Genomic DNA, 144,179 nt, shown 5'->3' with positions numbered 1-144,179 from the left:
ACCATCAAACAATGATATGTTTATTTCATTATCTAATATCCCCTTTCTTGGCCAGCCTTATTTCCCAAGGGCTGCCATTCCCTTAGGAATCCTCTTATCTTCTTTAGTTAGATTCCCGTAGACAACTCTGTATGGCATGTATCTCTATATGCATGGTGTGTATCTCTAGACGGAGATAGAAGGTCAAGAGTGGGAATTTTTTTTTTTTAAGATGGAACAGATTTAAATGACCAAAGGAAAAAAAGCACTTGGTGAGAAATAAATTGAAGATAGATGAGGGGAAGGGGTGACTTGGGACACTGGAGATTGGAATGGAATTTTAGTAGAGATGGCAGGATTAACTTTGGACAGGAAAAGAGAAGAAAGTGAAGATGGATGGGGATGTGAAAGAAATGGTTACAGGTTGTAAAATCTCCTCTCTGATGGCTTTACTTGTAAAGTCATCTGTTTTAAGTCAGGGGTGATGGAAGGCATGAGGGAGTTGGGGTTTGGATGGAGGACTGAAGGAGAACTATACAGGTTTGTTGTAATCACATTGTTTTTACTTCATCCCACCGTGATCTATTTATTATACATGTATAACTTAGGGAATAAACCACTCCCTGCTCTTACCTCTATGAAAACTGAGAACAAGAGCTCTTGGCTAAGAATTTAGTCAAATCCCTTCCAGAAATTTCAGGATGAAAAAGAACATCCATTAAGATGTACACAGCTCCTTTCTTATTTCTAGGAGATATACTGTCTCTGAAAATTCATGTGTGTCTTTAAGAGGAGACTGGGAAGTGTGTGTACATATCTGTACCAGCAGATCCAAAAGTCACCCACTGAAATTGTCAAGAGAATGACTTTTCATACTGTAGCTATACTGATGGGAAAACCTAAAAGTTAACTCAGCTTAGAGAGACCATTCCCACACCAATACTCATACCCTGTACCTTGGGCCCCAGAATGAGATATAGGGAACAGATCACATGCCCCAGGTAGCCACTGGTCCTGGAGGCGAGAGACCCATAAAACACAATTGAATCCCAACTGGAGCTTGGAGTCCAGAGCCAAGGGCCAGCCTACCTCACACAAGCCAGCCTGTAGACCTAGAAGCGTGAGAATAAGAGATCATTGTTTTAAGTAATTGAGCTTCAGGATAATTTGTTAGACAGCCTCACTGTGGCAGTAGCTAACTGATATACCACTTTATGTCAGAGGAATCCAACTTGAAAAAAGGGGGAGAAGGGTAGAGGCTGATACTTTTGAGTTACATAAGCAGTGAGTATCTCTATTTTATCTGGTATTGAACTGAATATTGTATTGATTCACTTCTTCATTCAAAAGGTATCTAATGAGCACCTGCTATGTTTTAGACACTGGGGACCAAACCGTGAATAAAGCATGTGGAACTCCTTGCGCCATGGAGTTTATATTCCGGTATGTGAGATGCATTTGCTACCGGCTTCTGTGGATAGAGGAAATGGTTTTAGAATATCTTAACAGCTCACATTTGTTTAGCTACTACAATGCAGGCTTTTAGTTATTCATGTAACCCAATTAGTTCCCTTCTCTACTTCCCTTTTGAAAGGAGTAACTTGCCCTGAGTTCCTGCTATTTGATAAGCACTAAAACTACATTATTTTCAGTCATCACAAAATCTTTAGAGTGGTTAACAGTATTGCCATTCTACACATGAAGAAACTGAGGTGAGAAAGGTGAAGTAATTTGTCCATAGTCACGCAGCTGGGAAAGACCTGGGATTTGAGCCAGCTGGGTTCAGATACAAAGCCCCGTCTTCATGAACCATGTTGGCTCTCATAAGCTTAGCATTGCCCTGCAAGGTTCTAGATTAAAAGAAAATATTCTTTAATGTCAGCTAACTTTGTGGTGCAATGAAAATGTTGATTTCTGGGTATACCTCAATGACTTCATTTTTTGCTGTTAAATAAATTTTTTTTTTTCTGATTCATATTTCATGAGCATATGTGGTTTAAGCCAACTAGAAATTCTTCAATTGGCTATAGATCTCAGAACACATGATCTTGGTTAGTTCTTTAAATTTCTTAATTTTTTTTTTCAACGCTTATTTATTTTTGGGACAGAGAGAGACAGAGCATGAACGGGGGAGGGGCAGAGAGAGAGGGAGACACAGAATCGGAAACAGGCTCCAGGCTCCGAGCCATCAGCCCAGAGCCTGACGCGGGGCTCGAACTCCCAGACCGCGAGATCGTGACCTGGCTGAAGTCGGATGCTTAACCGACTGCGCCACCCAGGCGCCCCTAAATTTCTTATCCAAAATCTAATCCCAAACCCCATTCCAAAAACAAAGCAAAACAACAGCAGAAAACAACTGTCTGCAGAGCAACAAGCTTAGAAGTCAATATAAGTAATCAAAAGTTAAAGGTTTTGGCTCCACTGGCCAAATTTGGAACAATATGAACATTAAAAATAATGATAATAAAGGGTTTTAACTGTGATATTATGATTTATAAAAAAAAAAACAAATGCAAAAATGCAACACTTGATCCTTGATTCAATTGAGGAGGTGCTTTGAAATATATTTTTGGGGGCACCTGGGTGACTCAGTCAGTTAAGCATTTGACTCTTGATTTTGGCTCAAGTCATGATCTCACAGTCAGTGAGATCGAGCTCCACCTTGGGTTCCACACTAAGAGTGTGGAGTCTGCTTGGTATTCTCTACCTCCTTCTCTCTCTGTCCCTCTCTTGCTCATGCTCTCTCTCTCTCTCTCTCTCTCTCTCTCTCAAAATAAATAAAATTTAAAAATAAAATAAAAAAAATTTTTTTGAACAACTGGAAAAATTTGGACCATATTTTAGATTAACGCTATGTACTAATGTTAAATGTAGTAGAAAATATAGATATATCTTATATATCTATATATAATAGAAAGACATAATAGAAAATCTTGAAAGTGCAAGAGAGAGAAAAAGAGAAAGAGAAAGCAAATGCTAGCAATTGTTAATCTAGGTAAAGAATCCATAGATTTAATTACCTTCCCTTTCAACTTGATTGTACATTTAAAAAAAAAAATCAGAGGGCGCCTGGGTGGCTCAGTCGGTTGAGCGGCTGACTTCGGCTCAGGTCATGATCTCACGGTCAGTGAGTTCAAGCCCCGTGTTGGGCTCTGTGCTGACAGCTCAGAGCCTGGAGCCTGTTTCAGATTCTGTGTCTCCCTCTTGCTGACCCTCCCCCATTCATGCTCTGTCTCTCTTTGTCTCAAAAATAAATAAACGTTAAAAAAAATTTTTAAAAAATCAGAAAAAAATGGGGGAAGAAAAGTAAAGATGTTGGAATAGATGGTGTGTCCATTCCTTGACCGGCAGGCATTTGGAAAATGCCAAGATCTGAAATAGATCATCCTTGGAAGATGAAGTCCTATCTGAAGCCTGGGCTGGGTCAACAGGTCTCACTGCAAACACGCATTGAGTGTCCAGCCTTTATGTTTGGCACACTCAGGAGCTGACCAGATGGGGTGCTGGCTTCCCTGCTCCTGCCCCCAGTGTTGGACATGATGATGATCTTGTAGAGCTGGTTTTGATAGACAACAGGATATTTGTGCATTGCTGAAAAAGACTGTGAAGGGTGAGTCAGGAAAAGACTGGGAAGGAGATGAGGGGGCAGAGAGATGGGATGTTTGCAGCTGGGAAACAACTCAGGGAATGTGTGGGAAATGTGGAGGATGGGAGTCTGGGGGAGGGTGAAGGAGCAGGGGCTTATCTAAAAACACTTTAAAACAAAAACAACAGGGGAAGGCTTATTTGGGCTTGTTTATTTACCTACCACAGGTTCCCACTGTGAAATAGGCAGGCAGCATTTCCCTGCATTTCCTCATCCTACGAATGGGCACAAGATCCCTTCATCCTCTTTCATCCAAGCCCCCCTTTCCTTGCAAACAGCTGGTCATCTTTAAGTTAATGTGCCCGAAGGAAGGAGCCAAATATGCGTGAAGTCATATAGGAGAAAAGCAAGGGTAGAAACGGGAAGACCAGTTTGGAAGATCTCGTCATGGCCCCAGTGACCATGATGGTGGCCGAGACCAGGGGGTTACAGAAGAGGTAGTGAGGTGGCATTCAGATTCTGAATGCATTTGAAAGCAGAAGTCAAGAGTGTTAATATTGGTGTCTGGCCTCTAGACCTCACTGGCCCCTCAGATTTCCCTCAGCATTCCCTGTCTCTGTGGTTTGTATTCTTTAACTGAAAGGCTTGGTTTCTTAGAGCCACAAAGTAAGTTGGACTATTGACAAATGAAGACAAATCCATCCCTGAGTCAAAGGGCATGCCCTCCTAATAAAGACTGGTCAGCAATATTAAAGGAAGTTGGGTCCAGCTCAACATCCCACCTTTTCTAGGAAGTCTTACTTCACACAGTGTGATGTCTGCCTCCTCTGAACTCAAGGGCAGTCCTTATCTATAGTAGTAATATCCTCCTGACATGAGTCTAGTACTCTACAGTTGTTTTATAGCATTTGGGGAGGTCTTTTGTGAACCCTAGACTAGATTATGCCCCCTGATCTACTTTCCCACTGTATCTTGTTCTTATTCTATTATAATTCTCACTACATTTTATTGCATCTATAATAAAATTATCTTATCTTTAATTATCTTTCTTGTTAGATGGAAAAGCGTTATGAGGAAAAGACAATGTTATACCCCTGCCTCCTAACACAGTGCCTGCTTCATAAAAGGCATTCACTATATCCCTACAACTGAATGAATTCAATGAGCAGTAACTCTTTTAATTTTCAAAACAATTCTTGTCCAAGTGAGTGTTATTGTCACTATTTCATTCATGAGGGAAAGGAGCTGTTGAGATTGTGGTCACAAAGCTAAATAGTGGAGGAACTAACTGGGAATGAGATCTCTGCTCTTTCCACTCTGTTCTACCTGGAACTTGGAAGAAACATCCATTCATTGAATCGGTCAACAAACATTTACTGATTATTTCCCATATGTCAGGCTTTATAATGAGGACATATATTCGGGGTTGGGGGAACATTCCAAAAACAGTAAGATTTGTGTTCAGATGCTGGTAACCAAAAGCAGGGAAATGGACATACGAAGACATAATTTCATTGTAGTGTGGTAAGTATCAGGGGAACTCCTAGGAGGAATGTCTGCCTGGGTGAGGGAAGGCTCAAATGGGTCTTTTTGATAGGGGTTTGAAAAAAGAGAAAAAGTATTTCTCTAGGAACAGAGCAAGGGAGGTTATTAAAGGAGGAGACTGATGGCTGGCACCTGCAAAGCTGGGTAACTTTGTTTCCTGTTCTGGTGCTGACACTCCCATCCCACCCAAGCCCCAGCAGCTGGCTTCAGAAAATAAAGGAATCAGTCTCAGGAACCCAGGCTTGCTTAATTCAAAAGCGGTCAATGCAATAGGAGACCCACAGTGTGGAGCCAGGTTGTGTTATAACATCCCTATAGCTTCTCTACCTGGGCTACCATATACAGGCTGAAATATCTGTATGAATGATATTTGTTGGATTCAGGCGACAAGGCTCAACTCTCTCTATCCCACACAATGGCCCCAAAACCTCATTTCAATCAACATAAGATTATTTTTGCTACAAATGAAAGAGCATTGGAAGTCACCTGACATGGAATAATGTGAGAGCATTGGAGCAAGGGAAGACCGCTGGTTTATTGGAATATGGGAGAAGTTGCCTTCAAAGACTATAACAAACTAGCCAGGACAGTCAGCTATCTCCTCACAGAGACATGGCCAGAAGGGCAGTCAGGAGAAGTAGGTTATTGTCATACCATATTAGGAATTTGGGGAAGAAAAGAAATTACCATAAGCAGTTCAAGTGACCGGAAAATTTTAAGTAGGGAAGTATGGTGATCATATTTACATTTTAGAAAGATAATGGACAATGGTTTGTATTTGGGGAACAGAAGACAGAGGCAGAAAGATTGTTTAGAAGGCTAATGAAAAATACCAGTGAGAGATGATGAGGCATCTATCTGGGTAATGAGAATGAAGAGGAGGAAATGGATTCAGAAACTATTTAGGAGATGGAGTCATCAAGACCTGGATGACTAATTGCATGTAGGGGGTGAGAAATAGGAAAAGGAGAGAATGACTCTTGAGTTTCTGACTTGGGAAAGTGGTTGGATGGTGGTTGAAAGAAGAGAAGGAGAATGTGTGTGTGTGTCCGCGTGTGTGTGTGTCTGTCTGAAAAGAAGAATTCAGCTCTGTTAACTATTGAAGTGACTGACCATAGGTACAGGTTTCCACTGGGTAACTGGATACATGGTCTGCAATCTGCAATTCAGAAAATTCCAGGCTAGAGATAGTAATTTGAGAGTCATCAGAGTTTAATGGTAAGTAGTAGATGAGGTAATCCAAGGAGACCATATCGAGGAGGAGAGGGCTGAGACCCAAACGTAGGGAACATTAACATTTAAAGGCAGTTGGAAACAGTTGCCCATGAAGAGGACTGAGGAGTCAAGACACACAGACTCCAAACTCTAAACACCACCGGGAGCCTTAGATATTCTAGCTGAATTGGAATTGCATTTGGCTGCATATAACAGTGGGTTAATCAACTAACTTATCCAGAAGGCAATCCAGGCAGGGCTTAATGAAGTCAGCAAGACTCATGCTCCTTGCAGCTCTTTTTGTCCTCATGGCCATAAGATGGCTGCTCCACCTCAGCCAGTAAGCCCTCATTCCAAGCAGGAAGAAGGGGAAGGGCAAGGAGCCAAAGGCATATGGCAAGCCTCCCCCTTTTTATCAGGAAAGCAATAGTTTTCTGAGAGGCCCCATCTACTAAACTAAAAACTGCAACTCATCAGCCAGGATTGGGGGTATGAATATCTCATTGTGTGGGTACCTGGAGGAGATGAGGTGTTTTCTTTTTTCTTTTCTTTTTTTTTTTTCAACTTTTTCTTTGGAAATAATCTCAAACTGACAAAAAATTTACAAAAAATAGTACAAAGAATTCTTGTATACTTTTCACCCCAAATTCCCACATATTAACACTTACTTTATTGTTTTTTCTCTCTCTCTCTCGTGAACATTTACTCCTACATACTTCAGCGTGTGCTGCCTACAAATAAAGATCTTCCCTTACATAACCATACTTCAGTGATCAGAATCAGAATATTAACATTGATAAAATGCTTTTGTTTAATCTGCAGCTTTTTCTAATTGTCTCACCGATGTCCTTTGTTGCAAATAAATTCTTTTTTTTTTTCCTAGTCCAGGAACCAATCCAAGATCACACATTGCATTTTGTTCTCATGTTGTTTTTAATCTACTTTAATCTAGAAAGTTCTTCAAACTGTCTTTATCCCTCATGTCATTGACATTGTTGAAGACTGCAGGCCAATTACTCTGTAGAACATCCTTTATTTGGATTTATCTGATGTTTTCTCATGATTCACGTTATGTATTTTTGGCCTGAATACTACAGATGTGATATGGTGTCCTTCTCAGGGCATATTAGGAGGTATGTAATTTGGTCTGTCCTATTACTAATGGTAGCAATTTTGATCACTTGGTTAAGATGGTATAGTAGCATTGGCCATATTTTCCTAGTACAAAGTCACTATTTAACCCTTTGAAAAAGTAATGAGAATCTGTAGGAGGTCTTCACAGATTGTACAAATATGTTTCTCATCAAACTTTCATCTACCAGTTTTAGCATCCATTGATGATCTTGCCTGAAATAATATTATGGTCACTGCAAAATGGTGACATTCTAATTCTGTCATTCATCCTCTAATTTATTAGTTTGCTCTTTACCAAATAGAAGAACTCTTTTTCCTCCTCCATTTGTTTGTTTCAGTATGGACTCATGGATTCCTATTCTATTCAATGGGTTATACCCACTGCCATCATTGTTTTGATGCTCACGTTGTTGCAGATTGGCCGTGGGGAGCCCCCTTAATCTGACTTCTGTGTCCTTTTGACTTGCCCCCACCAGGTTTTGAGCACTTTTCTTATTTGAGATGGTTATTTTTAATAGTGCGCATTACCTCCTTGATAAAATCAGGCTTCTGTTAGTAGAAAACAAAAGGAGGAATGAAGATTGTGTGGGCAACCAGTTGTGTCTACCACACCTTGCTCCTCACCAGCCAAGAGCCGTGGCTTGAATCCAGCTGACAGCCTTGCTTTGTTCTAACAAAACAACGTTGTGCCCACATTCCAAAAAGAGCCTCGAGGCCATGTAATTCATCCATGTCTTTCCTCATTGTAATCCTTTATCACCATCCAAACTGAGTGCTCCTAAGGCCAGGTCTCCTGTGTTGCACAACTCCTGGGGGTGCCATTCATATAGTAGACTATGGGTGATACACAAGAGCAAAGGCTGGCAAGCTTTTTCTTTTCTTTTTTTAAAGTATATTTATTTTTGAGAGAGAGAGAGAGAGAGAGAGGGAGAGAGAGAGAGAATCCCAAGCAGGCTCCACGCCATCAGCACAGAGCCCGATGTGGGGCCCAAACCCATGAATTGTGAGATCACAGATCATGACCTGAGCCAAAATCGAGTTGGACACTTAACCAAGCCACCCAAGCGCCCTTGACAAACTTTTTCTATAAAGAGCCAGATGGTCCATATTGTCAGCTGTGTGGGCCATTTGGTCTTTGTCGCCAGTACTCAACTCTGACATTGTAGTGTGAAAGCAGCCATAGAAAATATGTAAATGAGTCAGCATGGCCATGATACAAGAAAACTTTATTTATAGACACTGAGATTGAATTACACATTATTTTCATGTATTGTGAAATGTTATTCTTTCAATTTAAAAAATTATTTAAAAATGTAAAAACCAGGGGTACCTGGAGGGCACAGTTAGTTAAACATCTGACTCTTGATTTTGGCTCAGGTCATGATCTCACGGTTCATTAGACTGAGCCCTGAGTCAGGCTCTGCACTGAGCGTGGACCTTGCTTAAGATTCTCTCTCTCTCTCTCTCTCTCTCCCCACCCCCCTCTGCTCCACCCCCACTTGCACATGCACGTGCACTTGCACTTTCTCTCAACAAGAAAATGTGAAAAAAATTCTTAGCTCGTGGGCTTTTCAAAAATAGGCAGCTGGCTAGATATGACCGTAGTTCCCCACTCCCTTCCCTGTTCAACCTAAGTTGTCACATATGGTGGCCCTGCCTCCAGCTAGGTCTCTTCTCCCTCACCTTAATCTAAATCTGCCACCTTGCTCTGGGCTTTGTGTCTACCTTTTGCCTTCCTCTTTCTCAGGTCTTTCCTCTGTGCCTCAGAACCTCCTTCAATTGTAAACTTCTTTTCACAACCTCCTAGCTCCTTCTTTGCCTTCCTGCAAAGTAAACATATTCCCTGAGGGATGTTCCTTGTTGAATCCTAGAAAGGCTGCTACTTATTTTCTCATGCCCACAACCCATGGGCATGGGAAGTTCTGTTGACATTCTCCACATTCCTTAATTTTATTTCTACACCTTCACTCTTGCAAAACCCCCTTCTCCTTTGAAGCTCTTATCATCAGGATTCTTTGAGCAATTAGCTAACACACATTGAATGATATCCTCACAACCATTAGGAGATAACTACCATTATTATCCCCATTTTGGAGAGAGGCACAGAGAGGTTAAAGTCACACAGCTAGTAAATAGCAGAGCCAGGATTCTAATCCCAGCAGTCTATGCTGCTTGCCAAGATGTTATATGGCCTTTCTTTATGATCATGTACCATGTGGATAATTACTCTCCATCCTAGTTTCACTATTATCAGTCAGGTACATGGGCAGAAACAGATGCACACTCAACTTGAGTCCTTTGAAGAGGATTGAATAGAGGAACTATTTACGAAGGTGTAAGGCAGTCTTTCTCACCCTTTTTTCATTATCATCTACCCTAAGGAGAAAATTTAAATTAATTTACTAATTAATTTTACTAATTAAATTAACTTAAATTAATTAACAAGACATCCAGCTCACCCTGACCCAATCCGTTCTTCCTGCTATAAGTGAAGGTCTTTCTAACCGCAAACAGTGGTGCCTCTGGGACAAGGAGCTAGATGGCGGGAGGAGGGCAGGAGAATGACCTTCCCAGCTTTTGAATGTCCTACAAGATGCATGTATCATCTAATTTTAAAACAAAATGTAACTTTAAAAATCGACCTAAAATGCAAATATGGTCATTCCTTCCCATGCTCAAAACACTTCAGTAGCCCATATGCTGCCAAGTTAAAATCCAAATTTATTCACGTGTCACACAAGGCCCCTGGCATACTTGTTTAGCCTCATCTCCACCACTTCTCATCTCATGGCCTGTGTCCAGCCATGTGAACTACTGACAAGTGAATGCATTCTCCAAGCAGCAATCTTCCTTTGCTGCCCGTTTGCCCATAACGCCACTTTGTATCAGTCTCCCCTTTTTCATACACCTGCAGTTTCTCCGTAGTAGAATGTGAAGCCTCTCCTTCCCGTCTTCTCCCTGGCGAATTCTTCATCCTTCAAGATTCAGTTAAAAAAACTTCTCCAGATTCTCATGAGATTAGCTGCGCGACTTTCTCCTCTGTGCCACCGCTGTCCAGGGTAGTGATGAAGAGTACGGGCTCCGATATAAGACCGTGTGGGCTTAAATCCTGGATTTGTTACGTATCAGTTGGTGACTTTTGGCAAGTTATTTAACCTTTATGCTTCCATCTCCTTATTTGGAAAATGGAGATTAGAATAGTTCCTATCTTAGAGGAAGAGTATTCATTTACCAAATATTTACTATCTATTGTGTATCAAAACAGACAAAAATTCTTGCGCCTGGGGGTGCAGAATTTATATTAGATTTTAGAGCAGGGGTTGGCAAGCTACAGCCCCTGCAGCAAGTTTAGCCACCTGTTTTGTAAATAAAGTTTTATTGGAGCACAGCCATGTGCATTTGCTTATAGATCATCTATGGCTACTTCCATGCTAAAATGGTTTGAGTTGAGGGGCTGCAACATATATCACTGTGCCTGCAGAGCCAAAGATATTTACTTTAAGAAGACACTTACCTTTAAGGAAAAGTTGGCTTACTCCTGCGCTGGTAAGATTGAGTTCATACATGTAAAGTGTTTAAAATTTAAAAACATTGCCTGATACTTAGTAAGCACTCAATAGATGCCCACTTTATTATCATGCATACCCTTACAGTAGAATTTTTGCTGAATAAATGAATAAACAGAAGTAAAGAGGAACCAGAAATTGGGGTCATGGAAGCGACTGGAGGAAGAGTTTTAAAAAGGTGGAAGTCGGCAGCTATGTTAGGTGACAAATCAATACTGAAGAAAGACTGTCAGATTTGGCAATCAAATGAAGTGACCTGACCAAGGAGCAACTTGTATGAAACAGTGAGGACAAAAGCTAGACTGTGGTGGGTTCAGGAGAGAATGAAAATGAGGAAGAAAGTAGAGATTATACATTTATAATGTGACAACTATATGACAGCAAGTATTGAGATAAAAGTGAACACACTTGGTCTGCCACTTGGAAGTTTTAAAAATATACTAGCCCAAAATATCAAGTTTTTTGAAATATTGGGGTATATGATGGATCTTCTGCTTATCTTTCAGCTGTTTATTGTTAGGTAAAATGTCAATGGTTAAAATTCAAGCCCATAACTAACAGAACTTCAGGCAGAAATTTCAAGTCTAGAACCATTAAAAGATTTATGATGATATTGATAGTAAAGCAATGTTTGTTTCTTTTGTGATCTTCATCATTGCATGAACTTAATTGGTTTGAAATGAGATTTCAATGCAACCAATAGTATAAATTTTCCTATAGCACATTTATTATAATCCAAAAAAACCTATAGGAGCATTTTTTTTATTCATTCCATAAACCTTTGCATGTATTACACATTCTGGTAGATTTAGATATGTGTATATAGAAAGAATTTAGTTTATTTGGTCATCGCTTTCCCCATCCCATCCAGGAATTTAAGAGTTAGTTGGTGAAGAAGCTAGTTGAGCAAATAGGTTCAATATTTGTTATAGATACTAGGGTAGAAGTTCAGACGGGTACAGCAGAGGCACAGAAGAATAAAATATTTTATATGAAACTATTTGGCCATCTGTCACCTATTTTTGCCAATGATTTTTACACCTATGCATTGTGTACATGAAGACGAAACAGAATGTTATCAACTCACAGCTGCTTCCTGGAAAACACGAGACATTTAGGACTCTGAATACATGCATATTATTACCGAGGGTTTTTTTTTTTTAGGGGGTTACAAAAGAGTTAGGTTTAATATGATCTTGTTTTTATTAAAGTATACACTGAATATTACATTAAAATATATATTATATATAGAAAAAGTCTGTAAAGATGTACATTTAAAATATTAACGGGGCGCCTGGGTGGCTCAGTCCATTGAGCATCCAACTCTTGATACCAGCTTGGATTGTGATCTCGCAGTCATGGGATTGAGTCCGGCGTCCGGCTCTGTGCTGAATGTGGAGCCTGCTTGAGATTCTCTCTCCCTTTCTCAGAATAAATAAATAAAATATTAGTGGGTTATATCTGGACGGTGGGATTATTAGGATATTATTTTCTTCACTATCCTTTTTCATGCTTCAAATGTTTGTACAATGAACAGGGCTTACATTTATAGTCACAAATAACAATGGAACAAAACCATGGAGTTTTAACCACCACTTCTTACAAGCATTCGGCATGCGTACGTTCAAGCACATGGAGACTAGAGGTTTTTATGTTTTTATAGATTGTCCAATATTTAGTTGTTACGTGTATAGCAACAAAAATTTCTCAGCCTACAAATGTCAGCAGATAACATCTCAAACAGACGTGTGTAGAAGTCAACTCCATCGGTTAGTTCTCTTCTGCGAGGTGGCAAACCATCCAGGCACCAGCCACTGAAACACTGGGATTTACTTAAAACAGGGAGTGTACACAACGAATGCATACTGTGTGAACTACTCAGTTTGGCCTCAAGCAACAAGACATTGGTAAAAAGTGGCTTAAGCAATAAAGATTTACTGTCTCACAGAACATGAAATCCAGAAGGAGGTGAGTTCCAGATCTGGTTAACTCAGTAGCTCAGCAATTTCAGGATTCTGGGTCAGCTCTCCTTTGACTTTCCTGGCTTTCTCCTTCTGGTTAGCACCGAACATCACTGCCTCACATGAGAACTGAAGGCAGGAAAAGCAAGGCATTCTCCCCTCACTCACTCCATCTCTCTTTTTTCCAGTGATTCAAATCTTTCCCAGAACTGAATTTCCCTACCAGACATCTTCCTACATTTTATTGGCTTCAGTGTGACAGTTCAGTGTAAGGAAAAATTGGTTTGGGGGGGGGGGACTATAATCGAAAGAAAAGAGCAGAGTCACCCCTAAACTGAGAATGGAGAGAAGGATTACCATTATTGCCCTAGACCAACAGTGTCCAGTAGAATTTAATGTGAGCCACAATGCCAAATCCTGAGTAGACTTTGGCTAAAAAGAAGCCTTCATTTTCTCCTTCACGAATGAGCTACAACATTAATAAGCAACATTGCCTCCCATGAGCTAGAATTAGAAGCACCAAGGGTACATCTGGAAGTATTCCAACAAAGACACCTTAGTCATGGAACCTGGACTTTGAATTCCTGTGTTATGGTTCTAGATATGACCCTGCCTATCTGTGTGGTCTTAATTGAGTCATGTGGCTTATCTGGGCTTATCTGCCCCAGCTTCCTCATCTTAAAACAGGTGGTTCTTTAAAATGTCCTTTGCATTCTAGTACTACAAGATTTTGTACTACTGTTCAACTGGGACTTTCCCAGCCCTTTATCTGACATCAGCAAGTTGGGCCAGTGACACGTGGAAAGTTATTCAGAAGGGTACACTTTCGGATGCCATGGGGCAAAATGCACTTTTAGAGGGAAAGAGAGAAGGCAAGCCACAGTGGCTTGTCATTCATTCATAGTAAATATTACAGGACACCCACTATGTGCCCTAGTGATTCTAGATGGAGTAAGAGAGAGTAAGTAGTCTCTGCTGCCAGAGAGCTTACTATCTAGTGGTAAGGTAATAGAGATAAGTAGATACACAATTACATAATGCACAAAGAAGCCCAGGATAGAGGAAGATGAGGCTGTATCCTGGAGCACCTAGCCCCACGGAGGGGAGGGGACAGAACCTCACTGGAGGAAGTGATACCCAAGGGATGCCAAGAAGAAAAGTACTTGGTTGGCCCTCATGGCACTGTGGGAAATTGCCTGGCCTCCAGGGCATCTCACCCTGTAATTTATTTGCTTTTCTTTTCTCTGACGTACTGTTTTTCTATTCCTTTCTTCAATGCGTGTGTCCAGATGTCTGTATGTCTGGGATCAGGTGAGAGAACCACAGAGAAACTCTTGCAGCAAACTGACAGTTTCTATTTCAGATCTTTCCACCACCTCCACTACCATCACTTACACCACTACCACTTCTGCCTTCATTATCACCTCTCAACACCTCCATCATCACCACCACCACTACCACCATCAACATCACTACCACCTCAACATCTTCATTATCACCTCCACCACCAAGAGCACCACCTCTGCCACCATCAAAAAAGTATACAAGTAGGGGCGCCTGGGTGGCTCAGTCGGTTAAGCGGCCGACTTCGGCTCAGGTCACGATCTCGTGGTTCACGAGTTCAAGCCCCATGTCGGGCTCTGTGCTGACAGCTCAGAGCCTGGAGCCTGCTTCAGATTCTGTGTTTCTGTCTCTCTCTGCCCCTCTCCTGTTCACCCTCTGTCTCTATCAAAAAAAAAAAAAAAGAAAAGAAAAAAAGTATACAAGTAAGCCTTGTTTTAACTAATCTCAAAAGTGTGTATAAAGTCTGAGCTAATATAATGAACAAATTAGGGGATTTGCTTTTCCAAATTATTCAATCTACAGCAACCTTAAGTAGTTGCTTCCCTAGTATTTTTTTATATGTGCATTGGTTTACAAACTTTTTTTTTTTTTTTTTAATTTTAGAGAGAGAACGCATGAGATGGGGAGAGGAGCAGAGGGAGAAAGAGAAAGAATCTTAAGTAGACTTCATGCTCAGCACAGAGCCCGATGCAGGGCTCAATCCCATGACCCTGGGATCATGACATGAGCCAAAATCAAGAGTCAGATGCTCAACCGACTGAGCCACCCAGGCACCCCAGTTTACAAACATTTTAACTGTCCAGATCTCTTTAGGAATATACTTATTTTAAGAAGCAAGGCACATCACAGACAGGATTTTCATGCTGAGAAAGAGGACAAGCATAATGAGCCGAAAAGGCCTTTTTCCTTATTCATTAAATTATTGAGAAGAGTTTTGGAGTGCCTGGGTGGCTCAGTCAGTTTGGTGTCCAACTTCGGCTCAGGTCACGATCTTGAGGTCCGTGGGTTGAAGCCCCGTGTAGGGCTCTGTGCTGACAGCTCAGAGCCTGGAGCCTTCTTTGGATTCTGTGCTTCCCTCTCTCTCTGCCCCTCTCCTGCTTGCGCTGTCTCTCTCTCTCTCTCTCTCTCTCAAATACACATTAAAAAAAAAATTATTGAGAAGAGTTTTTCGGCACACACAAATCTACTCAACATTAAGCAGTTTTAGTTACTTGGTCATAAATCAGTGACTATAAAGGTGGAAGTTAATTCTATCAATGGTAGTCCTATATATAAATAGTAACTTATATATAAAAATGATTCATATATTTATATACTTACACTTATATATTTTATGTGAATCATGTATTTGTATACACAAATATACAATACTTATAAATGTGATCAATGTATACTGCTATTATAAATATCCTTCCCTAATTATGAAACTTGGGTTAGAGACCGAAGTAGACTGTAAAAACGATTACAAATTCCTCGCATCCTTGCATGTACATCCCTTGCTTGCTACATACTGTGCTACTCTTCTTATCAAGGAGAGTCTATTTCCCCACTCCTTGACTCTTGACTCTGGGTAGGTAGTGTGACTTCCTTTGTTGTTGGGATATTAACAAATGTGCCACAAACAGAGGCTTGAAAAATGCACGCACTTTGGGGTTTGCCCTCTCTTACTGATTTGGGAACTCTGCCACACCACCGTATGATCTAATCTGGGTTGGCCTCCTGGAGAATAACAGATCATGTGGAGCAGAGATGAGCTAGTCTAGCTCAGGCCCCTGTGAGATAGATCAGCTCACCAAATCACCAGATATATTAAAGACCATCCTAGACCATCCAGCCCCAGCTGAGCTGGGCAAGGCCAAAAGAGCCACTAAGTCAACAGACCAGAGCCTCATGAGATATAATAAAGTGTTTATTGTTTTAAGCCATGAAATTTTGTGGTGGTTATACAGCAAAAGCGAACTGATACAAGAACCATACATTACTGAGTTTATTGGAGCCACAGTTGCCCCAAATATGATTTTTCATTTTCTTCCAATTCTAAGAGCTCTGATTCTCTTTCAGTATTAAGCTTCTTTTCTCAGTATGGTCTTTACAGAAGAAAGAGGGTGGGGAATAAAGGTAGAAAAAATGAGGCATGATGTTAAGAGTGAGGAGGAACAGATATGAATTATAGAGGTGATGGTGACACCAAAAAGAGAGGTTGCTACAACTCATACAGTGGTGGCTAACTTCCTGGGAGAAGGTCACTCTACAAAATCGGAATCTCTATGAAACTCCCTGGCACTGACCCCATATGTCCCTATGTTCAATTGCAAACACACATTCTAAAATTCCCCTTCTGTTCCATTCCTTAGTTCCTCTCAAATCTTTTTCACGATCCCAAATATGGCTTTCTATTTTGGTAGTTAGAATTTTTTTGGCTATAAGTGACAGAAACCAAATTTGATCTTCAAAGTCCAGATCATCCTTAAGCTTTAGGCGAGATTGAATTCAGTTGCTCAAATGATGTCCTCAGGGAACTGTCTCTCTGTCTCTGTCTCTAGGTTCTGCTTTCCTCTGTGCTAGCCTCATTGTATCCCTTAATCCCAGACCTATTTTGTAGGTCCTAGAGTTGAGTGGTGACAACTGTCAGTTATGTCTCCTCATCTTTGGGAGACCGAACCTTCCTCCCCTTCCCCACCAGTTACCCTAATCACATGAAAGGCACCAAGAGTCATCCAATTTTCCAAGTCAAAAACTTGGAAGTTATCCCAGACTTCTCTGTTGGTCCCCACCTCTAATAGATCCGAAAGCCAAGTCATTTCTACCCCACCTGTGTCTTTGGAATTGGTTTTCCCTCTCCACGGCCACTGCTACTGTGTGTTGTCATGCACTGTTACCCTGTCATGGAAGAAGAAAGTTTCTTCCTAACCAGTCTTTGTTTTGCTTCCTACAAACCATCCTCCATGCCTGGAGGAATCTATAAAAAATGTAAATTTGAGTGTAGCATTCCCTGCTGAAAAAGTTTGGTTATGGGGGTACCTGGCTGGCTCAGTAGAGCATGTGACTTTTGATCTCAGGGTTGTGAGTTGGAGCCCCATGTTTGGTGTAGAGATTACCTAAAAAATAAAATCTTAAGAAAAAAAAAAAAGTTTGGTTATGTAACTTGTGTAAACTGCTTTATAAAACTGGGGTACAAACATGATCCCACTGGGTGATTTTTCCAATCACTTGAACCCCTTGCTGCTTGGTTGGTAGAGAGCCTAGTTAATTTGGATGGAGTTCCCTAGAAACAGAGCCTGAGCTAGGGGTAAGTATTGTTATTTTAGGGGCCTCTGCTCCCTGCCACTTGGGCTGTGGCTATGCTCACTGTAACTCAGTCTGCCTGCCAGTCTCTACTACAGTCTTGGGCAGGAGATTGGGAATTGGTGTCTTTCCTCCTAAGAGGCCCAGAGCCCCCCACTCAAACTGCTGTACCCAGTGACAAATTCTGCCTACGTGGGGTCTCAAAGAGGGGCCTTAATCCAGTCATAAAAGATTCATGCAGAGGTCAAAGACACAAATGCCTGTAGGAGCCTGAAGCTTGACAGATAAGGCAGAGGCCACCCAAAACAATCAGTTGTTACCATGCAGGAATTTGGCACTCACAGTTGCTACACCTTTGGATCTTTTCAGGAGCCACAAATCTTAATTTTTAAGTGAAACATTCTGATTTTAAACTGTTAGCTTAATTTTAATTTTAATTTTAATTTTTAAGCAGGAGAATCAAAACACGTCTAGGGCCTTATCTGGCCCTGGAGCTATCAGTTTGTGAATGCGGTTTTATGCCCTAAATCCTAGAACAATGAATGCCCACTTGTCTCACATTTGCATAACTATGGGGCCACTGCAAAGAATTGGGGCTGACAAAGATCTACAGTGAACCAGCTACAAAAGGTTCCCTGACTTCAAGATGGTCTAAAGTCCTTTAGTGTGGCCTACGTGGCCTCCCTGACCTGGCTCCTAGCCTTCTCTGGGACTTGTTACTCCCGCATTCCCCCACATGTCTCACACCTCAGGGCTTCTGTGTTCACTGGGCTATTCCTGAGGCCCTTACTTCGAGTTATCTAATCAACACTCACAACCTCCTTCAAGATCGGATTCAAGCACCCCCTTTCTCTGGACAGCCTTCCTTCCCCCAAATTCTGCTTTCTCCCCTGCTTACTCCAGGTTTTAGAGGGGTACCCCACTGCCCTAACGTTTTCTTTACAGGCCAGTTGTCCCACCCGACCTAACCCCTAGCGGGTGGGACCCTGGGTTTCTTTCCTCACCTCTGTATCCTCATTGCCTCATAGAGTACCCACACTTTTAAGTGCAGATTGGAGGAATGGGCCTCGAATTTGAAAAATAATGAGCCTAACCATTTCCTTTCACAGGCCAGAAACCCATTGGCAAAGAACTGGTAACTTTTGAGAAAAATTGAAACTTCTTTAAGAGAAGACTGGAGGGAACCCTCTGCATACTTTCATTTTTAAAATGACCACACATTTGTGAAATATTTGTTGCAAAGAAATAAGTGTTTATACTTCCTCAGCTTTGGACATAACTGAGTTCTATGAATTCTAGAACCGGAGAACAGCTGAACTGACTCCTTGCGTTAGTTCCCTCCCCCCCCCCCCCCCCCCCCCCCCCCCCCCCCCCCCCCCCCCCCCCCCCCCCCCCCCCCCCCGGTCTCAACCCCATCGAACCTCAAAGGTCCCAGGGCTCTTACTGTCAGGACTGTTGGCTGCCTCGGAGGAGAGACGGAACCAGCTGCTCTAGAATGAAACAGTACTTCTACAGAGACAGCGGCCTACGTTAGGAGAGCGAGCAGCCACAGTCGAAAGACCCTTTGAATTCGCTCTGAAATCGACTGAGGCTGGTAGAGGTGTAAACTGAAACTCCAGAGGCTAACCCTAAGCGGTTACATTTTCTCGACCAAAAGGTTTCCCAGCCCTGTCACTCATTCCCTGCTTTCTCTCCCTCCCCAACGCGCACACACAATTTTGGTGGACCGCTGCACTTGACATTGAGCCTGTCTCCCACCTGCAGTAGGGCACCTCGGGGAGCCGCGAGGTTGGCGTTTCATTCATAATATATGACCTCAAGGGAGGAGGGAGACAGGGACAAGAGCCTTTCCTCTCTGTTACTTAAAATCCCAGCAGCGCGACCGAAAAGGAAAATGAGCTGGGAGTGAGCGGCATCGGGGCAAGTATGGCACGATAACGGTACGAGCGAGCGCGTCAGAGGCCCGCCCGCCGGCTATTTATACTGCGGAGATTATGCAATCTGGCTCCAGCCATTCATGCCCGGACTGGGACGCCCCGCGCGCGGGGGGCGGGAGGGGCATCATTCCCGGGCTCCGGGTCAGTTTCTAAGTTTGCATCATCCCCTTCATTACGAGAGCTTGGGTTTCCATTCCTGCCGGCCGGTCTTGGGGGAGACAGCTGGGCTACAAACTCACTTGGCACACGCGACCGCTTACTTAAACATAGTAAAGGCACCGGGACGCCGAGGCGCGGCCGAGTGGCGCTCGGGGCTGGGCTCAGGGCAGACCGGAAGGAACTGATAAACCCAGCGCTAATGATACCTGCTCCCTCCCCCGTCGGAAGTGTCCTCCTAGCGCCGGTCATTGAGAAATACCGAAGGGGCAGAACGGGGGTGAGGTGAGGACAGGCCTGGGCGCAGCTGCGCGCGCCTCGCGGGGCGGGGAGCGAGCCCGCCGCGGCAGTGGGGCCTTCTGCCGGGCGGGTCGGGCGGTACAAACCTTAGGGCACAGCAGAGTCCTCTCCAAGTCACCACCGCCCCGCGCGCGCCCCCGGCGGGGCTGGAGGGAGTGATTTACCAGATCCCACCAGCAACCCCACCCGGGGAAGATCTACACTCGCGGCCCTACCGGACCCCGGTAGGAGAGAAGGGGCGAAGGACGGGAACGAGAGAGCGGATCGCCCAGAAAGATAAAATGTCCGCTTCTCCCAGCGCCAGTGCAGGGCAGTAGGGAGCGGGGGCTGCGGCCGGCTTCCGAGTGAAACCAGACCTTCGGGTCTACTGAGCATGCCCATCCAGTGGCCTCCGAGGGTCGCTCCGGTTCCGCGCTCCGGGCTTTCTCCGCGGCCGGCGGAAGGACCCGAGTGAGGGGGGTGTGTGGGGGAAATGGTGCTTCCCTGCCCCGGACTCGGGCTTGAGGGGTGGGTAGGTGGGGGTCCTCCTGGGGGCTCCTCTGGGTGTGCGTCAAGCTGTGAGAAGACCGACTCTACTTTTGAAACTGTACGATCTCACTCTGACTCGACACCCATGAATTGATCGTGTTCAGAGCTATCTGCCCCGTTTTGCTGGTTATGGGGGAGAGACACGGGTGTGGGTATTTAGCTTTCAGTAACGTTATTAAGTTAAAGTCCTAAATCCCTAGTATTCTAGTAACAATTCTACAGACTTGGGTAACACCCTGCTATTCAGATCAATAAACACATCTGAGTTATTCGCCCAATACTGCCATTTATTTTACGGAGCTGCAGGAGTCAGTAATTGATGGGGAGGACCTGCTAGGTACATTTCCATCAAAAAGTCCTTTTGAGTGACGAACAAGGAAGAAGAGAACTGGAAGAATTTCTTTACAGGAACATGACGGACCGTGAGTGAAGGGGGGTGGCATTTGGTAATACAATTGGCTAGAGAGAAGAAAGGGTTGCCACTGATCTATTTGCAGTGTGCTGCTTATGAACACACTACCTTCACTGTGTAGCCATTTATTCTTCCCAGCAATCCTACCTTGTGGTATTATCCTGACACTACAGATGCCGAACCCAAAGCTCAGAGAACTGGAATCTGGCATCAGGGTATCCAAGTGGGGACCTGGTGACTCCTGGACTTTAGAATGTTTTCCTTTGCTCCTCTGGCTGCCTGGTCTGCCATCTGGGCCATTCACTGCTATTAGCAGGGAACTGGATTAATGAGTGGTGATGACACCAATTCACTTGCCTACCTGCAGAAATTAATTCATCTCACCTGCCACCTTGCCATTTGGGTACTCTGAAAGTGGAGGGTGGAGCCATAGACATGCCCATTGGATGGATACTTCTGACATGGACAAATGTCTGTTCCTGGAAGTTCAGGAATGACTGAGTGGGATCTCTTTCAGCACCTCCAGGAGAAAAGCAATGCCCAAAGGTGAGAACTGGATAGATGCCTTAGCCTTATGGGGATTTAGAGAACAAGGAGATCCTCCTTTGTTCAGTGCTTTCTCATAGACTGTCAATGGCCCCCAAACCTGAGAAAGACAAGATTGGCCTTGTTAGCCCTGTTTATGAAGAAACTGAAGAATTGCTAAGTCTTACTCAAGGTTTCAGGGCTGCTAGGAAATAAACAGAACCCAAGCATTCCTCCCGTCTAGTTCTCTTTTCAGCACTACATACCAGCACTCAGCATCAAAGGTGGGTGAACACCAATCCATGTCCACAAAGATCATGGCTGTGATAAGCATGAACCTAGGGTAAACCACTAGTTTCTCCTTGACTCAAGGTGATACTCTTACTATCTTTGGAACACTTATAGCTCTCCAAATGCATGTATATACCCCTTACGTATACTAACTATATTTGAGACATATATTTAATCTCTTAATTTGTTCCATGGTTGCTATTAAAACCTCTGCATGTTTTCTTGGTACATTCAGGAGGATGGAAAAGTCTACTGTGCTTGAAGAGTAGGAAGGAGCGGGGGCTGTATCTCTTGCTCTCTAGCAAGACCCTCAGAAGGAAATACTGAACAGCTATGTAATTTGTGGGACCCACTGCAAAGTAAAAATATTGAGCCCCTGTTCCAACACTATAAATAATTTCAAAATTGCAATAGGAGAGGGGTGGCTCAGTTGGTTAAGCATCTGACTTCGGCTTAGGTCAGGATCTCTGGGTTTGTGGGTTTGAGCCCCACATCAGGCTCTGTGTTGACAGCTTGGGAGCCTGGAGCCTGCTTGGGATCCTGTGTCTCCTTCTCTCTCTGCCCTTCCCCGCTCACACTCTGTCTCTCTCTCTCTCTCAAAAGTAAATAAACATTAAGAGAAAAAAAACCAAAAAACAGCAACAGCGGACACTCAAACCAAGTAAAGATCCCTGTGTAACTGGACAGGTTACATGCCAAGGAAGCCAGGCCTGTCCGTTGCCCAGAAAGTGCTGCTTTGGAGAGCATGGGCCCACCCAGCCCCATGGTCCCAGGACAAGGCAAGAAAAATCATTTAAAGACAAAGGTGTGTGTGTTGGGGGGGGGGGGGTTGGATCCAGAAGGCTCTCCATCGCCCCATCTGTGCCAAAGCCCACGGGGCTGGTAACCTCTGGCCCAGTAACTACGGCCTTCAAGGGCCTGGGACAAGGGGCATCCTCAACCGACATTAGAGAGGTTTACTAAATAATTTTTAAAATGTATTTGGGCTTACCTTTTAACCCGAGGAAGTCCATCATTTCTACTGAAATGCAAACGTTTCTGGGCTGTGCTGTGTTGGATTTACTTTATTTTTTTAATGTACAAATAACGATTCCTCAAAAACGCCCGTTCCGCTAGCAAGACAAAGATCACAAGATTCACGTGAAATTGAGAAAAAGGCCTCTGCCATTCAGAACCCCGCAAAAAGCACCTGTGCCGCCCCCACCCTCCTGCTCCACGGTTAGGGGCACTTGGTCCTCTGAGCCCGAGCACCCCTCGGCGCCTCCCCTGATCTCCGCGTCTTCGCCCCCGCCCCCCACTATTTTTAATCCAGGGGTTTAGATCGAGGGAGGGAACCAAACTGGAGCCAGATGTGTGCGAGTCCCCGGCTCCCGCCTCCTCCCTATTCTCGGGCATCTTAAAACCCGGAACGTGAGAGAAAAAGGATCCGGAGCTAGACAGACGCCGCACAAACAACTCCGCTCCGCTGCTCCTCCGGGAGTGGAAGCCAGTAGGGAGGGGGAAAGGAAGCCGGGCATGCTCAGTAGGCGGGACAAAGTTGTTTTTTTTTTTTCCTCTCCTTTTTTTTTTTTTTTTTCTTTCGGTCGCAAGTAGGAAGCTTTTTGCACTCCACCACCTCTGGCCGCTGGGAAGACGTCATCGCTTCCGCCCTACTTCCTCCTCCTGTTGGCGGCGGTGAGAATCCAATATGGAGTAAATCGGTAGAGTCGAGAGATGGGGCTCGGACGGGGCGCCCTGCACCGCCTCCCAGGCGCACCTCCCCCGGCTGCCGACCGCTCCCCGGAACCGTGATTGGCCCGGCCCCCGGGGGCGACCCCGGACCGAGCCCCCACCCCCGGCCGGCCCTCCTCTCCTCCTCCTCTCAGCAGTCCCCGCCGCTCCACGGCGCGCTTGTTTTTCTCCTCCTCTCCCCCACCGCCGTCCCCTGCCCAAATCTCTCCCCTTCTGCCCGCAGCCTAGCCCCCAGAGCCCCTCCTGCCTCGCCGGCGGCGCTGCGGCGCTCACTCCTCCGGCAGCCTGCCTTTGCACCCCTTCCCCAAACCTCACCTCGCGCTCCTGTCGCCCAGCTTCCCCTTCTGCCTTCTGCGGCGCCCCCTTCATCTCTTGCGGCTCCCCCTCCCCAACCAAATCAGGCGATCTCCGGAGATGTGAAGAAGGGGGGTGAACGGACAGGAAGATGAAGGGAGCAAAGCTGCCCGCCGCGGGACAGGCGTCTAGGTGAACAGGAAAATGACCGAAGAAACACACCCGGACGAGTAAGTTTGGCCGCGGGGTGGGAAGAGGGTGCCCCGCGGGGGCAGCGTGGGGGCCGGGGCTGAGGACGCAGGCGGGGACGCTGGTTGGGTGAACTTGGCGTGGGGTGCAGCGACTCGCTGGCCTGTGGGCTTCGGGATGCGAGATTTCTACCCTTGTTGAAGTGAGGAGGGGGCAAAGACTGCTGCGGGCCGGCGGGGGTGCGCCTTGGGTCGGCCGGCTGGTGGCCGCGGCGGGGGCCAAGGGCGAGCGGGTGACCTCGGGGCGGTCCCCGCTCCTTCTCCGGGGACTCACAAACACCCCCTCCCCCCCGAAATCTTTGGCGGCCGGAGCCCAAGACCTGACACCCCCGCTCCGGCTTCCTGGGGTCGGTGGGTTTTCACTTGGTGACTTTGTGACTCCTGCTCCGCCGCTCGCCCCCTTCCTCCCGGGTCCCTTAGGGAGCCCACTGGGGCCCAGGCTCCGCCATTTCGTTTTCTTGAATCGCTCTCATTTGCATACCACATTTTCATTCATAAAAACACGGCGGAGCGAGGAGAGGACTGGGCGCGGACTGCGCGGGGGTCTGCGTGAGCCCGGAGCCCCAGCCCCCGGCGGGTCATCGCGCCGGAGCCGCCCGAGGGGTCCCGCGGCGCGTGTGAGCGTGTGTGCACACGCTTGTGGGCTCGGGACAGGCGCCCCGCGGGGTCCGGGCAGCTCGGGGGCGGATCCGAGTCGTGTGCGGCGGGGGCGGGCGGGAGCGTGCGGGACAACGTGCTGCGGGCCTGTGTGTGTGTGTGTGTTCGTGTGTGTTCGTGTGTGTGTTCGTGTGTGTGTGTGTGTGTGTTCGTGTGTGGGTTTGTGTGTGTGTGTGCGCGCGTGCACAGGCATTCGTGCCCGGCCCGCGAGCCCGAGGGGAACAATGCTCCGGACACTCCGCTGGAGGGGCTCCGGGTCTGACCCACCGCCCTCCGCGGGATGGGTGCCTTTTTTTCCCAGCCGCAGGCCAAGGTGAGGCTCCCTGCAGCCTTGCGGTCGCGAAATCGCGTTTGTCTTTCTCCCACCCCCGTCCGAGGCGTTTCCAATCGCCGGAGAAGCGGAGGCCGGGCTCCTGGGCCCGGCGCCTGAGGTCGTCGGTTTCGGGTCCGAGTGGTCACCGCACGGTGGCTGTTGCCGCTGCTCAGTGGCTGTGCCCGCCACCAGCCACTTTTTTTTTTTTTTTTTTTTTGTGAATAAGACGTTCTCCTTTATTGTCACATGATATCCTTCCCCTCCTCCCCTGCACATTCATAAATCCGGAGACTGCCTCGGCTCCTTTCATTCAGAGCTGCCATTAGCCAAGGTAGCAGTGGAGCTGGCTTGGGCGTAAAGAGACGGTTGGCAGCCGTGAGGACGCGCCCTGGGGGGAGGCCCAGAGCTTGTCTTCGGGGAAATAGGGGCTTCGGGTAGCTGCTCTCCGGGGTCTTTTGCCCCTGCAAGCATTGAGAGTGCAGGGAGGGGAAGTGACTCAGGGTTGGATGATGGGGAGGGCTTTTCTTGCAGCAGGTGACAGAACGTTGTGCTCTACTCTTAAGAATCTACTTCACTTTTTTTTTTTTTTTTAATGTCCCTTTATCCTTTGGTGTCTGCTGTTGCCAGGCTGGACGGCTGGGCGGGAGGGGGTGTTGAGAGGGTTGGTATTTGGGAAAGGGAATTTCCTTCCTGTGGTCCCCAGAGATATTTGCAGTAACCCCTGGTTTGCCAGACACCCGCAGCTAGAGAGCATCCCGCCTTGTGTGCCTGTCGCTGCCCTCCCACCACCTATGCCGGTGTTTCTATTTTAGGTATTTTGCTTTGTCTTCATAGACTGTTCTTGAAACGGTAAAATGAAAAAAGTCGCGCTTGTAGGGCTGAAATATGGAGGGGAAGAAATATGCTGCTGGGCCTTCCTCCCTTTGGGACTTGACTAATGAACAAGTATTTTTCTGGGTCTTCGTTTGTCCTTGCACACAAATAGCAGTAGTAGCAGGGAAGGACCATTGCCTTGCAACCTCTGGACTTGGGGATTATTGTTGGAGATTGGTTCTACTTGCCCTGCATTGGGTTCCTTGGCTCCATCTCTTGGGAATACTGGCCCGGATTCTCCCTTTTCACCGGGGCATATCAGCTTTGCATCCTACCCCATCTTATATCCAAAGCAAAAGGATTTTGGGTGGAATCACCAGCAAGAAATGACTATCTCTATTTTCTGCTTTCAGAGCAGCTTAGCATGGAACTGGCTGCCCCCACTGCTGTCAGAAGCCCAGTTAAGACAATGGGTATTTGAGGACAGGTTCTGGTTTCAGTTAGAGAAGCAGAAAGCTGTGGTACCTTAGCCCACTGCAGAAGTGGCCTTCCCGGGATTACTTTTAATGCAGTGACCTTGGCCTGAGACATGAAATGTAAGCCTGTAAGAAAACAGGCTTCATGGGCTATAAACTGCCATTTGTGGACACTGTCCATTATATTCTTCAAGTTCTTATGTAATGACCCATCTGAAAAATTCCTTTTAAATGTTAATGCCTGGAAGAAGGTATCTCTCTGGGTTACAGAGCTTTGCTGTGATTGCTTTTTTGTTGTTGTGGGGTTCTGTCTGGAAGCTCCAAGCTAAAATCATTGCTTGATTACAGTAGTCATAGTAGCCTAGGTTTTTGCTAGATTTATTTACCCCTCCCCTGTATGAATTTTGATCTTTTATTTTCTCTTCAAATGGCTTTATGTTTGAGTTCCCGCAGATACCTCTTAGAAGTAGACGAGGAGTGTTACATGTAAAGAGAATTGGTGACCTCAAACTGGAGACTTATGGGAGATATATTTATGCTTTAGGTAAAATAGATTTTCTCGATAGTCCATATATATTTGAGGTTTTTCTTAAGTGATACAGATATATAAATGTCACATTTAGCATCACAGTACAACAAGTCAGAATCTTGCAAGTGGCAAAATTGTGCCTAATTTTAAAAAATAATAAATGTTTTGTCTTCTAATGCTCCTTTCCATGTGATTTAAAACTCCGCTAGTAAATATATGGTAGTCCAGGAAAGCTTGTCTGCTCTTTTTGCCGATTGCCCTAAAAAATAAGCTTCCATATAGAAAATACTCTGACGACTCTCTGATCCCACTCCATCTAGAAATGCATGTTAAGGTTTATAATTCCACAGATTTTTTTTTTTATAATTCAAAAGTAAAAAGCATCGAAAAACTATTGAAAGTGATCTTTTGTACATAAGAGTGGAAACATTTTTTAAATCCTGTGCAGTTTGTCTATCTTTAAAGCATTTGATTATGGCCATGAATGGTTTGGAAATTCATAGACAAAATGAAGAAACCCTTCTCAAGCAAGCTTAACTCAGGAGACATGGGTGCTCTTTAGCTATTTTGTTCCTCTCATAAACACTTCTCTGAAACACATATCTCACTGAGAATGGACTTGTAGCTTTGTCCTTAGTCCTGTTTTTCCTAATATTGAAAGGTCTCCCCTTAAAAAAAACTTAAATATTTTGCTGAACCATTTCAAAGAAATTAGACATCAGAACACCTTATGTCTAGATACTTTAGCTTTCCAAAAGATGAGGATGCTCTTCCAAAGCCTCAATACTATCACACTTTACAAAATTATTCCCTGTTGTCTTTAACATTCAGCCTAATTGATTGAAAAATGTCTTTTACAACTGCCATTTCAGCCAGGTGCCAGTTAAAGATCCTGAGTTAAAGGCATTTAATTTATACTTAAGGCTCAAGGCTCAGCCATTTGCTCACTTTCTGATCAAAGGCAAGTTACTTACATATCACCTTGGTTTTATCTGAGTGAATAAAATGAGAGTAAATATTACCAGTCTCATGGAGTTGTGAAAATTAAATGAGATAGCCCATGTAAAGCTTATGGTTCAGCACCAGGCATAAAACAGGTGTTTGGTATTGGCTCTTTGCAGGGCCCTGAGATAGATTTCTTACAGGCTCAGCTTGTTAATTTTCACACAACCCTATGAAGGAGCTACTGCATTTAACTGATGAGAAAGCTTAAATAAAGTTGCTTGCCTAAGCTAGCAAACATTTTTTTATAGTACTTTACTCACTTATTCTTCCCAGCAATCCCCCCCAGTAGATGTGGCATTACTACCCCCATTTATAGATGGGGAAACTGAGGCCGGGAGAAGTTGAGTAACTTGTCCAAGGTCATTATCATTAGTAAGTGAAGGAGCTGGATTGTGACTCTAGCAGCCTGGCTCAGAATGGACTGTTTTTAACCACCATGAGGTACTGTCTGAAAAGAAGACAGGGTGGCCAGCCTTAGTCATTCTGACTTCCGAGCTCACACTGTTTCTGTCAGTCTGTCCCTAATTCTTCGGTATTGGTGACAGTCTGTCATGCCGTAATTTTTTCCACTTCCCTTATCTTCCCTGAAAATGATACGAGGCACATGCGGAATTAAAGTGAATTTAGGCTCACATACTGAGCCTGGGTGGCTCACTTGGTTGAGTGTCTGACTCTTGATTTTGGCTCAGGTCATGATCCCAGAATTCTGGGATCGAGCCCTACCTCAAGCTCTGCACTGAATGTGGAACCTGCTTAAGATTCGGTCTCTCCCTCTCTCAGCTCCTTTCCTCTGCTCACAAACACACACACACTCTCTCTCTCTGTCTCTCAAAAGTAAATTTAAATAAACATGGGCTTGAAAATTCTTTGATACACCTTCAGATAATCGTATGAATTCAGAGTTGGTTATTGCTGGACATTAGCTGTACATTTATTGAAATAACAGTTGTGTAAATTAGACCTGGTATGACAAATATTGATCTAGTTTCTTTGCATCAGCCTTAAAAAAGGGATGTTTCAGGGTGCCTGCTTCTCTCAGTCCATTAAGCGTCTGACTTGATCTTGGCTCAGGTCATGATCTCAAGGTTTGTGATATCAAGCCTGGAGTTGGACTCTATGCTGACAGTGCTGAGCTTGCTTGGGATTCTCTCTCTCTCTCTCTCTCTCTCTCTAAATAAATAAATAAATAAATAAATAAATAAATAAACTTTTTTTTTTTTTTTTTAGAGGGATGTTTTACTCCACATGAACAGAATCCTTAAATGTTAAAAACATGGAGTTGACTCTGTGGAATTGGAATCTTGGTCCATTCATCAGAAGATCTTGAAAGCAAGACAAAAAAACAAAACAAAACTTGGAAAGACCTTAACAAGCCTGTAAGCCAGGACATTATCATTGTATAAAATTAAGTGCCCACTTTGAGGCCATCCATCTTTCTCTAGGTGGTGGGCTTGGGCTTCTCTCCATCTGCTAGGCTTGTTTCCACAGGGATTTAGCAAGTGCTTCCTCTTTTCTAGCTATGTTTGATCCCCTTTGCTTTCCACTTCCTTTAGCCAAATGAAACATATACAAAGTGAATCTATTCTGCCTCAACAGTCTGCTTGCTCGTGCTCTTTATTCTGAAATTTTCTTTCTTCCTTCCCTTCAACAAGTGAAATTCTGTTCATTCCCCCCCCCAACCAGTTCTGTGGCCATTCCTTTTATGAAGTCCTCCTAGACTTTCCTCACCCTCCACTCTTCGAGTCAAAACTGAGGACTTTTTAGAGCATTTTTTTCCCACACCGTATGGCAGTTATCACCATTTAGCGTTGGGTTCTTAGTAGCTAGATCCTAGGTTCTTAGTAGAATATGAGCTTTTTGGATTCAGGATTACCTCTCAGCTGCTTAGTTTTCTAGTTGTTGGCTCAATACTATTGGGCACATTGCTTTGTAAATGTCCGTTGAATTTAAAAAAATGGATTTAATTATTTTAAAATTCTTTGTCCCTACCAACAAACGCAGAATGCAACGATTACAATCATTGTATTTGGTTAACTTGCAGTGTGTATAAGCCCCCTCTGAGAAAGTCCATGTTCACAGGTATCCTTTGGCTCATTTTGTGGAAATTGGGTGCAGAACTATCTGGCGGTAGTGGTCTGTGATTGATAACTCAAAACCATTTTGATTCCAGTCACTGTTGTAGGAGTTGGGATGTGGAAGATTTTGAGTGCAATAAACCGGGGCCTGTGTTTCTGCTTCTGCAGGAAAGTCTCTGCAGAAAATCACAATATTAACAATTTGCAGTAGCTGCAGGGTTCTGATGGAGTCTTAACACTTGAAGTTGGAGACGGCCGTGCTGATGAACACCAACATTGGCACACTCCCTATTTTACTGGACTGAACACAACTACACAATCTAACAGCAAAATCCTCAGAAACTGAACAAGATGATAATAGAGGCAGAGCAGGACGTTTTGGCGTGTGTGGTTATTTTGGCTTGTTTTTAAATAAATTGGGCTCTTGTGTTGTTGTTGGTTTTTCTGAGACGCAGTCATATTGATAAACTCTTGTAAATGTTTCTTTTTAATCAATATTTAAGGCCAGAACACTGATGATTTTTTTTTTTTTAAGGCATTTCCTGGGGCTTTCAGTCACTGGAATAGAAGGACTATTTATACTAGTGCACACAGTGCCCTATGGAGCAAAATGCATTTTCTGTGTGCTTGCCCTAAGATGCTTGAAGAATTGTTGCCATGGCTTGACATGTGTCCCATGTCATGGGAAGGAAGTCAGGCCAGGATTTTAGTAAAATACTTGATAGTAACTGGCATAGGAGTTCACTAAATTAAGTAGCAGCTGTTGTATAACTAATTTCTCAGGTTGTCTTTGTCAGCAGTGTGTTCATCTGTGGCGTATCACATACAGGGTAGCAAATTGTGCTTATGTTATTTATGCTACTCTCAAAGGGTAGTTTAATATTTACGTAAAAACAAGATTTCTGCCTTTGCATTCACGTAGAGTGCAGAGGTGAAGAAATGGATCTTGACTTCATCCTAGCATTTTAGAGCTGGAGATTAGAACAAGGGCAGCTTCTAAAATGTATGGCTTTGGCTCCTGTGTGTACTGAAATGATGATTTTTCAAATCTGGTTGTTTTCATTCTTAGATATATTCCCTTTGGTCCATTCCTAAGTGCTTAAATTTAATTATCAGTTTACGTTTTTTAATTGTCTTTCCTAGTTCATCTGGTAATGACATCTTTGTCTTTTCGTTTTCATTACTTATTTCTCTTATTTCTTTTTCTCCTTGGCGTTGCTTTGGCTCTGGCTTCCAGTATTGATTTTTCAGATAAGCACTACTTACTTTGTATTTGCCTCCCCCCCTGAGAATGCACAAAGAAGGTTGGCTCATCTGCCCTTCTAGGTGTGGGAATAAGAGCTTATTCACCCTTAGGCCCATAACCTTGCAGAGTGCAGAGCCTTTAGTAGGTTTTCTGCAAACGTTTATTAATTGGTTAAGGCAGATACTCATTAATTAAAACATAATTTTACCTTATATCAAAATATAAAGTAGTATTCTTACTGTACCTACATCTAAAAAGACTTTGAGGTTGCCTTTTCAAAACTTCCAGGAGGGGTGGAAGAAATACAGCTTTGGGGGTCACGCCCTGCCTCTGCCTTCTACTGACTGAAGGCTCCTGGCCAGTGCTTTAAGCCAGGAGCCCTGGGTTAATGTAAATGAAGCTCACTCTACTGTCTTATTCATAGGCTGTTAAAAAGTGGAAATGAAATTGTGAAGGTAAAGCATTTTAGCACAGTCCTAATGAATTGGGAATTCAGTGGGACTTCCTCACCTCTAGTGTCTCACATCATATAGCAAGGTATCCTTTATTTTCAGAATTTACAAGGTAGAGGATATCCATTAACAATATTTTACCTTCACGTTTTTGCGGCAAGAGACAAGATTCTCACTTTATGCCTGTGAGAGCTGAAGTGACCTGCTCAAGGGAGTTTCTAGAAGAATTAGACTCTAGAAGTCATGTTCTGCTTTTTATTTGGCTTTCCAGTGCTGTGCTGGTAGGTCCTTTTAGAGGTAGCACTTTGGTTTTGGTGCTGTAATATCAGTGAGGCCCAGCTGACTACTGGCCTTTTTTACTCAGTGATCCTAGCTGGCTATTTCCTGTTTTGTAGTAGCTTGCTTCCTCTCTTACTGTCAGCACACTTACCTGTAGGAGCATCCTTGGCTTTTTTGCCATCCCTGTCTGTGGTCTAGAAATCCATCACCAATGTCATTCAGATTGTTTCTAAGAGTCAGTAGTCTTCGGATGGGATGGGGGCGGGGGCCGAAGGTTCTTTTAGGAGTAAGTTGGCTTATGACTTGTTTTGTCTACTTGCATGCCGTGTTGGTGTTTATGTTTTATATTTTCAGCAAAGAAATGAAGTGAATGCTAGAGCAGAGGTTTCATTTAATCATCAGCATCCCAATAATTTTACTCCTTTTTACAGATCTTTTAAAGCTGTGTAAGTGTGAATATAGTCTTAATGTAGTAATTAAATCTTTCTCCTTCACTTAATAGGTTAAATCAAATCTGTGCTTTTTCTTAGGCTCAAAATTCCAAAGCAGGTCTGCTCTGCCAGAGTAGTATTCACTGGCTCAGTGTTACTTTTGGCCCTGAAGGCCTAATGGTTGCCTTCTTATTAATCTGTGTTTAAACGGGTTTCAGATCCGGAGTCTGCTGTTTTTAAACCAGCTTTAAGGCCCTTACCATCCATTTATGCCAAGGGGATTCAGGGACACCAGATTACAGGTATCCGTTTTGAGTGTGGTAGACTTTGAACCTAAAGAACTTGACTATGGAAGATCCTTGGACTCTAATTGCAAAGCCGTGTACAAATTATCTCATTGGGTAAAATAACCAGGGTGGTGAGGCTTGAGGAAAGGGAGTGACCCGGCTGTTGAGCGCCATTCACTTACTGCACCTAATGCACAGACACCCAGTCTTCCAGACGGTACCAGAGCTGTGACTCAGGGAGAGTCTCTGTCCTTAGGGAACTTACGTTCCAGAGTGCTGGGCACTTTCATATGCCTTAGGGGTGTGAGAACAGCATCATCTTGATGATTGACTGCCAGAGTTGTTTTCTCTTTCCTTCCCCTGCTTCTGCAGGGTTCCTCCTAGAGCTGCAGGCATTGGGATCCCAAATTTGGGGTGGGAGGACCTTGTTATCCAGATCATTAAAGGAGCCACATGCCTTTCCCAGAACCCCCCGACAGATCCTTCAAGTTATTTTTAGGGTGTGTGTGCGCTTTGTGTACACAACACGTGCACTCACACGTGGACGGAATATGTCTGACGGGCAAGGGAAAGATTCAGAGAGGTTAAGTAACTTGTCTGAGGACACAGCAGAATTTTTTATTTTTAGTCCAGATCCTTTGACTTCAGGTCCCACTTTTGTAGAGTATCCCCTGATAGAGCTTTAGTTTTCTTGTATAAAAAAAACTGTGTGTACAGCTTGCTTTATATTACTGTCGAGCAGTTGAAATTAGAACTCACGTTGGATCCCGAAAACACACCTCAAAACTGAGGTGACATTTCTTTCTTGCATTCCTTTTCAGCTCTGAAGACGGAAGCAGGGCCCACAGAGGTGGCCTTTTCTGTACTGATATAAAGGGTGGAGGCACCTGGGTGGCTCAGTCAGTTAAGCACCTGACTCTTCATTTCGGCTCAGGTCATGGTTTCGTGGTTCGTGAGTTCAAGCCCCACGCTGTCAGCGCAGAGCCTGCTTGGGATTCTCTGTCTCCCTCTCTCTCTCTCTGCCCCTTCCCTGCTCATTTGTCTCTCTCTCACTCTCACTCTCAAAATAAATAAATAAGCAAATAAACAAAAAGGGAAACTATAGGTCCCTCTTTGGGAAAGACAACTAGCCACCTTATCCTTGGAAGTCCCTATGAGCAGAATGGGTTACCATGCACAGTGTTCTCCTGAACCTGTGGTTTAGCTTCGTTATTTTGAGAGGAGGTCCAAACATGAACTTGCATTGGGAATCTTGCAAGATGAGGCATCTGATTTAGTAAGGCCTCAGATTCTGCATTTTTAATGGACTTCCACATGCTGCTGGTGCCCTTGCTCCATGGACCCCACTTTATGAGTAGCAAGGGCCTCTCTGTGCTTGTGATGATAGTAAGCTCACAGCTGCCAGGTTTGTGTCTTCAAAGGCGACTTCACATACTTGGCATTTGTTGAAGAAGCTCATTGGACAAGATGGTGCTGCTTATTCACAGAGAGATTATCAAGCAGCCACTTCCCCATCCCTGGCAGGGTTTCCGGCTTTAAGATCCAGCTTGATTTCAGATGGGCTTGTACTGGAAGAATTTTTTTCTTACGGCTTAAAAAAAGTTCTTGGTGAATGCCAGGAGGCCAAACAGATCCATCACTTAAAAGAAATACGGAGCCCTTAACACGTTGTGTGTAATGTCTGGGGTCAGCTGGCATGCGGCACCTTCCAGACAAATCCGTCTTGTATGGAAAGCCTGCTGCTCCAGGGCGCGCTCAGCCCTAGAAGAAATCACAGGAAGTAATTAAACAGAGAAGGTCAGAGAAAGAGGAAGTGGTTGTGTTGTTTCTGATGCGAATAGCATTGTTGTTCCTAGGGATCCAGATGCTGGTATTTAAGTCTTCTGGAATGTGACTGCTTGGGGATTTGATTGTATTTAAATTGCAGCCCTTTTAGTTTATTCTTTTAGACAGCAATCTAGTTAGGAAATGAATTGCTTTTAGGTCTTATCAGGAATACCCACGTGCCTAGGCAGAAGTTTTAAGCAGGGAGTTGCTTAGAGCTTGGCAAATTGCACCTAAATGAAATGAATGTCAAGACTATTAGAGGTTAATTTTAGGTGTCTGGAGTTGTCCTTAATTCTCCTGATTAAACACTTTAACATAATAGTTTCCTTAATTGGAATAATGATGGAATATTAGCATGCATATTAAACCATTTACCCAAATTTGAATAGGGTTAAAATGCAAATTATCCATCACTTGTCAGTGCTTACTCTTTAGAGATGATTCCTGGTGAGAGATGGGGAAGAGACTGGAATGTGAATCCACTTGAGGCAGCATTGCTAGGAGAGCCAAGAATAGGCCAGAGGATGGAGGTGAGAGACCCTTTGTTCCCCCAAAACAGAAGTACTAGAAACCCCAGCACTGATGATGGTAATAACTGCAACATGGAGGCAGATGCAGTGGGAAATCTGAAAGGAGCGGACTGTAGACCTTCTCGTTGTATCTTCATTAGCCTGTCATATTTTTCGTAGACAGGAGGGACATAGGAGACTAAAGATCTTCCCCTTCCTCCAGCATTTAGACACCCCATCTGAAGTCCTGATCTGATGCCACCACCCAGCAGTTCCCAAACGAGTGGCTGAGAACCCATAAGCACTCTAGGTGTCTGTGATCCAAATATATAATGTCATCCATTTTTATCTATTCCTCTCTTTCAGTGTACATAGCTGCATTTATAGAATAATAAAACACAGCCTCATCAAAATACAACACAATTCACGGTGAATGTTTGTTGAATATTTTTCTCAACTCACAGATACTAACAAATACAACTGTAATCCCTGGGGAGGGGAGCTGGTCCTTGAATTTTCTCCCTTTGAGTCTTTATGCTTAGAAAATTGGGAATCCTTGTGGCCCTCATTCTGGATGTAAGAATGTAAGTGTGGTCATTCTGTAGAGGACTGATACGTGACAGGGTTTGTTCCCACTCCAGGGTAGATTGGTTGGAAGGTCTGAGGAAGATAGGGGCCAAGTTTAGTTGGATGAGGACAAGTTGGAAATGAGTCAGGACATCTCCCCTAGAGCCTTGGCATGATGTGGGGTCTTCTGATTCTCTTCCAGTTCTTGCCCCTTTTTGTTCCCACAGTCAGCGTTATCCAACCTGTGCTGTGCAGATCTCAGATGGATACCGAGCAGCAAAGAAGATGGGTACTGTGTTACCATATGCATAAAGCTCTGGGAGTCCAGAAACTTAGGTTCCCATTCCTTCTTTGCCATTAACCTCCTATGCGACCTGAGTTGTCGATCTTCTCTGGACTCTGCTTTCTCATCTCTAAAATAAAGGGTTTGTATAACATGACAATATTGAAGGACTCTTCTAGTTCCAGATACTGCAGGGAGAGTTAATGTTAAAAAAATGTATTCATATTTATTTGTAAGCATAATATTCTTTTTTGTTTTGTTGAAGCATAGCTGATGCACAATGTCATGTTAGTTTCAGGTATACAGCATAGGGATTCAACAACTCTATACCTTACGCTGTGCTCACCAAAGGGTAGCTACCATCTGTCACCATACAATGCCATTACACTACCATTGACTGTATTCCCTATGCTGTACCTTTCACCCTGTGATTTATTTACTCATTCCTTAACTGGAAGCCTGTACCTCTCCCTCCGCTTCACCCATTTGCCCATCCCCCTCCCCTCCCGTAACCACCGGTTTGTTCCCTGTATTTATGGGTCTATTTCTGCTTTGTTTATTTTGTTTTTTAGATTCTACATACGAGTGAAATCTTTGGTATTTGTCTTTCTCTGACTTATTTCACTTAGCATAATACCCTGAGGTCTAACCAGGGTGTTGCAAATGGCCACAGCTCCTTTTTATGGCTGAGGAATATCTCCTGCTGTGAGTGCATATGCATGTGCCACATCTTTATCCATTCATCTATTGATGGACACTTGAGTTGCTTCCCTAGCTTAGCAATTTTAATAATACTACAATGAATGTAGGGGTGTATATATCTTTTGGAATTAGAGTTTTGTTTTCTTTGGGTAAATACCCAGTAGTGGAATTACTAGATTGTATGGTATTTCAATTTCTAATTTTTGAGGAGCCCCTATACTGTTTGCCACAATGATTGCACCAGTTTACATTCCTACCAACAGAGCGCAAGTGTTCCTTTTTTCCCGCATCCTTGTCAACATTTGTTATTTCTTGTCTTTTTGAAACTAGCCCTTCTGACAGGTGTGAGGTCATATCTTATTATGATTTTGACTTGCCTGATGATGAGTGATGTTGAGCATCGTTTCATGTGTTTGTTGGCATAATATTCTTTTTTAAAACAGAAAAATACAAGGCAGAATGTAAGTACTTTTGGCTGCACCAGTCAGGGAAGAGTTCACTTTTAACAGGAAGGGACTTGAATTTTACAGGACTCAGGTAAGGATGGTGGTGGTATTTTGTGGGGAGGCACAGGTCAAGCCATATAGGGAGGAAGCATCTCTTGTCCAAAGGTTTCTTCCATAGGCAGGAAACTCCTCTTTTAGGTTTATGCTGGGGGAGCTCAGAGAAAGAGCTGGTTGACTTCGCTGAGGCTAACTTTGGGAGGCTACTGAGTGCCAAGCTAACGAAGTGGTTATTTGAACATTTGTTCTTTAGGTAGGACAAAGCTGTTTAAGGTTTTGAAGCAAAGAGATGATGAAGTGGTAGGTTGGTAAATTCAAATTAGTCAAACTAGTTAGAGGGTGCAGACTAGGCCGGAGTCAAAGAGGCTGCTAATAATTGTTGCTCTACCATACCTGGGCAGGACTTTTCTCTCTGGCCTTAATTAAATGCAGAGGCATTGCTGCAAAAAGCTTTGTTCCAGGGAGGGTGTCGTTATGTTTATTGGAGGAAGGTCAAGTGGGCTGTGAAATTGAGAACAAAATTAACCAACTTACTTTGTAGATCAAGTCTACAACTTGGGAATAACCCAAGCGAGTTTTTTTGTTTTTGTTTTTAGTATTGTTACTTCTGCAGAAACACAGCACTGATCTGTTAAAATTGCCCTGGTGAAAGTGGAGGATACATTGCCCTTTCTCAACAGAGTGAAATGGTTGCAATTAGACCATTAAATTACAGAACTGGAGAGGATCTTAAGAAAATACCATCTCAGCTATCTTCTTTTACACATAAATTGCAGTTTGGAGAGGTCGAATGAGTATCCTGGGGTCACACAGCTAGTTGGTGGTTTGGGATATGTCCGTGAGCAGATGTCATCTGGCCTTGGTTTCAGTCCTATTTGGGGCGCTATGTTAAATATTCATGACAATTGCTGCCCTCGAGTTGTGGAACATTGGAGAGACAGGAAAAAGATGGTGGAAACAATCAGTTCAGGTAAACATGGTCCGTGTAGATGGTGAACCATCAGGACAGAACAGATTGCTAGCCTTGGTCTGCTCCCGTGCAGTAGGTTGCAGTACTTGAGCTTGCCAAATGCTGTCCCTGTGTGGCTCGCCTGCAGATGGCAGGTAGGGGTCCTGAGTTCTGGCTTCCACGTGTTGTGTTTCAGGGACAAAAGGGCAGGGAGTAGAGACAGAAGAGGGCCTCTTTTAGCTCACCATTCTGCGAGAGAAGAGATGAGCCCTTAGATGAAAAGTTGAAATACATGTGATGGTCAAAGGTTTTTGCACCTGGGCACCGGCAAAAAAGTTGATGAAACATTACCCCTGCTTGTTTTTTCTTCCCAGCGCCAGTGCCTCTGTTCGCCCCATGTGTTTGCTTTTGATGTTAACTGCCAAGGCAGTGTGGTCATAGACAGCAGGAAGTAATATTTGATATGCAGGTCTCGTGGGGTGGGGGTAGGTAGATGCCAGGATGGGAAGGGTGGCGGTTTTGGCACATTCGTGTGAGAACGTGGCACGCTTCTCAGCCAGCAGGTGTTGTTGCAGCTAAGAAAGGAAGGGAAGAGTTGATCACCTGGTCATATAAGAGCATGTTTTATGGTAGCTTTTTACTCTAAGTTTTTCTAAGGTCTCTGCCGCATGGGTTGAACCCAGATAAAGTTGGGATTATCCTTTGTACCAAACACAGCTAGTGGTGTGGCCAAGGGCATTAGAAACCTAGGCTTGGGGAAGAACGAAATAAATCTCCAGAACAAGACACAGTCCCCAAGAACCAAAGGTCCAGCGGCCAGGCTGGGAGGACTTACCCTATTCTGCCAGGGTGAGACCTGATCCGCTCCCCATTCTGGCTTGTGTAGGATAGGGAACTTATATTTTTAAAAATTTCTTTCTCTTGGGCTTCTGTCCACCCCTCCCTTTTGTTTCTTCTTGTTCATCCCCTTCAGCCAGGCATTCTTCTCACTTATAAAGGGTCCCTTGTAAGCCTAAAGATTGCAGTGTGGAGTTTTCAGACTCCTACTTCCAGTGCTTCTGGATCATCCAAATGATGCGGATCTTTTGGTTGTAAATGATGGATTCCCCCTTCCACATTCCTCATGTTCCACAACGAACAGCACAACAGTGACCAGGAGAATTAGACAGGTGTGGTCCACCCACCGCCCCTGGCATGCACCCTAAAACAGAACCCCCCCCCCCCCACAGCAAATGTCCTGATTCTCAGTATCACAAGAGACTCCAAGGTGGAGCATGTCTGGGGGTGGTTTGGGATGCTGTTGAGGATGCAGTGCCCTTCCTACTTTCTAGTCCTATCTGTTTCATCCCCAGATGAATTGAATTAGAATTTCATCTCCACCCTGTGTGTCATTGTTGAAATAAACCTCGGAGAGTCCAATGTGTTTTACACTACAGGATTGGGAAGAGGGGAATGGCCAGCCAAACCTCTATAGGGTTGTAACCAACCAAGATGGTATCGACTAGGGAGAATCACCTCTTTTTAAAGATCCTGGGTGACAGATGTTAACTAGACTTATTGTGGTGATCGTTTCACAGTAGACATAAATATCGAATCCTGTGCACCTGAAGCTAACATAATGTTATGTGTCAATTATATTTAAAAAAAAAAAAGACTCTCCCACCCAGTCTGTCACTGCCGTTAATTTATCTGCCATTTGGAGTAGTCTGCCATTTTGGAAGGTATTCAGAAGGCAAGACACATCCATACCAGCGAACGGGAATATTCTGAGGAATGTTTCTCCTTCTTTTCTTGCCCTTTCCTCTTAGTTCCATCTCATTTAAGTTGGATAACAAATAGTTGCTAAGGGAAGACGATACCAAATTGATGTTATATGTGAGGTGAGATCATAAGAGACAAGAAATAAATTCTGATTGTTGATCCAAGAGCTCTTTTATTTAACAAAAAAAATTCTAAAGCATATGAAAAGATCACCTACAGCTGTCCAATATTATGACTGTTTTTTATTATTTTTAAAAAAGGTTTTGCCGAAACTTTGAAAGACCTATTAACTTGGTGATGTAACCCAGATGCCTTTAGGATGCAAACTGATCTATTTTAATAGTTGAAGTGGTAAATATAGGTTTTGTTTTGTTTTTTCTTTGGTGGAGTGGAACCAGTTATTTTTGCAGGGAACAAGTTCTCGCATTTGATTTTTGACAAACCTTTGTTAACGTGGGACTGGTATTTGCTCAAATTTAAAGGAAAACAGAATTATAGAATCATATGCTTTTACCTAGAAATGAAAATACATTGACTTAAAACAGATGTCTCGCACAAAAACCGATGCCATGTTTTAAAATTGTAGCTTGTCACCCAGAAGTAGGAGAAAATGTGAAGCGCAGACACTTAAAAATGGGACAGAGTCTTGCACAACATTGTAAATGTACTTGGTGCCACTGAACAATACACTTAAAAATGGTTAAAATGGTAAATTTTATGTGATGCATATTTTGCCACAGTTAAAAAAATTAAACCAAAAAAATGGGACCAAAGTCAACTTAATGACTTAAAAAGAGCTCAGAGACTTCTTTCCAGAAAAATAGCAGGTGAGCACAACTTTCTGGGTCTGATGTTTTCTGAATCTCCTATGTAGAATCCTCATTTGTAGGTTTCTAGTTTCCTGTTGATCCCTAAGTCCTCTACCATCCCCTCTTCTGTTCCTCCCCTCAAAAAAGTTCCCTTCACAGAAGTCTGAGGCAGATGAACTTGGGATTACTCCAGTGGCACTCCTAAAGGTTCCTGCAGTTGACTGAGTATGTGCATTTCTTTCTGTACTAATGTGTCTTGACAAGGGGTTGGAACCTCCGAGAAAGTGCTAAAGGTCCAAACAGCTTTGCTGTAGAGCTAACAGCACAGCTGGTCTTCATTGTGGGTGGTGTGGCGATGAACCCTTCCCAGCCAGGGAGACCAGGGTTGAGGGTCAGCTCATTCAATGGTGACCAACCAATTTGGCCTTGGGCAAGCACTTCACATCCCGTGAGCCTCAGTATTTCTCAAGTAGAGCAAGAATGCTAATTCGGAGGTTGGGACAGCCGTGTGGGATAATAATGCAAAAGAATGGGCTAACACACATATAAAGATCAAGCAAGTCGGCCCTTCCTCCTTTCCCCTATTTGGAGACCAGCAGATTGCTAAATTGGCAGGTGAAATTAAGAATCACTTAATTCAAACAAACGTGTGAGAACAAATTTGTGCTGTAGCGCATGAGAAAACAATCTGCTCCTTGAAAATGTTAGGCCCTTTTTTTGGGGTTTTTAAGACTAGATGTTTCTCTTTAAGTAGTTTTACTAGTAGCATGTTGGTGTGAATTGGATCGTTAGCCCTTCTGAGGCAGCATACCCCTACAGTGGGAATACTGGCAACTTTTTATATAACTTGTGTGGATTTTTCAATAAATTACACACTAACTCTTACCAACAAGTGCTCATTCTTGATTGTTGAAAATTTATGCTCATTCATAAACTGTTTATGGATTTGACACTTGCTGGCCTTGGGAATACTCAAGTCACCACATTACCACATTTGATACTTAATTTGGTAATCTCTGTGTCCGGTAGGAAAAAACAAATCTTGTAGTGAGCTGCCGTGATAAGCTTTTGAGGATAACGTTTTTCATGGTCGAGGGCACAGTTGCCCATAGGAAAGCACCCCGCACTCCTCCCCCTCCCAGGACTGAAGCACAGGATCTGAAGATCTTACCAATTCAGGGAGCTAAGAAGCATGCCCTGTTCTACTGCGCCGGATGGCCCTTCAGTCTTTGCTTGGACACTTCGGCGATAAGGAGCCCCCGTGCCCGGTGACTTGGGCACACAGCTCTGATTGTTGGCAAGCTCCTCTGTGAAACCGCTGTCCTCCTCAGCAGCAACAACTAGTTCTCTTGTTCTGACCAGCCTGCTGATACGTGAAGGCAGTGCTTGCTCTCTTCCGCTGGCCAAGCATCATCCCAGGCTCCTTATCAGGGTTCAGGTTTAACTGTGTCTCTCATAAAGTGGGGGCCCAGAATTGGAGGTGCTTTTCCAGATGCAGCAGACTCTTAAACATTGTGATAGTTGCCTCTCTTCATGCAGTCTAGGGTGGCTGGAGGTCGGTATAAAGGCATCAGACCGTTTGCATCAAAAATGCTTGCTGCTTCATGCTGAGCCTTCACCCTTGATTTTCCTTTTCACGGATCTGTTGGTCACCCTCAGCTGCTGTGGGCTTTAGAAGAGTAGACCTCCCTCCCTGTGACAGGGCCAAAAGGAGGCCCTCCTTGTGCCGGCCTGAGCGTGCAGGCATCCTGTTGGCTCTTGGTGTGCTGGGCACAGATGGGGAGGGCACTCGTTCCTTTTCCAAAGGAGCTCTCCACTTCTAGGTACAGTACTCTTGTCTTTTGTATTCCCTGGATGGGATTCTTTGGTAGGGGTGCAGAAGGCCAGGCAAGAAGGTGAGGGAGGTGCAAATAGCATTGAAATTGTGGTCCTGGACCACCTACTCAGAGTCAGTAGTCAGCAGGGCTAGTTAAAAATACACTTCTGCAGCCCACGCAGATATCCTGGACCAGCCTCTCTGGGGTGTGGCCCAGGGAATCTGCATTTTTGAAAAGCTCCCCCAGGTGATGCCTCTGACTGCAGGCCAGGAGATCCACTTCCTAAATTGTAATTCCATCTTTGATGTTCATTTTCATAAACGTCCGACTGCTGAGTACTCAGGAATCTTAAAGGCCACCTTTGAGCCTTAGTCCAGCCACCACTCAGTGCTTTTAATAGTTCCTGAGTATGTATTTACACAATCTGCATTTTATGAAGTCCATAAAGACACATTTACCCAACAAAGCACCAGCGCTCCAAAGGTCAGTTTTCCTCGACTTGTATGAAAGGCTCTTAACTCAAAGTCAATTAACACCAAGATAGACGCCAATTAAGGCAAGGAAGTGAGCTGTTCAGGCCAACATTCCGACCGCAACTTTGTCCCTTGTTGTTGCTTAGTTTTACAAGTCCCTTCACGCCAGTTACTTCACATAACCTGTACATGTGTGGCCCATTACTGCATACAGGTAAATGTGCCATTTGTCACGTCATCATGCGGGAGTGCTGTCTAAAAGCATGTAATTTAAGCAACTGTGGAATGATGCCATGTTAGCACTTTTGCCACCGACCGAATCGCCCTCCCCAATGCCAGCAGCGGGGATGTCAGGAATGCTGGGGAAGAAGGGCAGGGCCTCCTGGGCTCCTTCAGTGTTGCTTTCATAGCCTCCTGTTGAATGAGTCTTGCCTAAGTCCAGAGCCGGGATTTCCTCGTTTACAGAGAGCAGTTCCTCAAAAGAATTACAGGAAGATTAATTGAGATAACGTGGATCACATGCTCAGCACAGTGCCTGGTACGTGGAAAGCAGACCGTTTAAAAATGGGTATCTCCTACAGCTGCTGCTGCTGCTGTGGCTGCTGCTGATGACAGAAATTGAAAGCCCTGAGAGAACTAACCCTTTAAGTTAGCAGTTACACTAGGTCAAGAGCCTCAGTTGCTAGGTTTTCCACAGTGAAGGTGCAGTGAAGCCTCAGGTCCTCCCGCAGCGGTCTGGACCCTGCCCGGTCCCGATCCAGACGCCAGCTGGGCACCCTGCACTGAGAACCATTCCTCAAAGGAAAGGTATGGAAGTGCAACAGCCTCCTTCTGGTTTCTCTGTAGACTCTGTGCATGACGTCTCTCAACCTAACTTCGTACCTATAAAAGCCTCATCCTTAGGGGAAAAAAAGCTAGGTCCTCTTTTGATTTGGGAACCAGTTTGGGTTAGGTGAAGAACTGGGATGCTGAGTACAAGCAGTGACATGAAAAGAGACTCTGCCTGAGAAGGTATAATCAAGTGTCACCAGCATGCTAAAGACCCCCATGGGGCACCTGGGTGGCTCAGTCGGTTGAGCGACCGACCTCAGCTCAGGTCATGATCTCACGGTTTGTGAGTTCGAGCCCCGCGTCGGGCTCTGTGCTGACAGCTCAGAGCCTGGATCCTGTTTTGGATTCTGTGTCTCCGTCTCTCTCTGTCCCTCCCCTGCTCATGCTCTGTCTCTGTCTCAGAAATAAATAAACGTAAAAAAAAAAATTAAAAAAAGACCCCAACATGGGCAGGGAGGAGGGGCAGCCCAGTACAGTCTGCTTACAGATTCTCTGGCATCAGCACATGAGTTATGTCATTACTTTTTCACACTTTAAACTGTTACTAGTCTTCATCAGGAAACAAAATTCCCATTACTAGAAGTGAGGCTGTTAAGTGAGGGCGTTTATTCTTTTTTTAATGGTGTCCAAGGTGCAAATTGCTAAGAGCTGTGTTAGAGGATGGCAGGAGTGGCTTCTTGGTAGAAACCAAAGGATTTAGACCAGCGCTGTCCAGTAGAACTATAATGTGAGTCATGTAAGTAATTTTAGGTGTTCTAGTGGCAGTGTTTTTTTAAAGTAAATACAAACAGGTGAAATTAATTTTAATTTTATTTAATCCAATACATCTAAAAATTATTAGTGAGGGGGCACCTGGGTGGCTCAGTCAGTTGAGCATCTGACTCTTGATTTTGGTTCTGGTCATGATCCCAGGGTTGTAGTATTGAGCCCCATGTGGGGCTCTGCGCTGTGTGGAACCTGCGTGAGAGTCGTCCTTTCTTCCTTTCTTTTTTTGTAATTTTTAATTTTTTTTTAATATTTATTTTTGAGAGTGAGAGAGCACGAGCTGGGAAGGGGCAGAGAGAGAGAGGGGGAGACACAAGAATCTGAAGCAGGCTCCAGGCTCTGAGCTGTCAGCACAGAGTCCCATGCGGCGCTCAAACCCACGAATCGTGAGATCATGCCTTGAGCCTAAGTCGGATGCTTAGCCAGCTGAGCCACCCACACACCCCTGCTCGAGATTCTTTCTACCTCTTCCCCTCCCCTGCTCTCACCCTGGCACGCATGCAGTCTCTCTCACTCTTCTAAATAAATAAAAAAATTATTAATGAACTATTCTGCATTTTTTTTTTCCATCAGTTTTGAAACGCAGTGTTTTACACTTGTATCCCATCTCATTCGGACAGCTGTATTGCAGGTGTTCAGTGGGCATATGTGGCTCGTGCCTGTTGTATTAGATAGTGCATCTCTAGACTAAAGCAGACCTGGGTGTGAATTTCACTCTGCTGCTCCACTAGGGATAAATTACCTGTACCTTTCAAAGCCTCAGATGTAAAATAGGGACCCAATACCTACTTTCCTAGGCTGTTTGAAGTTTTAATTCACACGATGTATGTACATAAATTGATCGATCCATGAAGAAGTGCTCTGTAAATGTCCTCTATGAATTTTGAGATATCCACTGTTTATCGTGTAGGGTGTGATTATGGGTATGATTATGTAAGGTTATGATGAAAGCAAATATGAGGGTGATATTTACGGGCCGAAAAAGAATTTCAAAAAACCTGACCGATTCCTGGGCCTCTGGCCTTGGATCTTGTACACAAGCATTGGAAGGGGGCTGTAGTTCTCGTCAGAGCAATTTGCTTAGAGCTCTGTGACCAGTTCAGAGAAGAAGGCCTGTAGGGAATTGCCGTGGCATCATAAAAACTGTTTTCCACCTCAGAGGCAGGGGAGCCGGTTTCAAATTGTGACTGCCCCTTATATTGTATTTTTTAGCTTTCCAAACTTTGGCTTTTTTGTCTGTTAAATGGTACTAATAGTATGAGGCTTGTGAGGATTCCGTTAGACACAGCACATGGCAGTGACTGCTGTGGCATCTGGCACATCTTAGGTACCTAAGACATTCCCCGTGAATGTTACTGGCATCTAGAATGCAGTTTCATCTTGAAGCCTTGTCGAGGGGGCCTGAGGGCTAGACACAAGGGAGGGATCGTGCCCCTCTGATCAGCCTGAAAGATGGAACCAGCACGAGAGGGGCCCCTGAGACTGGTTTTGTGAGAAACTCTTCACCTGTCCCTGGAGCTCAAAGCAGACTGATAGATCCTGTCTACGCCGAGTGAATGGGCGTGGAGGGTCTAGAACCACTCATCCATTTGGTTCATTGAGTACTAAGATTCTCTTAGACTGTGCCAAGGATTTGTGACTATGCAGGGTTCCAGAGGGGACTCTGGCAAAAATGGAAAAGAGGAAGAAAGGGGGGCACAGCGTGGGTTGGTGGCACGTTGGGGAGTTACCCTCCACACATGGGCTGGGTCATAAACTTTTCGATGACATTTTTCTTTTCCTGCCCCTTTTAGTTCTCTGGCTTCCTTGCCGGCTTTCAATATTTTTTTCTCGTTCATCCTGGAAAAGAAAATGATGGCTAGAGCATTCATATTCTCGTGTTGTAGTATTTTAAGAAGCTCCCGAGAGCCAAAGGGAGAACTGTCCTCAGAATGGAGTTCTGGGGTTACCCGTGCTCCCAAGGCGAAGCCCGAGAGGATGCAGCCTTCAGAGGTACAAGGACAAGTGAGTAAGCCAGCCTGGGAGAAGAAACACAAGTTGATCATTTGAGCAAACCAGGCACCAGAATCGAGATTTGCAAAGCACACGGATGCCGGTGTGTGTGACAGCCACTGTACACAAAGACTCAGCATCAAGTCGCTTTAAATAAGCAGCACCCCTCCCCCCCACCTTGAGCTGAGGGAAATTTTGCACGCGCTCTGCATCTACCTCTTCGGTTTACCAGCAGTTCTGTTGCATCTGCAGCCACTTTGCAATAGACGAGCCCCTCACGCTGCAGTTTTACTCGAGGAGGATCTTTTAAATGGCCCTAAGATTATCATTTGATGGGTTTTCACTGCTTATGGTGTTTTCTTTGAATTCAGGAATAGTATTAATCATACTCTGACCCTCCCGCCCCCCCATACAGATGTGAAGCCCTCTCAAGTTTCTCTTAAGAAGTCGTGATTTGAGGGTGTTCTCATTGTTAGCTCACAGTAGCTATGAAGTCAGAGACTTTCTGTCCTGGGACTTTGAGCTGTCTGTAAAGGAGCTGAGTGCCCCATTTGAGAAAGAGACTAAACTTTCCACTGCCCCAAGTGGTGTCCAGTGACTTGGACCAGAAGCCTGTGTGAGGCAGGTGGCTTGGTGGAGAGCCCTGCTGCCTCATTTGTGAGTTTGAGCTCTCAGGAAAGGTGGATCTTATCTCTGAGGAAGTGGTGGCTCCCTTTATCAGGCCATTCTGGCGGAACAGGTTTGCTCCCAGCAAAGGAGAATTTGATGTTAACTATTTCTGGCCTGTCTCAACACCTGCAGTAAGGAGGGCTGATTTGCCTACCACAAGGAAGGTGAAATAACATATGCCAAACTTTGTGTTGCTACCTGCCCGCATCTTCCATTACCCACAAACCACCCCCACCCCCACCCAGTCCTCCCCAGAGATTAAGAAATCAGGACATTTCAGGTGTGGTACACAGAGAATATAATGACTGACTTCATTTCCACAACCATTTAGGCCCCTGTCACTGCCTCTAAAAAGCTTCTTGCAATCTGGGAGATAAACAGGTGCGCAGACAGAAGCAGGTAGAACATTGGGTCTCACTGAGCGAAACAAGGCTCTTTGATATCTGGGAAGGGAGGAGACACATGGCTGATGCTGCTGTTTTTAACATTTTGATCTATTATTCTTGACCACTATGAAGAGTGAATTATAAGAAGAGGGTTGGAGGATCAGAAAGTTTGTGGGTATAGGTTTGGGTGTTAAGGACTAGGAAATCCTGTTTTCTCACATTTTCTCTAGGGGCACGTTTTTTCTGCCTCTGGGATGGTGTTTGGGGCTCTGGTATTTTGCCCAGGGCTGAGGCGCTCTCTCTTCTGAGTTACGGGCACCATTAACAGCTCCAAGTAGTGTCCATCAACAACATCTTGGCCGGAAGTACCATGTTATAGATAAAGGTGCTGAGGCTTTGGAGTTAAACCTGCACAGTTGGGTAGTGAGAGTGTGGTTGACCTGGCTTGTTTTCTCTTCCCACAGGGACCATCCAAATAAATCCCTGGAAGAAAGGGTTGGGGGTGTACTGTCTATTGAAGGGGGTCATCTTGGGGTAGTTGTTTGGAATTTGGAAAACCTCCTGAAGGAAAGGGCAACAGTCACTCAACAAAGAGGCCCTGGGTCTCCTAGAACAGAAATGCTCCGGGTGGGGGTGGGGAGGGAGGAGGAGGAGGGTGGATGAGTCCGAGGATTTGTGGAGAAGCTCAGATGTAGCTGCTTAAATTAGTTCAAAGTGAGAAATGTAATTACTATACTTGCTCCAACCAAATGTCTGAACGTTGTTATAAAATGAGGTGTAATCACAGAAAAGAAGATTGCAGCGCGGCATTACTCCCACAAAATAGCCTTTGTGGTCTTGGGAGCCCTGTGGTGCTGATTAATCTTTTTGGGTGGGAGGGAGGGGGGGGGTGTTGAAGGTCCATTAAGTTCAGGTGTGTGTATTGGATGTAATTGAGGAGTTTTTGTCCTGCTCGTTTGGACAGTCATTCACAGTTTGCATTTGTAACAAGTTTGTGATGAAGGAAAAAAGAACCACCACTAAACATTTTAGTGGACTATCTGAAGTCAAAGTAAAATAAGATCTGAGCCAGAGGAAAAACTGAGGATGATTTTTGGCCACTGGCCCTTGTTAATTACTATTTGATAAAAAGGTGAAAAAGGTATTTCAGTAACTCAAAACGACTCCCTCTATCAGTATTTTGTCCACCAAGCTGAAAGTGCTGTAAGGAGGCAACTGGGGTCCTGATTCTGCCATTTGTTAGTCATGTGTCCTAGAGAAGCCAGTCGACTCCAAGCCTTAGTTTTCTCTTCTGGAAAATGGGCTGATGTATGCACAGTTACATGAGATAGCACCTAGAACAGAGGAAAACACAAAGGCTAAATGTTCGCAAGCTGCCATTATCATAATTATTCTAATCATGTTTATAACATTGTGTTTATAAGCAAAGAAAGTAGGGAAGACAAGGTCTGTTGGGGAGTGCATGCCTGGAACTAAGCGAGTTTGGTCCTCCAGAGGTTTCCTGGGCCAGTTGTTGGGGAGGAAGGGGGTTGTTTGGCAGAAGGAAAGGGTGATGTCCAGGCTGGGGAAGTGGTGCATGGGATGACTGAGCTGTGGCACATTTGCTAGAAATGGACGTGTGGTTTAGTAGTCTTCAAACCTTCATTCTTTGCCTGATGAGTGCTTCTCTGTGATCTTGTGTCCCCAACTTGGGTCTGTTGACTCGCCAGCTCCCAGAGACTTGAGGGTCTACTCTGTGCACAGCAGGGTCTAGTTCTGGGAGGTCAGGGCATTTGCCTATTTTGTGCATTGTGTGCAGCACCCGGCATGATAGGAATCTGGCAGTATCTGCCGAATGAATGAATAGGGATAGAGTATGAATGAATATCTACATTAAATTGTATGTGCTCCTTGAGAAAACTCCCTGAGAAAATTGGCATTGCTGAGACTGTCTAGCCATCCGATCAACAGAGGAGAAAATGCTTTTCAAACATTTGGTTTGGTCATAGACGAGTTGTATATACTTGTGTGTATACCTACTTACTGTGCAGTTTATTAATATATTTAATATATGTGATTACTTTGGCAGATATATTTGATTACAGATTTTAACTTCATTTGACAGTGTTGCCTGCCTGTACACAACCCTTAAAGTAATTAACAGAGACATTATTCGCATGAACATCCCTTTTTCAGAAACTGATGAGGCTGCTGCTTCTGAAAAGTCCAGTGTTGAAGTATTATATTCACCTGATTATTGCAGGGACAGACCAGTGCCAGGAGGTCCAGGCACCCCTAGACCGGGGCTTTGCTGTGCATGGGCATCACCCAGGGGTTTTATTAAGCTCCAGGTTCCCATTCAGCAGGTCGGGGTGGGGGGAGGGGAGGAGGGGTTCACAGTTTGCATTTCTAAGTTTTCTGATGCCGCTACTGCTGCTCTCTTGGGACCGTACTTTGAGGTACAAGACTTTGATCTGTCTTTAGTGTTTTGAGATTTTCCTTTGTGTTCCAAAGATGTCTAGCGTATCTTATTCTAAATGTTGACTTTTCTATACTTAATCTCTTCTGGAAATAGCCAGCCATTTCCCTAGGAGGGCCGTTGTTTGGTCTGCACATGGTTAATACAGCCCTTCCAGATACAGCCGCTCCGAGAAGCTTGGACATTTCAGGATTCGCCATAAACCTTTAGTGAAGTCTGATGCTTATATTTGGCTTTGGGGAATGTATTTGGGCTTTTGGATGTAAACCAAGTGTTACTTGTGGCAGTGTTGGCAAAAAGTATGGATTGTGCCAGTAAAGTTCTTGGGCAGAGGTGTGAAATGCCACCGAACCGGGTACATTCGTTTTTATTTCTCAGTTTGACCACATGTGCTCCTCATTGTCTAACGTTTTTTGGTGAACACTGAATCACACTTTCTGTTGTCTTGTAGAACAACCCTTATTACAGTTCTTTGCCTGTCTATGCCATGCCTATTGACTTTAATAATTTCGGAATTTTTAGAGAATTTCCTCAGTTGCAACCACTATGGAATTTCGTTACTCTAATTCAGGCAATAATCCAGGCGTGAGTTTAACCTAGTTTGTCTTAGGATGCACTGATGGCATAGTGAACTCTGACAGGAATTACTACTGTTCATTCACTAAGGCTTCACCTCCTAGGCGCTGGAACACCAGGGGGCTCAAAGCTGCCCTGTCTCTCTTGACAGGCCTGCGTGAGTGGTAACTAGTCCCATGGCCTTGCGGACCATCTGTGTGCAGATGACTCACAGATTGATTTCTTCGGGCTGGCCGTTCTCAGAACTCCTGGCTTGTATAAGTTATCGCCACATGGATGTCTAGCATGCATCTAAACGTAAATGTCCAGAACAACTTCTGATCCCTGAAAAGTGGGCAGCCCACTCCTGACCTTCCCTGTCTTCACAGATGACACCACCATTCATTCAATGGTCCAGATCCCAAATCTCATGGTATCTTTGATCCCACTTTCCTGTACCGCCTGTTCACATCTGATTCATCAATAAGATGGTTGTTCCTCCACAACAAAATAAAATTGTCCTCTTTTCTCTTTGCAGTTACCTCCCTTGGTCAGGCTATATGATCTCTCCCCTGAAGCATTGCTGGAGCTGTTTGGCACTCTACGTCAGTCTTGCCACTGTATAATACATTTCCTGCAGAGTACTCAAATGATCTTTACAGAAACCACATTGTTTCATGTCTCTGGTTCCCTGGGAACTTCTGACCTGCTTTACCAATCCCTGGATTCTTGTGTCAGCCTGAATCGATCATTCTCCTCATCGGGTACCATTCTCTTGCGAGCCGGGCCAGCTCTTTTCTTGTCTCGGGGTCTTTGCATTGGCCATTCCTTCTGACTAAAATGCTGTTCCTCCTGCCCTTCCCATCACTGACTCTTTCTTCATAATTGTATCTGAGTTTAAATGGCAGCTCCTCCGGGCAGCTTTCCCTGACCCTAGTCACCCTGTTACTCAATTTTAAATTTGTGCAGGACTTCATTTAACCAGTCTCTGTTGAGTTATATGTTCATGGTCTGTCTCCATATCCATGAGCAGGAGGAACCTCCTTTGTCTTTTCTCTAGTGCATAATAGTGCCTAGAAAGTATTTGAATATAGTAGAATCTTAAATATTTGTTGACTGAAATGAATGCCTCTGTATTGAATGCAAAGCACTTTACATTTTTAATGTTTATTTTTGACAGAGAGAGACAGAGTATGAGTGGGGGAGGGGCAGAGAGAGGGAGACACAGAATCTGAAGCAGGCTCCAGGCTCCGAGCTGTCAGCACAGAGCCTGACACGGGGCTCGAACTCACGAACTGTGAGATCATGACCTGAGCCAAAGTCAGGCGCTTAACCGACTGAGCCACCCAGGCACCCTGAATGCAAAGCACTTTAGAGTTCTACTAGCAGTGGTATTTATTTACTACTGTTGGGGCGAAAAGTAAAATAATAAAATAAACATGCATTTCTAAGGATTTTTTTGCTTTCCTCTGTTGCATTGTAAGGAAGAAATTTCCAGAGTATGTTAGAAGGTGAAGTCCTGCAGCTACAGTTCTGCATAAAGCAACTGATTCTCTAGTGATGTCTCAAAGTTCCCAGGAAACCAGTGTGCCTTTAGAATTACCTAAAATAGGGGTGCCTGGGTGGCACAGTCAGTTAAGCGTCCGACTTCAGTCAGGTCACGATCTCGCGGTCTGGGAGTTCCAGCCCCGCGTCAGGCTCTGGGCTGATGGCTCAGAGCCTGGAGCCTGTTTCCTATTCTGTGTCTCCCTCTCTCTCTGCCCCTCCCCCATTCATGCTCTGCCTCTCTCTGTCCCAAAAATAAATAAACGTTGAAAAAAAGAATTTAAAAAAAAATAGAATTACCTAAAATAATAATAATAACAACAGATGCTTGTGTGTTTTAATACTCTGAGTTGCAATTAATAATCTGTGGGTGGTCTAAATGTTAGCATTTCGTTCATTAAAATATTGACCCACCGTTTTTTGGCAAATACTTCCTGAGCTCTTGCTATTTGTAAATCTTTTATATTTGATGCCAGAAGGGGAAAAAATGGTAGGAGACCTGGTGACCGACCTTATAATTCTGCTTGTAAACATTTAGTTGTTGACTTGTGAGTAAACGTAATAAATTGAACAAGTGTATATATCTCTGCTTCCTCCCAAAGCTCTAATAAAATGACGGTAAAGAATAAACACAGTATAAACCCAGAAACCTCCCAGAGATATCTCAGCCAGATTTTGCAAGGTGGAATGCTACTGCATGAATGCTGATGTAGCAGAGCAGAGAAAGCTGAAACCGAACTGCGTGCCTGGGTGGGTGGGTGGGTGGGTGGTGCAAAGTTGGGGGTGGGATAGAGGGAAGTTTTTGCTACAGAATCCTAAAGGCAAGGATTCCAGATACAGTCCGAACCAAAAACAGGGTGTAGAACAGTCCATCAGAGCAAGGAAAAAAGAAAAAGAGAACACCGTGAAATCGAGGGATACGGTCCAACACAGAAACTAGAAATGAAGGGAAGAATCCCCAGCAGTGCAGCCACCCACTTGGGCTCTGAGAGCAGCCCATCTAGGTGGCAGGGATGCAGGACAGGTGGTCCCAGGAGGGATGGCACTAAGAGCAAAAATGCTTTTGATCCTATCAAGAGAATGCTTTTCAGCTCTTGGCCAGTTGGTAGATGAAATAGTAATTGACATAGAGGAGCACGTATAAGCGCATGGAAGCCATTTTTAATGTAGGAATAAAAAGTTACAAAAAAGATGTAACTATCAAATTGTAAAATTTGATACAATTTGACCTTGTAAAAGGTCAGCTCTAAATATAGAATTATACCAGGGTATCACCAAATCTTGGTTTAATTAAAATGTCCTATAACTATTCAAGAAGGCATGAGGAGGAGAGTTGTGGAGGAACCAGGGTAGGAGTGCACTAAACCTGAGAAAACCAGTAGATAAGCACTAACATGGACATCAGAAGGGTTGTGCATCTGTGGCTTCACTGGGAAAGCAGTCACACCTGTATCTTCTACAGTGCTGGGCCCAGCCCTGTCAGGTGCTGTTCTTTGGAGGAAGTGACCTGTCTAAAGAAGTCTAGCTAAGACTTGTCTTCAGTTGGCAATCAAGTTAGAAAAGCCAGAGTCTGTGATTAATTATAGTCTGTAATTAAATATAATTACAAATTACCTTGTATTGTGAGCAAAGGGCCAAAAAAGGTGGCAAGAAACACTGTAGGAATTTGATGGAGGGAAGGGAGAGATGATCCTGGTTTAGGCAGTTCCAAGAAGCTTCATAGAAGAGAAAGGAATTGAGGTTTGCCTTGATGGCAATCCCTCAGTAGGGTTTGGGTAAAAACAAAAAGAGCTGGATCTACGCCCACTCTGATTGCCAGTGAGAAAAGTTAACCCTGTCATTTGTTCAAGATGGTGGTCATGAGGGCTGGGCTTATTATTTGGCGCTACCGTTGACTGATATGTGGCAGGATTGGGTCGTTTTCAGGATTCTCATCAGTGTCGGGGTTCCGGCAAGGTCATGTAAGATCGTATAAGGCTGGTGAATGGGGGGGATACCAAGATGGAGTGCATCTTTTTATCCATCAGAATTTTTCTACTTTAGTATTTCATTCAAAACAAAGAGAAAAGTCAAGTCTTTTTCCTTTTTTCTTTTCTGATGGCCATGACTGAATTTTTCTTGCATGAACGGTTCTTGTGTTCTTATTTAAAGGAAGAATTTGGCATATGGCAGACCTCTTCAAGCTATCTTTAGTTGGTTGTGGGGTGTAAGTGATTAAGAATGCAGCTGTACTTGCTACCAACACATGCTTTTAAGGAGTGAACTGCTAAGCAGACGGGCCTGGTTAGAAGTTTAGAATAGCCTCTTGGGATCAAAGATGTAATTTTTCAAGTGCATGATATTCAAGAGTCCCTCCCCTCAAGACTGAAGCATTGAGGGCTGTTTGTGCCCAGAGGCAGCGTGACTTATTTGTTTAAAATGGCGGCCACTCTTGGCTCTGGAGAGGCAGCCATGCTTCACTTGGAGTAGACAGGAGGAGGCTGACTTCACTTTACTTTGTATAGTTTGGCTTCAGTGCTCCTTTGGAATAAAACATTCTTTACTTCTCTAGTGTGTCTCAGGACAAATCCATCTCTGTCCTTGTTGCTCGGTTACACTGTGGTGCTGGGTCCTTAGTCTTCAAAGCTTGGAACTCCCTCTTGCCTTTCCTCCAAAAATTTGTTCTTTCGCTTAGCAAATATTTACCAACTTTCTGCCATATGCAGGACTGTGCGGAGAGCACAAAGATGAATCAGACACGAGGCTTGTCCGTAAATGTCATCAGTCAAATAAAGGACGTCTTGCAGTGGGGCAGCCACACGGGAGCTTTTACCATGAAGTGCCCAAGAATAGCGCCATATGCTATAGGTGTTTGGAAAGGCAAGAAGATGAGTTAGATGGGTGGGTTTCAAGTCAACCCCTCTTGGAGAGGGTGACATTTGAGTTGAACCTTGAAGGACAGGCTTAGCTTTGCAGGGAGGAGGTGTTTTAGGCAAAGGTATAGAACACGTGAGCTACAAAAGCAAGAGGATGTTGGAGAATTGGAAGAAAGAGCCATCAGTGCTTATTCAGTTCTCACTGTACCTCAGGCGCTTGGCTGAGGTGTCACCTTGGTTATCCCATTTGATCCTAATAGCAACTTTTTTCTTGCTGAGAAACTAAGGCCTGGAACATTTAAATAACTTGTCCGACGAAGCTCATAAGTAGGAAACGAGTGGGGATTTGAACCCAAGACAGTCTGATTCCAGATCTAAACTGTTAGCTTCTTAGATGGAGCAGGCATTAGCTTGAGCAAAAGATAATTTGAAGGGAAAAGGAGTGGCTCGGGGCAGATGGAAGAAAGAACCTTGAATGCTGAGCTAATTACTCTGTAAGCAGCAGGGAGCCATTGAAGGTGTTTAATGGGGTGTGACGTGGCCCCAGCAAGGCTGCCAACTCTAAGGCAGAAAGATCCGAGTTCCTTACTATGTGCCAGACACTATGCCAGGTGCCTGATACCCCTGATGCCATTTAACGGTCCTAACAGCCCTATGACATAGGTGCTGTGGATGCCCCCTTCCTACCGTAAGGGAACAGTAAAAGTTGGGTGGTTAAGTGACTTGCTAGAAGTGAAATAGAGAATAATGTGCAAGATAGACTTGAGGTCAGAGGCAGAGAGACCAGTTAGGCCACCACAGGAGCCCATGCAAGACAGAGGTGATGCTGGGAGGGGAGGAGAGGGAGCAGTGGGGGTGACAGATGGGGGGTGCAGCTAAACAAGGTGAGAGATTTGGCATGGCAAGTTCCTAACTTCCATCTTGTGGGGCACAGGTGCTGGGGAGATCCCTAGGGCAGCGGGAGCAGAAGAGGGAACCGGTCACCTTCCTTTCCAAACCCACATGGTCAGGTTAGGACGCTGAGGACTGGACTTAGCGATGGGTAAAGTGCACAGGGATTAAAAGTGGTAAGGGAAGAGTGTGGAGGATGGGGAGCTGGGGCCGCAGACTTGCAGTGCTCAACACTTAGATCTGAGAACGGAGAAGAACCTGGGACAAAATGAAAGAAGTCAAGGAGGGGCACGTGGAGGGGCAGCCAAAGGTGGAGTATCTCAGGATGGCCCGGTGATGCAGAGAACTTGCCACATGTTGGCAGAGGCCTGGTCATAGACCTCTGTGTACCTTTTACACTTGCTGCTAGAGTCAACCCCAACCCGAGGCAGTCTCTCATTTTCCTTGTTCGGAGAAGAAATCCTATGATCGGTATAGATTTGCCGAAGGAAAAGACACGGAAGTAACACAATGTGAAAATAGAGTGCTTCAAAATTTTTTTCAGTTCATATAAAGGGTAGAAACCCTGGTGGCTAGTGCTTGAATATTGAGTCCTTTGCATTCCACCTTCTTTGAGTCTGACTGTGATCAGGGTGGGCTTGGTGTGCCGGAAAATTGAGATCACAAGCAAGGTACCTCAGGGCTCCTAGCAGTCCTAGTATCGGAAACAGACAAGTGCACGGAGATGTGGGACTGAGGTGCTCACATGTAGGAAGGAGACCTGTCCCCATGCGTGTTTAGTACATGCTAGGGGAGGGGCAGAAGGGTGTGTTCCTCTCTTAGAGTGGGTCAGGGGAATGTTTAATTGCATGTCTGTGAAAGAAATCAGTCTTGTAAATATAGTGTGTGTTCCTCAGATTTGGCCCAGAGGTAATTCTCGGTTTGGGGGTTTATTAAGGCTTCTTTGAAATAGAAGGTCTGTTAAGCCCTTGTTCAGGACCCATCATGACGGCCTCCAGGTTTCCGTCAGACGAGAGGCCGGTGCGGGACATCCACAGCCACCCCCTGTGTATGACTAGCCTGTAAAAGCAGCAGTCTTTGCCAGAAGCCTGTGAAATTTAAAAGCAGGGATTTGTCTGTGGTGTCCTCTTTCCAAACCTAATGATGTGTAATTGCTCAGTTGTTGAACTTGGTTGATCTATTTCTAGGAGATTAGCTACCTAGAGGAAATGAGAATTTAAATTGTTTGCTGGACTTCAAAATTTGGTACATGTGAGGAGATCTCTCATCCACTGGGACGTATGGCACAGGGAAAGCTTTGTTCCCGAGAAGCAGTCACTATATTGATGGACGTTGTACAGTTTGCTTCCCTGGGTACTTTTCACACATTCTAAGTAGTCCTCACAACAATTTTCTCCTTGTGTGGTTTTAAGCCCATTTTAGAGATGAAGATCCCAGGTCCGGAAGGTAAGTAGCTTGCTCAAGATTCTCCCGCTGGTAAGTGCCAGAGCTGGGATTGGAACCCAGATTGCTCTGACTGCACCGTGGCTTTCTGCTTTCATTATCAGGAGTGGTCTGAGAACTGGCAATGACAATTATTGAATGAATAAATGGATTCTCAAAAAAGAAAAAGAAAAATGTAGCTTATAGGTCCTGTAGTATGAGAGAATATTTGAGAGAATGTTTGGACAAGGGACCACAGACCAGGAGACACTAAAAAAATCATCCTTCAATTTGGTAAATCCCTTTATTGTTATGTTTATTATTGCCAAGGAAAAGTAAAAACAAAACAAGACTGATTATTCAGCAAATAGGGGTGCACTCTTGGGCTCTGGATTTGGGAAAGGAGGTAGGAGTTAGAGATGAAGCCGGAAGAGAAGGTTGGGGAGAGTTGCCACCTTTCCCACATATCACCACAATAGTACTACAGCTGTGTGCGTGTGTCTCAGGAGTGGGGGAAGGCTTCGTTCAGCATTATTTTGGATAACATGCTGCCTCATTTTTATCTCTGTAGCGGTAACTTTGTGTAAGAAAAATAGCTAGTTCCGTTCTTTTGCCTTTTGAAAAGGAGGTGGAGAGATCTGTTTTCAACTCTTGACAGGCCCTTCGCTGTTCTTTATTTCCTGTTACTTAGTGGCAGAGGTAGAATCTCTGTGGCCGGAAGTGCCTGAAGGACCCCAGCCTCCTTCTGGGCCGCCCTCTGCTTCTACCCGCCCCCCCCCCCCGCCCCCCCCCAACATCCTTTCTGTTCAGCTCCCAAGAATCCACCAAAATAATAGGTAGGAAGACTAGGTACGGCCTGGGGTAGAAAAAGGATTGAGCGTCCCTGGCATGTTCTGATTAATCCTATTCATTGTCAAGTACAGCTTTTTAATGAGCTGATTCATTACTGAGAGTAGGTCTCATGCAAATCCCCAGTTTATATCCTGCGGATTTAATTTCTTAACAATTTCCTCATTTCAACACAAGTCCATTGTACCATGGGTTTTATGATTTCCTTTGAATTTAGAGCCTCACCTCACATTTTATTTCAAAACTATGAGGTAAATAGAAAAGAAAAAGCTTTAAAAAATAACCTAGCTGAACACATTGGTGGATATTTAACTCCTCTCTAAAGGAAGGGTTGCCCACACATCAAAGTATTGGAAGGAATTGCAGGAGAATCCCTGATAAGTTTCCAAACTTCTACTTGTGTGATACCATGGACAAATTTAACAGACAGATATGAAAAAAAAATTTTTTTTTTGCCTCAATTGTGATTTATGGAGTTAATATAAAACTGTGAAAAGTTTAGGAAATGACCAAAGAAGACACTAAAATAGCCACTAGAAAAATAGAAAACTTAATACTTTAAAAATGCCAAGTGACTGGTTAAAAGAAAAATATAGTTGGCTAAAAATGAAATAAAATTGTTAGACCCACAAATTAAAGTAGTATAATGAAACAATAGCATTTTTCAGTTGCTCTTAATTATCAAATAGGAACAATATTTTTAAATACTGATATGGCTTTGGTGAGGTGACATTTTTCATACACTGGTATTGGGAGTAGATTTTGGTATACTTTTTCTGGAAAGCAATTTGATAATATATCTATTTTCAATTCATCTTTTTTATTCAAACATTCTTCTAGAAACTGGAAGATCTTTTTTTTTTTTTTTTTAATTTTTTTTTTCAACGTTTATTTATTTTTGGGACAGAGAGAGACAGAGCATGAACGGGGGAGGGGCAGAGAGAGAGGGAGACACAGAATCGGAAACAGGCTCCAGGCTCTGAGCCATCAACCCAGAGCCTGACGCGGGCCTCGAACTCACGGACCACGAGATCGTGACCTGGCTGAAGTCGGACGCTTAACCGACTGCGCCACCCAGGCGCCCCGAAACTGGAAGATCTTAATTAAAGACACATTTACGGGCAGTGGTGTTTAAAGTTATAGAAGTTGAAAATGTTGATAAGAGAGCATAGGGGAATGGTTCAGCCACACGGATCATCCATATAACCATATAGTAGGCGGCCTCAGTACGTCCAAGGAATTAGTAATCAGATGGAGAATGCAGCATTGGCTGAAAACCGGGTACAGAATTCTATCTATATCTCCCCATCCAAATTTTGCCTAAAACATATGTATAACAAAAGGACCAGAGGGAACTACATCACACTGTTAGCCCTGGCTATGGTCATTTCTGAGCTGTGACTTTATAGCCATGTCTCTTGTTTTCTTTATTCTTTTATGCATATATTGAGGTGACCCAACTGTTCAGTTTGCCCAGCTTTGCCCTGGTTTTAGCACTGAAAGTTCTGCTCCGGACAGTTGGTCGCTCTAGCGTACATGGATGCATATTGAGATGAGTTTATGCCATTTGGCAGGAAGGGCCAAAGATAAAGTGACAAGTGACAAGCTGATGGGGCCTGTGTAGGAGTCAAGCAATAGATTCTCTGGTGATAAAATTAATAGGGCTTATTTTAGAAAACCTCAGAAAAAGTAGATCTGCAAAAACTTAAATGGTGCTTAACATGTGGCTTGTATTGTTCCAAATGCTTTTGGTGGTTAACATTCTTTAATCGCTCCCACCCTAGGAAGTAAGTACTGTAATCACATCCCCATTTACAGAGGCATAGAGAAATTGAGTAATTCGCCCAGGGTCCCACAGCTCTGGACAGCTGTGCCTGGATCTGTGCTCAGGCATTCTGGGTTGTTCACCACTGTCTGCATCTCTACAGAGCCCCTACTCCAGTCACTTCTGTTGCTGCCCTTGATGTTGACGTCGTTCTTGCCCATACCATGCCACTTGAGTTGGCCATACTCGACTTCTTACTGTTCATTCCAGCCGTCCTGCCAGGACTGCCATTGACCTCAAACAGAGGAAACACCTTCCCCGTCCGGAGCCTGGGGTGGGGATTTCCATAGCAGAGTTGCTGGCCTCTGGTGATAGAGTTCTTTCAGTTTTGCCACATGGTCTTGTGGCATAGGGCTGGGTCCAGGTGCAGCTTTAGTTATTTCTGGAAACACTTCTCCTTTTCCTTTGCTTTGCTGAGTGTGGCTCATCAGCCGTTCTCTCCGAAGGTGATTTTGGCTCCTCTGCCCAGACCATCAGACACTTCTGTAGGTGCTGGAATCTTCCATGATGGTTCTGGACCCTATGCACATTTCCAGATGAGTCTGAACTTGGAGAGGGAGGGGGTGAACTGTATCAGAATATCCATCCTCTAAGTTTTGCTCAGCTAAGATGCCAGTCACTGCATGTGTCACTGCTTCATTAGCAGTGGTGATCGCTGGATGGTGAATCACAGGTGGTATTTATTCTTTTTGCTTACCTGTTTTATTTATTTTTGAGAGAGAGAGTGAGCATGAGTTGGGGAGAGGGACAGAGGGAGGGAAGGTGGGAGGGAGAGAGAGAATCTTAAGCAGGCTCTATGCCCAGCCTGGGACTGAATCGCACAACAACACTGGGGTCATGGCCTGAGCGGAAATCCACTCAGACACTCAACAGACTGAGCCACCCAGGCGCCCCTACTTACCTGTTTTAAATATTTCTTGAAAAATTTTGCTTTGCCCTCTAGATTTTTAAAATGTATTTCAGTTTTTTTCTTATAATGCAGTTTACTCCTACAGAATTTTCAGAGCCTTCAAAATCCATGCATGGCCAAGAACATCCTAACCCTCATTCAAGTTAGAGCAACTTCATTTCTTTACCAAAAAGAAATACCTTCAGCTATTGTCTGAACTTGTACCTTGCTGAGAACCCTGCCAGAGTTTCTGGTTAATTGTTTGTTTTGTCACATTAATGGAACAATGAGAGGGCACTGGCATTCTTCACCCATGATGTGGAAGCACAAAATGTACATTTCTTTTTAGGTGTGTGGGGGGCAGGGCAGGGAATGTTTTTTGGCCTTTAAATCTTAGAAATCTGTTATTTGACAGATAACAAAGTTTTAGGTACTTCATGGGGACTGCGGTGTTTAAGCTCAAATGAAATTTAAATTTGGACCTTGTGTGTTATATTTTCAATGAACCTGTGTGTTTCTTTATCTTCTTCTTTCTGAAAAGTTCAAAAGTATGAGTCATCCTCCCTCCCCTTAACACACTTTTTTGGGAGGGAAGAGGGAAGTAATGTAGCAAAATTATTCTTTCTAAATTATAAAAGGGTATCTTCAGAATTTTTAGTGTTCAAATGAAAGACCATGCTTCCCAAGGGAAGATATTCCTAAAAAAAAAAAAAAAAAAAAAAAAAAAGGACTACTACATCTTTGTACTGATGTCTCTGAAAGGGTGAGGAGGCATCTGCTAGGGTGAGAACAGGGGAGAATTGCCAGGTGGATTCCTGATGCTGGGGTAGAACTGTACAGCAAAGGGCCTTTCATCCTCAGAGGAAAAAGGGGTGGAGGCCTGAGAAGCTATATAGAAGGGGACAGATTGGGCCAGCCAGGATTTCCAGAGCCCAGTACCCAGCTCCCTCCGCAGGGCCAGCATCCCTGGGCAGTCGTTAGAAATGCAGAATCTTGGGGCGCCTGGGTGGCTCAGTCGGTTGAGTGGCTGCCTTCGGCTCAGGTCATGATCGATCTCGCGGTTTGTGAGTTCGAGCCCCGCGTCGGGCTCTGTGCTGGCAACTCAGAGCTTGGAGCCTGCTTCCGATTCTGTGTCTTCCTCACTCTCTGCCCCTCCCCTGCTTGCTCTCTGCCTCTGTCTCTGTCTCAAAAATAAACATTAAAAAAAAAAATTAAAAAAAAAAAAAAGAAATGCAGAATCTCCCCCATCCCCCAACCAGAATCAGCTGCCCCCGGTAATTCACCAGCACTGCCTGTGGGTACTGGCCGAATTGGTGGCTTGTGTGGCTACCCAATAGAGCAGTGTTACCTCTAAACCAAGGACAATGGGGGGAAGATGGGCTAGGAGCTAGGCTGAGAGAGATCATTTAAATTATAATGTATTCTAAATATATAATATTATAATGTAACATATACATGTATGATATTGGACCACATGCTCAGGGATTAGGTTTGTTTTGGGTACTAGGAAACGACCAAGAACACAATAGGGAGTGTGTGTGTGTGTGGCGGATGAACTGTCTCCCTTCTCCCCAACCCCCAGTAGTCTTGGCCCCTCATCTTGCTGGGAGAGTCTTTGGAAGGGCCTGACTAACTGCCTCGTTGGTAACAGACCCTAAGAGCACACAGTAAACACCCCGGTGAGAAGACATGTCACCATCATCAAGGCAAACAATAGAGCTTTTCATGAGGGTCCTCACTCTGTGGGCTCCAGAAGTCACTGAAAATGGAGTCACAAGCCTACGGGCCTTGGCTAATTTAGAGACCTTAGCTGGGAGGCAGGCATGGGCTGGGTGGGGCAGCCCGCCCACGTGGTAAAAGAGTATCTTGGGCTGGCATCACCTCACCCAGCCTTGTTTGTCAGGCACTGATAAGTCTCTGGTTCTGCCCCGGCTGGGGGATAATGTGATCCTTACCTCGAGGGCTCAGATTCAGAATTCCATAAGTTCTGGATGCACTCAGGTTCACTTCTCCCTCCTAAACACATATGGAAATGGCTCACGGGTGAGGCTCTGGCCTCATTCTTCTTTGGCTCTGTCATGCACCAAACCTCGCATTGTCCTTAAGACAGGAGCCTCATTGCTAACTAACGGTGGCTTTGAGGTGTTTGCTTTCCCTGGTTTTACAGAGTTTGTAAGTTCCCTTTTTACGTCAACACGTATTTTAGGTTAAAGTTCGCATTTTTAGTGAGTAGTCTAAACGGTTAGATCTAAATTGGAAACAAATATGCATTCTTTGTGTAGGGTTAATTATTTTAATATTTCTGATTTTAAAGTTTAACCAAATGCTGTAGTATCTTCTCTTTGGAGTTCACATGTACACAATTACCTAACCTTGCTACATAGGTCCTGTTTACTTCAAAAATAATTTTGAAGAATTTACCTGGTATGTTTTGAAATTTGTGTGTTTTTCATTCATTAGTATCAGAATTGAATATATTTAGCTGTTGCTCTCTGTCAGTAAACTGAGACTAAAAACTAACTGAGTAGGGTTACAGATTATTAGATAGGAAAATTAGAAGCCTCTGGAGGGAGTTCCTGCTTCCTTTTCCGTGGTCCGAAGTGGAGAACAGTGACTGTATTCCTGAAAGAGAAAGCACAGCCAAGAGCTGTGAGTCCAGACTAAGGGGGAGATTTGTTCTGGTAGCCATTTGGACTTTCACCTCCTGTCACCTCCTATGACAGCAAGTGAGGGGATCAGCATCGATTGAGTGCCTACCACATAAGCCATTCTACATGAGGTTTTTAGCACACTGGCCACAGAATCATCCTGTCACAGGGGAAGAGTCCCACCCCCTACCTTGGGGTTTTTAGATACTTAGGGCATTTGCTGAGTACCTTGCAATCCAAGTCTTTTTCTGTAACGTTAAAACCAGCTTCAACTTAGGGGGTGGGGGGAAAGTAGCTCTTAAGGAATATATGTGGGGAACGTTTGCTGAGTGAAATGTGGCAGAGAAAACGGGTCTCTACAATGAACATTGTAAAGGATGCTTTAATGCCCGGGACTTCTGAAACAAACTGTTCTGAATATACAGAATGGTAGCTGAAGGACCAAAACCTGAAATGTCCTCCCTTAGACACCCTGAGTGTGTTACTTGATTTCTCTTCTTTTATTGAATGGGAACCGCCCTGGAAGGATGGAGATGATCTGTTTTTTGACAAATCTGAGATCACATTGAGACTTTACTAGGTTGGCAGTACCGTTCTGGGTCTTGGGTTTTCAGAGGTGACCTTACATGCTTATGGGGGAGCTGCACACTGAGTGGGGAAGGCAGTAAACAAGGAGAGTGCAGATCGTCCCCAGCGCCAGCAGAGACATGATGGAGAATAACTGACTCAGCCCTTACTCACCGGCTCAGTAAAAGGTAGCTGCTGCTGTTGCTGTTGTTATTGTCATTGAATGGCCTGTTGGGGGAGAGATGTTCCTTGACTAAATTTGGGGAAGATCTTCTAATATTAGAGGGCACACAAAGTTTAATGCCTGTGCTTATTCTGATAACGATATCATCCCTCCTCTTGGCCTCACCATCTCCCATGAGCATGGTCGGTTGCCAATTGCTGGAAAAATCAACTTTGCCTGAATGTTTAGGAAGCTATTTGGGATTTCCAATGTTTTTCTTCCTCTTAAAGAATAATAAAGCAAGTTCGCATTTAAGGGGTAGTGGTGGTCACGGTTCATCTCTTCTCCCTACCTCATTCTGCTTCTTTGCTCAAAGAGAACTTATGGGTTCACAAGCGTTTTCCCTGAAGAGGTAATCATTTCAAGGGAAATGAGATCTCATTTAAAGTTTCTAGGTAAAAACAAAAACCCCAAGGCTTATGCCTTTGTTCTACTTCCCAATGGCAGTTGGTAGGGAATTAAACATTGCTCACCTTCTTCCTCTCCGGGCTGTGCCCACCCCTCTGTCACATGGGGTAAAACGAAAGAAGGCAGTGCTGGCTCTCCTGTTTACCATCCCTCTTCCATGCCCCCCATGGTGCTGGCAGCAGCCAAGGAGGTGGTGAGCTTTCTGCCACTGCGCCAGCTGGGCCACCTGTGAAGCCGCTGCCAAAGTCAACATGTGCAGCCTTTGTGTCTGGCCAGTAGGTTTCATAATGGTAGTTAATGGAAGTTCCTGTTCAGACGCCCTCAAGCTCGTTGTGTAATTCTGCCTCTGGAGGGCCCGGGCATCTTCTCTTATGTAAAAGCAAGGTCTTCAGGGGATTTTGAAAATTTCTCCTCTCGCTGGTCATTTGGCAAGGTCAGAGGAGGCCCCATAAGTGACCATTAGAAGGAGAGGGCAATATTCCTAGTGGTCATTCAGTAGAGATTTATTGTAGTCCTCACGTGTACCAACTCTTGCTCTGGAAAGGTGGGAAGGGAGGGCACACAAATGACTAAGCCGTGAACTCAGAGCCCTGGGACTGTTGGTCTGATTCAGGTGTGGAGGAGAGACAGGTAAATAAATAACCATACTGTAAATGAGGACCAGAGAGCTCAGTGCCAGGGGCACGTGAATGGGTCACTTAAGTGGGTGGCAGCTGAGGAGGAGATTAAGGAGGGCACTTGTGATGAGCACCGGCCGACGAATGGAAGTGTTGAATTGCCATATTGTACAGCTGAAACTAATATTACGCTGTAAGTTAACTAACTGGAATTTAAATAAAAACAAACAAACAAACAAAAAAGATTGGGAGCCAGTTTCCTTGTTTTGAAGTCTTCTTTGAGAGGAGGGACGAGTTTCAGTGAGGGTGAAGAGAGGTGAGAAGGGCTTTTATCGGTAATGGTAGTGCCTTTTGCCTTCTGGGGTGGGTTTGAGGGAGACATAGGAAGGGGGCTGAGGGCCTCGCACTTACAGGGGCCCCACCTTGCTTAGTTTAATGTTCGGCGGTTGCCATCCTGAAGTTCTTTCTGTTCATGTTTTTCCTTTTGTACGAGGCCCTGCAATTCATGTAGTCAGTCCTGCATTTGGAGATCAGGCTGTCACAGTGGTTGAGCCAGACTGTGAAGAGCTGTGTCTGTCAAACTGGAGAATATTTGACTATTCTAGAAGCAGTGGGAAGCATGCCGGGGGTGGTGATAGGGTTGTAGAGGAGAACCAGAGAGGCTGGTGAGACCCGGGGAGCTGGCCGTCCGTGGAGGGAGGCTGCCCCAGTCGTGCTGGAACAGAGGTGCCAAATGCGCACAGCTCCAAATGACACAGGTGGTGGAGATGGGCTGCCTCGAGGCAGGGGACAAAAGTGGAGCGGGTCGTTGAGGATGGCTGGGGTTTCTCGCGAGGCCGGAGAGTCCATTCACCAACAGGAATGCAGGGGAAAGGAATCCTTAAGCCAGTGGCAGCAAGGCAGATGTTTTGCAGGAGTGGGGTGAGGCCCTTTCCAGAAAGACCCGGAAATCTCTGGTGGGACAGCTTGTGGAAACATGCACTGCAGCTGCTCAGCTGTAGCAAATGACCTGCAGATCAAGGTTTTTGTCAGTATCAAGAGCTTCACTAGAACAAATATTCATCCAAAAATAAACTTCCCGTTCTTCCTGTTTTTATAACTTGCCTATTTCCTCTGAGTTTGAGGCTGGTCTCCAGTTCCGTGGGTTATTAATCTTCAGAGGATCAAGACCTCTATAGAAGTATTTCCTGTACATGTTTATCTACCCAGCCCTAAATTATTTTCTCCAAATGATAAGAGAACTTTTCCATACTGGTGTGTCAGACTTTTCCTTTGAGAGGTTTCAGTTAGGCACCCCAGCTAGTAAGGCTAAAACCAGAAAGGCTTACCCCAGAACACAGGAAACCCGGGTACAGTGGGGGCGGGAGAAGTGACCTGCAGTGGGTGTTCATAGGCATCCTCCGTTCATCTCTTCCAGGTTCAAGGGGCTCCTTTCTGGCCAGAGTCCTAGGAGAGAGATAAAGTGATGGCTGCAGAGGGCCCGATTTGAGGGAATTTGAAACACCCTACTGAATATCCACAGGGGAATAATAGCCCCAGAAATATTTCTGCCCCTTGGAAGAACTTAAAATACCCCCCCCCCACCCACATTGGGCCATAATTTGTGTTTAAAACATCTTCCATCTTTATGCTTTCAAATACAAGGGGAAGAGAGTGTCCTTGGTGCTCATGACTATGCACAAAGAAAAAGAGAAAAGCCATGTTGAAGCTGGGGCCAAGTTCAGACCCCATAGACAAATAGACGAGCTTGCATAAGGAAGGGAGGGCATTTTCACTCACCGGCCCAGTAAATCCCCCTGCCTGTGGGAGACATTCTTTGGTCTCCTACCTTTTTGTGCATACAGATACCAAGCTAGCATGCTGGTGAGTATTTTTTAAATGTAAGCCTCCTTGTGTGACTCTTGTAGAGAGACCGTGGGGACCGGGCTGCGTGGGTGGCGGCTTGTGCCGCAGCGGAACTTGGAAGGAAGCCAGCTGCCTTTTACTGAGGCCTTCCGAGGTGGGGCAGGGATGTCATATTTTGCACAGGGCACCACCCCTCCCCCCTGGTGATTCAGGTGACTGGATTGGGAATTTCTGGGCCAGAGCACCGCCCACTGCTCTAGGCCCACACTGTCCAACACCTGAGCCACTAGCCACTAGCCACTAGCCACCTGGGCTGTTGTGCACTTGAAACGAGGCTAGTGTGAACTGAGATACACTATAAGTGTAAAATAACACATTGGAGTCTGCAGACTTACCATGAAGAAAAAGAATGTAAAATAATTCCTCATTCGTAAATCTTTCATTTTGATTACTTGTAGAAACGAAAATGTTTTCGATATATTGGGTTATGTCAACTATATTATCCTGGTTAGTTTGGCCTGTTTATTACTTTCATAATGTGACTAATAGAAAAATTTTAATTGCATATGGGGCTTACGTTCCATTTCTGTAGGACAGTGCTGCCAGTCTGTGTGTTGAGGTCAGCTGCCAGTCGTGGCTTTGAAAGCAATACATTTCCAGAGGCTGGGAGGGCAGGGGAGGCCCCTCTCTCCCTGGTGGCCTGGCTGAGGGGAGACCCAGCCTTAACTTTCGGCTGCGTAGGGTGGTGGGTGGGACAGCCTACTTCTAGGCAAAGAGTTAATAACTCAATAAACAGCAGCAGGATTTTTTTTTTTAATGTTTGTTTATTTTTTGAGAGAGAGAGCGCTAGTGGGGGAGGAGCAGAGAGAGAAGGAGACACTGAGTCTGAAGCAGGTTCCAGACTCTGAGCTGTCAACACAGAGCCTGTTGGGGAGGTGGGGGGAGGGGGGCCAAACCAATGACCTGTGAGATCATGACCTGAGCCGAAGTCAGACACTTAACCAACTAAGCCACCCAGGCTCCCCAACAACAGCAGGAATTTTTTAAAATCCTTGCAAAAGCACACGTCCTGGCCTAATATTTTTTTCTTAGCCTGCTTTGCATACCAGCCTCTTTACTGGAAGCTTCCCCTCCCCACCTCCAAATTCAGAACTCCACCTATCGGCATGGAACCTGCAGGGATGTTGTCCATAGGATCTTCCTGTTTTGTTTTATGCTCTTGTTTAGATTATTCATCTGTCCCCAGGTCAGGCTCCAGTAGCTGCCAACCCAGAAACTACCCAGGTAGGCCTGAGAAGCCACCATTTCAGACCAGTCCACCCTACCCCGCCTTTGGAGTGGTTACTTGAGTGAAAACGTCCACACCTCTGTCCATCGAATACCGAACTTCTGCTGGAATAATCAACATGAGAAGCAGCACGTCTTAAGTGCTTGTTCTGTGTAATGTGCTTTATTACATGTACAGTTAATTGGTATCACAAACTCCAGTACACCCTAGAGTAGGAGCCATTGTTACCCCATTTTGCAGATGGAGAAACTGAGTTTAGAAAAATGTAGTAAGTTATCTGAGAACTCATGGCTAGAAATCAGTGGGGCAGGGAGTACGGTTTGGGCTGTGGGACTCCATAGTTGAGGGTTTACCATAAGGTATCATTCTGCACTGCCCAGACCAGCCCACAAATGCGTTGTTCAGTTCTGCACATGCATTTGTTTATCAACACGTCTGCTGGTGCAGGCTAGGACATGTCCCCAGGGAGGGTTCGATTCTGGGTTGTGGCAACAACTGAGCTAAGAGTTAAGGAGTACTGTGAGTGTCTTTGAGCCCTACTAGAAGGATACCCTCTCACATGGCTTTTAAAATGCTATATGCTACAGAACCTTCTCCCAACATGGCTTTTGCATCCAGTGGAGGGTCCAGGGCTGTCTAAAAGATGTTCCTTTGGCCTCTTCAGGGTGACTTGCGGCTTTGTATAGGTGCAAAAGGGCAACTCCATGGCTGGCTGGCTGACTTGGTGACATTTGGAAATAAGCAAAGGGGCTAAGAGCTATGTGCTCTGGAGTCAGGCTGTTTGTTCTACCTGTTGATAGCTTCATGGGTTGGGTTCTTCGTTCTCCGGGTGGCAGTGTCCCTAACTAGAAAACGGAGATACTCAGTACCTGTCTCGTATAACTGCTGTGCACATTCAAGAGGACGCACAAAGGTATAGTTTCTTGGCACATCAGTTAAATGTCAGCTAGCATTTCATTACCATGTTCATTAATGCCATTTAATGCTGTAGGATGGGTTAGAGGCCCATACAACATGTACCAGAAAATATGATCATGTGGCCTGAGTTTTTTGTTCTAAGGCAAACACATCAGAATATATATACCTTGGTACCTGAATATGTACCTTTGTACTTGAGTATTGTATCTTTCAAAGCTATGACCTCACCTCAGGAAGCAGTCTGCGTATCTTGATCTCCCAACCATTTGCTTGAAACATTTTGAGAAGCCTTTCCTTTTTTGGAACTCTCAGATGAGGAGGCGGGGGGTGGGGGGAAGATGATTCTATTAAGTATTTAAATTGTGAAAGTAGATTTTAAGTTTGGAAATGGCCTGAAGTTCATTAGAGCTAAGTTTGGTGAATAAGTTGAATAAGCTTTGGTGGTAGATCTGCTCTAAGTTAAAAACTGGTGTTTAACTAAAAAGTAAGGATTGGGTTTCTTCTGTTTTGTTTTCAATTTTAATGGTTGGCTCATTTATTATAAGACTAGCTTGAAGGCAGCCCCAGAAGAAGGGTTTCAGGCAGCTTCAGTTCCAGAGTTGGGCCAGCATCTTTGGAACACTAGTAGAGGCTCCAGAGCAAAAGCTTTAAAGGCAGGGGCTTGAGGGTGAGTGGGGCAGTGTTGACTCAGACCTATAAGATTATATTTTTGGAGTACAAATTCAACTTCATACCTACTGTGTTAAGCAACACCCGCAGCGAAGTTGGCATTTGGGGCTTGTGTAGCCGGTAACGGGGCCAGGGGCAGAAGGTTCCCTGCATCAAAGGAGTAGGGGCCAAAACCTGGCTTTGGATGTTGACTTGCATTCCAGGTCTGTTCGCCCTTTGTGATACACAGAATTCAGATCTGAAAGTGTGAGCATGTGTTAAGGGAAGGCCCTCAGGTTGGTGTCCTTGGCCAGGACTTTAAAGCTGGGTATGGGGGAAGCCCTCTTCTTCTATATTGTATGGACTACTGAGTGGCTAGAAAGCACCACTGAGCCGAGGCTCACTGGGAGTGGAGGAAAATGCGTGTCCCCATGGAAAATGATGGATGAAAGTTCAAGGGTTTTGTATCTTCAGGTTCATGATGACTAATAGGTTCATCTAGAAGGGCTGGGCCCCCAGGCAACCTTTGGATTATTTCCAACAGGTGGAAATGAGAGTTGCCGTGTTCATTATATCCTAAAGTTTATCTTGGCTGTGGAAAGAGCGTAGGGCTTTGGAATTTGCCTGGTAGAGCTCCAGTGTTGCTCTCTATTGCTGGGTGTCATGACTATGGTGTCATAACTAGAATTGCCTAGGCCTCATTTCTTTCATTTGTAAAATTGGAACTCCATTTTAGGGCTGTTGTGGAAAAGGCTCATAAGAGTCACGTATATGAAGAGCCTCAACAGATGCAAACCCTCCACCTCTTCCAAGGCCCTCAGAACGACACTAGAATGGGGGCGCCTGGGTGGCTCAGTCGGTTAAACATCAGACTTCGGCTCAGGTCATGATCTCACAGTTTGTGAGTTCAAGCCCCGCATTGGGCTCTGTGCTGACAGCTCAGAGCCTGGAGCCTGCTTCAGATTCTGTGTCTCCTCTCTCTGTGCCTCTCCCCTGCTCATGCTTGGTGTCTCTCTCTCTCTCTCTCTCTCTCTCTCTCTCTCTCAAAAATAAATAAACATTAAAAAAAAAAAAAGAATGACATTAGAATGAACCCCATTGCCACTCAGTGGCCCACAGTTGTATATCAGAATATGCTACCTGCTGCAGGAAAATGTCCCCAATCTTTTGTGAGGTGAGGCTTGTATTCCTAAGAGAATTTCCAGTTCTTCCCTTCTTTGAATAAGGTCAGCTGTTGAGGCTCCAACGCTCAGCATCTCTAACAAATTAAGCTGCCTAAGACCCTTTCGGCCTCTTAAAAAAAAAAAAAGCTTTCCTGTCACTGACATAGGCGGCCTCGGCAGGATGCACACTGGCACTTCATGCTCAGGCACTTAATGGAATGCTCAATGTGAACTGCATTGTTGATATTGATAACAGGTCATTTCTTATTTGGATTTAAAGGAGTCCTATCTTCAGGTTTTTCTCATTTTTGTCCAGCCCCTAGTTTTTACTGTGGTTCTAGCATCATCCTTGATCGCACTGATAACTCAAGGAAGCTTGGCCTGGATCCCTGACTCGGGGGCCCTGGTGAGACGGAGAATTAGGCCAGCAGGGCCACAGGCAGGCTCCAGCAGAGAGTGTGCTGCCACCACTAGCCTCTCACACTTCATCCTGACTTTGCTTGAACCATCCTGTTAGGTTCCGGGAGCTCTGATTCTCAATTTTTGCTGTACATTGGAATTACCTGGAGAACTCTGAAAAATTTGGAAATCCATACTGTGCCCCAGCCAATTAAATTAGGCACCAATGTTTAAAAAAAAAAAAAAGGCAAAACTCCCAGGTGATTCCAGTATGCAGCCAAGTTTGGGAAGCAGTGCCTCGGGTGATGGAATGAACAGTCTCCTGGTACAGTTACTTCCTTGAGTTTACTTGCGTTGGTGAAGTCATTCACTCTATCCTCTGCAAATCATCTAGGGCCAAGGTGTCACCTCTAGGGGTTGAACTGCCTGTTCTGGTCAGTAGTGAGGTCCCCGTGGCGAATAGCTATCATAACAACCTGTTTTCTTAGGAAACGTTTTACACATTCACGAAGGTAAAGAGAATAGTATTAGGGATCCCCATGCACGCATCACCCAGCGGTCATTCGTGTTTCCTTTGCATCACCACACACACATTCTGGGGTGGGCTGGAGTATTTTAAAGTAAATCCCAACATCGTTTCATCCATAAATACTTGAGTGTGTGTCTCCAAGAGATAAGGACTTTAAAAAAACAACCATAATACCATTATCACACCTAAGAAAATTAACGACAGGTCTTTAAAAGCCATGTTCACTTTTCTCCCAGTTTGTCACAAAAATGCATTTATACATTTGGTTTGTTCCAATTAGGTTCCAAGCAAGTATAATTCATTTTTGGTAGTTTGACTTTAACCCTGGGGTAATTAAACCATCGCTGTGTACGCACACAGGTAATGATGCATATGCAGGTCTGGTAAAAGTATAAATGGCATTCAGCGCATCGGATGTTTACACGATGGTCTCTCTTGGCTCTTTACCTTCCTTAGCCCTTCTGGTGAGACCTTGACCTGTCACAGAGGTCACTCACTGAGTGCTCACTGAGGCGCTGGTTCCAATCACTTCTGTGCTGCTCTGCTTCTGCCTGAAGGCATATTTCCTTCAGTGAACTTAGAATAGAACCTTAGGCTGCTTGTGGAAAAGAGTATGAGTCAGCTCGGTGGACAGTTTCGAATTTCCTGCTCCTTTGCTAAAGGCGGTGGCTGGGAAGGGCTGGAACTGCCTCTTGGGCTCCTCTCTGGGCTCTGCTGAGGGGTCCTGCCTCGCTGGTTATCTCTGGGGATCCACCCGGGACTTGTGCTCTGACTCAGGGACCAGGCAGTAGCTAAGCCCTCCTTCCCTAAGGTGTAGATGGCTCTGTGAGCCTTTGCCTCCAGCTAGATGTCTGGGTTCAGGTCCAGATGATGACCAGGGGAGGAGAGGGTTATTTTCTGCCCTCCGAGGACAGAAAGACCAACACCTTACTGGTCACCACTTTGGCACATTGTCTCTCCTCTGTTAGGTAGAATGCTGTCAGAATTTCTTAAAAAGGGGCAGATGACTGGATGGCCCCTGGGATGAATGGGTGGCAAGTCTTTGTGGGGGAGTGAGCAGGAGAAAGATCAGGGTGGAGAATGGGCAACCTAAATAATTGAACTCCGGTTCCTTCCACAAATAGGTCTTTGTGTGCCTACTCCATATGCATCGTGTCAAATCAGAATCTCATCTTCTCTTTCCCTAACCATATTCTTTTGCTTTAGAAGGGCTTTGTCTTGATTTCAGGTGGATTTGCAGTTGCAAGGTTTTTATTCCTTCTTTCTCTATATCATGACCAGGTTAGTTAAAGAGCAGTGGACAACCATCCTAATATATAAAGGCAACCCTGATCTGCAAAGTTGTTCCTCACAGGACTGTTATCAATAGCAAAAGGTTCAGAAAAACCTAAATGTTCTTTTTTTTTTTTTTTTTAAATTTTTTTTTTCAACGTTTATTCATTTTTGGGACAGAGAGAGACAGAGCATGAACGGGGGAGGGGCAGAGAGAGAGGGAGACACAGAATCAGAAACAGGCTCCAGGCTCCAAGCCATCAGCCCAGAGCCTGACGCGGGGCTCGAACTCACGGACCGCGAGATCGTGACCTGGCTGAAGTCGGACGCTTAACCGACTGCGCCACCCAGGCGCCCCCTAAATGTTCTTTAATAAGGGACTTGTTAAGTAAATCACGGTATGCCTGTATAGTGAAATGTTGTACTGATGCAAAAAGGGGATGAATCTGTTCTGGGTTCCCATATGGAAAGATCCTCAAGAGATAAGAAGCAAGGTCCAGAACATGGGAATAATATATTTGCATAAACCCTAGAAGGATACACAAAAATCTTTTAAAAGGTGGTTACTATTGGCTTGTTGGGTGGGAAAGGGAACAGGGCAGATGGGAGGTGGTGGGAGTATACCTTTTTATATTTTGATTTATGAATCATGAATGTGTAACCTATGCAGGACAATTAACTAAATATACGAATAAATACATCTGTACCTATATCATGCAGATAAATTGATGGCCTGTCATGCCCCAGCTAATCTTCTGCAAGCTTCTGATCCCTCCTTATCTGTACTTAAACACCTCAGAACCTGTTGTGTTCTGATCAATGGATCAGTGAGGCTATGACCAGCCCATGGAATGGGTGCCATATTTTTCCCATGATACCTTGTTCAATAACATTATAAATATTTGCTTCTTTTGAAGCCCATGAACTTTCTCCCTTCCTCATCCTGAAATATAAACTGAGCTGACATCTAAAGATTATCCAGAGAAGACAGGGAAGTTGGGCTGCCTATGTCTGCCAGCACAGTAAGTTGCCCTCTTAGGAAGAGGAGGTGTCATGGGAGAAGCTGCAGGCAGGGGTGGGGAGATTAAGATGGCTTCCCTTCCTATTTCTCGTCTGTCTATGCAGTCTTTTGCTTCTCCCTTGGCATCCCATGTGCCATATTGTCTGTGTGTTTGTATTTATTTTCAGCTTCTACTGAGTGGCAGCAAAATCCTTTTGAGCTGAACTGGTCCCACCCTGGTAGCTAGGAATGTTCTAATGTTAAGACTTGCTCTTCACATTTGGCACATTCTTAGTATTAGGAACAGTTCCTCCAGGGCTCACAGGAAACAAACAAATGAAATCCATGGAACAATTTTCTCCCTCTTGAGGGGAGAAAGAGGGGTGGAGAGAATCTTTGGGGAGACTTGAAGCAAAGAACATTTAGGAGTGAACCTTGTTTAAAAGTGTTTTGAAAGATGAAATTCAAGGACACTCAGGACCTATTCTTGGCTCTGCCACAAATGTCCCTTTTATGTTTTATTCCAGTTTGTACATTTGGGGCTTACGCTTTGATTTTGCATCTATAAGCTAGGTGGGGCCCGCATTCATTGTCCATTCTCCTCACTGTTCTGTTTTAGCCATCCGATACTTACTTAATAAAACTTGAAAGCCGTCCTTGTAACTGGCAACTAAGTGTAGAGAGTGGATAAGCCCTGTTTGGCCCCTTTTCTTCCTTAAAAGAGTACTACAGTGAATACTGTTCTAGAGATGAGTACTAATTGGGTTGAGGTTTGATCAAGGACTTGTTACCTCACCTACATGCCTCTTCCTCTTTTGAGTACAGTTGTACACACGATGAAAATTGCATGTGGTCATAATTACCCTTGACAGTTCTATAGGAGGCCAGCACACAGCCTTTCACCTCTTCCTCCAGTCTTGGGAAGGATCACTGTTTCTGTGATAGAGCACTAAATGAGGTAGCTGGCTAGCATTCTCAGTCCATGTTGAAAGATGAATGTGTACTTCATCTTTAAATGCCAGGGTCCTATCAAGGGTAGCAACAGACCAAGAGAAGCACATGGTCCCCAAATCTTGACCAACTCCGGGGTACATGTTCTTGGAGAGGAAGAGCCTCATCTCTCTTTAAATGCACTCAGACTCTGGCTTCTTTTCTCTTGCTGAATTTGGAAAGTTAACTATGTGTATATGAGATTCCTCTGTAAGGCACTTCTTAACTACCACAGAGAGCACTTGGTGAGATACTGCGGATTCTCCCCTTTCCTCTCCTCTCTCAGCAGGTTTTATTATGACCACCCTTGGGGATTCCTGAGAGGGGAAGATCCTTGAAACAAGGTGGATGCTCACCAGCTGTGCCTTCCCTATGTAGAATTCAGGTGAACCATGGGGAGGAAAGTGGTGCTGAAGTCAGTGATCTGTAAGCCTTATTTGGTAGCTTGTTCTCTGTTGACTGGCGAGCCCTAACTCTGATTCATTGGTCCACTTCTTAAATTTCTGATACAACTAAACTGTGTATGGCAAAGTCAGAAACAATTTTCAGAGTAATCAGTAGCTTTGGCTTCCCTTTTGATGATTTATTTAACCGGGCAACCTGGGAATTCTAGAGCAGGTAAGTACTCTGGACACTGTCATCTACTTCTCTTGCTCTGGAATCATCTCTGATTAGCCTTTCAGAAACCAAAAGTTAACAGTGTGACAGAATTGAGGGATGATTTTGGTTTTAGCTAGGTCAGTAATGTAGACTCAGAGTCAAAAGTTGTGAGCCCCGTTCTGGCTCCTACAACTAAAATTGAACAAGAAATAGTTTCCTCATATGTCAACTGTGATTAGTCTAGAATTAGCTATCTCCTGCGGTTAATTTTAGGATTCTAGGCTGCTGTTCTAGTTATTTAGTTAATATCTGATGTCCATAAGATGTGAAACCTGTCCATAAGATGTGAAATTATTTATTGCCCCCCTGCAGTGTTGAATTAAAGAACTAAAAAAATCTTGTTAAGCTTTATATACCTTTTGTTTTTATCAGAAATGAACAAATAGAAAAATAGGGAAATATTTTCCAATTATTTTTCAGTGGGGTTCAGACAGTGCGAAAGAATACATTAAACTAGCAAATATGCCTCACATAACTGTGGATACCTGAAATGCTCTTAAATTCTACCACTTATGTGTCATTTCAGGTGAATGTTTTCCTTTGCATTTTCTCACTATTCTACAGTGAACTTAGTACGTTTTATCATGAAGAATAATACACATTACAAAAGTTTGCTACCACCTTCTGTTATTTCCTCCCTCTGTATAATTTTCATCTCTACCCCCTATTTAAGCCAATAAAGGTTAATCTGTGTTTGTTGAATGAAATGAAAGAGACTCGGGTCTACCAAGCGTTTACCATTTGTCAGCCACTGAGCTACAAAAGTGAAAAAGAAGACCATCTTTTTTTGAGAGTCTCAGGTCCAAAAGCAAAGGGGACGTGCAAGTCACAACAAAATGCTGTAATTGTGGCATTGCTTGCCATGAAGACAGAGAAGAGACTCCATTTCCTATCCCTGCTCTCTGTTTAGGATAAAAGCCCTGTGAAATTGCAAGGCTCATTGCTTGCATATGATAAAGCCATAGCCAATGTTGACATTAGCTGCCGTTGTTGACCAATGTTGTTTGTAAAGAAAAGACAGTTCTAGCTTTGGGGTGAGATCCGCATCCTTTTAAACTGGTGTGTTAGTTTAGGCTGGCCTCTTAGATCCAGGGTCAGAACGTAGCTTTACCCCCAGTCCGTTGGTCTTGATCTGCCAGCACTGCCAGCTTTCTTTCCACTCCTCTCTGTTCCCTGTCCACTTACTTGTATTCGTAGGTTTTCTCATGTAGGTGTTACCAATCTATGCCTTGTAGAATTCTGGAGGTTCGAGGCCTGGGCCAGTTTAAGCCCTACATTTTCCAGGCGAGGGAAATTGAGGCAGCAAGAAAAGCAGGTGTGCCCAAAGGCACAGAACTAGTGGTGAAGCCAGGCCCAAACTATTGCCTCCCAACAGAGTGAATTTGCAGGGTTTCTACCTCCAGTTATGTGTGCTATTTACGTAGGTGAACAATTATAGAGGATCGTTGAGTGTTCTCAGAAGAGACTTCCATTTCTACAACTTAACAGCTGTATAGCCATCTGACAGAGGTGGCTTCCACATGGAAGGTTTGCTTAGCGAGGACACTACCGCTGTCTTGGATAAGTTTTTTGTAGCCAACATCACGGTAAGCGGTAGATTTAAGACCGCTCCTAGGTTACACAGCCTTTCAGCAGCTTCCGACCTAATTGTGGCCTGAAGTTAGGGAAACAACAGAGTGGACTGGGCCAGGCTAGTGGCAGATTTGGGTTCGGCACACTCAGTCTGTGCAGTGATCCTCATGGTGCGAGGATCACTCGAGGAATGAAGCTATCCAACCCTTAAGCAGATTTCAAACATAGACCTTACCCTTCAGCGTGGCAGACGTTAAATACACTAACTGGTCACCCATTGAACACTCCCTATTTTCTCTCCGCCCCCTCCCACCCTTGAGCTTAAAATTCCACCCCAGATCTAGGTTTGGTTTCTCTCTGCATCCCATGTGTCTGAGGCCAGGCCTTCTTGCCCTGTTTGCTCTCCAAGCCTGAAGGGCTAACAAGGAAGACGAGTTCTTCATTTTTCTGGGTTGGCCCTCAGTCTCTTTACTGGGTTCTTGTTGGCAATGATGATGTTATGGCAGCCCTCATTTCTGAAGGCCCTGGAATCCTTGCTCATCAAGCCCTTGGCTCCTTCCCTAATTTCCCAGAGTAACTTTCCCGTGTTTCTGATCCAGTTTGGATTCCTTCTTCCACTTTTATCAGTTTGCCCTGTTTGTATAACATCTTATGCTGGAGAAATTCAGACTCTCTAGAGTAAATTGACCTAGTAGTTCAGCTCCCCTGTTTTTCCTCCACACGGGCCAGGCACAAAATTTGTGGGTGTGTTGATATAACCATATGGAATACCCCACACCAAGTGGGCACTGGGTGAATGTGAGTTCCATTGACTTTTCTTTAAAGAAATCTTGCCAGGTACACAAGCCTAGCACTGAAAGGTCCTCACTTCATAGAGTCTCTTATCTTAAAAAAAAAAAAAAAAATTTGCTTAGCATAATAGCTCATGTGCATGTTATCAGTGCAGGTCTTCTGATTCTAACCAAGCTGAACATCCCCACAGTAACTGTGAGCTTTGGAAAGAGCCTTATTTTACCCCTGTGCCAGCCAGTTACATTTTAAGGAACATGGCTGAAAACTGGCTTGGTCTCAAGTAAGATTTGTCACTGTGCATACATCTCTGAAATCCTGCTCTCAGGTAACAATAGAAATTATCTGGGGTGCCTAGGTGGCCCAGTCCATTAAGTGTTCGACTTCGACTCAGGTCATGATCTCACAGTTCATGGGTCGAGCCCTGTGTCAGGCTCTGTGCTGAGTGCTTAGAGCCTGGAGCCTGCTTCTGATTCTGTCGCCCTCTCTGCCCCTCCCCCACTCATGCTCTGTCTGTCAAGAATGAATAAACATTAAAAAAAAAAAAGTTAAAAAAAATTATCTGACTCCCCCCCCCATTTTTAAAAAAATTTATATAATTTAAAATTTACATCCAAGTTAGCATATAGTGCAACAATGATTTCAGGAGTAGATTCCTTAATGACCCTTACCCATTACCCCTTCCCTTTCTTGAACAGCCCCAGCTGTGAATGCCAAATTCACTTTGGTATTTAACATATGCAATTTTCTATTGGATTGACTTTGTAAACAAGTTGATATTTGCCAGTAAGGCAACAACAAGTGGCCACCAGAGAGCCTGTGTATCTGGATATACCTCAGATTTCATCTCTGTCTGAACAGCTGGCTAAGAATTTTTTTATAAGAAAGCTAACTGAATGTAGCTAGAATGGTTTCTTTTGTTCAAATTTCCTCTCCCAGAGACCAGTCCCCAGGACTCCCCTCACCTGCCTTATCCATTAATGCAATGGGCTCATTTTCCCCAAATAAACAAGTTTTCTTGCCAAAGAACATAGGCGGCATTCTTGGATGCAGGGACGTGTCTTGGGACCTGCATCTGAGTAAGGCGTGTTCTTCATTTTTCTGGGTTGGCCCTCAGTCTCTTTACTGGGTTCTTGTCGGCGATGATGATGTTACGGCAGCCCTCATTTCTGAAGGCCCCTTGAGTTGTATTAATCCTGCCCGTGGCTGTCCAGCCCTCTTGAAAGCATCCTTCATTTCTGTTTGCTCACTTTCCTGAATGCCTCTTTCAGATCATCTTTCACCTCTTGCTTCAAGCTCTGGGGACACATGTGGTTTTGACATAATGTACAGATGTGACTTGGGGGAGGGGAGGCATGGCTGTGGGCTCGCACACATCAGCTGGACTCTGAAAGAGGGAGGTCATCCTCTGAGTGGGCCATTCGGGAAGGAGCGGAGGTGGAAAAGACCCAACAGGCAGCCTCAGGCCCTCCAGATTTCCCCTCCAAACATGAGACAGAACACTGTGGTATGTGTTTTCCACTGCAAGGAGAGAGCATGAGCTCAGCTCATGTGGACCAAATCACCCTAAATACGCTTGTGTGTCTGGTTTCTAAGTTGAGACATAGTAAACAATAAAGGACCAGTGACCAAAACTTCTATAGGGAAAAACCCAGTGATTTCTTTATCCACTCAACTGTTGATCACCAAGGTTGGCAAATGTCTTTGAAGGTCTAGTTAGTAAATATTTTTGGCCTTGGGGACCATGAGGTTTCTGTCAAAGCTGTTGAGCTGTGCCTTTGTGGCTGTAAAGCCGCCATAGACAATACGTAAACAGACCAGTGTGGTGGCTGGTCATAATTTGCCCACTCTTGCCAGTCTAAATTATAAAACTTACAAACATCCTCTTCATTGTTGTTTGCATAAATTAATGAGTACTCTGTATGTGGCCAGGACTTATGCTAAGTACTTGTTGTGAGTGATCACATTTATCCCATTCAGAACAATTCTGTGAAGTCATTAATAATATTCTACCCATTTTTCCGACAAAGAAGTGCAGAGGCTTAGAGAAGGTAAATAAGTAAGGGCCAGGCTGGATTTTGAACTAAGTTAGCTTGACTCCAGTTTCATGCTCTTTTACCACTGCACAGGACAGCCTTCGATAACATCATGATATCCATATTTGCCTTAAGATCTTGCCATTAGCCAGTATTTGGACTTTGGCCTCTCCCCATCTTCCCCTAAAAGCCCAAAACATGCAAACAGATTATTGCTAAAAACTCTTGTATAAATTAATAGATGGCAAAAATTTTAAAGGAGTCCATTAACAAGTTATAATGAGTTGGAAGGCAAGTTCTGCTATGCTTCCTGGCTAGTTTTGCTTTGTAATACCCAAGGGTCGTGGGAGATGAGTAGGCCTGGGGATCTCACGCCAGTGGCATCCACACTGGTTTTGAGGTTCCAAGATCTAGTGGTCTGAAAATGTAGAGATGGAGCTGGGCCTGGAGCAAGCTACTGCCCCTTGGGACGGCCTCACCTGGGGCCATTTGCCTCTTAACGCCAACACTGACATGAGCTGTCGGCCCGCTGTACACATGGGGGCAGGCTCCTCGGTCACCAGCGGAGGTATGCCGAGTTAATGTGGTCAGGGGAGACTGGATATCGCATCCTGCAAGTTGTTTCTGACTGGTGATGGTCGTTTACGTCCAAGCTGACCAAATAGAAATGTTCATTAAAGATGGCAGAAAGCGGGGCACCTGGGTGGCTTAGTGGTACTCTTGGTTTCAGGTCGGGTCATAATCTCACTTCCTGGATTCCTGAGTTGGAGCCCTGCATCAGCCCCCACTCTGACAGTGCAGAATCTGCTTGGGATTTTCTCTCTTCCTCTCTCTTTGCCCCTCTCTGGCTCACACTGTGCACTCACTCTCTCTCTCTCTTTCTCTCAAAATAAATAAATAAGCTTAAAAAAAAAAAAAAGATGGCAGAAACCAAGTTGGGATGTCTTTTGTTGTTAAGTAAGGTGTGTTCTGAAGAAAGCTTAGAGTAAAAAGATTGGGAGGTGGGAGGGAATCCCGTATCCCATATCGCATCACCTACAGCAGTGTTTCCCAAAGTGCTTTCTTCAGGTTAAAGGGATGGTAATGGGGGAAGGGGTTCCTATGGTCAAATAAGTTATGAAATGCAAGACTAAACAAACAGTATACTCGAGGATATAGTATGTAGTGTTCTCAAAATGTTTGTTTGGTTGTTTTGTTTTGTTTTTGGATCCTCTTATAAAATTGTTTACAAGGAACACCCTTTGAGAAATCTTAACCCAGAGGCATTTCCTAATGTCCTAATGTTTATTGCATTTTGGTAAATTTCCTTTACAGTCCAAGATTTTTTTCTAAACAGGGGTCATATATTCTTTCTTTTTGTGTATGTGTTTAACTTTATTTTGAAGTATTTCATCCTCACAAAAGAGTTGTAAGAGTAGTATGAGGGACTCTCCTAATCCAATTCCCCATTTGTTAACATTTTACCGTAATTGGTATTTTCTCATTCTGTGTGTGTGTGTGTGTGTGTGTGTGTGTGTACATGTACACATTATTATTGCCATTACCTTTGTGTTTTTAGTTAAATTTCAGTTGCAAGTTCTTTAATGAACTATACATTCATTTCTTGAAAATACTTACAGAAACTCAAATTAGGCTAGAAGCTTATTATTAATGCCCCCCATTTCTACCTGTTGCATGAAGGCAAATCACGCTTTGCCAGTGTGTGAAAGGTTTTCATTAAATTGCAAGGGAACATTTTGATATTCCTTAGGCTTCAGTTCAGACCCACACACAGTTCAGATTTGTGAGGTTGTCACTTGATGTGTATGGGGACCATCACAACCATTTGCTGCATGTTTTTAGTCCACTTGGGCAGTGTTCTTTGAGGACTGGCCTTGGCCGTTAGCTGAGATGGAAGCCTGGACCAGACACTCTCCTGTCCTTTAGTTTCAGAACTAAAGGGAGGAGTCAAGAGGTCCTAGGGTTTCATAGGACCTCTATATTTTAAGTGTCCCGTGGCGACTTGTCACACTTTCAGAACATATCAACAAGGACGATTTCTTAAATGACATCTAGTTTCAGTAGTGCTTTTATTTAACATACATTGGCGCTTCCATATCTGTTTTTTTTTTCCAGCCATGAAATCAAAGCTGTCTTCCTCCCTCAGATGGTTTAAGTATAGCCCAGTTTGCACATAAAGTGAGTCAAGCGAACACTGCTACCTTACAAAGAGATGTGTTGGTGTAAGGGGACTGTGGATGTGATGTAATGTAACCTCTCATGGAGTATTTCCAAAACCATATAAGGAGGCTCGAAGTAGTCACCTCAGTGTCAACACCGAGCTCACGAATGAGGCTGTAGCTTGTGTCCCCAAAGGAAGCATAAGGAACACCACCAGATAGTCTTGGGAGGAGGAGAGAGCACCAGGCATTTGTTCAGCGGGTGGATGCAGCCCTCACAGTGGCCTTTGGACTCGCGTGTCCTACCTTCAACCTGGAAGCTCCCACGCCCATGGTCACTGGTTGCACTCTGTGTGAATGGGCACCATTCACACATATAGTATGTTCACACCTAACTGGAAAAGTGCCTTGTCTGGATACACATTAGACCATAGGGAGAGAAAAAAATTTTTCTTTAGTTGTTAAAACGTTTTATGACGAAAGTTTTTAGATATCAAAAGAACAGAGAATAATAAAGTCAGTCCCTATATTACTTACTACAGATGCAGCAATGATCAAGATTTTATCACATTTCATTACGCTCCCCTTTTTGGCTAAAATACTCATAACAAATCCCAGATATCACATCATTTCATCCCTACGATGTTTTCTCTAAGAAGTAGACATTTCATAAATCCAATGCCATTCTCCCACTTGGCAAAATTAACCAGGACCAAAATTTTGACATCTAGTTTTTATAGAGCTCCTGCGACTAAGTCACCTTGCAACGTGAGAATCAACAGAGTCCATGCCAATACTAATTTATGGATATCTTAAAAGAAGGGGATCCTTGCTCTTAGCTGTGAACAAAATTATTTGGATTGGAGATGGGGCGGGTAAGCAGTTTGCACTTGTGGTTCTACGTCTGTAATCGCAGGTATTGAGCTGTGCCATTTGCTTCCTGGGCATTTCACAGTATCATCAATGATTGATAATCATAACTTACAGGAATTTTTTTAAACAGTATTTTAATTGGAAAAAGCATCTGTCAGCTGTCAGGCTTCCAGCTTCCACTTTTGAGAAGCAGGATGTTGAATGTGAGTAATGACACAACAGGCCTATAAAATGCGGACTAACCCTCGGATGACTCATCCAGTACGATGCAGTATATTTGTCAAGGAGACTGAATCATATATGGGGGAAACCACTTTTCAGGCAGCCAGCTGGTTCTCAGGTCCGCAAGAGACAATCCATTTTTATCGGAAGCTTTATAGTAGCAATAATGCTAATATCCAGCACTTGGGCTCTACAATGTAGAGGAAATGGCATCACCCGGCAGGTATGTGCTTACTGTTTACATGAACTTTATTTTCTCCTTGTTCTCTTCTGCCTAACCTTTCCGATAATTTGACATTTTTTAAGGGGGAAAATGATTCTAATTGGAAGGAACTGAAGGGTGTGTGTGTGTGTGTGTGTGTGTGTGTGTGTGTGTGTATTCACATGCAAAGACAGAGACATTACCACTGGTCTTTGGATGGACACAGAGCTCTTGTCCACTCATCTCCCTCTCTGAAAACAAATTTCTCCTTAGATATTCAGAGAAACTCAGCCCTGAGTTTAAAAGATGCTGCCCAGGAAACGGCTTGCAGAGGTGATATACCTTTTGGGTGGGTGGTTTACAACTTTAATAAATAAATTTTAAAAAGGAAAGAAAAAGCAAAGGTGAGCTAAAGGATGTGGTCTAATAGTAACTATTGTGTCTGTTATGTTGGATTTATTTTCAGTACTCTGCTTTTTCTTACCCCCAAGATACATGACTTAATGCAAGAAAGCTTTATTCCCCCTACAGAGGGAATATGTCTAATTTTTGCAAATCATAATTTGCTCATACTGAATTCATGCATTAACTTTACTAGGTGGGAGAAAGGGTAGTGGGGGTTTGGTAACAACATTTAATTATAGCTTTCACATGATCTGAAGGATTGTTCTGCATAATTGGGAAGCTGTGTTGCCTGTCTGACCTTCTCTCTTTCTTCACTCACTAAATTTAAACCATGCCTGACTCGTTAAGGCACAGATCTTGTTTATTTGAGTATATTAAACATTCCTCTGTGTGTTGACAGTCCATTCAGTGTCTCCTCATATTTTTAAAAAATACTTTTTGTGTCCTACTTGTTAGGGACAGATGATATAGTTAGTTTATAGTAGTGCTATTTCTGCTTTTCTGGTGGGTCTGTCCAGAATGGCTGGGTCGGGACTTAAAACATAACTGTGCACAAATTTGCCTAAGGTTTAGTATTTGTGGAGCAGCCTTGTCTATGGGGTAATTTCTGTTATCACTCAGAGAGAGCATTAAACAGATCAAGGCTTACTGAGCTGGAAAAGTAGGCAGTCTTTGTCTCTCTTCCCCTTTCTTGTAAAGCCCAAAATAATGACTTCTGTTCCTTGAGGTACATGTATTCTAAACTGTCCGTAAATGTATTAATTTGGCCTATTTAAATACATTCAGAAATGCAGATAATATGGAAAGCCAGCCTGAAGGGAGTTTGTTTGTTTCTGTTCTGTAGATTAAGAGGTGCACTTTTTTTTTTTTTAGGATGGCCAGTTTGTTTTTGGAGACAGGACCATCTCCAAATTTCATTAATTTTGCATTCTATAAATGAAAGCCACCTGTTATGCTGTAACATGCTAATTATGGTAGAGGACAATAATGAAGAGGAACAGTATTTGAAATATGTGGGGGTTTTGCTAAGAATTTTCCTGCCCACATCTGTAGTGCTTATTTTTATATGTGTATGTGTATACATGCATATATAGCGCATATTTAATAATAGCATTTGGTGGTATTAAAAAAATACTTCAGTTTCAAAGTAAACCTTCTTTTTATTCCTTCTCATTAACTGTTTTTTTTTTTTTAAGTTTTAGGAGAAAAACTACTTTGAAAATGTTAGCCTGAGCTAAAACCTGAATTTTGTGATCTTCTAGTAGATGATGTCCCCTTTTGCTGCTTTGCCGGGTGCCATCAGTTCAAGTTTCACTTTGTCAAAAGTCATCAGAAGAATACTGTGATTTCAAAATATGAATTAAAGGCAGCATAGGTTATTTGCTCTGATTTCACTGAAATCTTAGGTTCCATTATACCATTTTTTCCCCTTAAGTGCTACAGAAAATGGTTCCAGGCAGGCATATAAAAACATTTCATCTAAAGTTCTTGATGTATGGCATTTTCAGTGAAAATGTCTTGCTTTCCCTGTTATTTGTGTAGTTGAGACTAACCCAGGTCCTTTCCAAATAATTTTAGGGCAGCATGACTTTTGTTCAGGGCATCTTGATGACTGGTTCAGCAATGACAATCCCCCGTAGGGATGTGGCCGCTGCTCCCAGAGGCCCCTGTGCTGCTAGGCACCATGAGCCGTCTTTAGATTCCTTCTTTGCCTTTTGAGGGAAAAGGAATCCAGGGTGGCTCAGTCGGTTAAGCGGCCGACTTTGGCTCAGGTCATGATCTCACGGTCCGTGAGTTCGAGCCCCGCTTCGGGCTCTGTGCTGACAGCTCAGAGCCCAGAGCCTGTTCCACATTCTGTGTCTCCCTCTCTCTGACCCTCCCCTGTTCATGCTCTGTCTCTCCCTGTCTCAGAAAATAAATAAAAAAACGTTAAATTTTTTTTTTTTAACGTTTATTTATTTTTGGGACAGAGAGAGACAGAGCATGAACAGGGGAGGGGCAGAGAGAGAGGGAGACACAGAATCGGAAGCAGGCTCCAGGCTCCGAGCCATCCGCCCAGAGCCTGACGCGGGGCTCGAACTCACAGACCGCGAGATCGTGACCTGGCTGAAGTCGGACGCTCAACCGACTGCGCCACCCAGGCGCCCCTTTTTTTTTTTTTTTAAAAAGAAAAGGAATCCAGAGCCATGGCCAGTACCAAGGATCTCCTGTCATTCAACTTGGAAGTGATCAGTAGGTATTGAATGAGATGCTGCCTATGTTCAGAGCTATGTGCTGGGTGGTGTTAAATGAAAAAAAATGCCTGTGATCTGGGCCCAGCCCTGTCCTTGATTTCATTCCCTCTTCAGTGGGGATTCATCATTACTGGCAATAGATTCCTCTTGGGCTTTCTTTTATTCTTACATCTACTGGAGTCTATAATCTGGAGCCATTAATTGCTCCATGTAGAAGCAACTTTCAGCTATTCCCTTTTGGTCTTTCAAAATCTAACTCTTCTTGGATGGGTATCGAGAAAGAGCTGCCCTAATAAATTCATTCGATAGTTTTGGTGGCCTTCTTTTTTGAGCCAAATAGAGTGACAGCCTCGGACAAATGACTTATTTATTTACTTATTTTTTTTGCTTTCTTCCTTGAGAGGAATGGCAGTCAGGGAGCGCATTTGAATCCTCAAAGCTTAGAGCGTTCAGGATATTGTATTGGAACAGATTAGAAAACATCAAGGACCGTTTTTCCCTGTCTTTGAGAGTTGGAGACCCCTCCCTGTTTAGCATCTATTAAAATTATATTTAACAACTCAAAACTATAATGAATTCAGTGACCATTTAATAAAAACAGATTTATTTAAAATCACTATAGGTTGGGGCGCCTGGCTGGTTCACTCAGAAGAGCATGGGACTCTTGATCTAGGTGATGTGAGTTCGAGCCCCATGTTGGGTATAGAGAATACTAAAAAATAAAATAAAATAAAATCACTGTAGATTATCTATCAACATTTATTTTTTTTTATTTTTTATTTTTTTTTGTGCTTTATGAAATTTATTGAAAAATTGGTTTCCATACAACACCCAGTGCTCGTCCCAAAAGGTGCCCTCCTCAATACCCATCACCCACCCTCTCCTCCCTCCCACCCCCCATCAACCCTCAGTTTGTTCTCAGTTTTTAACAGTCTCTTAGGCTTTGGCTCTCTCCCATTCTAACCTCTTTTTTTTTTTTTTTTCCTTCCCCTCCCCCATGGGTTCCTGTTAAGTTTCTCAGGATCCACATAAGAGTGAAACCATATGGTATCTGTCTTTCTCTGTATGGCTTATTTCACTTAGCATCACACTCTCCAGTTCCATCCACGTTGCTACAAAAGGCCATATTTCATTTTTTCTCGTTGCCACGTAATATTCCATTGTGTATATAAACCACGATTTCTTTATCCATTCATCAGTTGATGGACATTTAGGCTCTTTCCATAATTTGGCTATTGTTGAGAGTGCTGCTATGAACATTGGGGTACAAGTGGCCCTATGCATCAGTACTCCTGTATCCCTTGGATAAATTCCTAGCAGTGCTATTGCTGGGTCATAGGGTAGGTCTATTTTTAATTTTCTGAGGAACCTCCACACTGCTTTCCAGAGCGGCTGCACCAATTTGCATTCCCACCAACAGTGCAAGAGGGTTCCCGTTTCTCCACATCCTCTCCAGCATCTAGAGTCTCCTGATTTGTTCATTTTGGCCACTCTGACTGGCGTGAGGTGATACCTGAGTGTGGTTTTGATTTGTATTTCCCTGATAAGGAGCGACGCTGAACATCTTTTCATGTGCCTGTTGGCCATCCGGATGTCTTCTTTAGAGAAGTGTCTATTCATGTTTTGTGCCCATTTCTTCACTGGGTTATTTGTTTTTCGGGTGTGGAGTTTGGTGAGCTCTTTATAGATTTTGGATACTAGCCCTTTGTCCGATATGTCATTTGCAAATATCTTTTCCCATTCCGTTGGTTGCCTTTTAGTTTTGTTGGTTGTTTCCTTGGCTGTGCAGAAGCTTTTTATCTTCATAAGGTCCCAGTAATTCACTTTTGCTTTTAATTCCCTTGCCTTTGGGGATGTGTCAAGTAAGAGATTGCTACGGCTGAGGTCAGAGAGGTCTTTTCCTGCTTTCTCCTCTAAGGTTTTGATGGTTTCCTGTCTCACATTTAGGTCCTTTATCCATTTTGAGTTTATTTTTGTGAATGGTGTGAGAAAGTGGTCTAGTTTCAACCTTCTGCATGTTGCTGTCCAGTTCTCCCAGCACCATTTGTTAAAGAGGCTGTCTTTTTTCCATTGGATGTTCTTTCCTGCTTTGTCAAAAATGAGTTGGCCATACGTTTGTGGGTCTACTTCTGGGGTTTCTATTCTATTCCATTGGTCTATGTGTCTGTTTTTGTGCCATCTATCAACATTTAAAAATACTTGTATTTCAAGAGACCTGTTGAGTGAGTTTATGATCTTTTCTTGCTGTACAAGTGGATGATTTATGGATGAGCGGCAATAACTATGGCCCCCGGGGGGAGAGCTGAACCTGTCCATTGCCTGGTGTCCATTTCCCACTGATCTTCTGTTAAACTGCCCTCCCCACATCCGGGGTTTATGGTCAGTCTGCCTGCATAGTGGGTGGGATTACTAGACTTGTAGATAAATCTCGTATCATTATCTAGAAATAACAACTTTCCTGTTGTATCTCAGAAAAGCCAGAGGCACGCAAGGACCAGCCTTCGTAGGACATAAACCCCACTCCTAAGGACACATAAATGGAGTGAATGACCACTCTGTTAGCAAATCAGCATCAACTTTTATTAGTCCTGAGCATTCTTCCAAGTATGTTTGCTGACAGCTCGTTTTCATTGACATCTGTGCCCAGGTTGTCTTTCGGGTACTGTGGGGCAGTTACAGAAGCCATGCCCGTTCCCAGGTGGATTCTTAATCACCAGCATTTCTTTGTAATTAATGATCTCCATAGAGAAAGCAGATGCTTGAGACCAGGCTGGCACTTCAGCCTTTCCTGAAAGAGCTTTTGGCTTACGTGACAACAACTCTACCTTCCTTGCTGTGCACTCTGAGAGCAGCACGGGGAGTTAGCTACATTGTCTTCATTTAGAGCTCAGCATGCACAGAGTCGAGGCAATCCAGCTTTCTCTTTCCAGATTTCAACCCAAGAGATGACTTTCGGCTTTCAGTGTTATTAAGTCATGCAGATGCAAAGATTTTTCAGGTTGGAGGTGTCCGAGCTGGGTTTGGCTTTTTTGTGGTTTTCTTTTAAACACATGTTCCTTGTACCCATCCAATGAAAGAGATGGGTTGCCTGCCCTTGCCGTTGCCCCACGAGGCCTGCTGTTTGACTGGGCCTCTTGAATTCCATGAAACGGAGCGCAGACAGCATGTGTCATAAGGGCTGCTTGGGAAGGGTGAAGAGCAGAATTCGTGGCTGTGGGTGGGCGTGTGTTCTCATCACATCGCCAAAGAGCTGCAATGTGCAAAATCTGGCAGGAACTTGTTCCAAAGAAAAATAAAACAGCCCCTTTTTTCTGTTTTGAGAAATATTAAAAAACATCACTAACCCCCATGTTGAAGAAATGGAACCATTAGAGAATCTTTGTGAGTGTGTGTGTGTGTGTGTGTGTTTTAGTCATCTTTGAAACAGAGGTTAAGGTTTTGAACAGAGGAAAAGGGACTCACCGTATAAAATATTTTGGGGGGATTCTGTCACTTCTGTTGTAAACATGATACGCATTCTATTCAAATCTAATTGGGCAAGGATGAGGGGAGTTTGTTAGAGCTAACAATTAGGGGAAAGTTTATTACATTTAACTTTCTCCTGTTCTTTGATGTGATTTTGTAAGAAAAGCCATTTTTATCAGTGAAACCAGTTACAAAGGAAAGGTTTGTGTTTTTCATATGTGTGATTTGTCTTGTATACAAAAGAAAAAAGCATAGGCCACATTTACATTTATATTTGAGGCATAAGATTTTCCTTTTATAGTTACCTTGAGAAGGTCTTTAGCGATGTATATAGTTTGCACAATGGACATAAGCTGTCTTGATAATTAGGGGAGAATTTTGTGGGTTGTTTTGTTCTAAAGATTTTTAAGTAATCTGTACACCCAATGGGGGGCTCGAATTTACAACCCCGAGAGCAAGAGTCGCATGCTCCACTAACTGAACCAGCCAGGCGCCCCTGTTTTGTTTTTATTTTTAAGTGTTAATGTCCTTACTTCTTAAGGACTTACTTCTTAAGTCCTTACTTCTTAAGGACTACAGAAATGTTCCTCAGCCAAAGCCCCAAATTCCTGCATTTGGGGTCCTTCCTGAGTATACTTATTTCGAGTGTCCCCTTTTTGTTTCTCAAGTTAGTTGTCTTTTTTTTTTTTAATGGCCAAATAAATAAATAAATAATGTTTATTTAAAGGCCAAATAAATAAAACTGACCATCTTAGCCATTTTTCGTATACAGTACATTTGTGTTAATTATGCACTTTGTTGCGCAGCCAATCTCCAGAACTTTCTCATCCTGCAAAACTGAAACTACACCCATTAAACGACTCCCCATTCCTCTCTTATCCTAGACCTCAACAGTCCCCATTCTACGTTCTGTTTCTATGAGTTCGACTGCTTTAGAAAGTGGAATCAGACAGTGTTTATATTTTTGTGACTGGCTTGATTTCCCTTAGTATGGTGCCCTCATGGTTCAACCATGTTGTAGCAAATGGCAAGATTTCTTTTTTTGAAGCGGAAAAATAATTTACTTATCCATTTTTTCATTTCATTTATCCATTTTATCAATTTTTTATCCATTCATCCCTTGATGGACATTTAGGTTATTTCTGCCTCTTGGCTGTTGTGAATAATGCTGCAGTGAACATAGGTGTGAAATTAATTACCTTTTGAGAAAAGAATTGACTTTCAGTGTTAAGAGTTAATCCTGTATATGCAAACACACAAGAAAAAGTGCCATTGTGTCATATCACCTTATGTTTATCCAGCCTCTTCAGTTTACACAAGAGCTTCCATATGCCAAGTTACTCACTGTGGGAAATCGTTGGGTAGGTAGCAGTTTTTGGTCTGGGATGGTGTATGCGCAGTGCCTTTGGGGATCGTGACTTTCCTAGAGATGAGCTTAGTCCTTGGAGGTGGCTGAAGCACACTGGTGAATGAAACGAGCTGTGGGTAGTTCCTCTTGAATGACATTAAGACAGGGGCCCTTTTATCCTTTCTTCCGATGTTAAATGGCAGCCAAGAGTGACAGCATGACTTCAAGGTAGCGTAATTACATTGGCTTGGCCGTACTGACCGCCACCTTGTCAGTAAAGCTTTCTGGGTGGTTGGCCGTGGCCACTTGGTTGCCCTGCCTCAGGCAGTAGTCTTCAGCCACCACTGAATGCATGACCTACCACCTGGTTGGGCTCCATGGAATATGCATGTTGGTGATGGTCAGGGAAGCCCGGTTCAGCAGCTTAGCCTCCAAAGGTCTCAGTTATCTGTGAAGATTGTGAGTCTTGTAATAAAACAGTTTCTAGTCCTTCCACAAGCTGGTAGACTTTGTCATGTGGGGACAGCTCTAGTGTTCCCTGGAAGTTCTTCTTGAAATGAAACTAGAATATTCTCCCATAAATGAAATAATATTTTAAGAATACTTGGTTAAACAGTGAGCAAGCTTGGCAGCTAGTTGGTGTTGGCATTCTCCTTTTTTGCCCCGTTCTTTTATGGCAGGAGAGTAACTTAATAGAAGCACATGTACTGAGTGGACAGCTGTTTTGTAATAACTCGGAAGGAAATTGCCTTCGTAGGTCAAATCCTGTCTCTGTTGTGGTGAAGAACTAGTCAAGAATCTGCTGCTGCATGATCATCCTGTGAGCCTGAAACTTGCTTTGTCCCCGCCCTTCTGATTGTTCAGCAACAGTCGCTGCCACCATGGAAGGAAAGAGCAGTTTCCCCAGTAACACCTAATTTGGAATTCCTAAACTATAGTGTTGATACTGATAAGCTTGTTACATTTGCATTTAAACCAGTCATTGCGAGCTTGGTTAACTTAAGTGCTTTCCTTTTGGTTTGTGTGCTTGCTTGCCTAAGTGAAAGATTTCTCAATGTTATTAGCAGACGGTCATCAGGTTGGCCCTTTTTAGGGCTGGTCAGGGTCCAGTGGTGCCAAATTTCAGGGGTCCCTGATGAAGCCTAAATCAGAAGTTTGGGGGTTCCTCCTTGCTTACCCTTTCAACCCTAGCCCATACCCAGACAGGAACCCTTTTTGCTCCAGAACTAAATAGAACTGGCCAGTCCCACTGAAGGTCGGGAATGAGGCTTCTTTTTTTCTTTTTCTTTTTATTCTTTTAAGTCTGTGTATTTATTTATTTTGAGAGAGAGAGAGATCACAAGTTGGGGAATGTCAGAGAGGAGAGACAGAATCCCAAGCAGGCTCTGCACCATCAGCGCAGAGCCAGATACGGGGCTTGAGCTCATGAACCTTGACATTATGACTTGAGCCGAGATCAGGAGTCTGATGGTTAACTGATTGTGCCACCCATGTGCCCCGGGAATGAAGCTTCTATTTAAGGACACTCTTAGGAGGCAATCAAAACCATTTGGGAATATAACTATGATTCAGGTATTTTAGGAATTGATGAGGCTGTCACGAACTAGATTGGAAATCCTGGTGCTCAACCGGTTTTGGTTTTTCCTATGGGAAAAATACATTCCAGTTTCAAAAAACTGATTTACAAGAAAATGTTTAGATCAGAACTCTTTTGTGACCTCGAAGGAGCCTGGACCAAACATGAAGCTTGAAGTGCACAGAGTTGCTTTATCAAAAGTCTGTAATAAATATCTCTCCCCATTTTTAAGTTAGGCAGTTGATTCATTACCTTTTCCTAACATTTTTCCCCTTTCTCTCTGAAGGTTAATGAAGATTTGGTACTGGAACATCTGTCTTGAGTCAGTTGATAAAACATAGAGGATGAACTATTTGGGAGAAAGGGAGTACATCCCTCTTCTTCTCTTTGCCTGCATTTGGTCTATAAATATGTCTTGGGCATTTTCTTCCATGTGGCTAAAGGGAATCTCATGTTTGTGGATGCGTAAACCCAGCTAGATGGCTGCATCGTGCCTACGTTATTCAAAGGTCTTACTAAACTTCTTGAAACAATTTTCATCATTTTCATGTTTTTTAGAAATACTTTGATAGACCCATTTTGCTCCTGGGAACCTTATAATTGCATAATAATACTTGTACCGAGAGAACGTATCTGTTAGTTTGTTGTGGTTTCAGGTCTTTGTAGTTGGAGGGTTTTTTTTCTCCCCCAAATCAAAATATATTTTCAGTTGCATTTTACTGCTGCATGATTTCTGATCTGCTTTTGTAGAATATTTGGGTGGCTTAAGTTTGCTTAAGCCCTCTGGCAGAGCTGAAGGACTTTTAAGGCCCTTTAAAAAGAAACAACCACAAAAGTTAAAACGGGGGCCGAAGTTGAAAAGGGACGTCAAAGGTCATTGGGCCCTTACCCCTTATTTTACATATGAAGAAACTGAGGCTCACTCTCAGATTTTAGAGTCTGGGGTGTCTCACCCAAAAAGGAGAAGAAGATGTGCAGTAGAGGTCATGTCTGCTGACCTAGGAAACTAGCTAGACTGGCCATCTGAAAATGAAGATTGCCTCTGCTGCTGGGAAGTGTTGCCAAGCCAAGGAGGACTTTCCAGCTGCACTCCCCAGCAGTGCCATTTTTTTCATGTGGCTGTGTTATTAGCGATACCTCCTCCATTTCTCCCAACAATCAGTTGCCTATACATTAAGCTTGAAGAGACCTATGAGAATAATTTATATCCTCTAGATCACCTAAGTTAGATGTGGGAAATCTTTGCCACAACATAGAACCTCTCTTTAAAAAGTGGGGGAAGGGACTGTTTACAGAGATGAGATCTTAGTCCTGTATTTGTTCCCAGTGCCAGTGACCTTGAACAAGTCCCTTCTGTCTGAATTACAATTTTTCTAAGTGAGGGGTCTAGTAGATGGTTTCTGTGATTATTATTTTTTTTTTTCTAGCTTAAAAAAGTGTATCTCTAACTTACTTGTGTGGCTTTTTGCTAATCCTGATTTGAAGACCTAAACTCCACTTGTAGGCCCACCTATACCCTGGGCTCTACCTGGGAAAGGAAGAGATCCAGAATTCTTCGGGGAGAACAGATGCCTTGCGTGTACTTTGTTTCTTTCTTTCTTTGTGTGTTAAGCTCTTCATCTCTGTCGAAGCAGGTGGCAGAATCCTAGAAGAAAGGGAATAAATGAATTGGTAATTCTTGCCGCCTGAAAGGGCATCCTTGTCCAATAGATCTGTCGGGGACAGAAGCAGGGAGGCTCTTAAAATCTAGCCAGCATATTGTTAGCTCCACATGCTGACTTCCTTTCCTCCTCGTGGGCTAAATTATCACCTTCTTTTGTGTGAGAGCAGGTTTTATTAAGGACTGGCTCATAGAGGATTTTGTAGATTTAGAACTGGTAGTAACAAACATAGTTTGGTAAAGTAATTTCCTGACCTTTTCAGCACGGGGTTTGTTTTAGGGTGGGCGGGGTAGGGAGTGGCAAGTAAAAAGTGGGAAGTGTGAGCTGGACTGCGTGAGGAGAGGTAACCTGACTTTAGTACCATTGTCAGCAACTTCTGATTGAGTGTTGATCGCCATTTAGAATAGTATAGCACTATGAATGTTCTCTCTCATCATGTTTATGGAAGTTTTCAGTTGTTGAGAAAAGTTGAAACGAGTGTACCAACACTCACTATATCCTGTCTGCAACTAGCATGTTACTGCTCTTGCTCTGTCGCACATGTATGTATCTGTCCATCCCTCCATCCAAGACTCCGTGTTATTTTTTTAATGTATTTCCGACTGGTTGCAGATACTACTGCATTTCTCCCTAAACATTTCAGCATGCCGATCATTAAGTCCACTCTTCCTTTCTTTTCTCCAATTCAGTGAGAAAGCAACCAAAGATATTCCGAGAAAGTCGGACTTGGAAGTTCAAGGGCTGCAATTTAAAGACCTGAATTGGAGATTATTAACTTTAAACAACTCCCTTTGCCATTTGTGTTTTGAAGTGCCAGTTTTTCTATTACGTGTGTACTTTCATGTGGTGAGAGTTCATTTTCTGTAGTAATCGAACATTTCCATTAGCTGGCCTTTGGGGGTTTAAATGTGGATTGTAAATACCACTTTCGGAAGGGTGTGTAAAACAGAGGGAGATTCAAAGAAAATTCTTGCTTTCAGAGTAAAAAGTAGGAGAAGAAGAAAGGATTCTTCAGGGGTGGGTTGTTTTGTTTGTTTTAAGCTGGCAATCCTTTGATCTTGATTAATTATGAACTCCACTGAACTCCGGGCTCAGCAAAGCAGCCGACAATAAAAGTAAAATCATAAACCTAGATTCAGACTTGGGCCTCTCGCCTCCCAGGCCTCCCTCACCCCTGCTTCACACTGGATGATCACCCAGAAATTCAGCCCTTCAGTATAGAAACTTCCAGTCTGTAAGAAGTAGATTCATTCTATTTTGGGTTGAATAAATTTTCTTTAAGTAATTTACCCACGTCCAAGAGTTGTCCTTCTCTGGTGATTTTTGACAAAAACTGCGAAATCTTTAATAGATGTCCAGAACGTTAGGTGAACTGTTGTGTTAAAATCTTACCGTAATTGGCTAAAATGTTTTGTCTGACCCTGAAATTCCCACGTTAACTTAACCGTTTAAGAACCTGTGCATGATGTGTGATAGAATTAATGTTAAAATAGAACACACACATATCCATGTACGTGTTATCTTGTTACTTCGGTAACTGGGTACAGTGGATGAGATTCCTAGGTGCACAGGTTGAGGAGAGGAGGCCGACTGGTGACATGTCCAGTTGGGTTTGGAAGCCTTGTCTGGTATTGATATGCCTGGAAAACCAGAGTCTAAATGTAAGTTATCCCCCTTGTGCTAGTATAATCTTCACTTGTGACAGGGCAGAGAATCATTTGATGCTAAGTTTTACAGAAGAAATCTTTTCCAAAAAAAAAAAAAAAAAGATGGTTTTGATTTTGTTGAATTCCATGGAATTATAGTTTTTTATTTAAAATTATATTTACTTCTGTTGTTGTTTAATGTCCTAAAACCAGTGTTTTTTTTTTTAATTTTTTTTTCAACGTTTATTTATTTTTGGGACAGAGAGAGACAGAGCATGAATGGGGGAGGGGCAGAGAGAGAGGGAGACACAGAATCGGAAACAGGCTCCAGGCTCTGAGCCATCAGCCCAGAGCCTGACGCGGGGCTCGAACCCACGGACCGCGAGATCGTGACCTGGCTGAAGTCGGACGCCTAACCGACTGCGCCACCCAGGCGCCCCAAAACCAGTGTTTTAAAACTCAAATAATTTAAAGTGTATTCCACAGCCTGCTATTAAGGTAATTAATTACCCACTGTATAGATAACTTGACATATAAGGATACAGAGGTCCCAAGTGGTTGACCAGGAAACCCACCCTAGGACTTGAGGGCTCATGCCCAGGAGTCTCCAGTTCCCTAATTTCCCCTAGGGTAGAGAAATTAGGATTTCTGCTATTAGTAGGGATTAGAGCAAATAGTTTTCAAATTTTAAGAAAAATGATTCCTTTCTTCACTGATTATGCATCCGCCCCACAATAAACTACCAAGCCTGTCCTGCCCCATTGCTTCAAGCTTGACCTCATTGGGGCCTTTCTTCTAGTTACGTGCATTCCTCACCCCAAGAGGTACTTGCTCAGGAAAGTTCTATCGACACAGGGAGGGTTGCCAAAGAGCCATTTAAAAAAATCTGTCTTAGATACGACTTCTAAGATCGCCTTTTCGAGTGCTGAAGTTAAGATTTCCTTCAGCAAGCACTTCATTATCCGGGTTTAAAACTGCTCCGTGTTAGGGTTTGAGGTTATATATTAGCAGAACAGCCCCAACGCCTTATCTTTATTGTGCCCCAGCTGTAAGGCAGCTCATCATCATGGATAGTATATATTTAGCATTCTTGTGGCTTCTGAATTTAAGTGCTGAATTGAAATGTTGGGAGGGAAAGTTTTGTTTTCTTTAAAAAACTACAATTCTATCCCTAAGACATTTGATATGTTAAATAAGTAAAATCAAAAGATTTTTACGGTAGGAAAAAAAAAAACCCTTCGAGTATAAGTAGAATCCAGCCGAATCACTCTTTTCCTGTGGAAGATTTATGCTTGTTCAGACTACAGGTGATAAAAGTCAGAGGTGAAATGAAAAACTTCATTTTGCACACAGTCCAGTGGAGTGAGTTTAATATAACTCTGTAAACCTTGCTGAGCAGCAGACTCACAAAAGTAATGGCTAGCATGCCCACACACTGCCATGGGCACCGCCACCTTCTGTTCACAGGCCATGAAGGCTTGCCTCTAGAATTGAAGCTATCACCCAGGTAGGGGCACAGAAGCTCTGACTTGCCTTGGCCAGCCATAGATTTCTCCGGGGCGTTAGAAGTGTCAGTAGTGCTCCCAGGTTAGTGCTCCCAGGCTGCAAGGACATCAGAGGATCCCTAACTGCCTCTGGTATTTCCTCAACTATTTCCTCAAAGGCCTCTTTAAGCCTCAGTAAAGCTTATGAGTTTAACTTCCAGTCCTGATCTTTGTTCCTTTTTGTCTTTGCTTCATTTCCTTTTCGTGGCTATTGTGGGTCACGGGACACAGCAGCGAAGAAAGAGGGAGCAGAGTGGTGAATGGCACACTGCCCAGTACCCTCCACTTGAGCCAGCCCTGCAGAACGTCCATTCCCGAGGACATCCACAGGGCAGGTGCCTTGGCCCCATGTGAGAGAGAATGTGCCAGAATGTTCAGTGCACGTGCTGCTCTGGCTCTTATGGCCGGAAAGTGTAAAGCAGTACTTAAGATTAGAAGATGTGTCTATTTACAGTGAATTGTAACTTAAAGGAAGACACTATAGAGGCACATAGAAGGCTAAATCAGCACTCCTTGGTAAACAGCGTATGGGTATTTTGAATCCTAGAATCACTGGCTTATAAACTACGAGTTTGTGGTAGTTTTTTCTAAAGGAGTTTTTTTTTTTTTAATATAATTCCAATAGAAAAGGGGCGCCTGGGTGGCTCAGTCAGTTGAGCTGCTGACTTTGGCTCAGGTCATGAGTTTGGACCTGCATCGGGCTCTGTGCTGACAGCTCAGAGCCTGGAGCCTGCTTCGGATTCTGTGTCTCCCTCTTTCTCTGCCCCGCCCTGACTCGCACTCTGTCTCTGTCTCAAAAAGAAACATTAAAAAAGAATTTTTTAAATACTACCAAAATGTAGCAATCATTCCTATTTCAAACACCAGTCTTGCTGGCAGTGTCCTTCACAATAGTGGAAAAAGCTACCCTTTGTGTTGTGTGCAGAAGAAAACGGTGTGTGGGTGAGTGGGTCTATTTATATGCTTCAGCGTAGCTAGGTAGCATAAACAACAAAGATGCTGGGTTTATACGTGGCATCGGAGGATGAGAATGGACGTGTCCCATATCTCCCCCTCTGGGTGAGGGTAGGGCTTGGACATGGAGGGCTCTAGTGACCTTGTGTACAGCAGAACTCACTGCCTTATGATGCAAGACTATTACTGGGGGTTCCTAAAACATTTTCTCCTATTTTCACTCAAGGGTTCTGAGCCCACACATAGTAAAGGAGGAAAACCTATCCCCAGCCCCATACCCGGACCCCCCACCCGCCCACCCACTCTCTGTCTCCCACAGGACCCCTGGGTTTCAGTCTGTTGGTTCCTGGGTGAAGACTATCCCTAGTCATTGTTAAGACAAGTACCTACTACCACCATCACCCAAAAGGCTCTCTTTATGAGCAAACGTTTGATGTTCCGAAAATTCCTTCTATGCTTCATAGTGCCTGCTCATCAGCATTTGAGAGGAGAGCTGGTGCCTTTGCCAGAATTGGCTGCTGCCAGATTGAGCATTCAGTGGGCTTTTCTTACCGCTGTTTTCTATAATGGCCCAACTGTACAAGCAGTCCCCATTTAGGCAGACCTGTAAGTGGGCAGAGCAAGTGTCCTACCTTTAGTGGCTGGAACAGAGCTGAACATCTTGTTACCACCCAGCACAAACCTACATGATGTATAACTTCCTTGCCTATAATTTTGGAACACACACATTTATAAAATGAGACCAGTCCCCTGTTAAAAAAAAAAAAAAAAAAAAAGATCTTAAGTAGTTGATGTTTCATGAAAGAGCCACTCACGAAACCTGCTTAAATAGAATAGGACCAATATCTGGCTTTTGAACGCATTCGATACTGAAATACTTTGTTGATGCTTTTTTTTTTCAATGACTAGACACATATTTCATATACACTATGTGTTCTACACACATACAAAACTTGATATACGTATGTAATAATGAAGTCAGACTTTGTAAATCTGTAGGCACGACGGTGACTGGTGGAGTGGGGTGCAGGATACAAATGCAGTAAAGAGTGTGCCTGGCTCCCCTGGAGGACTTGTGTTATATTTGGCTCAGCTGGCGGCCGGTGGTTGTGCCAGGTAGAAGAGGGAGCCTGAGAGGCTAGGATCTTGGTTAATCCCTCTCGAGGTCTGGTGAAGTAGTAAAGGGTGGAAAAGAGCGCAGGGAGGAAGTTAGCTGTAATGTTCAGCATAATGGAGAGATACAGGAGCCCTGTAATCAGATGAAGGCTGGCCGTGAGGAGGGGGCCGGGAAGTAGCTGGGGGGGGGGGGTACATAAAAGTTCCAGTCTCCATCTCTGGAGCTGCGTGGGGGAGGGGTGGGAGCACAGGGCCAATTCACAGATGGCAGATGGAATTATTTTCCGCTACAGGTGTGCCTGAAATGTAGGCTCAAACTAGGTCTTTATAAACCTGATTTGCATTGATAATTGCTGATGGTCCGTTTTGGATTTTCTTCTGTTGTCAAGAGCCTGACGGCCGCTCCTCTGCTGTCTGATAGCTGAAAAAGGCAGGCAGTCTGGAAACCCACTCTTAGTGGCCAGGGGAGCTGGTCTTTACAGGACCTTTTCTTGTAATCAAAGTCAGGCTTTCAGGAAAAATAATGATGATGGCTACAACTTACTAAACTTGTCTGTATCAAGCACTTGACCTCTAGCACTACTTTTAACCCTCAGGACATCCCATCTCTGCTTTTTGCAAATGAGAGAATCTGAAGCTGCACTAGAGGATTCTTTGGCTACTGAGAAGGTCAAGGCACTGCTGGACCTGTCTGGCTCTGAATGCTGCCTCATCACCCTTTCCTACACTTCCTTTGTTTACCTTGTTTACTTGTGTAACAAGGTCCACACAGGGTCCACTTTGAATCTGGAGGGAGCTTAGAACACAAAAGCCGGAGATCTAAAGCTTGCTGTGCATCAGCACCCCCACATAAAAATCTAGTTTTGGAACTGTTCTTACCCTGCCTCCCCATCCTACCGTAGGATATCACCTACCTCTTTTGCACATGGAGTGATCACAGGACAAGTCTTATTTTTACAGCTAAGCCCATATGTTGGGAATGCAAAGCTTTTTCCTTAAAGAAACCACATTTAAATGGCAGATCTCCAGTTCAATTCATAAAAGCCACTTTTACTCATAATACACCGAAAGAATATGGTAATGTTTGGGTAATGGTAGTCAAATCCCATATGTGAGGGCACTGAGTCTTTGGGGGCAGTTTAGCTCAAGGTCAGACACTAGGATTCCATTCAGTTGGTGTTTGGATCCACGTGTGGAACTTCACCAGTTCCTAATCAGTTATACTGGTTTAGCGGTTACTGCTTGCAGAAGCATTTTCTTAAAATTGTGTTATTTTTGACAATAATAGCATTTTTTGAAATTCTTAAGCATACCACCACCATTTTCTGTGCACATTAAAAAACGAATCTGCCCTTGCCCTTCCTGTTCCATCCTCCCCCAAACGAACCCGACATATGGCTTAAACATGTTGTTTGATTCTTTCCAGAAAGAGAGAGGGGAAGGTGGGAAGGGAGTCTTCCTCCTTTATACCTTTGTGGTAGTAGAGTTCACTGTCATTTCTGTTCTGGGTGGGGTGAAGTGCCTGAGTAACATAAATACACCACAGATAGGAAGCAGTTGGCAAGTGGCCATGCAGCTGGATTATCCAGACATCCTTCACAGCTTTTAGTGCAACACTTTATCCCCTGCCTTGTTTTAAATAGCCAGATGCCTCGGTTAATGCTGGCTGATGGGGTTGTTGCCAGAGGAGATGGGCTGCTGGGCGTTCTGTTCCCTTGCTCCCAACATACACACACACACCCCATCAGACAAGTCTGTGCTCTTGAGAAGGGCCACAAGAGGAATTAGGGCAAGAAAGAGGATGCTGCAGGCTGCGAGCAAAGGCCAAAATGAACAGCCCCTGTAGACTAGAAGCCAACGGGTGAGGTATTGTTTTTAGTCTCTAATAAATGAATACTCTTTGGAAATGAGTTTATGGCACCAATATAACGCAAACTTCCCTTTTTCGTGTTTACTTAATCTCCTCAAAGGAAGGGAGAACACACAGCTGCAACACAAAAAAAGTAAACAGCATGTTTTCACAAGAGGTGTGTAGAGTTTCAGTTACTCGCCTTGGCCGTTTCCTATTGGGATGAACCCATAGCATACTCCCAGAAGATTTGAGAAAGCTGTGTTTCATACTAGAGAATTACAAATCCTGGGGACCCTTCATTTTTCTAGAATAAATGGGGTGGGGCAGGGGGGAAGGTATATTCTCAAATTGTTTGCATGTAACTAATCTACACAAATGTTACCAAACGTTCCTGATGTCTTCGATCTAAAGGAATATGGGTTTGAATCCTGAGATGGATGGATTGACGATAGAAAACATGTGCTTATTAAATTTAGTTTTCTTGTTAATCTTTATCCTGTCCCAATTAAGCTATTGTGGCTCATAAGCAAATGAATATTGAAGGCTCTACTTTTTCTCAGAGATTTTGTTAGCTAAGAATAATTTTTTTCATCTGTTTATAAAATGTGTTTTACCCGTTTGTTCCTTAGCCTATCACACACACATAAAGCAGTGTTGTAGGCTCTAGGGACAGAGCAGCGAACAGAAAGGGCAAAGGCACTGCTCCTATGGCATTTACATTCTAGTTGGCAAAAGTGGGCAAATAGGGCAGATGTGGTTTTAGGAGCAGGTAGAAAGACGAAGAAGAATGAGAAGATTTAAGAGGGATGGAGGGTGTTACTTTATATAAAGTGGACAAAGAATCTTCTCGGATAAAATAACCTTGGGCAGAGAACTGAGTGAAATAAGGAAATGAGCTAAGTCGGCATATGGGGGGAAAGAGTGAGGAAATAGCAAGTGCAAAGGCCCTGAGGTCAAAGTGTGCTTAATGTGGAGGACAAGGGCAATGGGACTGAAGTAGAATGAGCAAGCAGGAGAATGATAAGTGCTCAATTTTGCTTTTTACTCAGAGTAATGTAGGAAGCTATTGTATAGTTTGTTTGAGTAGAGTATCATAATCTGACTCACCTTTCTATTGTCATAGAAAATTGGGCAGAGGGGCGCCTGGGTGGCGCAGTCGGTTAAGCGTCCGACTTCAGCCAGGTCACTATCTCGCGGTCCGCGAGTTCGAGCCCCGCGTCGGGCTCTGGGCTGATGGCTCATAGCCTGGAGCCTGTTTCCGATTCTGTGTCTCCCTCTCTCTCTGCCCCTCCCCTGTTCATGCTCTGTCTCTCTCTGTCCCAAAAATAGATAAACGTTGAAAAAAAAAATTTAAAAAAAAAAAAAAAGAAATTGGGCAGAAGTGGAAGTAAGGAGGCCAGTTAGGAGACTGTTGAAATAGTCTGAAAGGTGTTGGCAGCTGGGATCAGGGCAGTGTCGAGGGAGGTAGTAAAAAGTAGATTCTGGATATATTTTGAAGAGAGAACCAATAGGATAAGGTATGGAGAATGAAGAGTTCAATCTGAAACATGTTGGTTGAGATGCTTATTAGACACCCAAGGAGAGAAATCCTTAGGCATTTGATCTGCTCAGGGAAGAGGTCTGGGTGGAAATGTGAATTTTGGGCACTGTTAACGCCTTTAGAAGGTGCTTGGTGTGGGTCCTGGGTGCTTTAGCCATAGTTAGAGGAGAGGCAGAGAATACTGGTCACAAGTAATAGGCGTGCTAGTGGGCGCAGGTACAAGGTCCCTTCTGACTGCCTATTTTTCACAGGGAAATTAAAGGAAGCTCATCCATCATCTGAGAGGGACAGGGTAGGTGGACCTGTGAAATTATCTTCTTGGGGACAGATCAGAGAAATGTAACAGGATACTGGGAGGCACTTAAGAGCTCCCCGCCTGAGGTTAGTGACTAAAACTAGATCTAAAACCGACCAAAGTAGTATTCAACAGCCTGGGTGGGGGCATGGAGTTGGGTGGCCGGTAGAATTTCATCGGGGTTGGGGTTCACCAGGCAGTACGGTGGGGAAAGAGAGGACAGTGTGTTATGTTTTGTACAAAAGAGTGTCGTGATAGACCGTGGAACTTGAGTAGTGAATCAAGTGAGAACATGAAGGATGTGGGGAAGGGGGGAAAGGGAAAGGTGGTCAGAGCAAGAGATATTGTTCCCAGAGAGGTGAAGAATTACAGGAATTTGGAGGGAGTGAGCTGCAAAGTTGAGAAATGGCAGCTAGAGAGCAAGATGTTTGAAACTGAGGTGAAGGAGGTTGTGCAGGTATTAGTAATGACAAGGTCGTGTGTGTGAGGTAGGCGTGGGTACCTGAGGTTGGGTGTAAGAGAATGGCATTGGAAAAGAGTTCCAGAAACTGAGAGGCCAAGGAATTGTACGGATCCTTTGTGTGAATAAGGAAATTGTCAAGAGTCACAGCAGGGATCATGGTGGAGAGGTGGAGGGACAGTGAGCCCGTTTGCCCATGTCTTCCAAGGATGAGGGGAGGGATGCGGCCCAGAGGTCTGTAGAAGATTGAAGAAGGGTAGTGCAGGCATGACCAGGCTTGTGAGCTTCAGAGAAACTGGAGAGCTGGCCAGTAGCCTGGAGCAGAGGTGACTACCCTGCCCCACATCTAGGCTAAGCATGGAGAGATGTAGGAGAGAGAATGTGGCCTCATGTCAGTGGGCCCCAGAAGCTCAGCCCAGAGCACATTTACATTCAGGTTAAGAGAGTGGAAAGAACATCTGAGTACCTGGATTAGTCAAATTCACAGAGACCAGAGTATAGTGGCGACTGCCTAGGGGCTGGGCAGAGGGGAGGATGGAGAGTTTCATGTTTAACGGGTATGGAGTTTGAGTTTGGGAAGATGAAGGAAGTTCTGGATTGGGATGGTGGTGACAGTTGTAGAGCAGTGTCGGTGCACGTAATGCCACAGAAGCATACAGTTAAAACGGTAAATTTTATCTCACATGTATTTTACCAGTTTAAAAATAAAAGGGATGATCTGAGGAAAGGATGTTGGACCTTGAGTGCAGGGGCACTGTGGAGGGAGTTGGGGCACAGTAGTGGGTGAGCCGCAGGGAGTCATGGGAGACCTAGGTGGCTCCCCCTTTGAGGGTGAGTGCGGTGAGCAGGGGTTGGGGGCAGAGGGACTGTCTAAATGGTCTCTGGGAGACTGAAGATGGAGTGGCCGGGCTCTGCCTGGCGCTGGGGTGGGTGGTGGTCTTCCCCTGAGTCCCAAGGAAAGAGGGGGTTCTGTGCTACTCTACATCTCTGTTGCCCTAGAATCTAGCACAGCGCCTGACATGTAGAAGATGTGAATATATGTTTGAATGCATAAAAAAATGACTTCTATCCAAAGAAACAAAACCTCAAAAAGAATTTAAATGGCCTTGCTGAAAAATCCAAATACAGTTCCCCAAAAGTGATGAAGAATGAAAAGCTAGAGTTGGTCTCTGGAGAAGAAAGAGGATTTTTGGCAAATGTGCAGAAGAACTTACTGCGAAATTGAAGTTTAGACTGGAAAAAATAAAATCATAAACAGAAGGCTATACATGGGTAAAGGGTGTTGGAACTGAAACATTTTCCCACCTATGCAAATGATTGCGTGGTGGATTTGCGATTTGGAAGGGAATTATCCTATTTTGTGCTAAATCAGAAGATTATTAACTTTATAAAGTGTTAAGCCTAGGTCATGCGTTGGTTCCTAACTTATAGATAACAAATTATAGCAATTAGCTCATTCATTTTATTATTAATAGTTAGACCCAGATTGTAGAGAATGTTATGCCTGCATGCATCTTCAAAGACACATAGATATTTGCAATTGCTGGGTATCTTTTTAAAAATGTGCTTTTGTACCATATTTAGTTTAAGTGTTTTTTGTTTTTTGTTTTTTTCTCTAAAAGTGGAGAAGGGTTACCTTTTAAGGTTGCTGCCAGGCATCGATTTTCTTTTGAAGGGTCTAGAAAAGTGCTGGCTGGTGGTCGTCTTGCCTTGTGAAACATGTCCTGCAGCTGCCAGACCATTGTCATGCCCCATTCTTCTTGTTGTCGTTTTAGTGACAGCTATATTGTGCGTGTCAAGGCTGTGGTTATGACCAGAGATGACTCCAGCGGGGGATGGTTCCCACAGGAAGGAGGCGGGATCAGTCGCGTGGGTGTCTGTAAGGTCATGCACCCCGAAGGCAATGGACGAAGCGGCTTTCTCATCCACGGTGAACGACAGAAAGACAAACTGGTAATGGTAGACATGCAACGCGTGGTGTTATATCAGCAACGACTGATTGCTTTCTGTTAATCATGGCCCTCTTCTCATAGGTTTGTTTGTCTCCTTCCGCACCTCCCCCCCCCCCCCCCCCCCCACCTTATTTCTCTGACTTCAAACTGTTGTGAAAGCTTCGGAAGTTACAACTCTGGAGCTGATGCCAAATACAAAACATAACCCTGACTTTCCAGTGAAGTCCTTTCTTACCACACCAGATAACGCAGGTGCTTAGTATATTTGGCCATCTTGTTTGCGTCTTTGATTAATTAAGCTGTCTTTCTGTCACCGTAACAAGATATTAAAAACAGAAGCGTGTTCTTTGTCATGAATCACATTCTAGTGAGCTGTGAAGCCTGGGCTTTTAAAGATGTAGGGTTTATTCGTGGAGCATGCCGTCAAGGTTTGGATGGTAAAAGGTCAAATGCAAAGGCAGAATGTCACCTGATACTTGGTTATTTGTAAATACTGTTTATCTAAAAGATACTGTAGCTTTTATTTCCTATACTAGTGAATAAAACATGTTTGGAAAATGTAGTGGTATCACATGTCTATAATAATTCTACATGCTTGTTAAATACATACTTTGGAGAGTAATATTCTCTCACGTGAGTGGAGCATTAGTAGCTCATAACATAGAGTTTCATGAAGGAACGTGGATGTCCAGTTCTGAGCTATGAAGGAATCCATGATATGAAGAAAAGTTGCTATTTTTAATTGGTAGCCTTGAACCTGGAAGAACGTTGCTCCTATCTGTACTTGATCATGGAGCGTATACTCAGAAGCCAACTGTTGCTTCAAAATGTGCAGGATCTTATTGGATCTCAACAGAAAAAATATAAAGACAGCACAGGAAATGTCACTGTGACATTTGAGACCCTTAACAGCGAGCGTGTCTGTTGAGTGTTACGTGTTAAATGTACAAATGTAATCTGCTTTTGCAACCACTTCTTACTGTTTAAAAAAGTTACCAAATAGATAAGACAGAACAATTTGTAAGTGTTATATATAGATTAACAGAAATGCTATTTTCACGCTTGATTCATTCCCAAAAATGAAATGAATGAAAGTTTAAAGGGAGAACATAGCTCATTTTAAGAAGTGTGTCCATTCAGAAAATTCCCTATGTATTAGTCAAATAATTAAAGCATTCTTATTTACAATGTAGCCATATTCCCAGTAAAAAGTAAAATAACACCATTTAGCTAACATTCACCATGTGCTAAACACAATGCTAGTCCTTTAGTTCACTGTGTCCTTACAATAGCCTGTATAATTATAACTGAAAAAATTAAGATTTTTAGATAAACTCCTTGTTCTTCGTGACCCATCTTGAGAGTATGTAACTAGTATTTGATACTCCATCACTCTGACCCTAAAACTGAGCCAAGCCACATGTGCTCAACCACCTTTAGCCTTTTAGTGTAGTTTTTCCCCCTTGTGCATATTCCTCTTTTTTCATAGCTCCGAACAGAGCTTGTCAACCATTTTGTGTCTCATTTGCTTTGCCTTAACATTCTCTAAGGAATTTTCCTCGTTTGCTGTATAAGGTTGATATAATATTGTTTATTTGGTGATCTCCTTAGGGTTATTACAAATATTAAGGTTCTTTCCCTCCTCTCCCCCTCCCCCACCCCCTGCAGTATTACCTACCTGCATTTTCCACCTTTACTATTTTGTTGGAATAATTTGGGGTCAAATTTTTATGACTGTTGATACTTGTACAAAGAACTGCTACCAGCATATAGGAGAATTTCCTTGAGGGTCATATATTTTAAATCTTTTTAATTTTTATTCTATTTGAGAGAGTGAGAGCACGAGAGAGAGAAAGAGAATCTTAACCAAGCTCCATGCTCAACGTGGAGCCCGACACACGGCCCAATGGGGGGCAGGTGCAGGGGGAGAATCCCATGACCCCTGGGATCATGACCTGAGCCAAAATCAAGAGTTGGGCGCTCAACTGACCGAGCCTCCCAGGTGCCCCGAGAGTCATATATTTTAAATCTTTACCAATTTGACAGAGTAACAGTAGTATCATATTATTAATTACTAATGGTATCAATGTTTTTCTGTTTGTTAAACAGTTGTTTAACAGTTGTAACAGTGAATTATCTGTTAATGTCATTTGCTTATTTATTTATTGGAGGCCTTTTCTCCTTGATATATATGCCCTCTTATGTAAGAAAGATATCAATCTTCATCTGCCATATTTACTGCAAATAGTTTTCTAGTTTGTTGCTTGCCTTTTTATTTAGTTGGTGTTCTTTTTCTAACAAAAATGTTGATAAATTTTTTTTCACTTTTTCCCTTTGTATTTTTTTTATTACTTTCGTGTTAGCAAATTATCTTGCCTGAGCAGTTAAATCTTTTTAGATCTATTTTTTCTTGGTATTTTCATGGTTTATCATAGAATATGTCAACCTAAAATGGCCTTTAGATTGTCTCATCCAGGCCCTTCATTTTAGAAATATATTTTAGAAACTTGTATCTTACCACTGACTTGCACTTAATAATTGTAAACTTTTACCATTTTGGTCAAAGCAAAGCCCTCAGTTAAATTCCTGTAACATTCTTAAGGAGGAGGATTCTTTTATCTCTGCTTCGCAGTGGGGAAACTCAGTGCTCCAAGAAGTGATGATCCGTTTCCTCGGTCTAGGGCATGTGGTTATTAGCAGAGCCAACATCAGGAACCATTTCATTGTGAATCCCCAACCTGGTCCCTTCATACTAATTCTGCATAGCAATAGGGCAGTCGTGGCTGTGAACCAGCTTCTGTAATCTGTTGCTGTTGCACAAGGATTGTGTGCCTTGGCTCATTTCCATCCCCCCCCCCCCCCCCGCGTCATGTTTCTCTGTCACTCCATTTCTCTTCCTGTCCCATTTATATTCTGTGACTCTCCACTTCCAGACTTTTGTATGTAGTCGTATTGAAATCACATGCTCATATACCCAGTTGTGCTTTCCCATCTTTCCATCCCTCACACTCTGGGAAATTCTAGACTCTTGTATCCAGTGCTGCTTAACTCTGACCCCCTGCCCTGTCCCACAATACACACATACACACACACCCTTTGGACATAGGGTGACTCCATACTTCCATAATGCAGCACTCCTGCCCACATGGGTATGAACCCACATGGGAGCTTGCAAATGGTATACGTTGTGGAAGGACCTCCTCTCTAAGTGGTGGAATAGTGGGGAGAGGGTGGAGATCATTTCTGAAATACGGTGGGTGGATAGCACCAGAGTTCCTAGTATTCTAACTAGATAGGACAAGAAATGCTTTCTCTGGTAGGAACAGTGTTACCACTGGTTTTTCCGATGTAGTGCAGTTCTAGAATTTAGCACATTGATTTTTGTTATTATTTGAATTCTGTGTTGAAGCCTATGAACAGAATTTCCATGGTTTCTATGGAAAAAAAATCTGTGTTCCAGACATCCATTAAGAAGTCCTTAATTTGGATAATTTTTTTAAGTTGGAGACAATCAAATTTTCCTGAGAAATTATGTGTAAATTTAAAATTTCTGAGTTGAATCATTTTTTTGAGTTTATTTATTGTTGAGAGACAGAGTGCAAGCAGGGGAGGGGCAGAGGGAGAGAGTCACAGAATCTGAAGCAGGCTCCAGGCTCTGAGCTGTCAGCACAGAGCCCAGTGTGGGGCTCATACCCATAAACCATGAGATCATGACCTGAGCCAAAGTCGGACACTTAACCGACTGAGCCACCCAGGCGCCTCTGAGTTGAATCATTTTAAATGAACTAGAGAAGTTTATTCCTTAAATCCCATGAGAAATCAACTTATGAAGATGAATCACATAATCTGAAAGGTTGGTCGTTCCATTGGTTGTACATGTGCAGGTCTGTGAGCATGTACGTGCACGTGCACACATGCACACACGCGCGCACACACACACACACACACACACATTTGGTAGGAGATCCAGCTGGTAAAGCTCTTTAACAGCAGTTTGCCAGGATATTCATTTTAAATGTACATACTTTTTAACCTGACAGTTTCGTACTTAAACCCTATCCTATAGAAATAGACTTATACACAAAGATTTAAGGAAAGCAATAGTTCTCAAACATTTTTGGTCTCAGGATCCCTTTACACTCTGAAAATTTATTGAGGGACCCCCAAAAGCTTTTGTTTTATGAGTTACAGCTACTTATTTTTACCATATTAGAAATTAAAACTGAAATGTAAAAAAATTATTTATGACATCCCTCTAGAACCATTTTCCAGAATAACAGTAATTGGAGAGAAGACTAGCATTGCTTTATATTTTTGCCCTCTCTTTAAATATCTGGCTTAATAGAAAATAGCTAGATTCTACTATCTACTCCTGCCTTCAAGCTGTTGCAGTATGTTGTTTTGGATGAAGTATATGAAGAAAATCCAGCTTCACACAGATAAGTAGTTGGAAAAGAGGGAAAACCTTTTCAGGTAATTGTAGATGTACTTCTTGGATACGACACCAAAACTCGGCTTGTAATAGTTTCTAAAATGTGGAATCTGAAGCCACATTAATGAACTTTTCATACTGTGGTACATTAAAAACTACTGGTTTATGTTTCACTTTGAATGGTGGATCTTTTAGTCATTCCTGATTTTTTTGAACATCATGTCATTTGAAAAATAATGGTTTACTGAGTTCAGCAGATCTGCCAAATGTTGCTACATCTAATTCTACATAATGAAAAAGTCCCATTTCTTAACATCACCACTAATATCATTAGAAAAGTCGTTAAGTATTGGAAGCTGTCCAAAATTCTAATTTCACTTGAAAGTTCAGATTTTATTATTGGCAACAAATACCTCCAGTTGTTTTCCTTGAAGTGACAGGGTCACTGTGTTCATTTTCGAGAAAGTGTCTGCTAAGTACCGGGTCTGAATAACCATAGTTCATCTGTCAGTTGCTCTTTCAAGTAAACCTGGTGATCCATGAAAAAGGCAGTTAAATTCAACTCACTACTGAAACCGTTGCGCAGGTACTTTTCCTTGAGACAGGCGTCGTTCTTCCGTATGGCGGCAGAAGTGAAAAGGCTGTTAGAAATGCCCTTCCCTTTTCATCTATGCATTTGTGCAAAGCCAAAGTTTCTTCATATACGTCAGCCCAAGCAGCATATAATGGCAGATTGAATGAAGAAGCAGATAGGAGAATCCAGTTAGGTACACCTCCCATTTCACCACACAGGCTAAGAGCTGTGTATTCAAGGGTCAAGATGTAATGATTTTTAGCTTCTTCATCAAGGGCCATCCTACACAGAACTGGCATTTTCCACTTTGACTGTGAGGCGGTGATGAATCAGGTGACCATAGTACAGTTTGGTGCCACGACACTGCCTTGATGCATGCCACAGCACAACAGTTTTACCCCCCTGTGCCTTTTGCACCCTCAGTAGAAATGGCAACACAATGAAATGGCAAAATGTCCTACTATCTGAAAATAGTTATGCCATCCTGGAGCCCCTGAAGTAGGTAGAGAGGGAGGGCTCCCTAGAGCTCACAGAACAAAATTTGAGATCGTGTATAGAGGTGTTCATTCCAGCACTATCTCTAAAACTGGCTGATTAGCAAAATCTACATGCCCGTTAGTAAGTATGGAGAATGACTGACTAATTCCAACGTGTCCACTGAGCCATTAAACAGAACTTGGTATTTTTCTGTATCTACCTCTAAAACGTGTCCTTGAGGAAAAGGCAACTTGCAGAGCCTTTTATAGGTATGGCCATGTTTAAAAACACACACAAACTTATGTGTGTATATAAAGAAGCCACAGAAAGGAACGTGGCATTGTGTCCACCATACTGATAGTGGCTGACTCAAGAGAAATGGAGAGGCATTGAGGGTGGGGGCGGAGAGGCAAGCAAGTATGGAGCCTTCACATATTTGTGTAGATTACTTAAATCTTGGACAATATACAGTTCTTGTGTCTTTTTTTTATTAAATTTTTTTTTCAACGTTTATTTATTTTTTTTGGGACAGAGAGAGACAGAGCATGAACGGGAGAGGGGCAGAGAGAGAGGGAGACACAGAATCGGAAACAGGCTCCAGGCTCTGAGCCATCAGCCCAGAGCCTGACGCGGGGCTCGAACTCACGGACTGCCAGATCGTGACCTGGCTGAAGTCGGACGCTTAACCGACTGCGCCACCCAGGCACCCCAATTGTGTCTATTTTTTTTAAAGCTCCCAACGAGAATATATAATCACCTTTTTCCTCCCCGTGCATCTCATTTTCAAAGATACCTTTTCTAAAGCCCTTCTCAAGTTTGGAGTTAATGCCAAACCTCACTAGGGTTTAGACCTGTGAAGATGAAAACATCTGAACTTTTTCATTTTTGTCATTAAACCTGGATATGTAGTGATGTTATTTTGCTTAACAGGATGTAAAGAGATGGTACCTGATCCCCTTCCCCTCACTTATTTTAGGTGGCTGAACTTTACTTTTCTAAGAATTTTAGAACGTCTTTAAGAAAATTTGCCATTGAGTAATCTTAAGCTTGGAAAACATGAACCAAAAGCTAATTTTTTTCACCCTAAAAATATGGAGAGGGGCACCTGGGTGGCTCATTCGGTAGAGCAAGAGACTCGGGGTCACCATCTTGGGGTCGTGAGTTTGAGTCCCACGTTGGGGGTAGAGTTTACTTTAAAAAAAAAAAATACGGAGAAACTGGAAGTCTTTGTTTTTACAAAAAGTTTATTTTGAGACTTTGAATTGAGACTATTAAATTCTAAAATAGATAACATTTGTTGGTTAAAGCCTTGGTTATTTGGATTTCCCCAATTTGGAATGGGGCTGGGCTGACATTTAATCATTGCACTATTCTTAGAGAAAAATGGCCATAATAAGCGATTTAATCATAAATAGAACTGTGTGAGGGGAGTGTTGTCTTCTTTCAATACAATGTAATAAAGTGAACTGCTTGGGACTGCTATTTGATATACCAATTTGACTATTATACTCATCTATTTATTAAGTCAGAGAACATTTATTGGCAGCACTTAGTTTCTGGTTGCTTAGATGTAGTCTTGAAACTCGTACTCATTCAAAGTTCTTCTCTTATTTGAACTTATACTAACTTAGGCAAAGCTTCACTCTTTCCCTTCGCTTAGTCTAAAAGTAATAAGATTTTGTTAAATGTGGAGCTTTGCCAGCACAAGAGCAAAGCTATTAAAATTCAGCAGAATCCCTTTGGTGCACATAATAAAGCCATAGGAATAAATATCGTCGCTATTTTGGAGGGTTTTTTATGAATAAAGAATGAAGTTTACATTCGTGGGGTGGCAATGCTGCTTTTCTTGTGTAATATTAAACTCTGGTATCTTTATCAACAACAGCACTGTGCTGGTCATGGAGTTATTTTGTAATACATCTTGATCTTTTACAGTCTGGTTAGGAGCACAAGGCTAGTGAAACTTAGAAAATACTGTAAAATCAAGTACTAAATTGTGAGGGTCACAGGAAGAACTGGCGTAAAAAAAACAATCTACTCCAAGTTACAGCTTAGTAAAAGGCATTTCTGGAACTAGATCACTAGAAACTTAGAGGTTGTTCTAATCTAGATAAAAGTTTAACAGATCAGGGTGGGAGCAACTGAAATGAGATTGATCTAAAAGAGGTTTAAGGAAAAATGAAGTGGACCTCATGGTTAATAATACAGGGGCTAGAGAAAGCAGAAGAGATAGAGACAACCACAGGGATTTTGAGATAGCATGAACAGAGAGGGGTTGGCATTGCTACATATGGGAAGTTGGGAGAGGAAACGAGAAGTAGAAATTTCAGAACAGGTTAGTTAATTTTTTCAACATGTTGCATGTGAGGTCACTAGGAAACACCCATCAGGACAGAGGAGGGAAGATTGAGAACCATTAGTACAAAGGTCCTGACATAGAAGCAATAAACCTGAAACAGATTGAAGCCCTGAGACCTGGGCTTCCCCTTAGTGCCCTCCAGTTAGGGGCAGGAGGACCTAAAATGACTGAGAACCGGGGTGGTTAAGAAGTCCAGTGGGCATCACCAAAGGCGAGCAGGGCAGGGTCAACAAAGAATGGATGGTCCGCAAGGCAAGCGAAGGCTTCTTTGGAGATGGAGAGACAGATATGAGAAGGCAGGGATGAAGGGTTTTCATTAGTCGCCAGCAATGATAGATGGTTCCTAGTTGGGTTTTTGTAACCAGACACCATCACGGCTATTTCACAAGTAACCAGCCTGTGCGTTTCAATCCTTCAGGTGGTATTGGAATGCTATGTAAGAAAGGACTTGGTCTACACCAAAGCCAACCCAACCTTTCATCATTGGAAGGTCGACAATAGGAAGTTTGGACTTACTTTCCAAAGCCCTGCTGATGCTCGAGCCTTTGACAGGGGAGTGAGGAAAGCAATCGAAGACCTTATAGAAGGTATTGAATTTTGTCACTGCATTCTTAGGGGGACAGTGGGAACGTTCCAAGGTCTTTTTTATTCCAGTTGTCTGCCATCATATATTTGTGGTTTATTTGAGGGAGGCCTGGGGTGGGCAGGTCAGTAGATGGCAAAACTTGAGGAACATCCACAGAGAACAATTACTAAGTGACAGTGCAGGGGGAAAGGAGTTGGGTTTCAGACTAAGGAGTGATCCCAGTTGGTTTTCAGACTCTGCTCTGGAAAGACAAATTCTGGACTTCCATGTCAATGACTTTTTGACAGATTACACTTTTCCCTGACTATTGAAATGCCTTCGGTCTGATCGGTCTTGGCTCGGAAGGTGCCAGGCCTAGCGACTGCCGTCCTATAATGAGAGCTCACGGTGTGTGGCTGCACTGAAAAGGAAGGGGATCTGTAAGTCCTGGAGCCCTGGTTCGGTGTAGGGCTTGGTCTGTGGGTGAGTGGGGAGTAGACAATGTGTTGCCTCTGAATGTGGCCTGGAAGGCTCTTGGGCAGTCAGTTCTCACGGGCTTTTCTAGAGTCCACAGATGCAAACACGCAAACTCTTTACATTCAGTTATCCATTCAGAGAGTTAAAGTGGCCATAGCCAGAGCCCTTTAAAAAAAATAAAGCAAGGCATGTGAAAGCCAAATCCAGAATTTGGGGAGACGAATTACAAAAGAATGTACGCTTCATTTGTTTAAGACATAGAGTGTTCTGAAGTCATTTTCTTCTTTGTGGATTTGGGGGAAGAGCGAAAGGCAAATCTTAAAAAGGAAACTTGCTTAACGTTAGTAGTAAGAACATGAGTCTGTTCACTACAACGTGTGATAGCCAAAAAGGTAATTAAAAACCAACGTTCACATTCTAGGTCTGACGTAAGGTGGCAAATATTTAAAAAGTTGTTATGAAACATAGCTTTTAAAGTGTAGAGAGAAAGTGCTCCCATATTGCTGATAGAATTGTACAGTATGTCCACTTATTCTGTGAAGGTACGCACAAAATTTGATTCTCTTACTTGTAATTTTTTTCTCTATATATACTCTCTTTAGCTGTTTCTGTCAAACTTTCCTCAGATGTTGATGGACTGGAATAATTTAACTAGTAGAGAAAAGTCCTGAAAGATCAGTAGTAATTGTGCAGAAGACTTATTTTTTTCTCCTGCAGTCCCCCGGTAGAAATTTAAATAGCTCTCATCCCTTTCTGAGCAGTTTTTTAAATTTCAGCTGAATGTAATAGCAAAACATTTTCTAAATGCACATTTTTAAAGACCTAACCAAGAAAAGGAGATAGAGGAGAAATTTGCCTTTTGGTATACCTATCATTTAGGCAGAGTTCAATGTTTTTCCCTTTTGGCCATTAACAGTATCCGTTAAGTTGGTCCATGCATTATTGGGTATTGTGAGGGGGAAAGGAAGAAGTTACACAGATTTGCATGCCAGAATGAAGAAAGGGATGAACAAGTAAGTAATAAATCAAACCCTAAATGACCAAAGCATTCCATAATGGAATAAACTGGGTTTTCTGACAGGAGCCCAAATTTTGGCCTGCAGAAACGGACAACTCACAGATGCCCCAATATTGCAAAAGAAAACCTCTTTGCGTGGGTATCTGCTTTGAAGGCAGCTCCCACAGTCTGGGTTTTTGAGTCCAGTGTCTGAATTTCGGAACAGGAAGTGACCGAACAAGCTATTTAGTCAAACCCTCGTATTGCCAGATGGAAAGACCAGAAACTGACACGGAGACCGTTGCAGGTGTCACTTTCTAGTGCTTTCCCCACTACACTGTAGGGGTCTGGGGGGACACTGGCAGAGTCTGGGCTTCAGCAGGTGCTTCAGAGCAGTGGGCTGACTCTCCTCTCCACGCCCAGGTGACTCTCCGGGTGCGTGTTCTCAAGTGGCCCATGCAGAAGCTTGAGGGATTAAGAACAACAGTAGGCAGGGTTAATTTAGGGAATGTCCTAACTAGAGTCAATTAAAGAGGAATAAATTGAAAACATTTAATTCCCAGGTTACATATTTCTGCTGATGATTCACATTTGAAAGGAATGGAATGTGGTTTTATTAAAATATGTTTTTTAAATGATTGGTTTTGACTCACCTTCTTTGGAACTGTGTTTTATCACATTTTTTGTCTTTTTAGGCTCAACCACATCATCTTCCACCATCCATAATGAAGCTGAGCTTGGCGATGATGACGTTTTTACAGTAAGTTCCCTTTGTCCTTTGCTTTGTGGATGAGTTGGTGAATAATCAGAGAGAGGTTCTGTTTAAGGATGTGAGAGACACTTTGCAATTTGGCATTTGCCATTAATATTGGGAGACCATGGGGGAGATCTCTGTCTGGTCACAGTTTTGGCTCTGCTAGGTTTGCCCATGTTGTGGGGGTACCATTGGCCGCCTGACACGACTGCGGCACCTCTCTCCGACCTGTCCCAGGTTCTCTCACAGCCTTCCCCAGATTTAGGGTGACCAACTCTCCGGCTTGCCTGGGACTGTCCTACTTTTACCACTGGGAGTCCCTAGTTGGCAAAATACCTCAGTCGCAGGCCAACCGGGACAACTCGTCGCCCTACTCAGAGTCTTCTGTTAACACAACTCCTTCTCTGGCATCAGGGAAAAAGCCAGAGTAGCCTTTCTGAAGAGTAATTAAACATCTGTGATAAGAGAGGCCTGAAGGCTGAACTGGAGTAAGGCGCAAGTATGCTAAGGCAGGAAAGGGCTTGGCTCTTGTGACACAGCAGGAGTTAATGGGATATTACTGGAAACAAAACGATTTCTCAGCTTGCGTCGTCTTTGAAATCCTGTGCTTCTAAAAGTTAATTAACAAACAGTTCATCACACACCTGCTGTGTGCTTGGTGCAGGGAGGAAGCTTTAGGGCAGCGTTTTCAAACTCTTGGCCCCCACACACAGTAAGAGATACATTTGCATTGTAACCTAGGACACACGCACACCTGAAATCAGATCATATTTCATGTTCTGCATTCTGATTTTTTTTCTCTTCTGTTTCATTTTCTTCCACTTTTTACTATGAAACTTCTAGAGCACACAGGAAAATTTAAAGAATATCACAGTAAACCTCTACATTCAGCATTTGCCCTGTTTGCTTTATCTGTACCTGTAGATACTTACACATGCACACACACGTGATTGTTTCTGTTTTTTGCCAGTCCAGTTGAAAGTAAGTCACCTTGATGTTTTAATTCTCTAGCATGCATCGCCTAAAAGCAAGGCATTCTCTTCCACAAGCGTCATGCCATTACTATACCTGGGAAAATTAATAGGGATTCCCTAATATCATCTAATAGTTCCCACTAGTTCCTCCCTTATCCCAAGAGTATCTTTCATAAGCTGTTTTTATTTCATATTTGTAAATACCGGCTGCAGCCCTTTAAATGTGTGTCCTAATGCACTCATCATGGAACCAGTGATTTGAAAAATGCTACTTTAGTAACAGAGAGGTGTAGAAACTATGCCTCGAGCCCTCATGGAGATAACAGGGTGGTTTGGGCAGAGATAAGATGGACCCACGGGAGGCTTGGAGAATGGCACCCACTGTGTAGTCAGTCCTCTAGTCCAGGGTACGTTACAGGGAGGGGTCTGGGGATCAGAGAAGACCGCTAGGAGGTGAGGCTGACCTATTCCTCGGTGGCATTTGAACCCAGCTTGGGAAGGGGCTTCAAAACTGGGAAGCACAGGGCAAAGGCAGAAGTAGGGATGTGCACGGAGAGTTGCCTCTGCGCCACGGGCCCCAACCTGATGTGAACAGAGCGTGCCATAGGGGTGTCAGGAAATGACCTCAGTTGTCTTTGCATTGAGCGGCTGGTGTGATTGTGGCTCAGAACAGGCTTCCTATAGTGCTCCAAGCAGATCCTCTCAACAGTTGGCATTTGCTTACATCTGTTCCTTTGTCACGTTTTCGAGAGACAAACAACAGCAGGCGGGTTAAAAGGTGGCTTCCTGTGCTCCAGAGCAACACTGTCATTCGCAGCTGCTTCCCAGCTACCTGCCAGAAGTGATTTATAGAACCGTGAGAGGGCAAGGGGGACTGGGGTGATGGAAGCCAGCATCCCTCCTGGTTTTGTCCTTTAATCCACAGGGGCTCAACTTGCTGCTCTAGGGTAGCAGAGAATGCCCGCAAGGAAGTGTAGAAACAGCCCTGCTGTTTGCAGACACTGAAACTCAGTGGGGAAGGAGCTCCACTTAATTGCGTTCCGTGTAGGCCCTGACATATCTTTGCCTTCATTCCATGTGTTTACCAACAAGGGCCTATTAACAATAGCACCTCCCTTCCCTAATGGCCTCTTCATTAGCCATTGACCGTTAGGAACTCCTCCCCTGTAAGGATGGGGGAGGGTCATCAGGGGCTTATGTGCCAGGTTTCCCATTGGATCCTGAGCTTCCTGTCACTAGACTTTCTGTCCTAAGATGGAAAGTGAGGTATCCGAAACCCGGAGCCCAGGAAGTGAGCTGCTGTGTTGACTCCTGTGTAGTCTATAGCTTCCCAAAGCTTGTCGTGTCCTAAAACTTTTATTGATAGGACAGATATTCAGAACACAGAACTCATTTAGTGTAGAAAGAGTATAAATAGTGGGGTGGCTGGGTGGCTCAGTCGGGTAAGCATCCCACTTCAGCTCAGGTCACAATTTCGCAGTTCGTGAGTTCAAGCTCCGTGTTGGGCTCTGTGCTGACAGCTCAGAGCCTGGAGCCTGCTTCAGATTCTGTGTCTCCCTCTCTCTCTGCCCCTCTCCCACTCACACTCTGTCTCTCTCTGTCTCTCTCTGTCTCTCTCAAAAATAAATAAACATTTAAAAAAAGAAAGAAAGAAAGAGTATAAATGGTGATAAGACCTTCTAACAACTCATGATGGACCCGAATTATGAGGGCTTTCTGGGAGGACAGCAAGTGTATGTGTGGTTATAACTTGAGGAACCAGGGAGTATAACTTCTGTTTTTGCCACGAGAGCCAGGGGCTTCCCTCTGTTTCAGGGGATTCCTTGGGGCTAGAAGGAAAACAGGACATTGTGGACAATATGTTGATGCACATTCTACAGTGGGGAATAAAGTGGAGAAAGAGACCCCCCTGGAGTTGTTGGGTACTCACCAAGTACGGGCTGTCTCTGCTCACACTGTCCCAGCTCTCATGGTCATCCCCCAAACCAGCTTGTCCTCCTGGCTTCTCAGGATTGAGAAACCGTGTTGCAATTCCTCAGAATAAAATTAGCGTCCTGCTTGGCGTGTGCACGAGTGGGTGCACATGCGCGCACACACACACCATCGCACACCCTGCCCGTGCATCTGTGGCCACTCGCCAACACCATTGCCCCCTCAGTCTTCCCATGCCTCTCCATTCATTCTGCTGCCACCAGCCGGCTGTGTGTCCACATCCTTCCTGCCCAAGCCACCAGCAGAGACTCCCGATGAGCAACTGTTCTGATTTTCTGAGTGTGGACTGTTTATTCATTTGTGTGTGTCCTAGTATTTCTCCTTCACAATTATGATTGTTTTCTCTCCTTTAAAATTCCAAAGCACTCTGCTGATGATTTCTGGCTTGCCCCTTGAAAGCCTGCCCTTTTTCTGTTTTCAGATTTTTTCTTTACTGAATGAATGAATCTTTAATTAGAAGCAGGACATTCGTCATGATAGTCTCTGCATCCCTGTAAAGCTTTGCTCTAAAGGTGCTCAATCAACGGGTGGTGTGAACCTCAGATATAGTGTGTAACAGTCATAGGTTTCCATATTTTATTCATTTGCTTTGTTGTTATCCCGGGGGGCCGTGTAAAGTTGGGTGATTTTGAGGGATTCTCGGTAGCTTCATGTCTTGTTTTTCTAGCTTTCTTTTCTGCTGCGTCTACAAATGGGAGCTGTGCTCCTAGCATCGTCACTCGCTGTGAGCTCTTGACTGCTCACACGTACCTTCTCGCCCTTCCGTGAACTCTCTACCCTTTGCAGTAATGTCTCTTCCTGGACCTCAGTTACAGTGACTGACCCAGGTGAACACAAATACCTAGATGGCAAGGGTGTGCTCAGCGTTGAATACGCAGGTATGAGGCTTGAGCCATTTGGTACAAATTTGGAAGATGAGTAATGCAAACAATATAAACAACAACAACAACAGTTAGCGTTCTGTTTAACAGGAGGTTGTTTGTTTGTTTGCCACTGCTAAGAATTGGCACACTCATGGGGCGCCTGGGTGGCTCAGTTGGTTAAGCGGCCAACTTCGGCCCAGGTCATGATCTTGCTGTTCATGAGTTCGAGCCCCGCATCGGGCTCTGTGTTGACAGCTCAGAACCTGGAGCCTGCTTCAGATTCTGTGTTTCCGTCTCTCTGTGTCCTTCCCCCTGCTCGCATTCTCTCTCTTTCTCTCAAAAGTAAACATGGAAAAAAAAAAAAGAAAGAAAGAGTTGGCACACTCATGGTGGCGCCTCTGACTGACAGCTTTTAGTTTCTTTCATTTCAGGGCTGGGGAGACTTGAAAGGGACAGAATGGAAAGACCCTTGAGTCTGTTCCCTCTGTTGTGCTTTTGTCTTGCAGAGAAGACATGTACTTTTATCTTGTGGAGGAGGCCCCTTGTCAGCCTGAGATAGGACCAGTCTAGCTCCCTGTGGATAAGCTGAGCTGGTTTGCTCCCCAACTTAGGACTCACTTCCTCCCAGCCCCCCACAGTTGAAGACCCTGAGACCAGAGCATGTGGAGCCTGCAAGGAGGGGGGGCTGGGGGGGAGAAAAGGAGATAATAGTGAAAATGGACCGTATAGAACTAGACTGGCTCTGGGTTTTATGGCCCTTTCATGAACAGTTTTCCAAAATCCTGTTTTGTAGGGTTGGGTCCTTTAAAACCTGGTGGTTTATTTACTGCTGCCAAATTCTCAAATCATTTTTTAACTGTTATTAGCATCTTCATGGCTAGACAAGGATAATTTCAACACGATCTTGGGAGAACACAGCCACAGTGTGTGTATACTTCTAGAGCAGGCTCATCTAGACTCTGCGGTCAAGTGTTGTTGGCGCTTCAGCTGTCACTGTGCTGAGTGGCTGGATTCTGGCTCTAAAGCTTGGGGATTAGGGAAATATTTGCTTTATAGACAGATACTTGGGGGTGTGTAAAATAGCTAAGTCTTCATCTTCCATAATAAGAAGTCCCGAAAGAGTATCTAAATCTGCAAATCGGGAAATAGTAGTATAACCACTTGACGTTGGAAAAAAATGGAGAGAAGTGGAAGAAGAAAGAGCCACAAGAATTGAAGTGTGTGTTTCTCTGGCGCAGGAGCTGAGATGGGGAGGGGCAGAACTGCTATTGAGAGAGTAAATGATACACGTGTATTGATTTTTTTTTTTTTTTAAAGAAAGAATGCAGGGGTTTTCTCAGAATGGGGACTGTGGGAGGGGGGCGGTCAAGGGAGAAGGTGGGATGGGGAGAGATGCCTTAGTTACAGCAATCCTGGGTCCCCCTGCATCGGGGGTTTAAAGACCTTAAAGAGACACAACAGAGGTTGAGGTCTGCGGCTGCAAGTTCTCTTCCTCCCGCTGTTTTCTCTGCCTGGTGCTAGGAAGCAGTATGTCCACTGTGCAGATAATTAGCTGCAAATGTTTGGCTTGCGGGGAGACAAGGTTAGCTGCAGACATGCCAACTCCTTAGAATTACAGGTCTTGGAATTGGAAGGGATTTTGAGTTCCTATCAGATGAGCCAGCCTGCTTCCTTCTGGCAAATGAAGTAGGGATTCGCCTCATTTGACAGCCTCGGTTGGGGAAGCAGCTCAGGGTCCACTGGGTGACTTGCCGAAGGTCACACAGCTAGTTCACAGTGGAGGAGCCAGGAACACCATCCCCCAGCCTTTCCAGCTCACCACTGCTATTTTTCTCTTCTTCTGTTGAATAATTATATTTATGATATTCCAGCCATTCTATTTTTTAAACAACCAAGTACAGGCATTGTATTTTAGGGTTCTGTTGAACCCAAATTGGAAAGGGGAGAGAAAAGAAGATAAATTTAAGAGCAGTGGACTGTGTGGCCCATTAATGTGACAGACTTGGAGCCTACTGAGTGAGTTTTGCAGCCCAGGGGTCCCCAAAATAGCAACTCAAAGCTTGACTATAGGAAAGCCTACCCTTATGTAAGGTTGTTGGGTTTTTTTTTTTTTTTTTATGGTTGTTTATTTTTTGAGCGAGAGAGAGAGCGAGCGAGCAAGCCTGGGAGGGGCAGAGAGAGAGAGGGAGAGAGAGAGAGAAATCTCAAGCAGGCTCCGCACTGTCAATGCAGAGCCCAGTGTGGGCCTCAAACTCACGAACTGTGAGATCATGACCTGAGCCAAAACCAAGAGTCGGATGCTCAACCGACTGAGCCACCCAGGTGCCCCTACCCCTATATAAGGCTTTGATTTTGTTTTTTGCCTGCCTTGTACGTTTTTACCACCATGACCTAAGTATTGTTTCTGGATCTGGGAGGCCCTTCTCAGTAGCGATTCCTAATTAAGCCCTAGTGCCTTAAGGCATTCATCCTGTGTAATGAGATCACCACTCTCCTGTGCACCTAGAATGGTATTAAACTGTGCACCATCCTTTGCAGAACTGAGAAGATTTAATTCACATCATTTTGTGTGGGTCTGAACACTCTCCTAGAAGCCAGCTGAAGAAGGCTGATATTTGGATTACGTTTGGCATTTCATCGTACCTTAGGCAGGCAGCCCTCCTTCATGTAGGAAAAACGTCATGTCTTTTACACCGTCGTCAGCTTCCAGCCATGTTTTGCCTAGACTGGAAGAACTTGGTCCTTCCTCGTGCCCTACGCTTGAACCCTTGACATCCTGTTTACTACAAGCTGCATTTTATTACTTTCTGGCTGTTCAGAGCAGTTGTCCCTAATGACATCCCTGACGCCTCCCACCCACCCCAGGGCTAAAGTATGGCTAAAGCAAGCGTTTGAAACCAGAATACTAAGAAGCAATTTGTTTTGTCCTGGATGGGCTTTTGAGCATTTACAAGTTGTGCTTATTTTCATTCCTTTTTTTTTTTTTTTTTTTTAAGTTTGTTTATTTTGAGAGAGTGCGTGCCACATGTGCGGTAGGGGCAGAAAGAGAGGGAGCAAGAGAATCCCGAGTAGGTCCTGCTCCACCAGTGCAGAACTGGGATCATGACCTGCAACCGGGGGTCAGACAGTGAACCAACTGAGCCACCCAGGTGCCCCATATACTTACTTTCATTCTTGATTAAGTAGGAAGAAATGAATTCATTGGATTTTGTAATCATCAAGGTTTCGTTTACAGAAGCAGAAGAGTATAGCCTGCCACAACATTTCCCCTTTTTTTTGAAGTCTTTTCCACCTAATCCGTGCCAGCAGCCATTAAAACTGAAGGCAAATCTACCAATTTTGTGGGGTTTTTTTTCCAAATCTACCTATTTTGTAATAAATGGGGCTCATTTACTGATTTTTTCTAAGAAAGCAGTGACGTGTGACCACTGAGTATGCAGAGTTTAGAGGCTAGGGAGAGGCCTGCATTCCAGACTCGGTTCTGCCAGTACTTCACTATGATCACTGATCCTTTGGACCCACAGTCTTCTCAAGGTTGAATGTACTTCCTTTGAGCCTCTATTTGCTGGCCTCGGGGAAGGGAAGAAAAGGCACTGTGGTGTGGCACTGCCCCTGGCACCGTGCCCTGCACTCTCACATACGTGACTGAGCTTGGTCCTCACAATCACCCTGTGAGGGGCATGCTGACACTTCCTCTTCTGCAGATAAAATCACCAAGACTCCGAGAGCCAAAGCAACCTATATTCTGTTCTATACTCTGCCCACCCAGAATGCAAACTTCTGATCTGCTTGCTGCCTTTCAGAGAAGTTTGACAAAAGGCAGTATGTATTCAGTAAGTTTCAGTAAATTTTACTTCTTTAAATCTATCAGATTCCCTTCATTGCAAAGTAGCTTCCTAAATGATGGTCTTTTCAACTAGTGCCTTGGCTTAAAACTACTTCAGTCGAGGGCGCCTGGGTGGCTCAGTCGGTTGAGCATCCAGCTCTTAATTTCGGCTCAGGTCATGATCTCCTGGTTCATGGGACCAAGCTCTGCACAGTCAGCAAGGACCCTGCTTGGGATTCTCTCGCCCTCTCTTCCCCTCCCCCACTCACTCGCTCTGCCTCTCTCTCAAGTAAACATTAAAAAAAAAACAAACAAAAAAATACTTCAGTGAAGGTCTGAAGTTACCCTTGCCCCTGCTCGAAAGCCTCAGTCGCATTTTAGACGATCAGTTGATTAAAAATGTTTTCTTGGGCACCTGGGTGATTGGTTAAGCTTCTGACTTCAGCTCAGGTCATGATCTCACGGTTCGTGAGTTCGAGCCCCGCATCTGGTGAACAGCAGCCCCGCTTCTCTTTCTCTCCCACTCTCCGCCTCTTTCCCTCCCGGCCCCTAGTGGCACCACTCTCTCTGCTTCTCACTGACTTGCGCTCTCTCTCTTTAAAAAAAAAAAAAAAAAAAAAATTGTTTCCTGTTGTCTCTACCTTTGGCATCTGGGGATTGGGCAGACTGGGGTGGGGAGAAGCTAAGTAAAAGAGAAAACAGGTTGAAAATGTAAGCTCCTTCTACAAAGTTTAACTAGTGAAACTGATCTATGGTAGCTTGTTAGGAGAAGCAAAAATGTTTTGGGGGAGGGGCAGCCATAGGCTTTGGGGTTGACACCAGGAAGCAGTGTCCCATAACTGCTGCTGGCTGAGACCCAGCACTGCACTGGGTGGTGTGGAAGGTCTCAGAAAATGGGAGGGAGCTGCTTTATCTTCTAAATGACAATAATTACCAAGCTCACATTACATAGTGAGGGGAGGATCTTTTTATTCAACATGTAATACCTACAGTGGCTTTAAATTAAAGCAGTTAATATGTCTGAGGCTCAAACAAAAGCTTTGAAATGCTCTCAATTTCAAGAAGCCCAAAGGCATTCTTGCTAGCCCTCCCACTTGAGTCTTTCTTCACTTACATGCACCTTATCTCATCTTCTTAAGTTGTGGGTAGTAGGATACTGTTCTTTGCATTTTACTAATTCATACAGAGGATGTATTCGGGGTTACCTGAAAGCCCGCCTTCCTGCTCGCAACCCTTCAGCCCCTTCCAGTAAATCAAGCTGTGGGTGTATCAGAGTCCTTTCCTTTCATATGAAAATTTCACCTAAGTTTAAAAACATTTTTTTAATGTTTATTTATTTTTTTTGAGAGAGAGAGAGTGGGAGTGAGAGCGGGGGAGGTGCAGAGAGAGAAAGGGAGACACAGAATCTGAAACAGGCTCCAGGCTCTAAGCCGTCAGCACAGAGTCTCATGTGGGGCTCCAACTCAGGAATGGCAAGATCATGACCTGAACCAAAGTTGGATGCTTAACAGACAGCCACCCAGGCGCCCCTCACCTAACTTCAAAATTTAGAAACATAAGACTTTTTTTTTCGATGAGTAGGAGTTTTGTTTTTGTCGTTTGATTTACAGGGAAAGAATGCCCACTTTATCCTCGGGCCCCAGAAAGCATAATGTCTTAGAGTCTAAGGCCAAAGTCGTCTCTTTCCCTCATTCTTGCAGCTGCCTCTTAGACCCAGACCGCCTGCTAGCTGGGCCATGAAAGAGCACGTGCCTGGCTGGTTGCTTGCCTTTTTGAAAGAGGACACTTGGAACCTATGTAGGCCCTTAGGACAGGTGAGCTAGTGCTACCTGTTCCCAAAGACCTGTTGATAAAATGGGTGACAATTTCCTGTTTACCAAAGGAAAAAGGTCTAACAGGTGCCAAGGGGAAAGGAGTGCTGTACTAAAGAGAGACAACAGATCATCAAGCCACCCGAGCCAGGTGCCTTCTGAGGCACTTAACTATCCAGTGTGCTGCCTTCTGAGAAGCAGAGGTCCCCAGAGTTTCGTGTCCTTAGTCTCCTTGCTGGGCCCAAGGTTGAGAGGAATGGTACATACTTATATTTAGTGTGTGTATATACCTTTAAAAAAAACAAAATGAGGGGCGCCTGGGTAGTTCAGTTGGTTAAGCTTCCAACTCGACTTTGGCTCAGATTTCATGATTTCAAGGTTCAGGAAATCGAGCCCCATGTCCGTCCGCACTGTGAGAGTGGAGCCTGCGTGGGATTCTCTCTCTGCTCCTCCCCCACTCATGATCTCTCTCTCTCTCTCTCTCCGTCTCTCTCCCTCCCTCCCCCCCCTCAAAATAAGCAATAAAATAAAACATTAAAAATGAGAAGCCTTGCAATGGAAAGATTGATATTGGCATTGGTTGCATCAGCTGTTGAGATCTATTTTGGTGGAAGATTGCAGTAAAAATAATACAAATTGTGGTCATAACTACTAGGTAGGCTCCTTTAAAAATGCAAAATAGCAGCATCTACAGACAAGGCAGAAGTGCTATTTAATGAATCTGAGGGAATCCTGTGGCCCTCGAATGAGCTAGGTAGCAGTCTCCATCAAACCCCTTGGATGTTCTTAAGAGGAGGGAAGGAGGGTTATTCATGACACTGTTAGAGCTCAGACAGACCTTGGAGATCATTGATTGCCCCCCCCCCCCTTATTTTACACATGAGGAAACTGAGGCCCTGAGAAGTTAAACAACTTGCCCAACGCCTATGGCCTAACCTGGCCTGGAATCAGTTCTTGGTGCAGTTTGTGCCTAACGTTGCTGTATGATTTCCAGTTGACATGGTCTGGCTTCTTAAGCATTTCTTAACCTTTGTTTTCTATGCCTTGTTTAAAACGTGTCAGCCTGCTAACCTCCTGACGGGGTTTCTCAGAGTAGGGTTGGCTCCTTGCGCTGTGTGTTTGCTTCTATCACCTCATGTGTTCCTGGGGACACAGGGACGATGAAGTGACTACTTGTTTGCCTTACTGAAGGTGGGCTTCATCCCCATTGTCTCCATCCCCAAGACGGGGAAGGAAATTGCCAGTTGCCAACCTTCTCATAGATACACTGAGTAGGACATTCCAAGTGCCCCTTAGTAGTTCTAAGTGTCTGGGAAAGAACAGTCCTGCCCTAGGCACATCTTTCCTCTCCTGCGGGCATTGTTTGCCCACTGCTGCTGCCTTTGTGCTCTGCCCTTACCCCCTTTGGTAAAAAAACAAAGATTTAGCAGGAAAATCCAAGGGGAGTTGAAGGGATACACATAGCCTTGAAAACACTTGTTTCACTTTGAAATGCGTAGTCTGACCCACCCTGAATGCCCCAAAAAGTCCTTGGTCAACAGCCAGGATTCCATCCCAGGACGCGTAATTTAAGCAGACTGCCTCCTCAGCTGCTCTGGCTTCTTGGTTCTTTCTCTCCTTCCTTTCTTGAGCTTCCCTTGGTCAAAGAAGTTCTCCTTCCAAATGAAGAAGGCTCATTCGCAGACCCAAGGCATGTGAACAGATGCATGTGCTTCTGTAAGAACTTCCAGGTAGACCCAAGGAGAGGGAAGAACAGCCAAGTTTCCAAGAGTAAGAAATCCTTTTATAAGATATGCCCGTGCAGTAGGAGAGAGCCAGCTACAGGTTTAACATGAGACATGCATCTTCTAGTCTCCCTTCCCCATTCAGTCCAATTTCTACCCAAACCAGGCAGCATTGACCTTGGGGAAACAGGTAGCCTCCTCCCAGCGTCTTTTACACTTCGGATTTTGATTTATTTTCAGATATCATAACATTAAAGCCAGCTATGCAAAAGGAAAGTCTGTGCCAACTTTGGAAGCTGTGGTGTTTTTCTCTCATTTGTTGTTAAAATTCTGGGGAATTATGGGAAATAACTGACTAAGTAGGTGTTCAGAGTCTGGCCATTGGAAGCTTGCTCTTTTTGAAGAATTTTATTAGATGTTCACTGGTAAACTTGAACCTCTTTTTCTCTTCCTCTGAGCCTAGTTCTGACTTGTCCACCCATCTAGAAGGGAAGCCACCTGGCCTTGCCCCTGCCCGTGTCCCCCTGTTATGTCTGAACCCACATCCCACAGAGCACCCAGCCCAAACCCAAGAAACTTCCAGGCAAGGGATGGGTGCCTTTACTATCAAAGGTGGATTCCATCAGGCCACTCGTGTCTGTATTTTCCTGATTTTAAGGTTGGCAGTACCCGCTCATCTTAGTACCCTCTGACTCTTGCTCCCATCCTCCCTTCCTTCCTTGTCTCACCTCCCTGTTCCTTCAAGTTTCTTCCTTATCAAAGTCATCTCAGCTTTCTGCCTTGTTAGAGGGCTTTAGAACCAGGCCCCACAAACCTTGTTCCTTTGAACAAATTCAGCATGACTTTTTAATTAGAGAACAATTCACATCCAGTCTTCCTGAGCTGAGTCCTTATTATTTAGCATTAGAATACTCAATTGCATTTCTATTATTCAGTGCCTCATATTAGGTTGCAAACTTCTTAATGGAACATCTTTTTAATAATGGGCATTGACACTGATTCAGCGTCCAACCGAGACCCAGAGGCAGGATTTTCTGGAGGCTACATTTGCAGGTGGCAGTGGTTATGCTCACTGTATCATGTTGCATAGGACCCCCCCCCCCCCCACAACCAGGTCCACAGCAGCGCCTGCCCTCTTCGTCTACAGTGGGTGGGACAGAAGGCTCTCTGTCCCTGGATGTGGGGAAGCCTACTGTTGAAGCCTCCACATTTTTTCTTCTTGAGCTCAAACCCACAACAGAGACAACCCCTAGAGAGCAAGGTGAGTTTAAAGCACATCAGAGTCTTTGTTAAATTTTTTTTTTTAACGTTTATTTATTTTTGAGACAGAGAGGCAGAGCATGAATGGGGGAGGGTCAGAGAAAGAGACAGACACAGAATCTGAAACAGGGTCCAGGCTCTGAGCTGTCAGCACAGAGCCCGACGCTGATGTGGGGCTCGAACTCACGGACCGTGAGATCATGACCTGAGGCGAAGTCGGACGCTTAACCGACTGAACCACCCAGGTGCCCCAAGAGTCTTTATGAGTTGAAGGTGAAGCTGTCAGATTGGTAGGTTGGTAGGTGTCATTAGCTTGTGCATACAAATAACAGATATTCAGGAGTCTTGCTTGAGAGAGTGTGTGTGCATAGCTTAGGTGGGTGGCTTTTCTCCAGTGTGTGTGGAAGCCACAAGGAGAGTTATGGGAGAGTCTGTTCAGAAGTGCAAGTGGACTGGGAGCCTGGCTGCCTCAGTTGGTAGAACAGGCGACATATGATCTCAGGGTCGTGAGTTCAAGCCCCACATTGGGTATAGAGATTACTTAATAGGACACCTGGGTGGTTCAGTCAGTTAAGCATCTGACTTCAGCTCAGGTCATGATCTCACAGTTCATGAGTTCTAGCCCCACATCGGGTGAGCTGAAGCCTGCCCATCCTCTACCCTCTCTCCCTCTCTTTCTACCCCTTCTGCTCATTCTCTCTCTCTCTCTGTCTCTCTCTCTCCCCATAAATAAATAAATAAATTTTTTTAAGTTCATATTTCCTTTTTAAAAAAAGATTAATAAAAGAAGAAGTGCATGTGGAAAAAAGATTTTTTTCCCCCTTGTTTCTTGGAGATGCCCTGCTAGTTCACTGCTTTTGTTTGTAGGTCACACTGCATGGCAAGATTTGTCTGATAGTACAGATGTGGAATAAGCCTTGGCTTTAATGGAGGCTCTCTTGCATGCTCTCCTGCTCAGAGTCCAGACACACCCAGAGCAGTCCAGGCATGGGTGTCAGCTCCGCCTGCAGTAGGCAGTGAACTGTGGACACACTTCAAAGCTTTCTAACCTTCTTGCTCCCTCGTACGAGTTCGCCATTAGATTAGGAGATATTTAACGGCTTTGCTCATTCTCACGTTCTCTGATAATGTCCAGGAAGCTTTGCACTTGATTGTGCAGTGGGAAGAGGCTGTTCAGGGTTAGGGAGATAGGCTGGGTGCATCAGAAGGTGGCATATCTGGTTAGCTAATGAACACTGGGAAAACATGGGCACGCCTCATTTCTCAGAATGACTCTCTACACATTGTTAACCTGGACATAGTTCACAGCAAACAGGGTGGAGGAGGGTGAACGGATGATTAACACAGAGGTGACCACGATGCCGAGTGCATATTACAGTGTTCGATACGAGGGTAGCTTCTGACGTAAGGGATGACTGTCGTTTGGGGCGCTGGTTAAGAATTTAACTCTTGAGATTTGAATCACCCTGAAGGGCCCTTACCTACTCATTCAGGAAGTGTTTATCGAGATCTTCAGAAACTTTGTATTATGAGACCCCATCCATCCCCTTATCTCCTGGGTTTGTGTAAAGCAGGGTGCACCTTCTTACTTGGAGAAATTGTACTTGTGTTAATCACAGGAAAACACCTCTCAGGGTAGGCATTGGAAAAGACTTGTGTGAACTTGAGAAGCCGTGGTGTTGTGTACTGAAATCCCACTGGGCTTGCTGATCAGGGGCCACATTTCAGTCCTGCTCTGCAGTGGCTGCCCCGCCATGGTCTCTCAGAGTCTGTTTTGCGGCCTGTGACGTGGAGACAGTATTCCACCTGTACCCGTGCCCCCGTGTCGCCAGGGTCTGGCACACTGTATGCACTTGCACGGTCTGAGACGACTAAGAGCTCTTTGCTTTATTGTTCTGTCTGGTCCACAACCCCCTCCCCTGTGTGTTCAGTCGGTACCTCTGAAGACGTGAATAAAGAGCGGGTCGGGAGATCGAAGACAAGACAGACTCCAGAAGAGAGTCAAAACTCCTCGCGCGTCCGTTTGGTTTCTTTCAGTTGCTGGGATTTGAGGAGTAAATAGCAATTCTTCCCCAAGTTCTGAACTACTGAGGGAAAAAAAAAGACAGGAGACCCTTAATGAGTGAGGATGCCAGTCCTGGCTGACATCTGCGGGAAGCAGACGTCTCGGGCTGGGACCTCTCGATCAAACAGACCTGCCCCACCAGGCACGGGCGCTGGACCTCCAAAGCCTCCCACAGTGGGTTGGCCCTTGGCCTCCAAGCAGGCCACACAGTCCCCAGAGGGGTTGCCAGTACGTGCTGTCTGCCAGCCAGACGCTGCGTGCCCGGTTCCTCTTGCACTGCTGTGGAGAGGAGTGAGGGCCGGACACAGGCAGGAGTGGGATGCGGGCGGAACTGCCACGGAGGAGTCACAAGTGAGGGGCAAGCACACCCAAGTGATGAATCCCACGCATCTGGGCTTAAGTTACCAAAGGGAATCGGCCCACACCATTGGGACACCCTAGGGTAGATCGCAGGCTGCAGCCTTGACTGGATCCAAGCTCAAATGGCTCTGAGAGGGGGTGGAGGGGCTGCCTTCTCTTAGTTTTGCTTCACTTCCTCCCTAGAAGGTGCTTTCCCTGTGCCCTGGCCAGGATTCCAGGCTTTTAGGACCCTTAGATCTTAACTTCAGAGAAAAAGACGGCATCTTTTCTGACCTCTCCGTGAAAAATCTCCGTATTAACCTCAAAGAGGACCGTGTAGCCATACCTGAATTAGTCACTCTGGATGGAGGGATCAGAAACGGGCATCAGCTCTGTCTCACTTGGACCAAACAGAATTGGAGAAAAATAATCAGGAGGGTTGGGTTGCCAAAGGGATGCCACACATGTCCACTAAGTTTTTAAAATTAACGTAGTTGTGCTGCATAATGGGAATATGGGTGTCTTTGTCCTAAATACTTGTCCCATTTTCCTGGGCATTCGTTACTCAATAAGTTGGGGGAGAGGGTGTAAAAAAAGAAATAAGCAAATGAGACAAGGGGAATATAAGATTGAGAAATGAGAGCCAGGAAGGAGTTCGTTGATACTTGCCAAAAATAGGACACCTAGATATAAGGAAAACCTTTTCATTGGTTTGGGGAAGAAAAGGATCTGTGACTCTGAGGATGCAGAGGGCGGGTGGGTGGTTCTGAGGATTCTTGGTTTTGAAGTTGGTGGCCACCGTCCATCAGATCCATCACCTTCCAAAGACCCTGTCACAGAGGATCCAATCTGAACTCCTGGTAGAGACCAGGAGAGGAGTTCTGCACTCAGGTCCAAAAGAGAGGGGCCTGCATTCTCTGTGCAGCTGTCTCTGTCACTTCCAGCTTCCAGTGACCCTCAAGGCTTGCCTTCAACCCAAAGATTACAACATCTCTTCCTGGAAAGCCAGTGCCTACGATACCCTTGAGGTAGCCTTATTTCTGACACTTTGCCAGGATCAGCTCCGCACAGAAACACTTGGGTTTGATCTTGGCTTATATGCATCTCCTCTGCTCACCAGAGTCCCTTGCAGCCAGGGCTACCAGTGGTGTAACCGTTCTTGATCAAACTGGGATGTACCCACGGGAGACCTGATGTAGTGAGCCCTTTCCCCAAAGCCTGGTGGCTGCTCCCACATTTGAGAAAACAAACCCAACTTTTCCAGGGTCTTGGTGGCTGGCTTTCTCTGCCCTTTGAGCCAGCCACATCATGTTTAGACAATCTGGCCCTTCAGGGGTCCTGGTGCTTCCCACAGCCAAGATAAACTCCAGATTTCGGGAAGTCCGGCAAGACACCAGAGTGGGGGGTAGACGGCGTGTTAGGTTTTGGTATGTGGGTTTGGTTTTTGTTTTCATTTTAATTAACTCTTGGTTACCTCCCTCTAAACAGACAGCTACAGACAGTTCTTCTAATTCCTCCCAGAAGAGGGAACAACCTACTCGGACAATCTCCTCTCCCACATCCTGTGAGCACCGGAGGATTTACACCCTGGGCCACCTCCATGACCCATACCCCACGGACCACTATCACCTCGAACAGGTGCGTGGCAGTCTGGTTCCTTTGAGGGCATGGGGTGGATGGTTCCTGATCTGGAACAGCCGCCTCTTCCTTCCATGTAGCCCGCTGTTCAAGCCCAGGCCTTCTCTGTTCCCCGTATTGACGGTGGTGACGGCAGCTCGTCCTTAGTTTTCTGTGTGCCAGACCCCTTGCTAAACCTTCTGTGTGCTTAATCTCATTGAGTCCTCACAAATTATCCCACAGGGCAGGTCCTGGGCCTCCCCGGTTGATGGAAGAGAAGGCTGAGGTTTAGAGAGAGAAAGTCCTTGATGGAACAAGTCTCAAATGCAGGCGTGGGTTCTCCACGGGGCTATGCTATCTCCTGAGTTCCTCTGTCCAGAGGGCTTCCTGGCTTTGTGTGAAAGCCCAGAGCCAGGATCGGGACTAAAGAATGCTGTCCGCTTGGCTCAGGCACCTTGGCATCGCGGGTTACAGGCCCAGGCTTGCTTGGGGGGGATGTAGCTGGAGTCTGGCATTCAGTGATTCAACAAATATTTACCAAGCGGCTGTTTGGCAGAGCAAGCTCCCAAACTGTGGGGCATGGACTGGTGCCTGTGGGGGTGATGTGGCCACCGGTATGCTTTGCAAAGAAAAAAGGAGCACAGGGTTGTTTTGGTTTAGTTTGCTTTGTTGTTTTTTTTTTTTAACATAAAGCTAGATTTATAAGACTCTAAAAAATTTTGTGTGCTTCCTAATATTTTGGCATTAAAAAAAAATTTCTTTTTAACGTTTATGTATTTTTGAGAGAGAGAACACAAGCAGGAGAGGGGCAGAGGTGCCTGGGTGGCTCAGTCAGTTAAGCATCCGACTTGGGCTCAAGTCATGGTCTCACGGTTTGTGGGTTCAAGCCCTGCATCGGGCTCTCAGCACAGAGCCCGCCTCAGATCCTCTGTCTCCCTCTCTGCCCCTTTCCCGCTCTCTCAAAAATAAACATTTATATAATATATACATATAAAAGACAAAATCACATTATGTAGCTAGGGAGGGGAATTGACCCTTTGAATCACCTTACTTCACAAAATAATTAGCAAAATCTCTTTCTGCTCCCAAGATTTGTTTTTATTAATCTAAGATTGTGATTTTCTGTGAAACTGTCAAGAATCTAACAAGAATTAGGCAACATGTGTGAGACATGGCCCCTGCCCTCTAGGAGCTCACAGTCTGGTGGGAGTGATGGATAAATGTAATTGCCATGAGATAAATTATATGGCAATATTCTAATCACGGTAATGGCAACAGGTGTCAGCCGCATCCTGTGTGACAGTTGTGTGTGCACGCTGCACAGATTCTCGTCGTTCTCGAGGTAGCCCTGTGCTGAGAGAGAATCTGAGTCTGCGGCTTTATTCTGGTGGGCTCCCTCAGAGCCGTTCGGAGGACCTCAGGAGTAGAAGATCTCACACTGCCACAACGAGGGTGCTCCGGGGGAGGCAGCCTTACCGACCCACAGAGATGCCGGTGTCACCCTGGGGGGGAGAATGCAGATCTGGGGGCTTTGAAGGCAAGGGAGCATGGCTCTACGGTCCAGCTTGCCTGAGCTCACATTCCAGCTGGCGCTTGACCATCTGTGAGATCCTGGTGGGATTCAAACCCAGGCAGTCCGCCTCCAGATCGGCACTCCTACCCTTTCTATATTTTCCAACCAGATGACAAGGTACTTGTATCATAGCTGCTGGTATCCCTTTTTGCTATTTTGAACATGACCCACGGTGTAAAATGCATCTTGTATTGTGACCTGGAATGCAGATATTCCCTACACACAGATAACCCACATATGCTACCCTTGTAACATGCAGTGCACTCCAGTATTTTTGTTTCATTGGGAAAAAAGCAGGTCTTAGGAAAGAACACACTGTACAATAACAGGTGAAACTAATCTGTTAGAAATCAGGATAGTGGTCCTCCCACCCCTGAGGCGTAGAAGGGAACTCAAGGGAGGGGGGGCAGTGTCCTAGGGAGGTCTCTCAAGTTCTGCTTCTTGAGCTAGGTGTGTTTAGCTGTCGAAAATTCAGTGAATTTTTTCCCATACGCACACTTTCCCCCCTCTATGGTAGTACTTCCACAAAAGGAAAAAAAGATCTCCTGACCCAGGAATGGATCAAGGATCACAATTTGAAATACACCTTCAACCCAGGGGATGTTCAGTAGTTATAGGAGCAGTGAGTTTCTTCCAGAAATGCCTTCGTCAAGGCAAAAGGTACCTAGTGGAGCGTTTTTTCTCTTTTCCGCACGGCTATACAACCATGTCTCCTTTTCCCCCCGGGCAGCCGATGCCAAGGCCTTACCGCCAGGTGAGCTTCCCGGACGACGACGAGGAGATTGTGCGCATCAACCCCAGGGAGAAGATCTGGCTGACCGGCTACGAGGACTACCGGCACGCGCCAGTGCGGGGCAAATCCCCCGACGCCTCGGAGGACGCCGACTCCTACGTGCGGTTCGCCAAGGGCGAGGTCCCCAAGCACGACTACAATTACCCCTACGTGGACTCCTCGGACTTCGGCCTCGGCGAGGACCCCAAAGGGCGCGGGGGCGGCGTGATCAAGACCCAGCCGTCCCGGGGCAAGTCCCGGAGGCGGAAGGAGGACGGCGAGCGCTCCCGGTGCGAGTACTGCAGGGACATGTTCAACCACGAGGAAAACCGGAGGGGCCACTGTCAGGACGCGCCCGACTCTGTGAGAACTTGCATCCGCCGGGTGAGCTGTATGTGGTGTGCGGACAGCATGCTCTATCACTGTATGTCGGACCCCGAGGGAGACTATACAGACCCGTGCTCGTGCGATACTAGCGACGAGAAGTTTTGCCTCCGGTGGATGGCTCTTATTGCCTTGTCTTTCCTGGCCCCCTGTATGTGCTGTTACCTGCCCCTGCGGGCCTGCTACCACTGCGGGGTGATGTGCAGGTGCTGCGGGGGAAAGCACAAAGCGGCCGTGTGACTCAGTTTCCCTCCCTCCCTTCCTCCTCCCACAGCCACAGGGGAACTTGTCTCTGACATACTCTCACCTTCTTTCTTGCTCCCTGGTACCTTGAGGCGCTATTCCAGCCTGGGGAGCCCGCCTGGTGAACTCTGCACTTTCCCCTCTCCCCACGCAGCCCCCACCAGCCACCCACTCTGCGTCAACCACACACCCGTACACGCAGGCACACGGTGTTCTAAGGAAAGGAACCTCCGCACAGACACTTGTGTACTATTACCAATCTGTAATCAAGCTAACTGTCTTATACGTGTGTTGATTTCATGTTTTTCCTACCCACCTCTTCCAGCGCAAAGGCACCTGCAGTCGGAACTGCTGATTTGGGGTGGGTTTTGTAGTTGGTTTTCTAGGAGATCTTTCTCATGGGTCGGCTTGCCGGTTGCTAAGGAGCAGCGGATTCCTGCAGATAGGTAACGTCAGAATGATGAAACCCTACCAGAAGTATTGTAACCTGCAGTCAGATTATGTATAGGAGGTGAGCTAGTTAACAAACGTCTACCACAAAACAAGATCGCTTTAACTTTTGTAAACCCAAATTTGCCAAGTAAGCTGCAGTTTCTATTTGGAGCCCATAAACATTTCCTGTGCCCTCCCCCTAAAAACCTGACAATTATTTACTGATGCAAAACATTCACCCACAAAAATGAGAATTGAGCCTTAACTTCGGATTAACTTGTGTGAATCAGGAAATTCCATAAACTGCATTGCATCCTCTTAGACCAGGGGTAGAAAAAGGAGATTTCAGGTTTGTCTGAGCTTCCCCAGTTACCCCTAAAGTAGAACTTTTTAAAACTGTGTCACCACCACTTCTAAAAATTTAGCAATATTAGAAGAAGAAAACACTAATGAAGTTCTGCTCATTGTTTTGCAAACAAGATAGACTATTCACACACAAACCAGTGTTCTCCAAAGAGTTCCAGTTGAGAAACACTGAAGTTGTGGTAAAGAAAATTAGAAGGAGCTTCCTCCCACACCCCTACTGGCTATTTTCTCTTAATGGGGGGAAATTTTAAATGTCATAAATTTGAAGAGTGGTGGGTTGCATTTTGTTTGTGGGTTTCTGTTCTTGTTTTCATCCTGGACTGAATCTCACATCACCAAATGCTTTGTTTATACTTGGGGGAAAAAAACAAGGCCATATGTAAAAACCCTTCCAATGCCTAAGTGTCTTTCTCCTGCATCTCAAAAACCCAGACTTGCCAATTTGGGTGCACAGATGGTTAGGTCAGCAGTCTGGGTCTACCTGTCACCTTGCCATGTAGGAGGCTTCTAATTAGCTGGAAAAGAGTATTTTTCTAGTCTATTGCAAGGAGTAGCCAAATCTTGTCACAGAAAGAAAAGTGAAGAGTGAGTGGTACCTAGCATAGTACAATCAGAACGTCATGGAGACCATAAGGGACAGGCTTGTCAAAGTTGGCCGTTCTTCCCGCCATGATCTTCCTGTGGTAGTTGCCAGCTCAGGGCACAGCCTGCTGTCTGTGTCTCCGCTTCCCCCCATCCCTTCTCTGTTGCACACAGGGCATCAGTCTTCAAGGAAAGAGACTTTTTTCCAGTCTGCCAATCATATTGGGAAAGTACGAGCCATGCTTACCTTCATGGAACATTTTCAGCTCATCTGAGCACCCGCCGCCTTTCTTTAGTCAGATCGTCGATGTAAATACCCAGTGTGCTTACGAGTTAGTTGGTAGACATTTTCATATGTTGGAGTGAATGGTGTGGCCTTCCAGTTTGGAAAAGTTGCAGAGAGCTGTCAGTCTGGTGATGGAAGAAAAAAGAACTGCTTCCCAGTCTGGAAAACATCTAGAAAACCTTCAGCCGGCCTCCAGATGCTGTCGAGAGGCCATTGCCCCCCACTCTCCAATCCTGAGGTATTTCCTCAGGGCCTTTCTCAAGGTCTCCTCTCTACAAAGCACAACACTAATGTATGTTTTGTTAGACCTCAGTTCCGAGTGCCCCTATTTATTTCAGTAAGAATACACATGTCCCCGCCACTTTTTGTTTGTAGTCTCTATTTACTTGTTTCTTTTTTACCCCTTGTCCTTTTCCACCCTTTTGAAGAGTTATGCTAGTGAATCTTACTTCGCATATACGTTTTGGTTTGTGAAGGCAGCGGTTAAGGGCACAAGGACAGCCATGGGGACATTTATGTAAATACGTTTCTCTCTAATTGCCACACTGCAGCTGAACAGTGTGTAGTATTTTCCCAGTCAGCTTTGCCATACTGACGTCAATCATTTGAGAGAAATTATTCAGATTTTATTTTTGTATCTGTGGTAACAAAACATTAACCAAAAGATTTGTTTGGAAGCTTCCTCTGACCACCCCCCACCCCCCAGCTATTTGCTCACATTAACAAATTAAAGTGCCTGAAGCATAATTCATTCTTCACCTGTATACTAAAAAAAAACCTGTTGTATTGATTTTTTTATAATAAGCCTTTTTACCTCTGTGTAAAAAATATATATACAAGTGTATGATGTACATTTTAGTTCTTAACTTTTTTTTATGGTTTCTAATATGTATGACCAATGTAGCCATTGCTTTAAGATGTACCATGTAAATATAAACACATCCTATCAGACCACTGACTTTGGGGTATTTGTCTGGCAGAAGGGTGGGAGGGGCAGTAGAGCCTTGGCACATGCGAGAGTTCTCGCACACAGGCTGGGAAGGGGTTTCCTCTGGAGAAGGACGCGTGGACGCTGCTGTTTTGGTGAGGCCCTTCCCGGCCGTGGCTATGTCATAGTCCCCGGGGGAGACTGCAGCTTCTCGGGCTTGGATGCTTCAAGGGAAAGGAATGCTGTGTGTCACAGCCCCGGGAACACCCCCTCTTCCCAGGCCTGGCCTCCCCCACGCGTGCTCCTCAGAGGGAACAGCTGCGCTGCTTGTGAGGTATTTTCCACCAATTCCTGCGGAATCTCGGGTGGGTATGTGTGGAGTTTGGTAGACCGTTTCTCACTGCAAACAAGGGTTAAGACGGCAAGACCCCCGGTCTCCTCGGAGTGACGTTTGGCCCACTTTCCCTTCCATGTGGACTCTTTGGATGCTCAGAAGTGACAGTCCTCTGGAGAAAACAAAGTGTGGGGTCTTTTAAGGGTCACAGAGGAAGGCCTCAGCTCCTCTCTAGAGAACCGAGTAGGGGCCTTAAAAAGACATGTCGAGGGGCCCTTTTAGTTTTAACTCTTCCAAGCCACAGGCAGGGGTGAAAAACAATAGATTCTGGAAATTGGAAAGGAAGAGGAGAGAATTCGTAAAGATTAGTAATTAAGAGATTAATATAGAACGTGAAAGCTGTTTAGAGTACGAGAGGCATAAAGATTATAGATTATTACAGTGGGGTGAAGAGCCAGCATGGAGGAAGTAAGAACATTCAACGTAAAACATGTTTTGAAGAAGTTTGATGGTAAAGGACTAATCGGGTTGCTCTGAAATAGAACTGAATTAAGAAAACAAGTTATTCTCTGCCAGGACAGTGTGTGTGTATTTACTTGTGACACCTTGAATAAATTGTTAACGATTTTTTTTTTAAGTGAGAAAAAACTGGGAAGTCACCTCCAGAGCCGCATCAGGGACCAAAATCTTACCTGACCCTCATGCCCCCACCCCCCCATAAGGCATATGCCTCCTATCATTCATTTGTTCACAGTTGAGTAGCTGAACTATAGAAGGGGTAAGTAACTATCACATGACTACGGTCATGTGATGCAAGGACTGAACCAGCCCTAGCCTCGCGCTCATACCTCTGCTCACCTTCCTTTTTGGGCTTGAGAAAGGGGGCAAGGGCCAAGGGTCCTCCCGGCTCCCTTGGGCCCATCAGGCTGCCTCAGGATTAGCTGGTCATCTGGCGCTCCGTGTGCTCAGCCAGGCGCTGGGCACGTTACACACGTCACCTCCTCTAAACTTCCACAGAAAAAAGGGATCGTCCGCACTTAACAGGTGAGAAAGCAGACATGAACTCCATTAATTCCATCATGTTTGTTGGGCTGTCTTTCTGCCATTGTTCTCCATTAGCCCTTGGGCGAGGGACTTCACCTTTCTGACCTTTGGTCTCAGGTATGAGTGGAGGAATACCTGTCCCCGGCTCGTCGGGAAGGTCAAATGATGTGCTGCAGTTACAGCGCAGTACAGAGTAGGTGCTTTCAAATGCTAGTCCTTTCCCCGGCTCCTCCTGCATTCCGGAAACCTGCGGAAACAGAAGTTGAAGTCACTGTGGCTATTTTCTGAGTATTTAGACCTACCACCTCTGTGTCGAGATTTCTTTTCCTTAACCTCTCTGCAGTTCTAAACGGGGTTCTGATCCCTTGCAGGCCCTTCCAGGTAGGTTAATGGCCCGGGGGATGGCTGCGTTCCTCAGGGACCGAAGCCTGCAACTTGCCAGAAAATCGGTGACCTCTGAGCAGTTCTGCCGAGAGGGCTGGATCCGGCTCAGCGGATTTGACCGGGATCGGAGCGTGTTGTCTTACAGAGCGCTGCTATCCTAAACTTTCCCGCCCCCTTTGGTGGCCTTGACCCCTGCAAGTCTGTGCCCTCCTCTCCTGGGCCTCTGCTCCACCACTGCTGGTTACCACCCTGACATCCCCAACAGTAGGCACCCCCGACAGAAGCAAGACGTCTTCCCAGGGGAAAAATTGCTGCAAGAATTCTGTTTTACAGGGACTCCCAGGGCGCTTTGTCATTCTACTGTGGCTTTTAAGCAGGCACTACAGAGCCGGCCCTGTGAATGAGGGGCCAGAGCTTGTGTAAGCATGCCAGCTGCTTGCAGGCATTCTTACTGCAGGCTTGTTGGGTTTTCCAGTTTGTGGGGGGAGATGGTTAGAAACACCACACGTGGCCTGCTTACCTAGGCCTGAACCAGATGTGTGGAATGAAGGGAGATGGCTGTGGTGACATCTTGTACACCAGACCCTCGTTGTGACCTAGGGAATCTGGGCCCACCGGTCTTCTCAGCTAGAGCAGCCACCAGGCTAGTGGTCCCCTCAAGGCAAACTGACCACACAGGGTAGGGTTGGGTGAAGGTGGGGCTGGGACCCAGCAAGTAGCAAGGAGGAAGCTCCATATTTACCAATGAAGAATAAAACCAGTTCTGTGATAGCCATGCCTGGGAGGTACCTTTGTCCTCTCATCTGTCTCTTCTCTCATTTCTTTTTTCAAAATCAGAAGTTGGAGGCAGGTGCTCTGATTATAGAAGTAATATACATAGTCATTATAAAAATGTCATATAGTACAAAAATATAAAATAGAGTGTCCGTGTGTTGCCCCAGGTTGGCGTAACAAAGTGCACACTGGGTGGCTTAAACAATGGAAATAAGAACTTCGTCCAGTTGTGTTTTGTTGATACGTATGTACTCGTGACCGTTTGTTCAGTTTTCCGGCTGTTTTGCAGTTCCTTTCTTCCTTTTTCTTCTCTTGCTTTTCTCCTTTGCAATTTCATGATTTTCTATCATTATATACTTCCATTCCTTTTTCTTTATCTTTTGTGTTTCTACTATAGGTTTTTGCTTTGTGGTTCCCATGAGTCTTACATATGACAACTTACAATAACAGTCAATTTTAAGTTGATAACAACTTGAGTTTGAGTGCACCCTAAGGCTCTATGTTGTTACTCCCTCCATTACACTGGTTTTGATATCACATTTTACATTTTATCTTGTGTATCCTTTAATTCTTAGAGTTATGTTAGGCCACAAAACAAGGCTTAATAAATTTAAGAAGCTTGAAGTCCTGTCACAATCACATTTTCTAATCACAATGGTGTGAAACTAGAAATCAATTATAAGAGGGAAACTGGAAAATTCACAGATAATGTGGAGATTTAAAAACATGCTACCAAACAGAGTCAAAGAAAAAAAAAATCCAGAGAGAATGAATGTATGTATTAGCAAATAAGAACTCAAAAGCCCTACTTTACATCTCAAGGAATTGGAAAAAGAACAAACTAAGCTCAAAGTTGGTAGAGGAAGGAAATAGCAAAGTTCAGGGTGGACATGAAGGAAAATGAGACAAAAAAGACAATAGAGAAGACTGATGAAACTAAAATCTGGTTCTTTGAGAAAATAAACAAGATTGGCAAATCTTTAGCTAGAACGACCAAGAAAAGAGAGGACTCCAATGAATAGAATCAAATGAAAGAGATCGTACAACTGATATCACAGAACTACAAAGGATCTTAAGAGACTACTGTGAGCAATACTATGCCAATGAACTGGACAACCTAGAAGAAATGGATACATTCCTAGAAACACAAGCTACCAAGACTGAATCAAGAACTAAAAACTTGAATGTATTGAATCAGTCATGACAAACTTCCCAGGACCAGAGAAGTCTACCAAAGTTTAAAGAAGAATAAACATCAGTCTTTCTCAAACTCTTCCAAAGAACAGAAGAGGAGGGAACACTTCTCAACTCATTTTATGAGGCCAGCATCACCCTGATACCAAAATCTGAAAAGGACACCACAATTACAGACCAATATCCCTGGTGAACACAGATACAGAAGTTCTCAACAAAATATTAGCAAACCAAATTCAACAAAACATTAGATCATAAACCATAATAGAGTGGGATTTATTCAGGGGATGCAAGGATGGTTCGACACCTACAAATCAATCAACGGGACATAGCACATTAACAACATGAAGGATAGAAATATGGTCATCTCGATAGATGCAGAAAGCATTTGACAAAATTCAACATCCACTTACGGTAAAAATTCTCAACAAGGTGGGTATAGAGAGAATGTACCTCAACAAAATCCAGGTCATAATGACAAGTCTACACCTAACATCATACTCAGTGGTGAAAGGCTAAAAGTATGGTATTGGCATAAAAATACACATAGATCAATGTAGCAGAATAAGGAACCTAGAAGTAAACCCACTTCTATATGGTCAATTAATTTACAACAAAGGAGACAAGAATATAAATGGAGCTGGGAACATTGGATGACCACATGCAAAAGAATAAACCGGACCACTCTTACACCATACACAAAAATTAACTCAAAATGGATTAAAGACTGACCTGAAACCATAAAACTCCTGGAAGAAAACTAGGCAGCAAGTCCCCTGCCATGCATCTTGGTGATGTTTGGCTTTGACACCAAAAGCCAAGGCAACACACGCAAAAATAAACAAATGGGACTGCATCAAACTAAAAAGCTTCTGCACACTAAAGAAAACCATCACAAAATGAAAAGGCAACATACTGGATGGGAGAAAATATTTGTGAACCATATCTGATAAGGGGTTAATACCCAAAATATATAAAGAACTCATAATTCAATAGCAAATATATATATAAAGAAGTGGGCAGAGGATCTGAACAGACATTTTTTCCAAAGACTCACAAGTGGCCAACAGACAACACAAGAAAAGGTGTTCAACATCATTCATCATCAGGGCAGTGCAAATCAAAACCACAATGAGATATCACCTCATACTTGTTATAATGCCTGGTATCAAAAAGACAAGAAATAATGAGTGTTGGGGTGCCTGGGTGGCTCAGTCGGTTAAGCGTCCGACTTCAGCTCAGGTCACGATCTCACGGTCCGTGAGTTCGAGCCCCGCATCGGGCTCGGGGCTGATGGCTCAGAGCCTGGAGCCTGCTTCCGATTCTGTGTCTCCCTCCTTCTCTGCCCTTCTCCCGTTCATGCTCTGTCTCTCCCTGTCTCAAAAATAAATAAACGTTAAAAAAAAAATTTTTTTTAAAGAAATAATGAGTGTTGGCAAGGATGTGGAGAAAAGAGAGCCCTTGTGCACTGTTGGGAATGTAAGTTTGTGCAGCCACTGTGGCAAACGGGGGGGTTCCTCAAAAAAATTAAAAATGTTACTACCATATGACCCAGCAATTCAACTTCTGGGTATTTATCTGAAGAAAACAAAAATACTAATTTGAAAAGACACGTACACCCCATGTTTATTGCAGCACTACTTAACAGTAGCCAAGATACTGTAAACCACATTAGTGGCCACTGAAGGCTGAATGAGTAAAGAAATGTAGTCTATATACACGTTGGGGTATTTTTCAGCCATTAAGAAAAAATCTTGCCGATTATGACAACATGTATGATAGACTTGAAGGCCACTCTGCTTAATAAAATAGGTCAGAAAGAAACACACAGATCTTATAATCTCACTTATATGTGGAATCTTAAAAAACAAACAAAAAAGAGACACCACAGACACAGATCAGAGAGGTAGTTGCCAGAAGTGGTGGGGGGTAGTGGTCTAAAGGTACAAAATCCCATCATGTTATAAGT

General features: G+C 44.2%; 1 protein-coding gene across 2 annotated transcripts; it reads left to right on the top strand.

Annotated features, from left to right (window-relative positions):
• The first annotated feature begins 23,913 nt into the window (after positions 1 to 23,913).
• SPRED2 (sprouty related EVH1 domain containing 2) lies at positions 23,914 to 138,503 on the top strand. 2 transcript variants are annotated; one of them, XM_043603522.1, is made up of 6 exons: positions 23,914 to 24,019; positions 105,632 to 105,809; positions 114,069 to 114,237; positions 116,385 to 116,449; positions 132,786 to 132,935; positions 135,218 to 138,503. In XM_043603522.1, exons 1-6 carry the CDS (start codon positions 23,994 to 23,996, stop codon positions 135,881 to 135,883), a joined length of 1,254 nt encoding a protein of 417 aa, XP_043459457.1. In that variant the 5' UTR covers positions 23,914 to 23,993; the 3' UTR covers positions 135,884 to 138,503. The 2 variants fall into 2 exon arrangements, with proteins under 2 accessions (XP_043459457.1, XP_043459458.1); XM_043603523.1 differs by lacking the exon at positions 23,914 to 24,019 and adding an exon at positions 83,528 to 83,781.
• Positions 138,504 to 144,179: the final 5,676 nt, after the last annotated feature.

The sequence above is a fragment of the Prionailurus bengalensis genome, chromosome A3 (genome assembly GCF_016509475.1).
Source record: "Prionailurus bengalensis isolate Pbe53 chromosome A3, Fcat_Pben_1.1_paternal_pri, whole genome shotgun sequence".
Taxonomy (NCBI): Eukaryota; Metazoa; Chordata; class Mammalia; order Carnivora; family Felidae; genus Prionailurus; species Prionailurus bengalensis.
Note: the sequence above shows the minus strand (reverse complement) of the source record. Positions and strands in the feature narration are given on the sequence as shown.

What these genes read in the sequence shown, in the direction of transcription:
- SPRED2 (XM_043603522.1), top strand. Translation starts at nt 23,994, where the DNA reads ATGACCGAAGAAACACACCCGGACGA. An exon ending in GAAGAAACACACCCGGACGA is followed by an intron (nt 24,020 to 105,631) that starts GTAAGTTTGGCC and finishes TTGTCGTTTTAG; the next exon opens with TGACAGCTATATTGTGCGTG. An exon ending in GCGATGATGACGTTTTTACA is followed by an intron (nt 116,450 to 132,785) that starts GTAAGTTCCCTT and finishes CCCTCTAAACAG; the next exon opens with ACAGCTACAGACAGTTCTTC.